The following is a 135,150-nucleotide window of genomic DNA, read 5'->3' as shown; positions in this document are numbered from 1 at the left end:
GTTTTCTCGATATTCGACCCATGATTATCTTATCATGATTATGACGATAAACCTCTCCTACTCATAGAGGAGTTTTTAAAATATTTATACTGTAAACCTAAAAATTGTATATGTCTTTTCATCGTCATTATATTATTTTGTTTTGTGTCACTTTATTTCATTCCATTGATTTGTATTATTTTGTTTTTTCAACACTCGATTCACATTATTTTTAATTCTTTATATGCATATCTATTTTCTGACGGGCATACTCCGTGAAAACAATGGGCCATTTCATTTTATATCTATACAGGAGGTGGACGAACATTTCCAGGGGGTATTTTTCATTTTTCCAGTAGATAAAAGCTTATTCTAAAATTTTTATGGGGTTATAGACTCATTTTTGTTCGTCCACCCTTACTTTTAAGATATGAAAATATTTTTTCCAAGACTTCTTTTGCCAATTTTTGCTATTTTTCAGGGGTGTCACAATATTTCTAAAAATCTTTTTTTGCCTTAAAAAGGTTCTTCCACCCCCCCTGTATGGAAATTTAATGGAACTGGACCTTTTTTGTGTCGTACCGTACTAACGGAATTCCGCTGTAAATGCAAATAACCGAATATTACGAGTAATGAACCAAGCTAACCGCGTGAAAAAACCTGATGAAGATGTAGATTTTGTACTAGTTCGGTTTTGTTTAATTGAAATACCGTAACACTTTCCTAATTTTTGTCACTTCAGCGCTTTTGAATGTTAACTCTTGGAAAAATGCCAAGCCATAAGTACGGTATATTGCCACAGAGACCAAATACCGAAATTTCAAGCGTTTCAGTTTAGAAAAATCTAATACCCTTAATTCTAGGCGCAACAGACTCATCCTGCCAAGGGCAGTTAAGATAAGCAATGTCCAAAAATGTCAATTTTAAGTTTTATGACATCATCGATTATGACAAGAAATTTATGTTATTAACAGACAGTTCTGAAATCTACATCCTAATACACTTCTTTTGACGTATAAATGTCCATGTCTAAGGCATCCTGTATTTTGTGCCAAATTTATGGTTTGAATGCTCATTGGTTTCAAACTGAATCGAGCTTGTTTTTTCATAGATTATGACCCTTTATATTTTCTGTTAATCTATATAAAGTCTGGCTCAATATAATTTGCAGCGGAGACAAAAAAGGCTAAAACTTTTGATAGAATTCGATTTAGATAGCAGTTTTGTGCTTGTTGAATAGACAAACAGGAGAGAAATATTATCATAAAGAAAAAACTCTTTTTTTATCTTCGTTTTTCCATTTTTCTATCTAATTCGAATTCTATCAAAAGTTACAGCCTTTTTTATCTCCACTTCAAATTATATCGAGACAGACTTTAGTCCTGTTTTTTAAGATGTGTTTTTTGTTAGTTTTACAATCAATATTTTTGGTCAATTTAGAAAATTTTTACCAATTTAGAAAATCAATAAAATTAAATTATGAAAAAACTTTACTTTGTCATTGGTTTTGAATCTACAATCTTCGTCGAAATTTATTGAGAGTTTTGATTATTTCCTCATTTTTTCGAGATTTGAAGTTCGACCTGTGTTTTTTTACGGTAGGGTTTATCAATTTCCAGACTGTAGCCTTATTGGACAACTTTAGATTTTTGGATTTCATATCATATCCTAAGGTTTTAACTCAGAGTTAAAACCTTCCAACATAAGTAAGGACGCTTCCAAGTCGTTTTAAATCATATCATAAGGTTTCGTTGGAATTATTCTTTTCTTTCTCAAATATTACGAGTACGACCATGATTGTACACAGTTTTATTAATCAAGAAGCCTTGTGCATACTTCCACTTATTAAAGGCATGTCGAGTACAGGATGATAATGTGCAAGTTTCGAGGTGATCCTCACGAACCATCCATTCTGTGCACACCACTTTTTGCTCTAAAGGCAGGCCTGGGGGGAGACTTCAGCCTCCCCATTTTTGACTTGAGCCCGGCTTTTGAGCAAAGTACCACTGGTCATTAAGAGGGTCTTTGGTATAGTGGCAATTGACCTTAGTGTTGTGCTCATAGAAAGGGTCCAAGCTTGAGAGAATGGGCCTGAGCTCTAGTCTAGACACTATCTGTGATCTGACTATAGGGAAAAAGAGGACCAACAATCAATAGTCTTGTGTTTGAAAACGATCGAAAGATGTCACTACATTGACAAGAGGGCGATGTAACGGCTAAGCCTTTTCAGTTCAGTGTTTTTCTCATCATTTTTGGCATTCCCTCACATTTTGTTCAGGTTTTCTCTGTGTTTCTCATTTTTCTCGGTTTTTCAGTTTTTCTCATGTTTTCTGCATTTTCAGTGTTTTTCTGTTCTCAGTGTTCACCATTTTGGATTCTAATTTGTTTATTTATGTTAATTTATTCAAAATATGCATTTTTCCAATTTTTGGTTTTGGTCAGTAATTTATACATTTTTTATCATTTATCAACTTTGACCTATGACCTAGAATTTATCATTCTGTAAATTACACATTTTCTAGAATTTGCTATTTAAGCAAGGACTTTCATTTTCACATCAGTTCAACAAGAGATTTCATGGAGTGAACATCAAATTTTTCTAAGTCAACTTCAAACAAGACTTAGTCATAACCTATAAACTTTTCTCTCATCAATATGAGTTTAGTTTACTAACTTTTATCACACCACTGCCTGGATTATTCCAGCCTCACACTTCAGGCAAGCTGGTAAGTTTTTTCAGCCATTTGTTTTGTCGGCCATTTTGTTTTGTCGGCCATTTTGTTTTTTTTCTTTCTTGATGCTTTGCATCATGAGGCATTAAGATTAGGCTAGGAGTAGGACTGGGAGAGCTCCAAGTCGGAAAAATTTTCCCCGATAATCCGATTTTTCAAAATCGGGAAATCGGGAAATCGGGGGAATTTTCTCGTAAAATCCGATTTTATTGGAAATTTTTTTCGGGAAATTGGGGAATTTTTCATTCCGATCTTTCAAAATCCAGAAATTTCGCCGTTTGGTTTTTCCAAAATCAGAAAATTTTTGGAAATGCGGGAGAAAATCCCAAAAATGCGGGAGATTTGGTAGCCTATACTAGACGTCACCCGCGTTTTTTCTACGCAAGAAACGGGATAAAAAATCTCGGTTTTTAGTGAGGCACTCGCTAGAGATTTGGCAGAATTTTCTTCACGCGGGAGAAATCGTTGACATGCGGGAGAGTTGACAGCTATGGCGTGGGTGGGCGTCTAAGGCAAACCGGCATACCTCCTTTTTACTGTTTATGATTTTTTCTAGAGTAGCTTAGCCGGCGACTTTTTTGGACATTTCATCATTGGTAAAAAGCCTTTCGCACTCCAAGCTTCTTTCATCTTCAATAAAAGTTGCATCGTTAGGTAATCTCAATAGAAACAAAACAAATGGCGGCGGAAATATAAATCATAGTATCTAAAAGTTTTCGAAGTCTTTTACATATAAACCTTTATTCCTACCTCAATTCAAGATGAAGATGATGTTATGTAAATAGGTATGCTTATTATTAAAAATAGAAAGGAATCAAATCAGTTGCAGTTGGTTTGTGTCATCAGGCGACTGTCAGAAGGCTGAAAAAACGGGTTGTGTCTTTCAGACACTTTCAGACCAGCCAGTCTGGAAATTGCAGCCTGTGCGCCTTGTGCGCCAGATATCTCCGGCATAGATTTGAGGTTTGAGATCTGCTGCCTTCAACTTTTTCCAGTTAAGTTGAAAAAAAAACCTTTTGTCTATTAGTGATCCCAACCTTCCTAATATTCCTAAAGAAGGGCTGAAGGGGCGACGTCCATCAACAAAGTCTCCACGCATAACGGGAACCATCTAAAGAAGATCATTAAACCAACTTACAGTAGGTTGTAGGGAAGGCAACAAAATTATTGGTCAGTTACTATATACGGTGAAGATCACAGAGATCTGACCTCAAAGGAGAGAACCTGCTGACGCACCGGACTTAACGAACGTACGGACATGCGAAAGTCTGGTGTAAAATGAGAATTTTTTACCACCGGACAATCTCTACACCGGACTTAAGGAAGTTGGATGCCCGGTGTCGGAGAAGGTAATTTTTTTCCACCGGACAATCAAAACAAAATTGCGAAAGGATACTTTTTGCCACCAGACAAATACACCGGACAGTCCGGTGCGTCGGCAGGGTCCTGGAGAGAAAGTGTTGAAAATACTAAATAAAATAATTTAAGATGAAACATAAAAAGGGACTGATATTTTTATAATTATACGTTTTTCTACATAAATCAAACCAATCAAACATTCTGTCAAACAGTTACATCAATATGCCTTCTTACCTGTCTTTAACAATATAAATAAAAGTAATCACGTAAAAGGACGCAAAAAGAAAAGACATAAGTGTGAGAACAGAGTAATCAAACTCGTTAGAAAAATACCATTAGAAGTCATAAAAAATCAACCTGAATAAATGCAATCGAAATTCCAGAGAACTTCATAATTCCCCAAACAACATTACTACAACGAATGTAAATACACAGAGAGTACAAGCATATGTCAAACTCCCATCACATAAATTTTACAATTATGTCAGAGAGAGTAGACTACGCTCGCTACCGAAGAGGTTTATTTGGAAAGGGTAATTATATTTTATTGTTCACTTCTTTTTTAAAGATTCGCCGGGTTGGAAAAGTATGAATTTCTTTGTATATACATATTTTACCTACCCCAAATATTTAGGAGGCTGAGTTTTAAACGAAACGCGAGTTGAAACGAACGATAAATGTATCAAGGTCTGTTTTATTTACCCCTGGTGACTTAACAAAAGAGACTTAACTCGATGTTACAATCCAATTATTGAAAGTTTGTGTCGGCCTTTTTATAATGAGCGAGACATACGTTCTCTGATTACGCAATTTTCATATTGACATTTTCGAGGCATTTTGATGTAACTGTCAGTGAGGCTGGAACTTCAATTTTTGCCTTGCTAGCCCTTCAATTTTTGCCTCGCTAGCCCAAATCTCGCAACCTCTTTACCTTAAGGAAGATCGAAGTTAGAATTTTTTTTAGCGTTCCGAAAAAAACGCATAGCAGAAATTTTTTCATCTTCACAGGATCGATTCTCAACAACAAAATACATCTTTTGGTCTTTGGGTTTGTTTCTGACGTTTTTTTCTCAAAGAATATCGATCACTTTCCTTTTCCCCTTGAGCGCGCAAGAAAAAAATGACTAGCTCGTTTTCGTGCGGGCGAATAAAGATGAGGAGAATTTTATGCGAAAAAGAACCAACAAACTATATATACTTGCAGTTTAGTCCTGCCAAATACTATATATACTTGCAGTTTAGAGTCCCGCCAAATACTTGACGAGACTCTAATTCAGTCCTGATAATTTAATGGCAGGACTGAATTTCAGCTCCGAAAAATACCTAAAAGCCTTATAGTTAGCCCCGTTCTTTCCTGTTTTCAAAGTTCAAGCCGCCAATCCCAGCCAATCCTTCTTTTAAAGTGACTAAACTAACAAAAGGAAAATTATTGTTTGGTTACTATATATGTACTTGCAGTTTAGTCACGCCAATTACTATTTATATACTTGCTGTTTAGTCCCGCCAATTACTATTTATATACTTGCAGTTTAGTCAAGATAATTTAATGGCGGGACTGAATTTCAGCCCCGAAAAATACCTAAAAGCCTTATAATTAGTGCGTATCATTTATAACTAGCCAGTACCTGGCATTGCATGCCGGTTAAGCTTTAGCTGAACGCACTAAAAGTGAGAAATATCTACAAGGTTTGACTCTAACCCTCCCTGGGTGTCTTATCTTTTAACCATACGAGTGTACTGTCCCCCGTGACATAATTTTTTGTTTAAGTCAAAAGTTATCAGAAAGAGCATCGTTTACTATACCAGTGTCGTTTGAATCAACTCTGCAGGTAGTTATTTTTCTCGCTTGCTCGCGTTAAATATGCCGTCCAGTTGAAATGACAATTCTTCAAGAAAAAGTGGGAAAGTCGCAAAGAATCGAAAGAATAATTCAGCCCTTTGTTTTTATCAGATCGAAAAAAATAAGACAATTCTAAATTGTTTACTTTAAACCCTTGTTATAACTTTTCAAATTTAAAACATGTAAAATGGCGTACACACTTTTTAACAGTAACGTTGACTTGAATGTTTTTATAGGAAGAAAGAGGTGAACTAATTTTTTCTTATACTTTATATTGCCCTTTGAATGCTGTTATTGTCCGAAAAACTTTTTGATTTTTATGTTTTGATTTACATTTGAAATGTTTTGTTTTGAAAAGAATTTGAATGTCATTAAAATACGATCGTTAAATACATTCGAAAACATTTAAAACAAAAGAAGAGAGAAAAAGGCAAGCCTGGGCATAAAATTACTAAATGTAGATGGGCCTTAAATTTCAAAAAAAGGCTGAATAAAGCCTAAACCAGGTTCTATCCGATCTGTCAATCAAAACAAACTTATCGAGAACAAAAAAAAACATTGCTTGCAAAAACGAAAGTGACACACAAAAAACAGACATACAGACTACGGCTATTAATATATATATAGATTAGCCCTGTTCTTCCCTGTTTTCAAAGTTCAAGCTGCCAATCCTTCTTTTAAAGTGACTAAACATAGTTTGCACCCCCCCCTTTTTAATAGGGGGGGATGCCAACTTTCTGGAGGGCCTTTGTAGGGGGGGTACCGAGATCTGCCGAAAAAACTAGGGGGGATGGGAATGTAGGGGGGGATCAAATAAAAAAGGGGGGGTTTGGAAATTTTGGTCAATTTTCTAATCAAATACAAGTAAGTTAGTTATATTCTGTCATTGTTGGCTCGTGACTATAATACTTCATACTCTTTCTTGTTGATAATTTTGCTGGTAGGTGGGAAAGCGAGTTTCCTTCGAAACGGATTTTCTGTAAAAAAAAAGGGGGGGATAAGATTCCATTACAAAAGGGGGGGATGGGTATATAGGGGGGGATGAAATAAACCTAGGGGGGTTCATACCCCTCTGCAAACTATGCTAAAATAGCAAAAGGAAAATTATTGTTCAGTTACATACTATATATATACTTGCAGTTCAGTCCCGCCAACTACTATATATGGTGAAGATCAGAGATCTGATCTCAGAGAGAAAGTGTTGAAAATACTAAATAAATTAAAGATGAAACATGAAAAGGGACTAATATTTTTATAATTATAGGTTTTTTTCCATTTTTTTTTTTATTTTTCTAAATATATAAATCAAACCAATCAAACGTTCTGTCAAGAAATGATAATTTTATGCGAAAAAGAACCAACAAACCAATAGACATAAAGTTTAAAAAGCCAAGCAGAAAAACAAAACAGCAATCGCATAAACACAAACACCAAAAACCACTCAAAAACCCAACAAATGCGATCTGCAGTCCCCGACTTGCGACAGGCACAGTGGCTTTAAACATGTTTTAGGGACGTCCAACACTCAGCCTCCCCCAGATTCCATAACCCTGAACCGACCCGCAGTCCAAATAAACTAACAAACATAGAAAAATAAACAAAAACTCGCACACAAATACAAAGAAACAAAAAAGGGGTTAAACAACAGACAACACAAACAAGTTCAAAGAGACAAGAACAAGACAAACAACAAAAGACAAATATCAAAAACCACAAATTTTCAAAAAGTTTAGGTTTGACACCTAAAGTCCAAAATGCAGTGCAGCCGTCCACACCGGAATGAATGAAAAAGAAAATGACTGAGAAAACTAACATACAATACATAATATAAAAATGTTTCAACTTTTCAAAAATATGCAGTTGCGCTCAAAAATCATTTAAAGGTTCTCCAAATTTCATAATAGTCTCTGGAAATCTATCAAAACACTTTACAATTTGTTTTCGCAAGAAAGATCTTTCAGCTCCCTGATTGAGCATGCGTTTGAAAAGTTCTGAAATTCTGGGTAGAATATCTTCAAAAAGAAGAGTGTATCTAGCAATGCGTAGGAATATATAGAACTGTAAAAGATGATTGATGGTAAATTACTATCTTTATGTGGCATTCTCACAATGAAAAAGGGAAAGGCGTCTCTCTTGTCAAACAATTTGTAGCGAAGGATGTTATTTTCAATGCTTATATCAAGATCCAAAAACGTTGCATGTGTTCCATGATGTTCAACTTTCAACTGTAGCTGTTCCAGATAGATATTATTATAACTTGAGAAAAAATCATCTCTATCATTAATAGCGCAAAGGTGATCAATAAATCTACCAACTGAATGAAAATTGTATGCTCTAGGAACTAGAAGATATCAAATTTTGTACATATATTTAGATTCGTAATAATAAAGAAAAAGGTTAGCTTAAAATGGAGCTGCGGATCTATTCCCATCGGGATACCAATGTTTTGTCGGAGTATATGATTACCAACTTTGAAATATTCTTGATTAAAAATTCAACACACTCTGATAAATAAAAGTAAATGAATGTTGGTAAAAATCCGTTATCTTTTCCTTTTGCTGTCCAATAGCAATAGACTGAATTCGCAGAAAATCCAAGTTTATTGCGACAGGCCCCATCAAAAACGAAATTAATGATTTCTGTCAAAGTTTTTACAAGTAATTCATGAGGAAGAGTGGTATAAAGTGTAGCAAAATCGAAGGTAGAAATTCTTTGTGCTTTTTTGCATTTATTCGATTTAAAACCGGTGAAGAATTTTTAACCACCCATTTGTTAAACCCAGAAAAGAATCTTGATTTTCTGTGAAAACTTTCAACATGTTTGTAAAGAACTTTAAAAACATTTGAAACAACTGCGGTCAATGGTTTGGTGCTACAAGTTTTAGAGGCTACAATAAATCTGAAACCAATAGGATTTTTATGCATTTTTGGCATCCAATACATGATGGGAAGAGTTTTCATATATACTTTCATATATACTTGCAGTTGAGTCCCGTCAAATACTACAACATACTTGCAGTTTAGTTTTTTTAATTTCGTCGGGATTGAACTACAATCCCGTGTCGGGACTCAACTACAATTATGCCGGAATTCTCGTCCTTCATCCAGCTTCGCTATTACATATATCCCTGATTAAACACAGCTGTGTTTCATTTCCAGATATTTCTAGACCCAGGGGGGGGGGTCAGTACTAAAATGTAAGACATACATGAGTACTAAAAGGATTTTCGCTAATTTTTGACATACCCCCACCTATTTTTCGAAAATGTTATTTTAGTACACATGTACTAAAATTATTTTGAGCAATTTAACATAGATACCACCCATTTTTTGCCCTTTTACGGCTTTAAATTTACCAAAATGGGGTCATTGTTACTTACCATCATTTTCTGGTGACTGGGCTGTTCCTGGGTTCAAAAGAAAAGAAGCACTTTTGTTACAAACCTAGTCAAATTTAGTGCATCAATCTGCAAAATAATATAATTTTATTACTAAACTGTGCTGAACTGTACATAAAAATATTTTTTAAAAATATTTAAAAAGTTAGAAAAATTCTGAAAGATTTCTGAAGATTTTTTCGAAAATTCCTGAAAAAAAAATCAAATTTTTTCCAAAATTGTTAAAAAAATGCTCCATTTTGGCTGATTTTAGAACAAAATACTAAGATTTTTCAAAAATTTCTTTAAGGTACCACCCTTTTTGGTATTTTAGTACACATGGTACTAAAATCATTTTTGAGCTTTTTTGCAGTACCACCACGTCACTAAATGTCATGATGTCTGAGATTTTAGTACCGACCCCCCCTGCTAGACCAGTCTAGACAGTCATCAAGGGAACTGGTCAAATCACGCAAAAAATTTCTGTGACAACCAAGAGTTTTTCAAAATTTTAGATTTAGTCCTTAAATTGGAAATGAGATGGGTGGTATTTGACACAGTAAGGGGTCACATCTCCATGAATAAGGAATAATTTTCAAAATTTAAGATTAACTGAACAGGACCATCCTTAGCTGTTTTTAAGATTGAATCTCTTGTCTGGATAATAGAGTGAGTCATTGATTCTAATTTCTAAGAGGATGTCTCAATTACATGTTTTGAAAATCTCGCATGTTTTTAAGAAGATTTGGATTTCCTTTTTGACGAAGATCGTAAATCTTGGCTCGCTAACAAATTTTTAAACAAAAGATTTCTATTTTTAGGGTTTAGAAAAAGAAATCAAAAATAAGAAAGAATACTGTATTATTTTGAATAAACGCTCCGGGCCCTTACTAATTTTTTTGGATTCTAGGAGGGGTGTTTATTTGAGAGGGCGTTTATTGAAACATTTTTCTTTTAGGGAGGGGTTTTATTCAAGGGATGCGTTTAAAAGAAGGGGGCGTTTCATAGTGGGCACCCCCTTGAAAAAAGGGGGGGGGGAGTTTGAGAATTTTTCTGAATTCAAAAGCAGGGGGGCTTGTGAAAATTTCAAATAAAAGAGGTGGCTTGGACAAACAGAGGGGGCTAATTTTTAAAGGGGGGCTTGGAAGATTTTTCAATTTGGAAAAAGTGTTTTTTTCCATTCATTTTTAAATTTCTCAACAATTATTATATTTCAATTCATTTTAATGAAGCACATGGCTCGCAACCCCCCCCCCCCCCCCCCGCCTGAGCGGGGGGAGCTGCACCTAAAATTTGCCATATAAGAGGTGGGAGCTGCTTGTTTTTCCTGACAGGCGGGGGGAGCTCTATCTTGGGGGGGGGACCTGCATTAGTTTATGTAATTCTGGGGGCTAAATAACACTTCCTAAATATTTTTCTTTACTGTTGGTTTTTAATTTCTCTAAACCTTTATGTTTTCATGCAAAGTGTGAACCCTTTAAGTGCCAATGTCGTATATATCAGACATGGGCTATGTAGGAGGGCGAAGCCAAATTTGGCCCTGAGAAACTTGATTCTGTCCTCCAGCGAATTAGTTTGAAGTTTTACCACTCGGCACCTTTCTATCATTCAGTCAGGTCCGCGCCTAAATCGGGCGGCGCCGAAGGCGCCTAAAAGAAAGAGGAGACTCTAAGCTATCCAACTTGTTCTCAGGGGGACCTAAATTTGGCGGGGGGGGACTAGAACCCCAGTCGGAGCCATGTAAGCAAAAACTCTGTTTCTACAACTCTTGATGGAGTATGTTGCTTTTTCAACCTTTGCAAGACAGCTGCTTTTGTTTTTCCACCGGTTATTTCACAAAAGGTTGAAAAAAGAAGGGGCTTGAACTTAAACCTGGGAAAAAGAGGGGGATTGAATAAAAAGAGGGGGGTCGAGGAATTTTCATTTTTAAGAGGGGGGGTTGAGCTAAATAAGGGGGGTGTCATTTTTTAGGGGGGGGGCTTGGTACCCCTTTGCCAACTATGCGTTTATTCGAAATAATACGGTAAAGGAAGTTGTGAATTTTCAACAGCAAGAAAAGTAAACAAACAGGACATATTTAAGAAGATGATGCCAAAGATGGCTTGTGATTACCATGTACTTGATCTCATTGGAGAAGGATCATTTGGCAAAGTTTACAAAGGAAGAAAAAAGCATACAGGCCAGGTAAAAACAATATTACGAGTTGTTCTTTTTATGAGTCTTTTCTATAAGAACATTCATTAACTTTTCGAGGCTTCCTGAGCCAGCCTGAACCTATGAATTGAGAAACTAAAAACTATTCTTAAAAAAGTCAGGGATATTGATCAAATACAGAGATTAGCAAATTTTCTGACCCAGGAGGGGAAAGAAGGATATTAAAGAAGCTGGAAACACTTTGTTGAGATATCATAATAAAAATTTTCAAAGTTGTTTTGAGAGGGTAATTCATGAATCTAAACAATCATCTTTTTTTCTATCCATAGCTTGTAGCGTTGAAATTTATCCCGAAGAATAATCGATCACAAAAAGAATTGAAAAATCTTCACCGTGAAATTGAAATCATGAGCAAGTTGAAACACAAGAATATCGTCTCTTTATTGGATTCCTTCGAAACTGAGAGAGAGGTTCGTAAAAATATAACTAAACTTATCGTCAACATGAAAAATATGAACAATTTAATGGGCTGAAAACGTACATAAATGCTGTATTTCATATTATACCATACAATACAAGACTTCACTCAAAAAGGAGGTCTGGTAAGCGAGAGATCGTATTTTAAACTTTGTATCCTTTAAACAGTTGTCAAATTAGAGTGTTTTGATCTTTTCATGAGCATTCGAACCATTTTCGAATGTGTTGATGTTGATTTCACCAAAATACAGGAAGTGAAAACAAAACAAAACATAGAGAAAGACAAATGGAGGGAGAAAGTTGTTTGTTTATATTTTTCAAGTTGACGATAAACCAGTTATCACACTTTCACTCGCCTAAAGGCTCGAAAAATATGACAAAAATACTGAACTCGAAGAGTATATCCCATATTGTACTTGGTACCGTGTGATAACTAACTAGAAAAAATCGAATTGGCTAAAAACGTGACCGCGTTCAAAAAAAGGGTCTGGTAAGCGAAACATGATAGATATTTTTCCTCTCAATACACACAAAAGTTGTCAAAAGATCTTTTTCAATTTTTAATGACCATTCGAATAATTTTCGAATGTTTTGATGTTGATTTCATTAAATTACAGAAAGTGAAAAAAACAAAAGATAGGAAAAAACACAAATCGAGGGAAAGTTTGTTCATATTTTTCAAGTTGACGATATACCAGTTGACAAACGTATTATTGTATCGGTACAGAACAATAAAGAGATGGAAAAACAGTTTCTTGAAAACAATTGAAAAACGGCATAAATAAATTGACATACATTTGGGTTATAAGTAATAGTTATCGGTACAGAATTTGCTCGTACAATATGGAAATATTTCACTCGTTCCGGATTTTCCGTATATTGTACGGAAAAATCTCGGAACTCGTAAAATATTTCTCATAAATTGTACTCGCAACTGTCCGATAACTATTACTTATAACCCAAATTTATGTCAATTTATTTATGCCGTTTTTCCATTGTTTTCAAGAAACTGTTTTTCCATCTCTTTATATTCCTCTGGTCAAAGTATAACAAAACCTTCTTGAAATTAAGTAATTTGCAAATATGTTTTTCTAGTTATCTCTCTCTAATTCGAAACTCTTCTATTCGAATTTTTCCGTAATTCGAATATACACATGGCTTGGCAGCAGGTTTTAGGTGCCCCCTAAGAACTTAGGTGACCCCCAAGCCAATGACACGTCAAATTTTTTCGAAAATCCTTTTCAAACAATCAAACAAATACAGCAGTTAGTTTAGCTTATTGCTAAATAGAATAAATGCCCTAAGAAATGAGAGATAAGCTAAGTACTGAAGGTTCATGCCAGATTATCAAGGTTTTGTAAGTCAGGATGCAGATCCCTTTCCAGACAGATTTTTTATCTAAGTAAATGCAACAGGATTAAAGAATTTTTACGGATCAGTGCCGTAGGAAGCATTTTCATATTAGGGGGGCTAAAGTTTAGTGACACCGCGAGGGGCAACCATGGTTTGGCCCAAGGGGAAAATTTTGAAAATTTGAGCCCTAGATTGCTTGAAAATGCACTCAAAACATGCACTTATAAGACAATTATGACAAATTAAAAAAGAAAAACTTTGCATTTTGCAAAATAACCATTTTTGAAAAAATTATTGGGGGCATAGCCCCCTTGCCCCTCCCCCCAGTTGCTACGGTACTGCAGATAATTTGTTAGATACCAAATCGTCAGTTTTTGAGCATTGCTTAGATTAAAATATAAGATGAGAAAGTGCCAACCTATGGTCTGGTAAGCTGCTTATAATTCAATCACCAAACATAGAATCTAGCCCCCAGGTCCATCTGAAAAAATTTAGGTGACCCCTAACATGGTTAGTCCCCCCTAGCCACAGGCTAAAATCAGGTACCAATTGCTGCTCGACCTTTTAGCCCCCCCCCTCATGCCAGGGGGGAGGTTCCAGACATGATACATTTTCATATCATTCTAAGCTCATGGAGCGAGTTAGTAAGGATTTTAGACTGGATAACATTCATATTTTAATATCTTATTAGAAATTTTGCGCTGGGAAATAATGAATATAGCAAAAATTATCATGCAGTCAAAGCTCTCACGCGTTTCGTCACAGATTCCATTGTCTTTTGGCGGAAATACTCTTTAGTATTTTTCCTCTTTTTACACAGTATGACGTGTAAACTCGGTGTGTAATAAATCAAAATGGTAGCAAAGACGTTTTTGAGTGTGAAAGCCCACTGAACGTAGATTTTATCGTCAATAGTTTTCTGGAAAAATTGTATAGGATACATGGTTAAGTTGAGCATGACTAAAGTGAAGCAGAGATATACTGTTGTCATGGCATCATTGTAAACACTTGGTAATTTTCTCGATCGAAAAGCAGGAACGAAACACGCTATTTGTAAACAGATTTGAAATCCAATCTGAATGTCTATGTGGATGCTCATGTCACATTGAAATCGTCGAATCAAAGTTGTTGGGTCATTAAATGCTGAAATTTCAAATCCTATGATATTCAAAGAGATGAAAAGAAGCATTGATGATATAGTTAAATTCACCAAGACAACAGTGAATTGTTGTAAAGTCAATTTTCGCATTTCTCGCTGCTTCAATTTCACTTTACTTTGGAATACTTGTAAGAGCTTTTGTGATTTGACTAATATGATTGATAATGAGGTCGTGTTTAGTAAACATATCGATGCTGGTTGTGTTATACAGCGAATACGAGTTGTTTTTCCTTGAAAACTGTAAATTGAGGATACCACCAAGAGAAGTTGCAATGTTAAATGGAGTATAGATAATTTGAAGTCTTTGGCGCAAACAACGGGAGTTTTTCTAAAGGTGATAAAGAGTGTTAAAATCCCTATTATCCATAGTGCAAGAATCGAACTTAAGGCCACAAATAATTGAACCATCCTTGTATTAGATATGTTAGTGTATGAGAGTTTGTACGGATCGTAACAATATGTTCTTTCTTTATTTGAAAACATCAATTTTGGGCATTTTATGCATGGCAAGTCACCAATTGAATCTTTGAAAGTGCTTGGCGGACAATTGTTGCAAGTCCAACCTACTGAGTGATTCCATATTGTTTCAATGGGCGGATAACGCCGCCCAAAAGTATGAAACCGCCCTGAAGGACACACCAACCGTTCACACTTTGTAAATTGCCCTTCGTAGTTTTGAACGGTTGTCTGCGGTTGGTTGGCCAGCCATTCCATATCTTTAGTACCTCTTCCTTTAATGAAAGTCAATGTAAAGCTACCTGCGTATTTAGTGACGAATGTTACTGAAATTCGATTCCAGCTTTTTATAATACCACCTGCGGCGTTCCTCAATATGTGAAGATTGTATTTATGCACATATTTAAAACAGTTCGTTCTCATGTAGTAGATAAAACTTAAATGATTTTCAACGTTTATCCCATGGCTGGTAAATCGTGATGCATTACCCAAGGAAGATAAGTTTTGGTATTTACCGGCCAAACTTTTTCGTACCCAATATTGCTTACCAGTATCTATTGAAATGTAATTATCAGCTTTTTTGTTACTGTTTTTAAAGGCGTTAAAAATGTTATGGAGAATCCAAAAGTGACGTAACGATTCGTCAAAGTCAAACTCGGCGTCCCTGACGAACTTCATTTGATCTTTGCGATCACCGAACAAGATTTTCGGTTTGCCGTAACTGAAATGTCCTTCCATCTTGATATTGTGGATAACCTGATTATAATCCGTTAAGCTAGCCATGTTGACTTCTTGTTCGATATAACATACTTTTAAACCTTTTATACTTTTCATAAAGTTTGTATAAGCTTCTTGGTCGACAGCATTTGTTGAAACGTTTCGCTTCAAAAAGAATACTGCAATCGTCTCCCAGTTGTAGAACTCCAATAAAGCTAACCAAGCTTCATGTGGTTTTCTCTGAAAAGGCTCTTCAATCCTCTGATTCTTTGCCCAGAAATAATCAAGTCCATAATTCTTATTTAAAGATACGATTCTTAATGACTTAAAGTCAGGTAGCATCATTGATATAAGTGTTTTCAGTGAACTTTCGTCTAGATGAGTCAAAACGAGTATAATGTTAGATTCGTTTTGTGTATTCCGGTATAGCGGGTCAAAAATGAGCTCTAAGCTAGCTTGGAGTATTAGTTCTGGATTCTGACATACTTTATATTCCGTGTAAGCCACATACTCGGTGAACCGTTCGCAATAGTCTTTTTTATCTTCTAAAGGTAAACAGTTTCTTGTCATAACATCTTTGATTAGAGTCTGGTAGACCAATGGTTCGATATCTTTGGTACGCTGACTGCTGTTGTTGAGGACGATTTCCTGATCGGTTTGGTCGTCACATGTCGAGAATATGCCAATAACATGATAATGTCTTGTTTGAATTGATTGGGTTGATAATGCAAGGCAAAGAGTGATTAAGAGTTTTTGAGCCATTTTTTTGGCGTAGAAGCTTCCTTTCTTTCTTTGGTCTGAAATTCAAATTGGGAACACAATTAGATCTGGGATTTATCTTAAGAGACTGGGACGCTTGTTTTTATTGATCCAGTCTTCCAGGCAGTGGCGTGATGGCAGGGGAGCCATGTGAGCCTCACCAGCGGAGCCCTTTTGAGAAGGGGCGCCGAAAAAAAGGGGTGCCAAGAAGGATTTTTCAGACGCCCTTATCGAAAGATCGGCAATTTAAAAACCAAAAAATGGCGCCCCTTATCACCTCAAAAATCTCGCTGGCTCGCTTTGCTCACACACTCTTTGTGTTTATGATTTAGTTTTTCTATTATCAAATGTTTGTATTCGTTAGTAAATTAAATGTATAGAGAGGGGGCGCCAAAAGCAAAAGATCTCTAAAAAGGGCGCTAAATTTTGCTTGGCCACCCCAGAAAAATTTACCCACCACGCCATTGCTTCCAGGCTAATCACAAGGCTACTGCGATTGAAAACGAAAGACAAACACCTCCCATTGTTGTGTATTTAGCATGGCGTAAATAAGACCTGTTCGGAGCATTATTATACTATATACTATAAAAGGCAAAACAGAAGCTTTTAGAATGACTCGATTTACAGGCATCGAAATAAGGGATAGAAAGTGCATCGCAATTTTTTGGTAAGCATGATTTTGCATCCTAAAATGGATCAATTTTCAATTTTCAGCTTGTAAGTAATCCAAAAACGCATCGCGTAAAATAGTTATAAATCTGCTGTAACGATTCAAGACTCTACAAAAGCATAGCCGTAATTGCTCAAAATCCAATTCATTCATGTAGATCCTGAAAATTTCCCGCGATTGTGCTTAGTTCCAATTACAACGTTTAGCTTTGAAAAAAAAAACATGATTTTCTAAGTCGAAAGAACATGAAAATTATCAATTATTAACTTGGTGTTACAACTGTGCTCTAGCGATCTGCCTCACTGCGTTGATTATTTGTGCAAGCTGTTTTTCACATGTATATCGCGAACTTGATATTTTTCGACAAAAATATAAATCTTATTTTTGATATATAAATAACATGTTTTGTTGTTGAAAATGAAAATGAAAAGGATGATAATTTTTCATGATTTTTTCATAATTTAATTTAGTTTTTCATGATTTTCAATTTTATTTTTACTTTTAACCTTTCTCTTTGACTTTTCTGAAATTAGAATCAAAATGATATCAGTTTAAAAAACAATGAAATTCTAATAAATATGTGATGTGATGAAAATATTTTTTTTGCAGCCACGCAATTAAGCAGACACCGAATCAACGCCCCGGGGGCCCGGGCGTTTATTAATTTCTTTTTGATTTTTTGGGAGGGGTGTTTATTCGAAGTAATATGGTACAAATATCAAATATGGGAAACTTTTTCTCCATTGAATTTTCAATCCTAACAAAATGAACGAAGACGAGCTCAAGTAACTAAAATATCTCATAAAAGTCATATTTGCCAAATATAGAATCTAAATTTTCAGTCAATATTTAATCAGCTACGGTGTGCGAGGTTGTGGCCTCAATTCCTGGCCGGAGTCATACCAAAGGCTACCGCTCAGCTTAATGCTAAGCAATTAAAAAGAGAAAAGAGTGTCACCCTCTCCTACAACCGGGTACATAACCAAAATCGGAACGGAACTAGTCCCTTTTCTTGCTCTAAAACATTCTAAAACCAATATGGAAACTCCTTATCCTTAACAAAAATGATGGCGATCCGTTTTTAATCCGTTACGTCTAAAGGTATGCTTTCAGTTGGGCTTATCTTTATCCGAGGAAATTTTGAGTTATAGGGTAATGTTTATAAGGCATTGTTAACTGAAGGGGTCTTCAAACTTGTTCGTGTTCGAGGTTAGAGAGACATTCGGAATCTAAAGGTTCCGAGTTGTGGAAATTTCGAATTATGGAGTAAGGTTTATAAGGCATTGTTAACTGAAGGGGTCTTCAAACTTGTTCGTGTTCGAGGTTAGGGAGACATTCGGAATCTAAAGGTTCCGAGTTGTGGAAATTTCGAATTATGGAGTAATGTTTATAAGGCATTGTTAACTGAAGGGGTCTTCAAACTTGTTCGTATTCGAGGTTAGGGAGTCATTCGGAATCTAAAGGTTCCGAGTTGTGGAAATTTCGAATTACGGAGTAAGGTTTATAAGGCATTGTTAACTGAAGGGGTCTTCAAACTTGTTCGTGTTCGAGGTTAGGGAGACATTCGGAATCTAAAGGTTCCGAGTTGTGGAAATTTCGAATTACGGAGTAAGGTTTATAAGGCATTGTTAACTGAAGGGGTCTTCAAACTTGTTCGTGTTCGAGGTTAGAGAGACATTCGGAATCTAAAGGTTCCGAGTTGTGGAAATTTCGAATTATGGAGTAATGTTTATAAGGCATTGTTAACTTAAGAGACCATGAAATTTGTTCGAGTTATAGAGGTTCGACTTATAGAGGTTCGACTTCGAGTTATATAAGTTCGACTTAAAGAGTTTCTACCTTTACTTCTTTTCATTATTAGGTTTGTGTTGTTATTGAGTACGCTGAAGGTGAATTATTTCAAATACTCGAAGATGATCTCAAGATACCTGAAGCACAGGTAAGTCACTTTAATTTTAAAATACACCTTTTCGACCGTAGCTGCCAATTGCCGCGCGGGCATCTTTTTTGACCATTTTACCACCCTAAAACCTTCAGTCTTTTTTTATAGACAGTAGAAAAAAGTGTAAAAAAAGGATTGGATCGAGTTTAGGGTGGTAAATTAAATAATAAAGTGGCACGCGCCTGACCGCGCGACTACGGTCGAAGAGGTGTATTCCTCCTCAAGTTTTACTTTCGATACTTATTACGATTTTCGAAAAATTTCCAACCGTTAAATATATTCATTTTTCTGATATAGAATGAGGGCGCACCTCTATGCTGACAAAGCAGAATTACTAAAAGAATCCAATAGAATCATTTTTGTTTAAAAATACCGTGTCAGCAAATGGTAGGAAATACGTTGAATGATCATTTAAATTTATGACCTTTACATATGAAACCTAAGGCAAAAAGGTTGTGTTGTGTTTTTACTTCTGAGTCTTGATGAACTACTGAAGGTTGTCTAAAGGCCGGTCTCTACTTTTGTGCGAAAACTTTTTGACGCTTTTTTAAGGTTATTGGTCGGTTGAAAAATGAAGCAATTCCATTGGTAGAAATTGACGTAACGGATGAAAAAAGTAGAACTTCCTTCAACTTTTTTTCTGTTTGCGCGAAACTTTATGACGTAATCTTTTCTTCAGGCAAAAAAGGTTAAGAAAAGAATTGTCGCCCATTTCGCGTGAAAGTGGAGTCCGGCCTTAACACTTTTTTCTGTCTTATTTATTCATTTTAGGTTCAAAAGATAGCAGCGCAGTTGTGCGAAGCGTTATATTATTTACATTCACATCGCATCCTTCATAGGGATATGAAACCACAAAATATTTTACTGACCAAAACTGGAGATGTCAAACTCTGCGATTTCGGGTATAACCAAATTGTTCCGTTGTGTCAAGTTGTAATTTTTCGATAGTCGTTGGAATAGAATTTATTTTGCAATGGACACCTCAAAAAAGTTTCAACTTTCGCCGGCCATTGTACAGCTTCGCCAAAAAATCAGTCACTCTTCATCTTTCCGATGAGGAAGAATCTTCCCAAACGGGCAGAAAAAATTTGAGTGAATTCTTCCCGTTTTTTTCCCCCATTCGGAAGAATTAGCGGGTTAGTGGCGTACAGTAGACTCATTGATGCAATCAATTTTTTCCAAAAAATTTACCAATCGAAGAATGGGCTATTCCAGAAAAAACTTTACTTCCTATGTTGAGGAGATCTGTTTTGAAAAAGTTGATCACCTGGATTTTCGTCCTCGGTTTTGGACCACCCTGAATTTTCAACCTCGTTTTACTGACCACCCTAGATTTCCCACCTCATTTTACTAACCACCCTACGGATTTTTTGAACGTCACACCTCCTCAACATAAAGGGTAAAGAGTATTTCTGGAAATGGGCCATTCTGTTTTATATCCATGCAGGGGGGGTTGGATGAATATTTCCAGAGGGTAATCTGAGAAATATTTCCAGGGGGTATTTTTTCTTTTTTCCAAGGGGGTAAAAAGTGATTCTAAAATTTCCAGGGGCTAATTAAGATTGATTTTAGTTCGTCCACTCTCTCGCTTTAAGGTATGAAAAGAATTTTTCCAAGGGTACTTTTGAAAATTTTGCCATTTTCCAGGGGTTATCCACACATTTTCAATGATTTCTTTTGACTTGAAAAGGTTCGTCCACCCCCTATATGTTTTTTTATGGAACAGCCCAATGTTGATTGCTTACAATAGTCTTAAGGTACCACTACTCGATGTGGGTCAATTTATAATACAATGCTATTATTGCGTGTTTAAAAAAATGATCACCCATATCGAATAGTCACATCAAGGTACTTACTCTTTTAAAAATCGATTTTATTGGACTGATTTAAAAAAACTATTTTTACTAGGGTTTTTAAAAAGGTCAGTATAGTTGAGCTGAAAGCCCCGTAGAGATGAGACTATTGGCTACAGTATTGGACGGATAATGAAGCCGCTTATTTCACATCTGAAACGCGTGACCATCGTTTTTTGTTTCACTTACGCCGGATTGAAAGTCAAATATATCTTAAGATTTTGAAAAACCGCGTGAAAACAAAGGAAGTGCTGAATTCAGTCTGTCAATTTAAATGCAGTGTAATCTCAAGGCCTTAATTTAAAGGTTGGAGATTCCTCTCTAGCCTTTCGGGCTTTAGATTCAATGTTATTGTTATCCATATGCTTTTGACGTATTATTTCATATTTTTATTGTTTAACTATAGGTTCGCTCGTGCAATGAGTTTTCAAACACTAGTACTGACTTCCATTAAGGTAAGCCCTTATTTTACTCTCTCCGGACTAGAGAAATGTGCTTTTTGAAAAAATATCTTTCAGTACATATTGAAGGAAAGTTCAACGCCATATGCTTGATCCTCTCATAAAAGGGTGACTCTTATTCTCCCCGATAGGATATGGCCCGAATCCCTTTATAACTTTTAGGACTAAAGAGGTGTGTTTTACAGATTGGAACGTTTGCTTCCATAATGATAGAAATTATGCATAACTTAACAAGACATGTGGATTATTGGTATAAGTTACCATCAATAGCACAATTTGACTTTCTTTAGGGCACACCCCTCTACATGTCACCAGAGCTTGTGGAAGAGAAACCATATGACCATACATCAGATCTTTGGTAAGAAACTTTGTAAATACATTATGCGATTATCACCAATTTCGTATATCGGAGTTGACCCGAAGGCCCCTCTTTCTCCCTGGATTGCTGGACATCTAACAGAGAGGCAACAAGTACCATTTTTGTAAAGTAAAGCTCGAATTCTTCGGTGTGACCCGGCTGGAGATTGAACCCACGACCTACGGGCGCTTTAAATTCAAGTTTGCTAGTTAAGCTTCCCGATCTATGGTCGCGTATTGTTATCTCCAAATAAGAAGGTCTGAAACGAGAAGAACGTAACCTAAAATGTCATTATGAGGAAAATTAATCTATATGTTCAGCATGAAGGAAGCCGTTAAATTTCACGGGAAAATAGTCTTTAGGAAAGACGCAAAAATACCATTCTATTGATAACCTTATTACACTTATTTAACGATTCAAGTTATTAACGCGAATCGGTTACCATCGCTTTAATTGCAACCGTTTATTGGAAACCCTGCCTCCCGCGTTAATTAGTTGTCGCTTAGTTGTCGCACTCATTTCCCCCTCGTTAAATAATTAATTAGTAATATAAGTGTTATAAGGTAACAGACATGCTCACTTTCCATCTGTTTTAGGTCTCTGGGATGCATTTTGTATGAACTTTACGTTGGCAATCCACCTTTCTATACCAATAGCATCTTTCAACTAGTCAGTTTGATCAAGAAAGATCCAATCAAATGGCCCTCAGACATGAATCCTGTATTTAGAGTAAGTATGCTGGAGCCTTCATAACTCGATGAGGACGCACGGGGAACACAGATTTGTTTGAGTTAAGGATTTCAAGTTATAAAGTGACGTTTCTGAGGCAGTGTAAACTGAAGAGACAATAAAACTTGCTCAGGTAAAGGAGTTGTAAAAGTACGAGTTCAAAAAGATTTCACTGTATCAATTTATCCTCGGTATCCTTGTCACCTTTCTTTGATTAAAAACCATAGTGGACGATTCTTTGATTAATAACCATAGTGGAACGATTCTTCTGCAAAATTATAAAAAAGAGAAAAAGCGTAAGATCAAATAAAAAATCGACCCTTGAGAAAAATATTTTTGACATTTTTGAACTTCTTTGAGAGGTTTTTATCAAAAATTACGGCGATTTTTGACACAATTTGGTCAAAACTTTTGAAGGAAATTCTCGATTTCAGTGATTTCAAGACCCTGTGAGAGACTTTAAATTCCAATTTTTACCCCTTAGGGACTTTTAAGGTATGAAAGGGTACTCCCCCGGGATTGGTATAGGCCATCACTAAACATTAACCAAGCTTAGACTTAAACATTAATTAATGTGTGAGCGAAGAAGAGTTTTTAAAGCCAGATGGACGTTATGTTTTCCGAGGTCTTAATCGCTGCTTCAAAAACGCTGAGCTAGCGTAAAGATTGCAGTTATTCAACCAATCACCAAAATTTAATAAAACATTTTAATGACCAGAGAGTTCACAATGTTTTGACTGCAAAGTGTCGAATAAGAATTGGAATGAATTGTCTGCGTTTTTTATGGAGCTGTGCGGAATGTTTTTGCAGAATAAGCAAACAGACTCATGAATAGATGTACTGGTTTAAGTGCACGATTTTTTAAGTCTATTTCACAGAAGAGCTCCATTAAAACATCCATAAACACTTTGTCTAACAACTTTGAACATTTTTTTCCCTCTCAAACAATACCTAGCTCTAATTTAGACGGTTCACTTTTTGCCATGTCTATTCTAATTGGGAATTAAAGTTGGCAGAAAGCTGTTTGTCTAAAGTCAATCCATGCAATGACTTCTTTCGATCTTTTTCAGGCAAAGATTTTAACTGCCAACTTTCTGCCCAATTTTTCCTACTCTAACAGCTAGAATAGGCAGGTCAGAAAGTCGGTTGTCTAAACTAGAGCTTACCAACGAAGATATTTTTACTTTTTAGAATTTTCTGGAGGGTTTACTAACGAAGGATCCCACTCAACGAGCAACATGGCCCAAACTGCTTTTCCATCCCTTCATCAGAGATTTCATAAACGGTATCAAATTTTGTCAATTTAAAAGGGGCTCAAAATTAAAAATAGCGAGTTTATGTATGGCGATTTCCTGCAACAGAGTCAGTCAGTTTTTGATTAGTATAGATCCTGACTGACTGACTGAGGACGACGCAAAATCGTTGATTTTGCGGGTCAGAACTACAGGATATTCTCAAGTTTCTCAGTCATTCCGCGCTGTCCTCAAAAGGGTAGATACATAAACTCGCTAATGTAATACCGAGCCAAAGCTGACTTCTAAAACGTGAATCATATAAAGAAGCATTTGGCTTTTCCAAAAAATGTTCGTACATGGGTGTTGAATAGTAAATAATTGACTCACCAGATATCAGTGTTCTTCTCCAAGAGATAGATCGAAGATCATACAAGCCACTGGAATGCGTGCTGCAATAACGCCAATCAGAAGATATGACAACAGGAAGCCAAATACCAACAGGAACGAATATTAACAGTAACAAATATCAACAGGAACAGTCTATATAAAACAATCGTGATTGGATCTGTCGGACACAGCATCCACATCAACACAACATAAATATCACAGGATCTGTCTTCCACAGCATCCACACGTATCTGTTAAACAGGATCCGTCTTTCACAGCATCTAAACACTTGACCAAAACAATCACCTAGATCATCCACTTGATCAGCAATAACGGCGATTCCATTTATCAACTTTATCTCTTTATTAGTATTTCATTAGTGTCTATAACGAGAGTAACAATGGGGAGGGAGAATAATATAGTGTCCGGGGGGGGGTTAGTGAAAATCTACGAAATTTGCCTTGTCCTATGGGTAGACTTGCTCTATTTGGGGGTAATTTTGCTCTGTTTGAGGGTAATTTTAAATGTCCAGGGGGTCAACTAATTCTTGTCCAGAGGTTTGGCCTGCTGTACGGGGGTCAAAAGTCACAATGTCCAGGGGGGTCGGGGGTGAATTTCCAAAAAAAAATGTTATATCCTCCACCCCCCTTTCATGTTTGAATACGAGGAAAAGAGAGGTTTTTTGAGGTATGGAAGCACGACTATTATTTTTTTCATTATTAATTTTTCTTTCAGTTGATTCTCTTGAAGCTGGACCAATACCACCATCAGCATTTCAACCAGATAAAACAGCTGTCAAAAAAGCTCGCGAAATGAAAGTGAGTCAATTTGTTTTAAATAAACTTTAAATATTAAGAGAGGTGAAGATTTTATGATAAACCTGATAACTGTGTTTTTTTTCCTCAGTACTTTAATAAATTTTTGTCGTCAGCCTCAATTTCTTTTTACAAAGAGCCAGGGGGTTCGGGTTCGGGTTCGGGTTCGAGTCTCATTTATAGCTGTCTAACAATCCAAATTGGATTAATCTAATAACCTGAGGAGAATAAAATGAGTGGATAACCCCCTGGAAAATGAAAAAAAAAAAACCTTGGAAGAATTCTTCTACATGCCTTAACGTGATTGTGGACGATGTTAAACCAGACTTTTTACCCCCTTTGAAGTTTTACCAATATCTTTTACCCCCTAGAAAAGTAAACACTTTCCTCAGACTCCCTGGAAATTCATCTTCGGAGTATCCCCTGAAAAAAGTTCATCCACCCCCTGTTTGGATATAAAATTGTATGGTCTATAATCGAAATAAAGTGTTTAATCTTTCCCTGACTGGCTTTCAGCAAATGCAAAAGAAAAAAGGACCATCATGGGTCGAGCGCTTGCAAAAGAACCAAAACAAGGAGAACAAGAAAGATGGAAAGAACAACGAAGAAGAAACAGAACGAAGAGGAGAAAGCACAAAGAAGGAGGAAGAGAAACAACAAAATAAGGAAGTGACGAGTTCACAAAAACCAGCTCTGGTACAAATGTCACAAAAAGAACGATTGCAAGAACGAATCTCAAGGAAAGCTTCAACTATAGAAGATGACGAAAAGAGTAAACAGACGGAGAAAGGTAAAGATAATTACAGATAAGGGAACTAATTTTCGCGGGAACTAATTTCCTTGAAATGCAATTTTTACTATGAACTCTCGAAAACTCCTAGGAAAATGAAAGAATTTCGACAAAAAGTGGGTGTCAACCGCAAAAATTAGTTCCACAAATATGTCAATTTCATACCCTTGCACCGTGAAAATTAGTTTCCTTAGGGAACTCGAACCTCTATAACTCGAACAAGTTTTCAATTCCCTTCAGTTAACAATGCCTTATAAAGCTTACTCCATACCTCGAACAAATGTGTGTTCCCTGTGTAGGTTCGAGTTATGGAGACTCCACTTTATTTTAAAAACCCGAATGGATAGGCTACGCAACTTTCACCTGGAAAAATGTAGCTGAAATTCTAAAATCTAAACTTTTAAACTTCGTGCTGATTAATGAAACAAAGATTAAAAGATTCAAAAGGGCAGAAAGTAACTCTAAAATCCTGAAACTGTCTATTGTGTAGACTTTCAATCATTTAAAATTCTGATTCCTAATATCTAGATTCATTTGTGACATTTGTGACATTCTTCTCCTCTAGATTCTCTGATGGACATGTCAACAGCTATCTCACCCATGGATGCGAACCACGGTCGAATAAGTACAGATTTCAGTCGAGAAGCGGAGATTGACCGTCTCCTAACAGCTGGTTCTTCGCGTACTACTGATGTTGCTATGGAGATGGTGAAGACAGAAGATGAACAAAAACAGCAGACTTCCATGATGAAAGATGAAAAAGAAAAACAATCCTCTACTACGGATGAGGTTAGAATTCACTCACAGTTTTTAAGGTTTTTCTTAAAGACCTTTCATGCTCATGGTCTTATATCAAGAGAGACTTAACGAGTTTTAAATTGGTTTAGTTTTCTTAAGATTGTGATGAGAAAAACTCTTATTAATGTGTGATATGGTATTTAATTGGGGAACAGATTTTGTAATATATGTTTATGTACAGTGGAGTTTACATAACTCGAACCCACACAGGGAACTCAAATTTGTTTGAGTTGAGGAAATTCCGGGTTAATGGAATAAGGTTTTTAAGGCACTTTTAACAAGAAGGGACGAGACTATGGAAACATTCGAGTTATAGAGGTTCGAGTCAAAGTGACTACTGTAGTTTTTCCTTAAATTCCGTTTTCTTTGCAGCCGGCACACTCGTTATAGAAAAAAGAAACAATGAAATACCTTTTAATTTCAGTTCACAGAAAGGACTTTCATTTTATATCCATACAAGGGGGCTGGAGGAACATTTCCAAGAGGTAACCCGTGAAAGATTTCCAAACAAAATTGTCTAAGCAAAGTTCTTCCACTTTTACAGGGGTGTAAAAAGTCAACTTCCAAGGGGGTAAAAGACTGATTTTAGTTCGTCCATTCTCACTTTCAGGTATGAAGACGAATTTTTCCAAGGAGAATTTTGCTAATTTTGCAGGGGATATCCGCACGTATTTTCAAGAACTTTCTTGACTAGAAAATATTCGTCCAGCCCCCCCCCCCCCTGTTCGGATATATAATGGAACATCCCATTACTATTCATGAAATATTGAACCCATTGAAGCGACCGTAGTGCAGTGGTAGAACATCCGGCTATGGTGCGCAAGGTTGTTGGTTCAACCCCCAGCTGGTTCATACTAAAAATTCCCAGTACTTGATGCTCTCTGCTGATGCTCAGCAATTTAAGCCCTGACGTATGAAGAGTGGCACTTCCCTTACCTTCTTTAATAAGCGAAAAAGAGGAGTCGGGTTCCGACTGCGGTTGCAGACTTACTTACTTATTGAACCCTTAGGATATGGATGAAGAATGGAATCTAACGTTAGAGTACACCGAAACGTTCCGCAAGTTGAACAATCTCAAAGAAATAGAAGAATTTATGCAGGGAAATGATGGGAGAATTAAAGAAGGTTTGAACGAAGCGTTGGATCAAGTCTACCAAGGAATCATGGAAGGAGGATCAAGGCTAAAACTCATACTTTGTAAGTTGATTTCACTGAATTCTCAGTTAATAGTGAGTTTATCACTTTAGAGGTCGACGGAGTGACTGATTCGACAACCCGCAGTTCTGACCTGAAAAATCGAGGACGTTAAAAGTGCTGCGTCATCGGTCAATCAGGTTCTAGACACAACCGTCTCCGTCGCAGAAAAACACACATGCATGAAATCGCTCTTCATGTAATTTTGGAAACAAGAAAGTAAAAACAAGAATTTTCATACACGAGGCAGATGATAATACCACATAATAGTGTTAAGGATTTATGTATTCTACTTTCATAACCAAATACTCTCGGGTACCTAATAGCCGGGGGGGTTGGAATAAGCGGGGGGGTTGGAAAAAATTTCAAAACTTAATAAGCGGGGGGGTTGGAATAAAAATGTCCTGGGTGGAAAATTTTTGAAAAGGAGGCTAATACAGCTGAATTAGGACAAAAAAGGGAACTTTTAAAAACATTTTCCCAAAAATTAATAAGCGGGGGGGTTGGAATAAGAATGTCCTGGGTGGAAAATTTTCGAAAAATTAATTAGCGGGGGGGACGGCTATTAAGTACCCGAGAGTAGTGTTAGTTAAGCTTCTAAGCGATAAATGTGTTAAATTCATAAAAAAACCTTCTTACTTTCTGTTTCTTATTTTGATTACTGCCTTGTTATTAGAATTGTCCTTTCAGGATTTTTCTTCTTGTTCCAGTACTACTTCGAATAAATTCCTCTTTCTCTTAAACGCCCTCTCGAATAAACGCCCCTCCTCTGCGGTAAAGATTTTTAATAAACGCACTTATTCGAGAAAGGTAATATAATATTAAGATGTATGATGATAATTGTATTGTAGTATTCGAACAAATTTGTACTAGTAATAACATGGTTTAGAGGGTGATTTGGGATTAATAAGGTTCATTGAAAACATTTCAAAATATTTTGAAGTGTTTTCAATGAAACGAGGGGTTATTAATCCAAAATCACCCGAGAATACCATGTTATTCTGCGTTAATTATATGGTCAAAAAAAGAATTGAAGAACACTCAATCGCTATTCTTTTCGAAACTTATAAAAACATTCGAAACTATAAAAAAGCATTCGACTGACACTCTTATTTTGATTGGCTTAAAAATTTCTTACGATATTTTGTTAACCAATCAAAATATCGTACGATACTTTTCTTTCAACCAATAGAAATTTTTGTTTACATCAGGGCGATTACAAAAAAGCGGGGCTATTACGGATTTATCGCCCCGCTCGTCCTTTACAAATCTAAGCTAAATGTAATCAACCATATAATTATGACCCGTATCATTTACATTTTTCAAAAAATCGTTTTACTTTAGGTATAATTCGTAATTGTATCGACTCGAAAGTATCTGATGATTCCAAAATCGACTTAATCTGCAACTGTGATATTCTCCAACAAAGTCCTGAAATGATACAAAAATTTACTGTTACCAAAGACATCACCGAAAACTGGTACTTATCATGTCTAGTAGATATTGTGGATTTGCTAAACTTGATTTTTCAAATTCTGAAGACTTCTTCAAGAAAGACTTTGTTCGATATTGGATCTTATTTCGAATCGTTTCTTGGTTGCTTAAAGTATCCACACGATAAACATCACAGACTCAAAATGTCCGTTCTCAAAACAATGGATTCGCTTTTCAAAGCCTCTCCAGAGAATAACAAAGCCATTTTAAACAGCAATGAAATTATTGAGTTTTTAACCATGAAACAACTTGCTAGACTACAACCGTTACGAAGTTCCATATACTTCATCGTATCGAAAATTATTCAAACAGACAAGTCTATGGACATTAATGTGAACCAATTATTCATCAAAGGTCAAGCAAAGTGGATATTGGATAGTGTAACCAGTGATTTAAACCATCAACTGAATATTGAGCAAGCATGCCGAATGCTACAAATCATAATCACCGATGAAGCTGTATTAACTTACTTATTGAAACATGTTCCAAATATATCCATTTTGCTGACTGCAAATCAAAGTCATGCGTCAAAAGAACAGCTACTTCGTTTGATATTGCTCATGCATTCTTCATTGAAAAAGACCACCACATTCAAGTAAGATTTTTTTCTTCTTGAAACTGAAAAGGAATGAATCTTTGTAAAGTGGATAAATTTTCGCATGAACTTTTTTCGCGAATCAAGAATCTAAAAATTTCGCGTGAATCAGCCTCTTTTTTCACCTAATTTCTTTCATTTTCCTAGGGTTTTTGGTCGAAATTGGGATTTTCAATTTTTCGCGAGAACTAAATTTCAATTCAATTCAGCATTGCGGACGAAGTAAAATTTTAAACCAGTATGTTTTTATTCTGAGAACTAAATTTCGCGAAAATGGCCAAAATTCTCGAAAATTGCGAACATTCACCAGCCCGAAATTGAATCCACTTATTTGGATGTTTTATTGAATGCCTTCCAATGTTAAAAAGCTATTGTTTAAATGCTTTAAGGCTCCAGTGTCTTTAACCTTGGAATCCCGGATCTGTTCTTTAGTCCATTCTGTTGCATTCAGTATAGATAATCGAATAAGCTACAATCTCGGTCAAAATATATTGAGAATTTTGGTTAATTTCTCGTTTTTAGCAGTTTAAAGTTCGGGCGAGAAAGTTGCTTTTGGGCTATTTGATAAATTTATTCAAATGGTCCAACCTATTCTAGAGCGCTTCCAAATCGTTTGTGGTGGTAAGAATTCGTGGGAATTTCCTTTTTTCTCAAATGTTATGACTTCAATTGTAGCTTTGATAACAAACACAAAATGTACTTTTCGAATTCTAGCCATAAATGGGCCTGGTAAATTATGTAGGAAATATGTGTGGCTTCAAATACTATATAGGAGATGAAGCTAGCCCCCTCAGCTATATTTCGTTCCTTCTTTGTTCACAGGCTTCCGTCAGTCCAGACATTGCAAACTGAATACTTGAAACTACCCCTCGATGAAACCGAAGATAGATACGAGCAATCAATACTCTTAACAAACGAATCTCTTTTCTTTCTACTAATATCTTTCCAACAATCACAAAACACCAAAGACAACAATTTATTACACCAGCAATTTGCTAAAAAAATGATAACCACAAAAACCACATCACCAGACATAGAATTGCCAATGAAATATGGATTCTATGATGGTTTAATATCATTATTTACTCAAATAGAGGGTTTATGCGAAGACTCGATTCTCCAAATCTTAAATCAAATCATATATTGTTTGGCTGAGGACTCAATGGAAGAAGACCAACCTTACCAATACTTCAAATGGAATCTGATATCCTATCAAAGCCTATCACAGCTTGTTTCCTTACTGGTGAACATATTCAGTAAATTTCCAAGCTCTTTTTACAGCCGTATTGCAGAAAATGATTTACCGAGTTTAATGTTCGTTGTAAGTGCATTACTACAGATAAAAGATGACGAAAAAGTGAAATATTGTAGTGGGAATGGTCTCACGGACAATATAGATAGAGTGGACACACTTACTGAAAATGTGATTAAAATTCTATGTCTTCCGTTTGCGTTGGATCTTGATCAAAGTCTCTTGTATGAGATTCTATGTTCGTTATATCAAAGCTCAACTATAGGATCGCTGTTTTTTTTGCTGTCTAAACCAAGTATGATTGACAACCAAGAGGAAACTTCGATTGTTGTAGGTTTGATTGCCCGTTTGGTGTTAACAGACGAGATGTTCATATCGCAACTGAAAAGTCTTTTAAACGGACCGGAAAATTTTGATATGCTGTTCAAAGATTTGTTGTTCTCAAGCAGCGATAACGCTATACGGTGTGATGTTTTGGCTGTTATGAGTCATCTAGCGCGCCAGTCGGCTGATACTTCAAGAGTTGTTTCAAGAATCTTTGAGCAAGAAAACGGTAAGCTATTTACCAACACCTGTTCTAATTGACAACTAGTCTCTTTGGGAAAATATTGGCAGTTGTGGAAATCACTCTAAAGAGATTTAGTCTAAATTTGCTAACATGGTTTCCACATATTAGCAAGTATATTTTATTTCTACTGACCCTACTTTTAAAAATAGTTATCAAATAAAGGATAGTATTGGTAGGTTCCCAAATCATGGTCATTAAAAAATACCCTGGTCTGTAAAGGCTTTTGAAAACAAACGAAACATTTTTAAATTCTCCCAAATTCTCTTTAGCCCGGTCTGGAAGGCTTTTGTTTCTTTCTTATTATATTGACAGTTAGAGCTTTTGTACGTAAATAGATTTGCTTTGCATATTTTTTGATCATGTGACTAGAAAATAAACCCAAGAATCAAAAAATGGTAACGTGATCAAAAAGTGTGCATATCGCAACTTTCCTTTTATTTACCTTATTGGTATATATTTTCGCGTGTTACAAATTTTCGCGGGTACTTAATTTCGTCAGTTTTTTGGTCAATTTTCGCGAAATTTAATACTGCTTAAATTTTTCAAAATTACAAAATCGCGAAATTAAATACACGCGAAAAATTTTTTCTTAGTATTTTGTTAGTTTTTTACATCAAAAACGTTGTGTTTCAAGCAAAATCAGTCTTTTTCTTGCTTTATATTCCCACTTTCTGAAAATACCTAGTTTAGTGAATCGCGAAATTTATTACACGCGAAAATTTTCCAGAAGTCGGCAATCGCGAAATTTAATACACGCGAAACACGTTTTTTCGAAAAAATTTCGCGATTCGCAAAAATCTGTAACACGCGAAAATATATACCAATAAGGTATAAAAAATGAAAATTTGACAATAAAGCTAACACAATAGATTATTACCAGACCAGGTTTTTTATAATGGCTACTAGATATTGCCAACTGTTACTTATAGGTTTTTCAAGGCTATTTTTGTTACTACACGATGAGGATTCAAGGCTAGTCGTTCGGGCTGCTATGGTTATTGCAAACACATTGAAACACTCGAGTGATCTTTATGGAGATATTGTCAGGTGAGTAAATATTTCGAATTTTTTATCCTCTTTAAATCATTTCACGGTGATATGCAAACATGCTGTTATCTTTTTTGGTAACATTTCCACAGGAAAAAGATTGGAGCAAGACTGGTCAGAAAGAGGAAAAGAAAAACATTTTTTGCTTATATCAGCACAATATAACAATATGTAGACACCGCGTTTTGATATGAAACTACTCCTGGGTTATTTGTAAAAAGACTTCAAAAATTAGAGTGAAGTTTTTATGGTTCCCTTTTTACGCCGGTCCGATTGGAATGAATTTTTAGCTTTTATTCTTTTTTCTAACTCGTCCTTGGCAGCTTACATCTTAGCAAAGAAAGGGTTATTTGTGCGCCACCTTCCCCGGGAATAAAAGAAATATTAAAATCTTTGTTTATATCTTTAATATTATTTTGTTCCCTTTTTCAGGATGAAGGTCCATCCAACACTATTTGAATTACTTCAAAGTCAAGATGCTGCTATTAGAAAGGTAGTGGCACATTCTACAGTTAAAAAAAAAAATTAAAATCACTGGATATTACCTTAAGGGGGAGTAAATTTTCGCAGATCTAATTTTTTGGATGTCTACCGAAAATTAGTTCTGCGAAATGCAATTTTTACTAAAGATCCTAAAAAAAACCTAGGAATATGAAAGAATTTCGGCAAAAAGTGGGTGTTAACCGCAAAAATTAGTTCCACAAAATGCGCCAATTTAGTATCCTCGCACTCTAGAAATAGGTTCCGCCAATATTAGTTCCCGCGAAAATTAGTTCTCTTCAGGTATTATGTTTTCATTTGCCACCCAATTATTTGATTTAGTGACCGTAGTGCAAAGGTAGGCAACGTTGCGCAAAGCTATTGCTTCAATTTCCGGCCGTGTCATACCAAATACTTCGTACTTCATGCAAAAATAGTACTTGACGCGGCTGTCATAGAACGTCAAAATCGCACCCATCTAAAACAACGTCAACAGACAGTCACATGACTTGCTTTTCAACTAACAAGATTTCATCATTTCAAAAGGAAGTCTGGATTTAGGACTGATCCTTACCTGACACGATACCGTGCTTATCCTACGGCTAACTATCTAAAAGTCCATTCAACAATCAATCTGATTGGTTAAATCTCAAAATTATCATGTAATCGAGCCAAATAAACCTGATAAACACTGATGTGCTCATCAGAAAAGCTTCAGCCTTAAGTTAGCCTTGAGTATAGCCCTTTAAGGTGATCATTTTTCACGGAGATTAAATTTCGCGGATTTCGCGGATTTCGGTTTCACCCGCGAAATTAAGTCCCAATGTAAATCTGGAAAGGTCTTATCCGCGAATTTCTTTAAAAAAAAAAACTCAAAAAATGTCAGATTAAAGAAGCGCTAATAATGCTGATTTTGACAACGAACATATATGATTTGGCAGTATAAAGACACGAAATCTTGAAAATATTATCTCCCGATGATGTAATCCGCAAAATTAAGTCCCCGCGAAATCTTAAAATAGTTTCACCGGTGAGCTTGACCGCGAAATTTTATCCCCGTGAAAATTTCTCCCATTAAAGTAGTTAGGTGTTGTTAATAGCAAAAATGACATCTTAATTTCTCATGATATTTTCATCCCACAGGCGATAAGTTTAATCATTGGCAACTTGGCATACCACAATGACGAGTTGTATCACATTTTATCGAGTTGCATTTCCATATTGGTCCACTTATTGAACGATAACATTCCAAAGATACGCTCCAACGCTGCTGGTAGGTATTCATCATTTCCAGATATGTTATAATTCTAAGATGAAGTCTTGTTTACATCATCAATTGAAATTGTCGCAATTAAAAGTTATAGCCAAAACAGAGTCACAATAGGCTCAAACGCTGCCAATTGACGCTGCTTCTTCTGAAATCTGTCATCTCTGCTATAAGCGTATGCTTTAATTTAATTAAATTTCGCGTGGATTTAATTTCGCGAACAAGCCTGAAAACAGCTGAAAAAAATAATAGCTGAAAAAAATGGCCATTTTTTGTCACAAATGGATACCTTAGACTGGTTTCTCCGCCGAAAATACGATTTTAAAGATTTTGTGGTGGATTAAATTTCGTGAGTCAGGAATCTCACTCGTTCGTTTTCGCGAGTTTAAATTTCGCAAAAATGGCAAAAATTCGCGAAATTGCGAAAGTTAATCCGATTAATAGTAAGATCCCGGAGGCAGTCGGTTTATAGATTGACGGTATGTGGGGCCCGAAATTCAACATTTAAAAAAATAATATATAACTAATTTAACTGAAAAACACACTCTTCTATGTTTCCTCGAGGATTTCGGTAACTTCGACTTTTGTCTACTTTCGTTACTTTCATTGCTATCTTTTATCCTGATTCATATTTTTTTATCCTTTTGCTTTCAACTGAAACGTTCGTCCATTGAACGTTCAGCAGAAGTTCCTTTCGAACGTTGAAACAACGTTTTGTTCCAGCTTGACTCGTCCAACCGTCTATTCTGTATATTTCATTTTGTTTTTAGTTGCACTCGGAAATCTTGTCCGACACTCTCCCATATTATTTCCGACCCTGATTGAAAACAAAGTTCCAGTACGGTAAGACTGTTCTTCCAATTCTACAGCTAAGCTTACACTGTTGTTTTATCCAGTTGGCTGCAATTACTCTGGCAGAAATATAACATAACAGGTGAACTCAGAGCCTCCCGATGAGGCCCTTGGGAGAGTTTTTTGGTTAAATCAAACTCTAATTCTGCAAAATTACATAGTGGATGTGGATAAAATAAGGGATTTATTTATATGAACTGCGTTCCCATTTTTATGCTCTTGTTATTGTTATACCGGATGTTTCAGAAAAAAGTGTTTGAAGTGAAAAAACTAAAAATGTTATAGATTCAAACTTTTCACCATTTTAAAAAGGATAGACTAACGTGAATTTTGAGCTATTCTACTTTAAATTAGCTTCACGTGTTCAAAAGTTATAAAAGAAAATTCGAAAAAGATATTTTCCGAAAAATCATCATAAGATTTAAGTTGGCCTTTCCTACTTTCTGATGGTGGAAAGTTTAGATATATAATATTTTGAGTTTTTTTCACAATCTTAATTCAAACTTGTAAATTTCTTTTGAAACACCTGGTATTTTGTTTGTTTTTTTTCTTCAGTTTACTCGATTGCGCATGCTCTGATGAGGATACACAAGTTCAAGAACATGCATTATGGGCTTTAAGGTTGTACTTCAGAAACACACAGTGTAAAAAGGTAACAATTATACTAATTTTAATGTGAGAAAAATCAAAATATAATATCCGCATTCTTTTTCACCGTTCAACACACAGATTTTAATGCGTGAATTCTTTTCATTTATCTAAGTGTAAGACAATCGGCTAACACTTTATCGAAATGGCAAGTATTGCCTTAACGGGAAATATTTCCCGAACGGAAAGATGGTGCTGCCTGCAATCATGATGTATGTTTTCTACGGAATGACCCGGTTTTTTCTTTGCCAGTAGTGGCAAATTTAAGAAATTTTAGCTGGAGACAAACCAAGCTGTTTCCGTGGAAAATATTACATCATGAATATCACGAATTGAAGATTTTATGATACTTTGTCGTGCAAAGTCCAGTTTTCCTTCTAAAACAAGAAACTTTGACCACTGTTTTACGTCACAGATTCTTATCAACGCTGGTTTACAAGACAAATTGGATTTCTTTATGGCTTCATCTACACCGAGCAGTAGTAACGTCTCCAGAGCCTCGTCTGCTCACAGTACGTTCAGTGTCAGTGCAAGTCGGCATTGCCAAAAGTTGCTGAGTAAGATACCATCACTTAAAGAAGAATGAGTTCGAGTCTGTCAATTTTTATTCATTGAGCTATTTCCAGAAGATTGTCGAGGTCATTCTTGGTCAGCTTTTTGGAGTTCTGCGAAATTTGAGAGACCCTGCTAAAATTTGGCAACGTTTTGAGTAACCCCCTCCTTGGAGTTTATGTATTTTTCTGCGACGAATACGGTAAGCTTCTGACTTTTACCGTCCTCAATTTTGCGGATCAGAACTGCGACTCAGTCACTCTGAAAAGTGCAAATACATAAACTCGCTAATGTCTTTGTTTCACCGATCTCCCTGGATTTTCCAAAATTTTGAGGGTACGCTGTGAACGAGAAATGAAGCCTCCTCGATATTTGGGGTAAAACTGTTTCCTGGAATAACCTTGGAACTTGGAATAACCCATTTGTATTTATTGATTACCCTTGACAGTAAGTTTGGAACTTGTTAATGATTCTTGTGACCAATATCTTTGGATATTCTTTGGAATCAGCAGCTTTGGTGTGGTAATGGGATCAGATGAGATGGAGTTTTTATAAGATAATTTAATAATTGGTTATTTTGAAGTAATAAAAATGACTTCTTTAATAAAAAAATATCAAAATTACTGGTTAACGACCAACCAAATCAAATAAGAGCTTGTAAAAATTCCATCTCGTCCCAATGAGATGGTGATGAATACTTTATAACATTTCTTTGCACCGTATCATGTACACAGTCACCAACTGCAGTGTTTTCAGATTGCCCTTGCATGTTCATAATTAAATGATTCTGCTTGAATTTCTTTTCTGCTCTTCTTGGGAAGTAAGAAGAATTAGTAATTTTAGATACTATTGGCCTATTGTCCGATTTGTTTCATTTCTGGTATATCAGAAATCCATACATGGCTAATGAAAAATGAGTTGAACCTTTGACGCTGAGACTTTGTCCAATTTACTTGTTTTGGTATTACAATGTCTTCCACGGACCCAACAGCTGATTGGTTGAAAGTGACGTATTGACAATCAGCTGTTGGAATACAATAGGGCATACTTATGGTCCTTTAGATGCTTTGGATCCCATAGAAGTGCGATGAATAAAAAACTACATTGTTGCGATTTTTTTCTGGAAATATGTAGAATTTAATTTTTAAAAATACTTTCCAAATTATTTCGACATTAATAATTATGAAATTATGAAGCGATCCAAATTTTTATCATTTAGGTTAAAAATATTAAAATGTACACATTATTTATTGGAGATTTTTTAGGCGCAATATTTATTAGAAAGATTTAAAACTTATGTGAAATTTTAATGGAAAAATAAGAAACTTAAGGATACATAAACTTGCTTTCAAATCCTCTCCGATCAAAATGGAGCATACAAAATCAACCATATTTTGATAACACTGTCGTGGTCATCGAAGTCATGTGACAAATTCGGATAATTCGGAGATTGTAACGATCGTATCGGTAAGTGAATTCGATTCTTTGATAATTGAAAAGTATTGAAGATTATAGAAGGATTGTCATAAGAATCTCTTTTAATTTTATTCTTATCTAAGTTTATCAGCAACTGAAAATTATCTTTCCAAACAAGGTTTGCTTTCAGTGATATTTGTTTTCCCCTCTATAAGTAATCTTTCAAAATGCACAGGATGACAATCATGGGCTTTTCCAGAAAAAAATTGAATATGGGACAGTAGGTCTAACCCCCCTGACAAGCATTAGTTGACCCCATGGCCAATCAAAATTACCCTCAAACAGAGCAACTTTTACCCCCCCCCCCGGACAAGGCAAATTTGTAGATTTTTCACTACCCCCCCCCCCCTCGGACACTATCTAGTTGTTTCATAATATTTTCAGATGACCCCTAAAAAGTCAAGAGAAGGTGCAAGGTGGTATAGTTTGTTATACATTTTGTTTCTCTGTTATGTAGTTTGGCTTGGTTGAAACCATAGTTTAAAGTGAACCTACATAACATATTTTTCATTTTCAGATTAATGGCACAGTTGGTTTGTTTGTAAAAATCTAAGTGTGATTTTTTAGTTTGACATGAGCATTGTCACAGTGGTGCATGCCAGGGTGCAATATGCCTTGGTGAGCTACTATACTGCAATAACACATCTTTCAGCATTCAAAGAGAACAAAGGTATTTGTTCATTTTTAAATCATTTTCAATTCAAATGTAGACCATTCAATAAGTGTTACGAATAATATAGAGCCAAACCTTAAAAGAAATTATCAATTTTGCAATTTAAGAATAATAGCATTGGTTTCATTATAAAGACTTATCTAATAAATGCATTTAGTTAGTAAAAATGGGATATGTATATAGTCTGCTATATTTTTTTGCAAGCTTCAATTTTGCTTCAAAAATACACTTTTTTTATGAGAGCAATTTAAGAACAATGTTGAGCCTGAAATTACTAAATTTCAAGCAATTTAGGAGTTAAAGTTGTAAAAATTGGGTATAACGCCTAAAATATCTTAATCACACCCTATAAATAAGAACAATTTGAAGCTCAAAGTTCCAAAAAAATAAGAACAGCCGAGCCTAAGCAAAATTTTACTGGTTTTTATATTTAAAAAAAGTTTAAGAGTGGACAAAAACACAAGTTAAGGGTTCAAAGTGCCAGATAAAAATAAGAACAGCGAGCTGGCCTCAATAAAAATTTACTGGTTTTTAATTGAAGACATTAAAACAAAGAAAAATGTCTTTCCAGTTTGAAATTTTGACAAGTAAATTTTAAGCGTTTTTGACTCGGACCTCTCTAGATTTTGATTTCAATTGTTTTGAAGAATTGAGCGACCGCCATACGACGCTACCATATTGATCATGTAAGGTTACAAATATTCAAAATTTATTATATGTTTTGAAATTATGCGTAATTCTTGCAACCAAAATTTTTTCAAACCAACCAAAAGTTTATCAAAAGGGCATAGATGGTAGTGCAGAAAAATTTTAACAGCTTTATGTGATTTTTGTGTAAAATTGAAAATATTTAACATTTTCAGATTAATGGTACAATGGAAATGTTTGTGGAAACAATAGATGAAAACAAAGGACGCCCTTGTGGTACATGCACCATTCCACACGCAGTATGCACAGCTCTTGAGTACCAGTTTCTGATTATTTTACTTGCATAGATGAACGATATCTTCTTCTTATCAGTTTTCTTGAAAACAATTTCCTTACAATATATTTTTCATGATAATGAAATAAGTTCCAGCTCAACCCATAAATTGAAGCTAGACTACTGATTCAGACATAGTAGAAATAAAGCAAAAAGTAATGGAGGGAAAAAATATATACAAGTTTATACGAACTAAATCCCCTAACAATAATCCTATTATCATATAACGCCTATACTACTGTATTACACGTATTATAAACGACTCTAGTCTAACCAAATTTCACCGTCTTCTCTTCTTTAAAGGTGAAACGATGATTATTGAAATAAAAGTTTAACTCGGCAACTCGCATTTATGGAATTTCCCTCATACATACGCCGGGTAAGTAATAAAGCTGCATATTTTCCAAGAAAATATTAAAAATCTTTTTGATAATTCAGGGTTTGTTATGGTACACGTTGTTTATAAGAATATAAGGCTTTAATGGCCAAAATGTTTAGAACAAATTTTAAGGCTTTGTGGACTCTTAAACACGCGATCTTTTAAGAAAATGGACAAAAATACATAAAAATGGGGAAAATAAGAACATGTTAAGAACATTTTTAGGCTTGAAACTCAAAAAATTAAAAACATCTGAAGGCTTCAAAAATTTTGGCCTTATAAAAAACGTGCAACCCTTTTAGAAACTCAGAAGTTCAACCTTTAAGATTTTGGGTGGATTTCCAGAAGATAAAACCGAATTTACACACAATATTTATAAGAACTAAAAAACGTAAGGTTTCAACAATTTTGGAAATATAGAGGGATTCCAAAGTGCCATTTTCATAGAATGCACCCCCCCCTAAGCTTAGGGGAGCTAAACCATTTTTGCTTGATTGGGAGCTGTATTTTTCAAGAAGTACTGGGAGCTAGCTTGCTAGGGGGGTGGGCTGAGTGTTATGTAATAGAACTGGGGGCAGAGCTGATAGGTTGGAGATCTTTTAAACTATGTTAAAAATCTAAGCTATGGGGAAGGTTTTATCCAATTTCTTTGATATTTTGCTTTGTGAAGGTGCGGGTTATGTTTCTAGAATTTAGCCGGGGGCTATTTTCCTTTGCCCCTTCCGCTGAAAAATACTTTGGCTGGACCCCCTCTGCACACTATGATTTTGATAACGTAATTTTGAAAGTCTTGAATGTCCTTAACTTTGTTAAAGTTTTAAGCCTAAAAATGTTTTTAACATGTTCTCATTTTGTCAAATCGGGTGTTTTAAAATGTTCATCGAAGCATTTTGTTCTTATGTAGTTTGTTCTTATAAAAAACACCTCTATTATTTACGTCTTTTAGATTCGTCAAAAATAATTTGCGTTACGTAAAACAATTTAAAAATAATCACTTTAAAAATCTTTCAAAGAAATATACCGACAAAGTTACAACAATTATATACTCTCAACTTTCTCAGCCAGACATAAATTCTATTCCAAAACAATGAGTCGGGTTAATAAGATTATACGGTTAAATGGCTTTTTGGGAAGTTAAATTTTAAGCAAAAATGTTTGAAAATATTTTCAATAATTTTTTTTTTGACACATTTTAAAAAGAAGTTAATTTGGGTAATTCAATTTAACAGTTTATAGTTTTAATATTCTAATTATAAAAATTATAAAACATTGTCAAAAAGAATCTAAACAAAAGCCATTTTTGGCGGTTAAATTGAATTATAACTTAAGACAAAGGGACCTAGCTTTAGGTGATCACTCTCGGTTATACCGCTTGTGTTTTCGGTTAATTTCACAGTTGGGATTCTAGGCTAAAGTGATGTACAAAGATTATATATCACAACATTCTTTTGTTGTTTTTCTTTTTGTTCTTCGTTCGAACATCATTTGCACAGTTTGATTGAGTCAGAAATGGTTTTGAAAAATTGAAAAAATTGCCACAGTTTGATTGAAAGGGTGCAGGGGGGGAGGGGGGGGGGGGAGGGGGGGGGGGGGGGAGGGGGAGGGGGAGGGGGAGGGGGAGGGGGAGGGGGAGGAAGGGGGGGGGAGGGGAGGGGGGGGGGGAGGGGGAGGTAGGGAGGGGGAACAAACTTTTTTTTTTTTTTTTTTTTTAAACAATACTAAATTGAAAACTTTTTTTTTTTCAAAACAGTTTTTTAGAGTCGGTCATATCTCCAAAGATCAAATTATCGTTACAGTCACCAAAGTAAGTTTTATTTTTTCATTTTTTGTTTTTTGTCGTTTTTGATTTCTTTTTACTACAGTACACTAAGGTATTGGTATTATCTCATACGACCAGTCTTTACACAGTCTTTACACTCATTTAATAAAGTAGTAGATTAGCCTTGGTTGAGAATGTCCCATCAGGCTACAGGGTGTCCAAAGCGGATTAGGATGAAACACCCCTGTCTCAGTTTTTTTTTTTTCAAGTTTGATTCAAGTATGATTCTCAGAAAATTGTAATAAACTTCACAGTGGAGGATTCATGCCGGTGTATATTGAAGTAAATCAGGGCTTAGTATACTGAGACAGTCCTGTGCGCAGAAAATTGAGTCGAGTAAAATGAAACAGGGGGTGTTGTTATTAAACAGGGATTCATGATATTCATGATGTAATCTTTTATACGGAAGCACCCGAGATAACCCGGAACTAGTGGCAAAATAACAAAAGACTAGTTGCAAATTTTGCCACTAGTTCCGGATTATTTTGTGTGCTTCCGTATAAAAGATTACATCATGAATATCATGAAAAGGTGTAATGACACCACAGGAGTGTGTATATGTGATGGGTTTAGGGGTGAGTGGAGTAAGTTAAGTTGGTACAGTGGTATTTGTTAGGTTGTTTTTATAGTGAGACATGGGGCAGATATTATCAAACAAGGGTGTGTGTACAGTAGGAAATGTTAGGGATGATTTAAATGAAGCATATAACTGGAACAGATGTTGTGAACAGTATGTACATTATTATACATTTATAACGTGTGAATAGAGAGGGGTCAATTTTTCTATGAATTTTAAAGAATGTTTTGTTCTTCACTTATCGAAATTTTGATATTATCATTGTAATTTATACACGTGTTTTTATATAAGAACAAACTATATAAGAACATAAGGCTTCGATGGCCAAAATGTTAAGAACAACTGAAGAACATTTTAAGGATTCGAAGACCTGATTTCTCAGGAAAATGGACAAAAATGTTTGGAAAGTGGTGAAAATAAGAACATGTTAAGAATATTTTTAGGCTTTAAACTCAAAAAGTTAAGAACAACCTAAGGCTTGAAAAGTCTTGAATGTTCTTATTAAAAAACGTGTATTATCCTTCAATAGCAAGGCAAGCTGTGCCTTTTACCATGGTGTTGAAGTTATCAATATCATTTTTTACGAAAAACATGACTTCCTTAAATCGAGACTCTGAAAATCCTTAGAAAATCAAAAAAAAGGTACATTAAAGCAAACATGGCTTGATCAACCACTGGGAAACTGTTTCCAAACAGACTCTCAATGTTCATGGGAAAATTTGTTAATTTTTTACAAAGAAATACTAAAAAGAGCATAGCTGTTTCATTTTGGTTCAAATGAGAGAGGGGATAATTTTAATGAAGTTATCCTTAATTAAAATTTTATAAGAAAAATAATGTTTTAAAAGTTTTTGATAAGTAAAGAAAACAAAAAAAATCTTGAATGCAATTTTTTTGTAACTGAAGGTACCTTGTTGCTCCGTTGAGGGAAAAATTATCATGTAAACAATAGAAAATCTAATAAAACATAGAAAAAAAGACAAATAAATAACAACAATTTTTACTAGAGAAATATTTGTTTGAAAATTTTTAAGAATTTAGTGCAAATATATAAAACTTTTCTACCCTTCCCAAAAGATTTTTTTCCATTTTTAAGCGCTCACAATAAAATGAACACGTGTAAAATTTCTTTTTGGTTAAGGGAGACTTGCACCCGGTCAGGTACCCCTAAAAGACGTAATATGGGGCCTTATATGGGAGGGGCACCAGAAGTGATCCATCTTTGTTCCAAAGGCACGTGGGTCTTATTGGTTCTAAAGGGGCCCCTCAATTTCTCCCCTCTCAATGTTCCATTACCTTATTTTTATTATTATATCAAATATCTTGTTTACCAACAGTATTTTGGACGTTTTTTTGGGAAAAAAATTCTCAAACACCCTTCTGCAAAAAATAGTCCGAAATTTGATTTTATTTTAAAATTTTCAGTTATTTTCTGCCGCTTTTTAGGTCATTAAGATTGTATTTTTATTTGGGACAAGTCCCAAGAATCTTGTAAAATATTATCCTCAAAACTCTCTATGCAATAAACTATTCATGATATTCATGACGTAATATTTTCTACGGAAAGACCCCGGCTTTTACGATTAGGGGCAAATTTTATACAACTTTTGTCTAGCTTAAATTTGCCACTACTGGCTAAAACCGGGGTATTTGCGTAGAAAACATTACGTCATGAATATCATGGACGAATTTTTAAACTTTACTCATGCGCGTCGTCCGATTTCATTTACTTAGACGTTTTTTTATAAGAACATCCAAAATTTTTGAAGCCTTCGGATGTTTTTAGCTTTTCGAGTTTTAAGCCTGAAAATGTTCTTAACATGTTCTTATTTTTGGCACTTTTTGAGTATTCTTGTCTCTTTTCCTAGGAAAGGTATTTCAGAGTCCGCGAAGCCTTTTAATGTTCTTAACTAGTTCTTACTTATCAATTGGCTGTTTCAACGTTCATTTTACGTTACACTAATATCGTCAGATATACGTAGTTTTGACGCTTTGTGCCCTCTGCAAAAAACGTTTTAAACGTTTTGATAGTTCCGAAAATGCATCATACTGTAGTTATTTTAAGAATATTTATTACATCTAAGATACACCGCTTGAAGTGTCAAATTTTTATCCATAAAAAGACAACGTGCTTCCTTTCGAAATAAAATAATCATTTTCAGGAAGCCGCTTAATTTCGGCCCATACTTTGCGGCTGTAAAAATAAAGTGAACCCATGATTCGTCGGCTAGTCGAAAAATAGACCAGGGTTGTCGTTAAAAACGCTAATTTTCAGATATTTTCGAGAGTATTTTATTGTGAAAACTTCCCGGTTTCTTAAGATTTTGAAGTCTGCAAGGCCTTGAAAAGTTTTTATAATGTTTGTATTTTGTTCTTTTATAAAAAAGTGTACTTTTGATATACAGTTTTGGGTTTGCATATGGACGTTATAGACATTAGATGCACGTTGAAACAGCTTTTTGAACTTGAGTACCTCTACTCTAATCAAGTTTCAAATGGGTGTGGTCATTTTGTTCTCTCAAACAAAACCAGAAAAATATCTAATATTGAGAAGGATTAAATTGTAAAACGTGAGATGTGTGGATTAAAAAATAGTTTTCGACTTCCCTTTTCTCAGATTTAGTTGAACATATATTTGTTTTTAAATGTAAGATCTAGTCTACACAATAGACAGCTCCAGGCTTTTAGGCTTTGAACACCCCTGTGTGGCTGGAAAATTTGGCGAAAATTTCGTCCCCGGTGGAAAAAATACTCTGGAATATCAGCCCCACTGGGAAATTAACTTTAAGTTGATCCCCATTCGATATTCAATGTTTAAAAATTGTACTTCAAAACCATCCCAACTGGAATTTTTAACCTTGGAACAATAGAATTTCTATCTCCATTGGGACTTCAATAGGGGGAATTCTTATCCCCACTGAGGAAAAAAGTTCCACCGGGTGTGAGACAGGGGTGTCTTAGAGTAAGAGTTTTACGGTTGAAACGAAGGAAGATATGACGTAGCCTAGTATGATACTAATATTCTTTTTAAACAGTTTTTCATCTCAACTTTGCCAAAATTAGATACTTTTTGAAGTTTGCTGAGGTGAAATTTTCAAGATATTTTCAGTGTTTTGTGGTTGTAGCTGAAGAATGATTTTTGACGTTCCACTTTTTATTACCCTTCCAACCTGACATATAAATTAATAATTGATAAGGTATTGTTTTTTGACTGGACAATTATTTTTTTAAATAACAAAAAATCGAAATTGTGCTATTCGTTATGGCGGTTTTTCTCTAATTATTGAAGTAATATTGCCTATCTATGCCCACTAACTCCACCGGACCAATTTTAGTTTGACGTCATAAGCTATTATTTTATTGGTGTCTTATTTGTTTAAATTTTGAAAAATAGAGGTCCAACGGTTTTAGTTTTACGTAACAAAAGAAAATGAAGAAATCTTCTGTTTATACACAATTGCTTTTACAACACAAAGAACGGAACAAATTTCTTTTATGTGTACTTTTTGTGTAAAATTTTTCAGTAAATAAAAAATATTAGAAAATTTTAGCAAAAAAGATTTCTTTTGAATTCCGACTTTGAAATGAACTATTGAACCATTGTATAGTTTTGATAAACTCCCCTATCGTCTAAAGACTGGGTTCTAGCCAACCGCTGAAATTCTTTTTGCATACGACGCACGCCAATGTAACAATGTAAGGGTTTTTTTCACCTTGTTATATTTGAGAAAAACTGTATTATTTTAAGTTCATTATTTTATTATATCTGTTATAATTCATTTTGTTTTTTCTTTTATGTTACATCTGTTACCTGCCTTTTTTTCTTTCAAAAAAACTGTATATAAATTCAATTTTATTTAACCGGATTTATTTGGATTTCTGGCTGTGTGAGATAGCGATTTGTCCAGTTTTGAGATATATTTTGCTATTTTTTTGTGAATTTTACTTTTAGTTTTACTGTGCTTTTGGAAACATTCGATATTGCAGATTAAATTTTTAGTCAACATGAGTAAACCTTCATAATTCGACTGCAGATAATATTTCTTGTCATCAGTTAATCTTAATATTCATATTCAATTATGTTTGTTTCTCAATGATAAAGAGAAAATGAAAATTCTTCATAAGTTATTATTAATGCCCAAAGTATCAAAATATCATTGTCTTAAACTTGTTTGTATGTTATGCCTGTTATGTATGCCTTTGTTATGATATTTTTAATTAAAATTTCTAAGCTTTCAAGCTCCTACCACTAAATTTTCACTATTTTTCACTTTCAAGAAAAACGACCATTTTCTCTTTGACATTTGAGTGATACCATGAAAGAAAGTTATTATTCATATTTTGTGATGAAAGTGATAATTATGTGATTTCTTTTTATGAAAAACAACTATTTAAAAGCAAAGGAAATTCGACTTTCACTTTTCTAGTTTTCGTGTTGATATAATATTTACAAAGGCCAGAATATAAATATAAATAAAAATTAGTGAAAAATATTTATTCTGAGAGTATGCTTATGTTAGTTTTGCAGTATTTTTAGTTATTTTGACCTTCGTCTCGAGTTAAAATGCAAACACGCACGTTTCTATTTCAGTACTAGAGATAATTAAAAGTGCCGACTGGAATTGTCTATTAATCTTTGTGTTTTTTATTGTTTTATTTGTATTTTTGTTTGTTTTAAGTGCCTGGTTGAGGGCTTTTAAATGATTTTAACTGATTCATTGGCAGTGTTTCTTAAATTAGTCAGTCTTAAGCTTTTCGAGGGAATGAATCCAAGCAATTCGCCGATCCAAGTGGTTAATGGTTTTTGTTTGATCATTAATTGTTGATAAGACAAATACAGCATCAGGCTAATACCGGGCAATACTGTTTTTTTGAAACGTTTAATCTCTTTCGGCCACGTAACTTAACAGTATCAATAATTCATTTTTGATTCAATTTCTTTCATTACCAAATTATTTTTACCGAGTTACGAAAAAACCGAGTTACGAAAAAACCGAGTCATGACGTCAAATTTGAAAAATTATGACGTCATTCTGAATTCAATAATAATTTTCGAGTTATTTTTTAATTTTAACTATAATTTTCTCGTACTTTTTAAATTTTTGAGTTACAAAATTGAGAGTGACATTCTTATCAAAAATGACGTCATAACTTGGTTTTTTCAACTCGGTGAAATTAACTCGAGATTTCCGAGTCTCTTAATAAAATACTTAAAAATAATGAGTTAGCCCGTCAGTCGAGGTCGAGACTAGAATTAGACATTTCACATGCGTTGCAGTGAAAAATAATTTTCCAGATGTTCTAAATCTCAGCGTTTAATTATCAGTTTTAGAGATTTTAGGTGCGATTTCAGTGCTGGTATTGCATTCATCTGTCTTTATTTTTCTTCTAGTATTTCTCTGCACAATTAAGAGTGCTCAATACTTGAGTAGAGCTTGTTGCATAAAGATTAAGAAACGGTATATGTCTTCTCACAATACTTTAAGTTTCTTGCTTACGCACTCATCAGTTGATTTATAAATCTTTATTTTTCAATATTCCAGAGAAAGAATTTCATCAATCGAAACAAATCGTATATTATCGTATCTACGTATCTATATCGTATATACATCTTCATCCCGTTCATTTTCAATCACTACAATGGATCCAGTAACGTGGCTCACTTTGATCATCAGTATATTCATAATTTTCATTAATGGCTCCGTTTGCTATCTCTTTGTTAGCCAGGCAGCCCTCAAAATAAAGGCCTCAAATAATTTGCTTCATTCGTTGTCAGTCGCTGACTTTTTGTCAGGGCTGACTATCATAATCCACATCCTAATGATACAAGGTGTAATAAATACGGAGCCACTGGCGGTCCGCTTGGCGGCCGATTTCTTTACCACATTCACCACCACGACTGTCATTGTCCATTTGGTGGTGATCACAGTCGACCGAGCGATATCTTTGTTCCAGGCGCTCCAGTAAGTTTTTTTTGTTTTGTACAGTTGACTCCCGCTAATTCGAACTTGAACGGAAAATCTTATTTGTTTGAATTAAAGTGAGATTCGAATTATAGAAGATATTTTAAGAGGGTTTTTCCTCGATGGAGACTGTAAAATAGTTCGAGAATAGAAAGAAACAAGAGTGTGCTGTACTTCTCGATTCCTTTATTTGCTCCTTTTACGAACCCCCCCCCCCCCAGCGAACCCTCAATTCACGCAATCACGCAATTTTTTTTCGAAATTCACGCATTCACGCAATTTTCCTCGAGTTTTACGCAATAACCCGATTTTTCAGGAAAACGGAAAAATTTCGGGAAAAATCGGGGAAACATTGGAAAATCGGGAAAACTGCACATGATCGTTGGAAAAAAGGGAAAATTCACGTATTCACGCACAAAATAGCCAAGATTCACGCATTCACGCAATCAAAAAGTTAATTTTCACGTTCACGCAAATTTTTCAATTCACGTATTCACGCATTTTTTTTCCAATTTTCACGCATTCACGCATTCACGCAACCGAAAATGACCATTCTTTTACGGGGGGCTTTTACGTTTTAGTTCGGAAGGGTATGCGCGAGTGGCATCACGGCCTTTCATGTCACTTAACGGATTTTTGGAATTTCCCTAAAATTTCTAATATAATCTTCACACAAGCATTTTTCGGTCAATTTTTCGATCTAAGCATATCCGAGCCAATTTCAAATTTTTCTATACTCTTAATAAAAAACGAAAATCTAGTTTGGTGTCTTTTGAAAATGCAGGTACGTTCTTGTGCACACATGGTGTTAGTTTGACGAGCCCTTTCCTTTATACATCCCTGCCTTGTTTTCTTTCTATTTTAAAGTAAATGATTACATATTTTTGATTTTCAGGTATGTTATGTTATGTTTCTGAGAAGAATTCATGCTCGGTCCTTAATTTGAAAATAACGCGATTAAAAGTTATAGCCAAAATAGTGTCAGAAACTTGCTTAAAAACGAGACAAAATCACATGTATTGACGCCAAAATGAAGACATTCCAATATCGACAGCTTTTTGAATGTTAACGAAGTGAAAGCATAGCGTCAACCTGGGTTTAGGCCCCAGGCAAATATTAGGTCTATTAGGAGTTTTAATCCCCCCCCCCCCCCCCCCGAAGATTTATGAATTTTTTGTTACCCCCAGGACTTTTTACCCTAGACACTTTCAAAAAATTGATTGGGTTTTCTAATGTAAATTGCGTTCAGTTCTAAGTTTAAGATTAAAATATTTTGCACACTTTCTATAAAAATATTGGGCCGCAGGCGAAAATTTTTCAGATTCATGAGCTTCGATTTAAGTAATTGAAGCCAACTATTAAGCTGAATTATTTTTTAGCCCCCCACGTTAAGTGATGAGATTTTAGCTCCCCCCAAGTACATAGGTCCCCCAAAAAAAGTGATGTACTTCCAGCCCCCTCCTTTTTTGGGAAAAATTTTGGGTGTAACCCCCCCCCCCCAACCAGCAGGGGGGCTGACGCTATGGAAAGCCTAACGCCACAGAAAAGGGGCCTTGCGTTATTTTGTCCGAAGAAAAAAATATATATTTTGCAGATAACTTTTAACTGTGAAAATTTCAAATTATGATGTACGTGTTTCTTCTCAGAATTTACTCAGTAGCATATTTTAAAACAAAAATCATAACTGGCTTTTCTCATGAATATAGCTTTGGTCGAAAAGTATTAATGGATATAAATTGACAATCGGTTGATTCATTTTTCAGCTACGTGAATCTGGTAACAAAATCGTTCATAAAACGTGTTATCGTGTGTATTTGGCTGTTCCCATTGTTAACCACGCTCGTCCAGTTGGCCTATCTTTACCCCTTGTTTCAAGGTAAGAATATTTGTGTTGATAAAAACACCCCTGTCTCACAGCCCCGGTGGAACCTTTTTCCTCACTGGGGATAAAAATTATATTGTTCAAAGGTTGAGAAATCCAGTGGGGATGGTTTTGAAGTGCAATTTCTAAACTTTAAATTTCTAATGGGGATGAAATCAAAATCAATATCCCAGTGGGGCTGAAATTTCAGGATATTTTCCCACCGGGGACGAAATTTCTGCCAAATTTCCTAGTGGGGCTGGGGTCCCAGTGCGTCTCTGACACCGGGGTGTATAAAATGAAACCACTCTGAGAGCGTTTTATAAAAGGTCCGGTCATGTTAAAAAAAATTGGAAATAAAAATTAAGATTTTTCCATTTTCCCAAAAATGGAAGGATGTCATGTTGAATGATTAAAAAGTCCAGCATCAAAACAATAATGAGAAATTAAAAGAAAATTAATGTACACTTTGTAATAATTATGCATTAAAATGTCATTGTTAGTGCTACCTAATTATTCAACATGACATTTTGACTAGCAAAAGGTCTATATCAATCAATATATATAGGTCAGTTCCTTTTTCTACTATGTTTTCCGAAGGCGACTGAGTGTGGGCCCTTAAACACGTGGAAAGTCACTATGCCAGTCACAAGTCTGGGACTTCGGGTTTTGTTTTGTTTATGTATCTTTTTTTTTTTTTTTTAATTTATTTGATGTGTTTGCTTTTGTATTTGTCCCCATTTTGTATGTATTTTGATGAACTTACGGAAGTGTGTTTATCAAAAAAGTTTTTTGCAATTCATTGTTTCTCCACTATTACTTTTCTTCAACCTTCATTTGGATTAGGTTTTTCTTTCACATACCACTATTTAAATTCCCTTTAACTTTTTGCTAAATTACCCTCTGTTTGGGGGGGTTTCATGTTTGGCGGAGGAGCGGAATCGGCCCTTTTTTCGGACGGAGTGGCGGAATTTGGCAAAAATTTAGACGGAATTACGGAAATTGGGTTCTCTGACGGAGACGGAAAATTAGACAATTTTAGTGCGGAAAAACGGAATTTAGCAAAAAAAATTGCGGAATTTTGGAATACACGGGTTTCGAATTAAATTTTTGCTTAGCTTTAGCTTTGATCCCATATAAATTTGCACGAAAAATATCAAGTAAACAGAACGAAAATTGGCCGTGTATCAAGCAATTTTAGCTCATTTTTCCATTTTGACAGACTTTATGGGTCATTATGAAAACAAAAAACATTAAAATAAAAAGTCAATCGTTTAATCATATTTCTTTTATTGAATTTAAAATAGAAAAACATCTTTTGAATGAACACCTGGCTTTCAAAAGAGAAGAAAGGAAATCTATCAACCTTTTATAAGGCATTTCCCCTTATCGCTCCTTTTATTTACTTGATTTTTTCTCTCGCGCCAGATTTAATTCGAAACCCGTGTATTGGTAAAAGATATTCCAAATTTGCGGAATTTTCGACAAAAATATTGAATTTCAAAGGAATTTTCGGTGACGGAATTTTGGTTCAATTTAAGACGGTTTGACGGAAATTGGAGAAAAAATTGGCGGAATTGCGGAATCGGGTAACCCCCTGAAACCCCCCCCCCCCCCCTCTGTTTCGGAATGATTAAAAAATAAAACCAAAAAAATCGTAAATACACACAATTAACAAAAATATTCTTAACTTTTTTCGTTTTTATCAGTTTGAGTTATTTATATATCAATACTTTTCTTTTTCTAAAATGACAGATATAGACGATATCGGCTTAACGAATTCTCCCCGAATGATTACCCATGATGCATTGCGCAAAAAAATTCACGGACTATATTGACTTACTGATTTTTTTTGCGCAATGCATCATGGGTAATCATTCGGGGAGAATTTCGTTAAGCCGATATCGTCTATTACATATCTTCACTATATATATATTGCATCACTCCAAGCCCCAGTTTTAAAACTTAGATTTTAACCTACCCTCGTTTTAACGCTTAAACCTGCTAAAACCCCCCCCCGGGCTCCAAAAATGAAAAATCTTAATTTTTATTTCCAATTTTTTTCCTGAAATTGAGTCAATAGACTTTCGGGGGTATTACAAGAGGAATTCCTAAGAGATTTCTATTGTAATACCCCCGAAACAATCCCACAATGCACCGCTTTTTTAGAAAAATCAAAAACTCTAAGATCAATTTTATATCTCTATGTACAGGTGAAGGAAATATTTCGATGAAGGACGAAGACCACATTATCAAATGTGAAATGTGGTACTCTATCCTCATCTTTATAATTTACATGGCCACGCCCTTTCTTTCCATGGGTATCTTGTTTATGGCAATGTTCCGAGAGGTAAGTTCAAACCAAAGTTTTATTTGGGGTGCATTTTTTTTTAATAAGAACATTAGGCTTCGATGGCCAAGATATTATGAGCAGACTCTAAAACACCTAATTTCTTAGGACAATGATATGATATAAGAAAATAAGAACATGTTAAGAACATTTTTAGCTTGAGAATATCTGAAGGCTTAAAAAGTTTTGGATGCTCTTATAAAAAAACGTGTGGGTGCCTACACTTTTTTTTATAAGAACATGTGCCATCAAAAGTGTCAAAGATAAGAACAATTGCCAACAAAGCCTAGCTTCGACTTTTACTGGTTCTTCTTATATAAAAAAGCAGTGCAGTGTAGACAGGAAAGGCAAATTCTATAAACTGACATTTGCAACCCCCTCCTCGCAATAAGAATTTAGTTTTTTAACCGGAGAAATAACCCGAAATAGCAATATTGTACACCCATTTGCCCTCACTCCCCTATGCGATATGATACTTCGGTGGGCTTCGTTAGCATGTAAATGATGGGCGGAACGGTTTCAAGATTGGGCTTTTCCAAAAATAGTTTGTGCCCCATGTTGAGGATATTGGATATCCAGGGGGTTAAATATCTACAAGGGAACGGATATTCAGGGTGTCTTTTCAAGTAAAAATCCAATATCCTCAACAGTGGGGGTAAAACTTTTTTCTGGAAAAGCCTATTTGCTTACTTTAGTTATTTTTTTGCTCTCATATGAATTAGTTTTAAAAAAGGCGTTTGAATTGAATTTTTCTATCATTTTTTTTGGTTGTTGTTTTCTTTTTAGATAACAAAACTTCTTCGTCGTACGCCAAGTGCAAACGCAAGCAATCGGCAACAGAAACGTGTGCTATGCATCTTTGGTTGTATGTACATTTGTTTCGTTATCCTGGCATTGCCATACTTTGCATTGAGGCTTTACATTGACATCCAGGTAGGTTACTGTTGTTTGGTTTATCTTTAAAAATTCAGTGAACATTCTCTATTCATGATATGATGCACAACTGGAGAGTCATTTGAGAACTTTCAAAATCATCCACCCATTACGTCACTTAAACAACAGAAAAGTGACGTATTGGGTGGAACAAAAACAGAAAAGTTACATAAGTCATTGCAGTGGTGAATATCATGAATACTGTATTACTTCGAATAAACGCCCCCCCCCCTCATATAAACGCCCCTCTTTTGGGGAAAAATATTTAAAGAACGTCCCCCTCCCTCAAATAAACGCCTCCCCTCTAGTACCTCGTGTACTGCGTTGCTGTTGGATGATGCGGTTTCTATTTTTTTCGCTGATATTCTCTCTCTTTTGTACACTTTCTTGCTCTCTTAGGCATTGAGACAAGTGTAATTTAACGGGGTTTTTGAGACATTGTTTCGGGAGTATTATAATAGAATTCCCTGGAGGAATTCCCAAGAAATTTTTATTGTAAATGCAATGAATGGGATGCAATCCCACAATGCATCGCATCGCTTTTTTAGAAAAATCAAAAACTCTGATAAGATCTATTTAAAGGGGTTTTTGAGACATACTAGGGGAGCAAAAAGGTGAATCATCTCAAAAATTCTTAAAAATTTAATTCTTATTCTATCTCAGGCCGCGTTGGACAATGAAATAAACATAAATGAGACAGTTTACGAAACGTTATATGTCTTCAAGACACTGACATCTTTGTGTAATCCGCTTCTGTACACTCTCTTGAACCGTGAGATTCGTTCTATTGGTCGGTTGTGGTTTTCCAGGAGAAGACAATGTTTTCGTAAAACACTGGAGAACATCTCAACTGCACCAATGCTCTTACGGTCAAGAGGGAGTGCAGATAGCGGCATCCACACAACGGAGATAATGATGGATCAAAGTGTTGGTGATATTAGTTAGGTAAGTATATACCTTATTTGGGAAAAATCAAAACATAACAGCCGCGTTCTTTTTCACCGTTCAACATATACCTTATAATTTTGGCGTGGATTTAATTTGGCGAATGGGAAGGTCTCTGGTAAACTAAAAAAATACGTGGTATTTTACTAAGAAATGAATATTCTCCATAGAATTTCTATTCTTAAAAATTTTTGTTAAATTTGGCGGGGATTTGATTTGGCAAATGGCCGATTTTTGAAATCTTGGTAGGGATTTAATTTGTTACATGAAATTTATTTCTTATTGTTTCGAATTTATTGACACTAATAAAATTATCAGCTGTAATTTGTAAAGCTAGTAACTTGGGAATAAAATCACGTGAACTTTTTTGAGTAATCGCATGTTTTGACTGTATTGATATAGTTTTGCAACCCGTGCCCGGGGGGGGGCAGTGGGTTTACTAGAATGCATGCATCCCCAAATTAGTTTTGATATATCTATCAAAACTTATCAGAGGGGATGTGTGCAGCCTATGGGTTTACCAACTGACGGTATGTGCGGCGAAAAAATTGGCTTTTAGAATCGCACCCTTACAGTGCAGAAAAAAATCGGTGAAATTCATACCCTTACAGTGCATTTTTTCAAATTTTCAACTCTTTTAGAGCAAAAAAAATCAACGTTTTCGAGCAAAAATTTGCAATTTTTCCTAGATTTGCTGAAATTTCCACCCTTACAGTGCATTTATCAAAAGTCCACCCTTACAGTGCATTTCTGATATTTTGAAAAACATACCCTTAACCGCCGCACATACCCGTCGGTCAATTTGCCTGACTGCCCCCCCCCCCCCCCCCCCCCCCGGGAACCCGTGTATTAGTATTTTCGCTTGAACGTTTCACGTACATCAGCAGTAAAAATTCTTTTCTTTTCTAGACTTTCGATCAACTTTCGCACTCATTTCTCCCGCGTTGGATGCTTGATTGGTTATATACGTGTAATACGTGTAATACGGTAATTTTGTATTTTTATCTAGTATAAATGATAATTTGCTAATTTCTTGGTTTGCGTATCAACTGCCTTTTATAACCTGTTATATCCCAAAACCTACGTCGAGTAAAAATGACACCTGTCATATATTTTGGCACCAAGCATGGAGAGGTTAAACTAAATGTAATTATAATGTATATTTCTGAGGTATATTTCTGAGTAAGCATAGAAACGTTTTTGACTCACGATAGAAGCAACATTTTTTTCAAAAATGTAAATTTTCGTTTTCATATCTTTCAAAATTATCAATTTTTAGAGTTTTTATTTTCATTCATTATCTTCTGATTTCGTTAAAGGTTTTCTTTTTACATAAGTGTTTCCGTTTCTTATCAGACACATATTTCATATCAGGACAGTGTCTTGCTATTGTTATATTATGCTGATTTAAGCAAAAAAATGTTTTTCTTTTCCTCTTTTTGACCAACCTTGCTCCACATCCGTGTCAATCCATTGTTAAAGGGCTTGTAAAATAAAATTGATGAATAAGCTAACGTTATCACTCTTATTTAAAAACAAAACCTTTAAGTGTTTTTTTGTAAATATGATATTCTTAAGTTCCATGTAAATAATTCGTATGTATATTTCTTATGTTTTGTTCTATAAAACCTATACCTCATTTGCATAATTCAATATATTCACCGTACCGTATTACGTAAAAAGTTCGCTCGCTCAACAATCAAAATCGCCAAAATCGCAAAAGTTCAGATGGTGCTGTGGTAGGGTCACTTTGAAATATTACGAAACCAATCTGCCGGCCCGTGGGAAGCGGGGAGACTTCAGCCTCCCCACTTTTTAGCAAATTAGATTTTTTTCTCAAATTCATAGCGAATTTCAACTCATTTTGAGCATTCAAACTCCCCACTTTTACGGTTGTTCCGCCGGGCCTGATCTAGTGCATAATCAGCGAAAGACTTTAAAGTTTTTTTGGCGGGCAGTTGGTTTCGTCTCTGAGTTATTCGGAAAATTGCATTTTCAAGTGGAAATGTTTTCATTCGATCGTTGAGCGGGCGTTTTTAGTTCGTTAGTTATAAGTACGGCATATGGAAACATTCGAAAAAATACTGGACATTTGCCTAGTTTTAAAGATTTATAACTACCGCACTTACAGCTATCTTTCCAACGATTTTGAACATTCTTGAGGCTCAATCTGTCCAGTAAAAGTTCGCACTGTATTTATATTTCAAGTTGTTCACTTTTTGAATGTAACCTTAAGTTAAAGAGGGTATGTTTAATTTTTCACGATGCTTTTATTCAACTTGATTATTTTAACTGTACTGCACTTTTTTGTTTTTCCTTTGCGCCATTACATTTTATATGTACACTTCATTAAACACATAATGACACTAACTAAAATACTATTCTATTTTTCATCCCCAAAGTTATTTTATTTTGTAAATAATTATAGTTTTCATTTTATATTTTTTTTCTTTAATTTATTTCATACGACAGATGCTATCATCTTTTATTAAAATTATAAGCAATGTATACCAACCAAGTTCATATGTTCATCTGAAAGATCGAAAAACTATTGCGTGTGCAGCGTAATTATACACCTGATTCAACGCGTCTTCATTTTTTACTGGGTTACGAATAGCGTGAAGTTAATTTCCATACCCTACTGTACTTGGCCTAATTTTGCTTAGCATTCTATCTAGCTCAATTTCTGATAAATACCTCTAATATTCTGGCCGTGGTCAAGCTCAAAATCTTTTATCATTAGATAGTAGTTAAAGTATATTAATATGGCTGACTTGATAGTATACCCCAGGTATATTGAGTGAATTGCATATTTGTTTTGAAATAAAAAGCTACCATCAAAAATCTTTTCACTTCTAACCCCCCCCTTTTATTTGCCTTGTCTAAAGTCTATTCACGATAAGTAGTGTGCACTCTTTTTTCTTTTATCTATAACTTTTTGAAGGAATTCTTCAATCTTTATAAATTTGGCATCATTGGAAAGATATTAGTGAGTGGAACAATTTGAAACAAAAAATCTTTAAAAAAATTCTAAAAATGAAGATGAAAATGAAGAAGAAAAGAAGGAAGATCTTGTAGAAAAGTGCTATAACTATCATTTTCACTAAAGTGAATCCTTGATCATCGAACGTTATCACTGTGAAAAAAATTCTCAAAAATAATCATTCGGTCAAAAGATATTAAACAAAGTTATAAGCTGATTGACGTCTAAAAGCGCTGTTTTCTGCAGTTTTTTTACTGTTTTTTGGGGTCAATCACTTATTAACTTTGTATCATAACTTTATACATGGTTTCCTTTGGATAACATACTTAAAAATTTGCCTGTACTTCTTCTTAACCACACAGTAAAACCCCTGTTATCCACAGACCCGCTGAGAGCCAATCGGAAAATTTAGCAAAAATTCTACTAGAAATTCAATTTTTGAAAATTGCACTCAAAAACCATCCCCATTGGATTTCTTAAGGTTGGAACAATATCATTGCTATCTCGTTGTGATTTCAATATAAATTTTTATCCCAACTGAGGAAAAAAGAGAGTTAGAATCAGTAAGCTTTGTCCATTGGCCTGTATTTATGTTCCACGGGCGGGAAGATCTTTAGGCTGCTCGCATCCACTAACGAATCCGTGCTTCTTTTAGAAGATGCTTAATAGAGGGTAAATCCTCTTTCCACAGAAATGCCGCTCTAGACTACCTGCGGTTTTGTAGAGGTCTGCGATTCAGACTAGAAGATCTTCAGAAAATTGAAAGGGTCGGAAAGTGAAGGGCTAAAAATTTTCTAACGTCTTAAATTCATCTAAGCTCTGGGGGTGAATTTTTTTAACTTGTTCAGTTAAAAATATCTGGAAAAAAAAAGTAATAAAGATTTTTCGTTTCGGATATGTTGTTTTTTATGAAATTTGTCGTTCTTTTTGTCTATTTTTAGTAATCGAGTAATGCAGGATTCTTTAGATAAACCCCCTCTACGATTCAAAGATTTTTCAAAAAGCAAAATTCGCCGCCCGTGGTGGGCGTTCAAGGTGGTACAGTCTAAACCGCACCTAGACTAGAAACTAAACACAGACAGAGAGATATGTAAGGTCGAAAAAAGGTAATCTAGTCGGGTTTAACTCTAATATATTATAACTCCTTCATCAGTCTCCCACACAGATATCTGTAAAGCCCGAAGGGCTAGATAGGCAACTTTAAGCTTTCTCCAGCAAAAAAAAGTGAAGCAAAAATTTGACTTTTTAAATTTCGTGCCGATGGATAGGATCTAGCATTTTAATTGTTTTCGGAGCGCGAGATCAAAAAAATTTTTTTTTTTTTTTTTTTTTTTTTAATTTAATTTCTTTAAACTAAACAAAGTTTAGATAACTCAAAATGAAATAAATCTAAAAAGAAAACAACACACTTCCTATAAATAACCTAAAAGAAATAACCTGAAAAAAAATAGACTCAGAAATTGAAGAAAACTTTTGTTCTGCATGCTGCGGTTACTGAAGGCGAAGAGCGTCGAAGGACCCGAGACCGCAGACACACCACACTTTATTTACTAAACTGAAAGAAATTTTTCTTTTATAAAAAAAAAGCTCTGAGAAAAAGATTTATTTTTCTCGGCGAGGAGTTCGCTAATCTCCCATAAAAACGCTTCGTCTCTTTCTATTCCACCACTGGAAGAGAAGACAAGAGGAGTAAAAGTTCCATTTTCCTGGTCAAGGACTCGTTTCACATATTTTCGTTTCTTCTCTTTCTCCATCTGCTTCATAGTGCTAGCAAGATTTTGGCTTTGGTAACTTCTGGCAAAAGGGGAAAAGACCCTTACGCCGAGAAATGCCTTCTGTTCCTCTTAGCATTATGTCAGCTCAAAGTTCAGGATCACGATCGAATTTCTTCTGGAGAACCGGCTTTTTCTCCACATCTTTGCATACGATGGATGATAAGTTGGCCGTTATATTGACCAACTCATTATGGCGCATATGGATAAATCCTCCCACCTTACATTGAAGGGCATGGTTCACGTTGAACTTGCATCCACAAACACAATCGGTTGGTAGGTTTTTCATATCCCAGCCATAGCGTAAGAAAATTGCGTCGAAAAATTCTCTTTTCGTCAAGGAGAATTCTTCAGATTTTATTGGCAGCGATGATAACCACGTGGATGTACCATGTGAACATGCGATGTCGATGGCCTTCAATTCGATTGGAGAAGATCTCGTTTTCAATTCGTTCAGCTTTCGTTCATTGAATGAAGTCTTGGAATCAGGTGGTGAATCAGGTATATCATTCGAGTTACCTGCAACCATATCAACGTTCTGGTTAATGATCTTTCGAACAAGATCTTGCGTGTGTTTGATGGATTGCTGGAATCCGATTCTACAACCTCCGTGACGTCAATGTACCTAATCCACCCAAACATGGTAGAGACAGCAATTGACTTCATGGTCGTACGGTTCTGCCCGTTGCACAATGCAGGGATGAAGTGGTCGAATTACATCTCTACCGGTTGAAGAAGTGTTTTTCACGTCGGGAATGGTTCGAATGAGGTAAGTTGAATTTGTGCACGAAACCAGCGGTGAATGCACAATACGCAGATTGAGGATACGCTTCGCATCGGAAAGTAGTTTTGAGCTGTGAACCCAGTCGTTCACGAAATCTGTGACGTATTCGATCTTAAATTCGTTTGTTCCAACTGCTGCACCCAAATGGCGTTTTCCTTCTTTCGTGATATTGATACCCGTACCTTCAAATATGACTTTTGCGAGCTCATACTTGTCTGGCTTTACTACTAGCCATGATTTCGAGCTTTTTGGAAAGTAGCCAAGATGTGGACCAACGTTTTGAAGTTTTACCCACCATCTTAGAAGAACTTCAGTTGACCAGCAGCACTTAGGTTATCAGCATATGCGACTTGGTTGATGTGTTGTCGATGTTTTTCCAACAAGGGCGAGTGCTAAAGCGTAGAGAGGATGGCCACAGGATCCCTTGGGTTGTACCTTCTGGAGAACGATTTCAATATCCACCACGACAAAGAGCCTTGCTTGACGATATGTGTTGCTGAGAAGGTAGCATCTCAGGACAAACAATTTGAATGTTTGAATCATGACTCGTCGATTTATTCGATTGAAAGGCGTGTCACTCACCACAATTCCATCGCAATTTTCTTCTTCGAAGAAGTTCGCATAGCATGGACTGCGCCTCACAACCGGACTTCTGGCCACCACATAGCTGAAGATCTCCAACAATTTCAGATGTTTGGTTTTAAAGCTGCCACAACCGACTTTCCAACCAACCGTCTCAACACTTCTCCAATCGCAATGGGTCTCACACCTGGGTTTTTATCCAAAGGAATCAGTCGACTTGATAGCAATGGTTCCAGGGAGCCATCCTGCCAAAGTTGGGGCTTGTAACATAACTTGCGTGACAGTTTGGCGATGGCGTCACACAGATTCATACTGTGAGCTCCGAAAGAGGCTGATGTTAAAATCCTTCTCCAACCATCCGCATCAAGAGTTGATGGACTCGCAGCACCTTTTAACTGGCAAGCAAGTTTTTTGATTAAGGAGCCGTCGATTTTTTCGAAAACATATTCTTCAATTTTATTGAAGGGTCCTCTCAGCAGGTACTCCTCATGGCGGTCTTCTCCTTCAGGGTGTTTCGTTTGTAGAGAAGACAACGTTTCGTTTGTTAGAGTTAGAACGCCGCTGGATTCAATTTCTGTCAGGAGAAGAAGTGCAGGAGCAACCTTTCCCTTCGACATCAGGTCATGGAAACGTTTCGCCATTTCTTCGAAAGAACGGGAACCGGGGTTGACTTTTAATTGCGATTGTATGTATCGTGCTTCTCGAACCAGGGCCATCTCCGCTTTTCCATAAATGAAACCTTCGTTTAAGGGCATCGGAGTTTTCCTTTGATTTTGAGTTGCGATGAGTTTTTTGTAGAAGCAGACATGGCATTACCATTAATGCCTTGAGCGAAGATTTTTTGAGTGGAGAATCGTTGACCACCCACTCGTGTATCAATCTGGTCATTTCATCAATGAATTCTTTTCCGATTTTTCCACTAGGGAGCATGAAGAGGTTTCGTTTCCATTTGACACACTCCTCATACGAAGCATTCAAAACCTGGATGAGATCTTCGGTTGTATGGTCTCCCCAGACTGATTTTTCTTTGGTTTTACTTTGATGAACATCTTTCGACGTCACAACTTTCGACGTTGACGTTGCAGCAACTTCCTCTTTTTATTCGAGTGGTTCTGACGTCAATTCTTTATTTTTGTTGAGTGACGTCATTTTTTGGTTGATAGTTTCTTGTTGCACTGCAGGATCTTCAGCTTGAAATTTCAGCGGACATTTTCTTTCATGATTTGACCTTCCCGAAGATTTTGAAAAGGATCTTGTACAACCCCATTTACATACATATTGAAGTCCTTTAGATGTTTCTTTAGGTGGCTCTTTAGGTGGTTCTTTAGGGGTGGGATGAGGTTTCTCGATCTCTTTGTTATATTGATCATGACATTTATCAGCGGTCATGGCGGCGGGATCAGCAACAGGAGCATTTACCACCAATTGTTCTGATTGTATAGCACCGGTTGAGCTGTAATTTTCATATGTATGTTGAAGTGCAAATTCAAACAGTTTCTGTATTCAGCTTACTGAACGTACATCGCAAAAATGACTGGTAGAGGAAAAGGAGGAAAAGGATTGGGCAAAGGAGGTGCCAAACGTCACAGAAAGATCTTACGTGACAACATCCAAGGTAGCTGGTTGTTGTCTCTCTCTTCATTTATCATTAAGATAATAACATACTCAGTATCTATAACCTCTTTCCCTCATAGTCCTTTTAATAATCTCTTTTCACATGTCGTTCAGTAGGCTGGAAACAGAACTTCGTCATTTAACCTAAATCCACAATGGGCAAAGACTTTCCTAACTTAAAGTGACGCCCCCAAAATAACATAACATATGTAGCTGTAATTTTCAGGAAAAAGCTTTCGCATCAATTCTTCCATTTTTTGTGGCGTTTTCAGGCTGTAAGTCTAGACTCTTCACTCTTTGAGACGCGTCGACGCAAATTTTTTTTCCGTAGACGGGCGGAAATATCTTTAATGGTCGGAAATATCATAGCGCAATGGTCGGAAATATCATTTGATGGTCGGAAATATCATTTGATGGTCGAAATATCAATGCGGAAATCCAAAAAAAATTTGAAAATTTAATGGTCGGAAATACCCGCGCTTTTAAAAATGCTTCATCAGCAAAAAAAATGTAGACAAAAATGGTAGCAAAGGTGGTGTTGTGTGGCCAACTTGTTGTGTGGCCAACATGTTGTGTGTGCCAGACAAGCTTTTTAGAGAGAGAAAGTGGTATTGACCTTTTTATTCTAACACGACTCTTCGTTCTTTCTTGTCTTTTTTATATCCTTTCCTCCTCTGGCCCCCACTGTAAGGGTCATTTTTTGGCCAAATTTTCTCTGCATGCACTGCCAGCTGGATGCACTGTAAAGGTTCGATTTTGGAAGCCAAATTTTCCACCGAATAGTCGTTTTCAGATCGAGTGCCCCCCCCGGGTAAGGTCTAGAATGGGAGGGTGTCCGGGTAGGGTTAGGACTAGCTTTAGGGTGATTTGAGAGCAGTGGGGGCTAGAGGAGGAAAGGATATAAAAAATACAAGAAATAAAGAAGAGTCGTGTTTGAATAAAAAGGTCAATACCACTTTCTCTCCCTAAAAAGCTGTCTACGTCTTGTGTAAAATACTGTGTAAAGAACTAAGAAACAGAACAGTTCTCAGATAGTGTCCCAAAGACTTAAAATAAAAAACTACTCTTGTCTGGCACACACAACAAGTTGGCCACACCACACCAAATTTTCAAATTTTTAGATATTTTAGATATTTTTAGATATTTCCGACCATCAAATGATATTTCCGACCATCAAAAGATATTTCCGACCATCAAAAGATATTTCCGACCATCAAATGATATTTCCGACCATTACGCTATGATATTTCCGACCATTAAATTTTCAAATTTTCAGAGTTTGGGATATTTCCGACCATCAAAAGATATTTCCGACCGTCAAATGATATTTCCGACCATTGCGCTATGATATTTCCGACCATTAAAGATATTTCCGCCCGTCTACGGAAAAAAAATTTGCCGCGTCGACCTCTTGGCTACAGAGGATTTTTCTTCGGGCTGTATTTTCGAGCCAATCAGTCTATTTCAACTGATCTTCTGCACGGCTGCGGGCGTCTTTTCTTCGAGGCTCAGTTCGTCCTCCAACTTCTGCTAACTGGCTGCGGCAGTCTTTTCTTCAGGATTTTCCGACCTTGTCTAGAACCTTGAATTTGACAGCTATGGTTTTCTCCGGTGAAATTGCATATTTTAGTCACGTGACTTTGGTAGGAAATCCTTCCAAACCGAGGCTTCACTTTTCGATAAAAGCCGCAAATCTACAGATCTGTGGTCTCCCAGCTACATTCTCCCTGAAAGAAGGTGTATGTAATAGATGAACTGTACAACAGCTAGACCCGATCATAAAAGGCTAAAGGGAAAAGGAAAGTGATATTGACTATCCGTAGATCTAACACGATTTTTTTTCCTATCCGTAATTCCGTTTTCAGGGGGTAGTGGGTCATTAACAGTTAGGTAGGGTCAGGGTTGCTAGTAACGGCTTGTCACTGTGCCGGGTGCATACTCGGCGCCTTGGGCCCCGCAGGGTTGCTAGTAACGGCTCGAATTTCAGTCAGGTTAAAAAGGGGTACTTTTACCCATATTATAATAACATTACCCCCGTCTTTTTTGTCATTCTATAAGTATTTTCAAATTTCGTTTTCTGCTGTGCGAGTGTGGCTCAACGGATAGCGTGTTGGCTTCCCAATCCGAAGGTCTTTCTTTAGTGGTGGTTCGAATCCGACCCGGTGCGATGATTTGATTGGTCGAAAAATGATTGACAGGTATCAAAACTTAGTCAGAAATGAGAGACTAAGTCTCAAACAGTCAGTAGAAGCAAAGATACAGAAGAAAGATAGGAAAGGAAAAAGAGTAGAAGGAGTGTTAGATATACGGATAGTAGTTATCACCTACCAAAGGGAAAACCAATCAACAAATAAAATGAACTGGCACTGTGATCCATATGCCCAGCAAAACTAAATCAAGAAGTAGTAAGTATGCATAATATTTAAGGAAGCAAGTTGGCATGCATTAATGTTCAATGGGTTTGGTCTTTGCTCCTCTCTTCTATAGACCTTTTTTCAAAGACCAGACGGTGTCAATCAAACAACTTTGAACAAAAATTGCAATCGAACCAATCGAACCTAATCGAACGCAATCGAATAATTGCGATTCGATTGTCGAACGTAATCGAATCACAATCGAACGCTGATTCCTGGGTAATATTCGATTGTGTTCGATTGCGTTCGAGTAAGGTTAGATTGTTTCGAATAATAGTTGACTATGTTTCATTGGTTCGATTACGATTATGTTCGATGAGTTTGATTGCGATTAAATTAAATTGGATCACTCTGTTAGAACTTTTTAGCGTGGGCGGCCGAGCGCTTATTAAGTATCATACGATATTACGAAAGCGAATAATATCTAAATCAATCGAACATACTTGAACATAATCGAATACAATCAAACGTAATCGAAGCAATCGAACGGCAAATCCTGGGTAATATTTGATTGCAATTCGATTGCGTTCGACAATCGAATCGCAATTATTCGATTGTGTTCAATTGCGTTCAATTGATTCGGCGTTCGATTCGTTCGATTGACACCGTCTGGCAAAGAGGACGTCGTCCTGTTGAATAATTATGTAGTCCAGCCATAAAAACAATGATAGAGCCATGCATAATTACTGTATCATGCATATTGTAATAATTATGCATGGTTTTATCATTGTTTTTCTGCTGGACTACATAATTATTCAACAGGGTGGCCGGGTCGTTGTAAAACATGGAGTAGCTCCATGGACAGTCTGGGAAATCCTCTCAATCCACACTTATCAAAGCGCGCCGTAAGCGCGCAATTGCACGGTTATCAAAATGGCAGAATTTTTATACACGCTTATCGAAATTGTTCTGAAACGGGCGGTAAGCGTTAAGCAAGATTGACAGGTGACGGCTTTTGCGGTAAGCGTGCAATTGCACGCTTTAAAATTTCCTATATTTTTGACACTCAATTCCTTCCGAAAGCTCTGTTGAATTTCAAAAGCCTAGGGCAGTTTTACTCAAAATTTATCGTAGAAGAAGATTCCGTAAAAATGAATTGCCCGTTAAACCATGCCTTTGCCCGAATTAGAGAATTCTGAACCCCTTGAAATCCCTAAGTAATTTCAACCGGGGCGGGAGCGGGCGAAATTATAACCATACAATTGCGCGCTTACGCCCTCAGAACATAAGCGTGCAATTGAGAGGATTTCCCAGACTGATGGAGTACTCCAATGGAGTATGTACCTATTGGAATGGAGTACTCTAAAAATATTGCAGACCAGATTATTTTAGATCTCCGCGAGAGGAAAATAAAGACCTGTATAATTTTGTATTTGCTCTAAAACCACTCTGTAGCAAGAATGTGGCTTCAGTTTAAAACCAGGACCAGTTTACTAGCAAATATTTCCACCCTAAGCTAAGTATATTTACCATAACTATGTTTTCATATCAAATAAGACATTTAATATTTATATGAATTTACAACATTCATATTTTTAATATAATTAAGAGAAACCAAGTTTTTCTCAAAGAAAATGTTAAAAAAATTCAGTCCTGAAATTACACGCCTGTTTAAATCATGTTTTCAAAAATTGGCCCGAGTGTGGCCCGTGCGTGGCCCGCGTGTGGCCCGAACACGGCCCAAATTCTCGGGCCAGCTCGGGCCATATATACTCGGGCTTTACGCGAATTACATTAAAAGTTTTGGCCCAAGAATTCTCGGGCCATGTCAAGGGTCGTCATCTGCATCACATTGAGTATGAAATTCTCATATCAATGAAATAAGTTAGCGGACTACATTTATTGTGATTGTCATATTATTTTGTTAATTGAAGTGTATTTTGTCATTAAAATGACAATGAATAATATAATGCTCTAAAACCCCTCTGTAACCTCTCTCACAGACTGTCCCCAACTGCCATTTCATATCCAGTCATACTATCTGCATCATATTGAGTATGATAAAAATTCCTTTTGGAAATGGGTTGATAAGCTATGTATTCTATGATTGTCGCAATATTTTCTTGAAAAAAATCAATCTGTTGACAAAAGGACAAAAGAAAAATATTGCTTAAGAAAGCTCTAGTGTCCTACTTGTGTTACATAAATAATATAGCACATAATACTATATACAATTACACTGATATTATATGTATTATTATAAAGTGTTTGATATAATCAGAGCTATTCTGCAGGCTAAATCTGGTCTGTTAATTGTAGAATCAACAAAGATTTTTAAGCAGAGAGCTTGCGCTGTATGAGCTTTACTACCAGAAATGATGGTAGCCATTTTTTCACAAACAAATACTTGGGAAATTCTTTTAATTGCTATAAATTGGAAGTTTACAGCTGGTGGAAAAGGTTGATTGTCAAATTTGTGATATTCATTGCTCTGACAGGTATTTTAGGGGGTACTCCATTAGGTACTCCATTGGAGTACTCCATGGAGCTAATCCATGTTTTACAACGACCCAGGGTGGCCTCTTTGAAAAAAGGTCTATTCTCTTCTATGCATGTAACGTACGATCTTTCAATCAAACAAGTTGAAGTTGGATTGATATTTTACATTTGACTCTCACCATAGTTGCCAAGGCTGCCAGGCCCAATTGACAGTGTCCTTCGACCGACTCTAAATATTTGAGAAAAAGTGTTTCATTTTGAGTCGGAAAAATCAAATTTTGTTTACCTCTATTTCACATGATAACTCATCTCTGCGGTTCTTTTTTAAGTAAGTAAGTAAGTAAGTAAGTATTTATTTACCATTTTAAACACTACAGAAAAGATACAAGTGATGATTTGACCATTGAGCAGGAGAGTCCCGCATTTAAGCTCTTTGTCCCGAGTTCCGCCCGCATACCTTAGATGTCCCGCATTTTCGAGAAAACTCAGAAATTCGTAGAACTTTTGGAAAAAATATAGAAATGCTACTAAAAATATGTTTCCACAAGCACAAACTCACTTCCTCGTTTTTTCGCGGGGATTATATTTTACAAATTTTTGCGAATTTTGTCTTTTTCTTTTAGCTAAGAAACTCTCTTAAACGAGTTTCCAATACTCAAATGTCTCTGTAATTCGAATGCTCAATTTTTTTCGGGCGGTCCGCTCGCTCGTTGTTAATTAATTAATTAAGGCTAGAAAAAATTGAAAAATGCACCTCATCCGACGGGGGGTACCGTCAACTGTTCTAACTTGGGACTATCTGACAAAACATGAGACTGCAATTCGGCCACCATTTTACCGAACCTCCAAAGTCATTTGATTTGAGTTACCTTAAGGGAAGAAATTTTCGCGAGAAGAAATTTTCGCAGAATTTAATTTCGCGAATGAACCGTATACAAAAGTTTCACGGAATTTAATTTCGCGATTGAGAAGAAGTTATCAACTTAGATTAACTTTTAAGCATCACGGAGCTGTTTATATTTGTTTTTATTTGATTAAAAATACACGTTATATTCTTAAAAATCAATTGCGTCCATCTCTTCATCAGGTAACACCTGGTCAATAACAACAAAATAAAAAAATAAAAAAAATCGAATTTCGCGAAATTTAATTTCGCGATTTAGCCATTTTGGTGTGTTTCGCGGAATTTAATTTCTAAATTCCGCAAAAATTTCTTCCTCAAAAATTTCTTCCCTTAAGGTAATGAACAGCGTATTTAAGATACACGATTTCTCTTTTGCACCGAGTAGGCTTTTAAATCGAAATATGAAAAAATATGTAGTTGGAACACAGGCGAGTGTCTGCAACGAAGAAAAACAAATTAATGGCAAAACAACGGAGCATTTGATGTCACTCGCACAGCAAGTTACGCACTCGTTTGTCATTATTTGTTAATCCCAGAAACTTGGTGAAGTTATCAAAACAAATTTGTTGTCAAAGAGATTTAACAGTAAGTGAAAATACAGGCCAGATATCAACAGTCTCATGTTTCGACCAATCATCCAAAGTTAGAGCAGTTGACGGTAACAAAATTTTTCTGGAATTACCCATTTTACAGGTACTGATAGGTAACCTGTTTAATATTCTCAAATTTGCTGCTTTTTGGAGTTTCTGTGATTACCACCATTAGAATTGGAAACTATTAGAAGCTAGTAGAGTTTATCAGTCCATCACAAAGTGTCATATAAACAAAACTCAACATCCTTCCCATAAGTTGTCTTTTTGAATTCCCAAACATTTGTTTCAAGCGTCGTTCACTTCCACAATAATTTATGTAGTAATTGCAATTTCAGTCATTCAGGTTCATCATATTTCAAGATAGGAAATTAGATAAGACTAATTTTTTCTTATCAGGACACGATCAATAATATGAGACACCATTGTGGACATCATAAAATTGTCCAAAAATTTGTTTTGTTAATAAGTTTCTGAATTTTAATTGTCATGGGTCGAAAATTTAACAGAAGTTAGATATTACTACGTTCTTTAAATATTTTTTTTCGAAAAACTAAAAACTTCATTTTTGACAAAGATATGATAAAAAGTTAACATTGTTAACTTTTTATCAATTCAATGAAAGTCTAAAAAGTCTGAAATCCCCCAAAATGAAAAATAATTTATTACTATGTTTAATTTAGCCATATATTAAATATTTACAAAATTTATCAGAGCGTTAACAAAATATTGATAAATTTGTAACACTGGTACACTCAGAAAATTACGAAAATGGTTTGCTGCCCTTGGAACCTAGCAAGTTAGATTTTAGACAATTTCATGAGAAAGTGAATTTATCAGATAGAAATAACAATTGTTGCATGTATTTTGGACACAAAAATGATAAATTTTTAACAATTTTGGCAAAAATTGAACTTAATCTTAGCAAGGAAAAAATATAAGATATCAAGTTTTAAGTCAATTTTGGGCAATTTTTAGGTTTCAAATCAGGGTTCCAAAACTTAAATTAGTGAAACTAAATTGCAGAAATGTACTTTCAGATAACCAATCTTTAAATCTGACAAGTTAAAGATGTGCAGATGCAACGTTTCAGGATAATAGAATATGAAAATTTGTAATTCGTAAGTACTCTAGATTTGGAGAAAACCCTGTTATAGTGTTTCACGTTAGTTCTGTTTAGTATTTTGTTTAAATATTTTATCGATATTTTTGTTAATATTAGTGTTTGATTTATTCTAGGGTGTTTTTAATTAGTTGTAGATCAGCTTCTTGAGCATTTTGAAAGTCTTAATTGAGTATCTTTAAGTGGCAAAGACTAATAAAACTATAACAGAAAGTATATATATTGTTTAAAATATTATCTTCTATGGTCTGTTAACATTTTATCATTTGAATTCTATCTTTTTCTGATTTCGCTCCATTGATACTCAAGATTTTGTTAATATGCAAACAATTGGTCATTTTTTAACCATTTATGTCAATTTTGATAATATTTTAACACACTACTTAATTAGTGTAATATTTACAAGTACATACTAGTTTTGGTTAAGTTTTTATCTATTTTTGTTCAAAATTGTAGTTCTGCGTATAGTTTAAAGAGATATGTATCAAAACAAAGAGTTAAAAATAAATGACCCAAATTTTGGCAGTTTCCCACAAATTTATGATAAAAATTACCAAGTTTTGAACTTCAATCTGTTAAAAAATTATCATTTCATTGTTTTTGAGCCTGAAACCTGTCAAATTTGATAAAAAATTATCATATTTTTGGTCTGTCCAAAGGATTTTCATTTTCAAGGTCAAATTAAAGTTTTAGACTATTTTTTATCATTTCCAAAAAAAAGACCTTGTTAATTTTTTATCATTTTTTTGTCATCACTTTAGGTGTTAATAAGTTGTCTTGATTTGATCGTTGTGACACAGGACCTCAACAGTGTTAAAGATTTATCAATTTTTGCAGATAACATATCCACTGATATTTGTCAATATTCACTATGTTCAAATAATTGATAAAAGTTTAACACATGGTATCAATGTCCACAAGTAGGCCAAAATTGGTCTCATATTATTGATCGTGTCCATCACTAGTTCTTGAACAAAAGCTTATCCTTCATTTGATTGGATGTTACTTTTTGATCGAACAAAATAAAACAATTGATATCACGGTGATGGGATAACAAAATATTTGGCGCTTTCAAGAGTGTCTGCAATTGAACTTAATGAAACAATTTTATCATATTTTCCAGGTGTGATATTTTTAGTTTTTCTTCTATTTTTTCATGTTTGCTAATCAAGGCACTAGGGAGTCTTAATTTATGCTATGAAAATTTAGATGAAAACTCATGGAGTCACCCACTAATTCAATTTGAGGTTAATTCCCCAAGATTGGCTAACAATCATTTTTCCCACTAACTGCTTTTCTCTTTGATCTTTTGTTTGTTTCTTTTGGTGATTTCTACTTTTTCTATTTGGTTAGTCGCAGGAGGCTTCGAAGCCCATTTTCATAACTATAGACGCTTTTGATTAGCGCACCATCAGCACCTTGAACTGACTACCCAATTCCCCTCACATGGCATGGGTTGACCCGGGCCAGTCATTTTTCTGAGAGTTAGCAAAAAAGATTATGTACAGGGTGATTTAGTTACACTTTGCCTATCTCACCTGAGCTAATTGAATTAGAAAATCATATATCAATCAAATGATAGATGTGTCTGTTTTAAATTTAAATATTATTTATATTAGATTATAATCTTTTATTCTCCATCGCACATTCTTAATGACCAGCTTTTATGTAGGTTCTCTGCTAAACCAATGGCAGTTTGGCCGTTTCTCAAGCTAGATCTCAGGTTTTCAGCCTCCTCCCAGATTTGTTAAGAGAACCTAGGCCCAGTCTTTAGAAGGGACCTAAAATTTAGCAATTTGATGGGGTTACCAATTTGATGGGGTTACCAATTTGTTGTGGGTACCTAGCTGATCTGGATAGAGATTGTGGGGTCTGTAATGAGCTATCTTCTAGAGCCTGTAGGCTTCAATGCAAGAAGTTTATGGCTACAATCTGTGAGACAAAGGGGATTTCCCTGCATAATTTTAAATGACACAAATGATTTTTAAGCGCGTTAAAGTACGGTTTTAAAGTAGAGTTTTAACTCTGAGTTTTATCATGAGATTTAAAAATTTGGACTTTAGGATATCAGGATTCAAAAACTCAATATTGCTCCAATGAGGCTGGCAATATAGCCTAGAAGGCATCAAACCCCTCAAAAATCGAAATATTCCAATGAAATAAAGTGAACGTACTAAAATAGCAATTCTTGGCCAAACTCAAAATTCTGAAAAATGTTGAAATACACTAAAATCTCAATATATTTTGACCAATATTGTAGAAATTTATTAGAAAAATAGCTAAATAATTGAAATCAGAAGGCTTCAAAGTACCTCTGTACCGTTTAAAATGAAGCTTAAGGATAAATTGATTTTTCTTAGAAATGAATAGTACACTGAATTATTTTCCAACGGTATATAATATGATTATCTTACAATTGAACTGTAGCTTGCACACTTAAAGTAGTCCTGGCCATTGGCCCTGGTAAATCAGGAAAAATCCAGAAAGATAGAGGGTAATGTGTTTTAAAGAATATGGCCAAAACAATTTTTCCTAGAAAAAACCTATTCACCGTAAAAAGCCTTATGTGACTCTTTTCAAGCTTGGTTCAAGTCAAAATGATGAGCTTTTGAAATTGTGAGCTACTGAAAAATTTACCACAAGTAGGTTTTCTTTGCTAAGATACTAGATCAAACAAAGTACCTTTCAAATTCGAGAAGTTTGCTTGTGGACAACGATATTGTTTTCTTCCTATCATTATCAATCACCTTTTCCCGTTCAGTGATGAGTGACGTGCTTTTTAATTGCTTTTTCCTTCCTATTATGATATTTTGCTTCTGTGCTGTTCTTTTCTAGGTCTATTTTTATCTGACTCTCATCCACAGGTAGATCCATTCAGCATGTGGCTTGATTTCGTTTATTTTTGTTTTGTTAATTCTTTTTTTTGGATGGGCTGGTGGCTCAGATTCACCTTGGTTTTTATTAGAATTTAATTTTCTAATATTAGAATATGTTTTTTTTGCTGATAGAGTTTCTAAACTTTGGAAACCCAGGCAGACAAGGACAGATATGAGTAATTGACTTAGCTATAAAAACTCAAGCTCTAAAGCTGTAGAATCTACTGAATACTGTAGAATAGCAGCAACAAACAATATATATATGCAAGTTTTAAAATGAGTTTTTGTACTGTTTTCATTTTCATCTGAGAAATTAAAACCTGAGTCAGAATTTTCTCATTAATGTTATGAGTTTGCTTATAACGTCAATCCCACAGAATTGTTCTTGCGTTTTTTGTCATATGCCTTAAAAATCCATTATTTTTTGGCACTTTGTAATTTCTCTTTTTTAAAGTCTTCAAATGTCTTTTACTTTGGTATTTTTGAAAGTGTGAAACCTCTTTTTTTCAAAATGATATCAAATTTGCTTTATTTTAGAGTTTCAACCTAAAGCTCTAGGGCATTTTACATGACAACTTTTCTTCTTTCCATATATTTAGTCTGAATTAGCTCCTAACTATTTTACTGGGTACACGTTTTTGTATAGAGCAAACTATAAAAGAACATAAGGTTTTAATAGCTAACATTAAGAACAGGTGAAGAACATTTTAAGGCTTTGCGGACTCTAAAACACCCAATTTCTCAGATAAATTGACAAAATTACTCCCAAAATGGTTAAAATAAAAATATTCTATAAACTCAAACATTTATAAGAACATCCTCCAAAGGCTTCGAATGTTTTGAATATACTTATAAAAAACCTGTGTCGGGAAAAACCATGAAAATAAGGGGTATGCCTTTAATTCTCTTTCATTTCCATATCATTTTTTATCGGAGAAAGATTATTTTTCTTGATAAACGATAATGCCTTTAGTGTTTCACAACAAGTTCTCAAAATTCACTAAGATCTGAAATGACCTTTTGTATTTGCTTTTTATTTCTTCTTTATAAATAAAAGATCGGAGGTTTAAGGTTGCTAATTAAAGTTTTAAAAGTTTGCATAAAAAACTTTTGTCAATAAATACTTCTTTGTGCTAAGTCTGCGATTTTTTTTTTGATTTTTCTATTTATTCAAATGTACATTGAGCTTAGCAGAGATTGATGTGTGATATATTTTTTTTATAATTGTAAAGTGTTAGAAAAATTATGGTTTAATAAAAATGTACCAAGATTACAGTGATTTAGCATGTTCTTGAAGTACTTTGTTTTGGAAAAAACTGGTGATCTCAAAGTCTTTAAAAATCACCTAGGTGCCAAAAAAATTGAAGAAAAGGAGCAATTTTTTTTCACCAAGCCTCTTTTAAAGTGGTGGTAAAAGATTTTTAATAAGGTCTTTGCAAGATTACTTTTTGAAAGAAAGTTTGTTTAAATTAATAGTATACTTTGTTTTGTGTTGCCTTGTAATACAATTAATACATAAGCATCGTTAATGAGGGTTTAATTAATCTAATAACATGATTGCTTACGTCTTTATTATTGAAATAGGAAAGACTATGCTTTGTCCCTTATTATAATGAGGTTGCAGCAAAAAAGAGATGAAAGCTATTAGAGATTATGAAAAAAATTCTATTGATCCTGTTCTGATTACTTTTTCTTGTGTGTTGTGTGTGTAGTTTGTATATATTGGTAGTTGAGTGCCTTTAATCCTTAGTATCCTACCTTATCCAATATTTGAAAATCTGAAAATAACACTTTTCCTCTTCTAGTGAAAAGCATCAAAGAGTTTTGAGAGGAACTTCATAATTAATTTGGAAAATATATATAAGTAGAGAAGAAAAAGTAAGGAGAATAGTTATGTTTTCTCTTGGATTTATGCTTGTAAATAAAGCAAGCGAAAACACTGGTTGTCCTTGGGTTATATAAATGGTTTTATTATTGTAACTGCCCTGTTCCTGCAGGGCATCCTATTTTATGTTTTATACATAAATAAAAAGAATGTTCTTTCTCTATCTTTTACATTACAGAAAGTCGTCTAAAAAATATTTAGATTAATGATTTGATTTTGTTTGAGAAGAAACCCATCTTGAGATCGTTAATAAACCATTAGATTAGAAATGTTTTTGGAAAGTGTGTGGGGAATTTTCATTATAGATTATACTTGAAACTTTGTTGTTTTTATGGTCTTAATCTTAATCTTAATGCATGCTTGTATGGGCACTTTTATGGGTAGTTTGAATTGTATTTTTGATGCTTCGTGTTTTTTTTACATACATTTACTTTTGTCCTTGGATTCTGCGTCTTGTAATGAAAAAAAATATTACTTTTTCTTAAAGTAAAATAGCAAGTTGTTTCGTGATAGCTTGTATTAGGAATCAAGGCTCGAACTTCCAATAATCACGTCTTCGAATACTAGTACATTAGAGTCTCTTTAACTCGAACCTCTATAACTCGAATGTCTCTTTTACTCGAACAAGTTTTTTCGTCCATTCAGTTAACAATGGCTTATAAACCTTACTCCGTAACTCGAACAGTTTTGTTTTTCTCGTGCGTGTTCGAGTTTTAGAGAGTCCACAGTATTTGTTTATCATCTTTAAAGTAATTTCCATGATTAAATTTTCATATGTTACAAACTGTCTGAGTATATCTTACATCTTTGTTAATTTGAAATTGAAAGGGTTATGGCATCTCTGCAAACGAAAAAAAGTTTGTATTAATTTTCTGTGAGAAAATAAAATATATTTTTAGCAGTATGGATTTTATTTTATTTGTAAAGTTGTATTTGATGTGTGGTGAAATTGTATCATTATTATGTTATAAAATGAATAATTAGATATATTATCAGCCATTCAGTCTGGAATAGATATCTTTTCCCACAACATAATGCGTTAAAAGATGTTACAGTAAGATAGTTTTTTCTTGAAAAATTCTTGAAATAAATTTTATATTGATATCGTTTTTTTTTCGGGTTGCATTAAAAGGGATGAGTTAAAAATGGAAATAATGCGTTTGAAAAGACACACATCTACTAAGTAGGTTTGTTCTCGAAATTTACGTATCTTATTACAGTAGAGCTATAACCTCTAAAACTCGAACGTCTCGTTAACTCAAATAAGTTTTCCCGTCCCTTCAGTTAACGCCTTATAAACCTTATACTCTATAGCTTGAAGTTTCCTTAACTTGAACAGATTTGTGTTCCCCGTGCGGTTGAAACTCTAATGTATTTTTATGCTTAATCATGTCCTCCTAAGATATTCTTCAATATGAAAAGTTTCTCTTCTTACAAGAGGCTTAGGATCTGTACAGCGGCGACTCCATTAGTCGAACCCGCACGGGGAACACAAATTAGAGTTAAAGAGATGTTCGATTTATGGAGTAAGGTTTATCAGGCATTGTTAACTGAAGGGACAAAGATCTTGTTCGAGTTAAAGAGTTTTGAGGCTCGAATTAAAGAGACCTATCTTCTTAGTAATTTCTAAATTTGTTAATTGAGGTTCCTGTTATTAAATTGTTCTCATAAACATATGAAAAAGGTGAAGAAAAGACTGAATGATTGATGACTTTTTTTGGCAGTTAAAAACATATGATAAACAATGAGATGAGATAAAAGATAAAAAAACAAGATGGTGGACGTAGCATATGATAACAATGACAGGTGGAATATCCCTGATGATCGACAACTTGCTCTACGTGGAAGGTATGTCACCCAAAATTGTTTTATTTTGCAATATAAATAGCCAAAACACTTTAATTAACTACCGTTCGTATTTTTTAAGGGTTCGACCTATTTGCCACGGAAGAAAAATGAAAGTTTGATCTTTTGCCAGATGTCGGCATATGCCGACATGCGAGACCACAGAGTTTTACCATCACATATAGCTTTATTTTCTGAAAAACATCAGAAATATAAGTGATATGTGTTTACTTTGAGTTGAAGAATGTATAATTATGAAAAACATCTTTGATCGTAGTTTTTTTTTGGAAAATGTTGGGACGAGATGAAGTTTTTACAAGCTCTTTGATTTGGTTGGTCGTTAAAACCAGTAATAAAAAAATTTTGTTACTTTTTCTAAAGAACGCTTCATTTTTATTACTTCAAATGACAAGTACATCTTATAAAAACTCCATCTCATCTGAAAATGGTACCCGCAAATTGTCCATTGAACTGTTATGAATTTAAGTTAAACGGTGCTACATCATCACAAGTATTCAAGGAAAAGTAGATCTAGCGCTCTCGATGCATTTACATCGCTATTGAGTAGTACTACCATTAGTTAGCCACAAAGATTTAGGTTAGCCGGGATGGAGAAATTCTTTCCAGGGTCTATATAAAGTTCAGTAGCCTGATGGCATAATTCGACTCAAACTCAAACTCTCAAATTTTGACTTTTTAAAAGATGAACACTAAAATTTAAACTAATTAATTTTTCTGCTTTAGTAATTTAGTAAAAATGTGTTATCTCTTACTCAATCACTTCTTTAGGTTGCAGACAGGATGGTCAAGTTACCAACAAGACGTCTTTTCAGCGTCCAAGAAACATTCATTGACGACGGACGAACACAACATCTTGAAGAAGGTTTTAGAGAAGAAAGAACAAATACAAAAACAAGAACAAGCTAGGATAGGGTAAGTGACGGGCCCTCATTTCGTTGTTCCTATAAGGGAAGGGCGATAGACATTTTCATAAATTACATCGCAAACCTCTAGCAAATATGTCGAGATCTCTCTTGTCATGACGACACTGGTCAAGAAATCGAAAGTGCTCTTGACGGCATTTGCCGACTGCTGCAAGGAAAGTGCTAAATGTCTCAAGAGATATGATCACTATGGAAATTGTTTGAATACGAGGCAAGTGATGTTCGTGACGTAATTTATGAAAAGGTCTATCAGATATATAGCGAAAAACTATAGAAGTGGATCTCGTGCGTAGGGTTTGAAGCCATTCGTATCCCTTGCAAGTTGCGCGTCTAAATGTTTTACACAAACGCTGGATTGAAAGTATGATTTACCGCCAGATTTTGAAAAAACGTGCCACACGAAAAAAAACAAAGAAAACGTTAGATATAATCCTTCGCTTCGTCTGAAATACGGTGCAAATCTTTTTCGCTGCTTGGGAATGTTTGTAAACTCCTCAATCTATTTGCGGGTTGATCTGTTTTCCTTAGCTACTCCGTATTCTGTCTGAAGTCTCTGTGCATTTACCATTTGGTTGGTACCAAATATCTTATCGGTCTAGGGGCGAACTTTTTAATAAAGGTACTAACAGGCCTTTTAATAATTTGTAGTGCAACGCATGCCTCGTTATGAAACCATTATCAAGGCAATTGAATCCCTTGAGTATTCAAATGTTAATTTTTGAATAGAGAAAGTTTCTGATGATGGACCGTATCGAATAGTATAACGTCGAATTAGAGAGCGTCAACTGTAGTTTGAAAACGAGGTTCTTGTGACGTAATCTGTGAAAAGGTCTATACTCTTTATTTTATAAGCATAGCGTTTATAAGCATACCTCCATGCTGGAATGTAAAAAAAATCGTTTAGCTTTTCTTAAACGCTGACCTTTTGAGGGTTAAACCAAAGATTTTCGCTAAGCGTATTGAGTCTCGACCGGATGAAAAAAAAATTTTCCAGTATGCTTATAGAAAAAAGAGTGTATTCATCTGAAATTCCGTAATCAACCTGACAGCCTTTCACACTATTTTATCGGATCAGGTTGACATTATAGGACCCATGGGTGCCAAGCGTATCAGTGAAGAGTTTAGGTTCTCACGCATTTTGGGTGCGACGTGTATCAGTGAAAATGGGTGGAGAAGTGGGCGGATTTACTTTCGCTTATTCAATTTACCTTTAGGAACCAAGCGTATCAGTCACTTTCACTGATACGCTTGGCGCCCAATGGGCCCTGTAATGTCAACCTGATCCATTTTATCGATTCTCCTACAGGAACTTGGTGAAGAAACTGGATGATATGAGATCACAAGTTCTCGGTGACGGCACAACCACATGTCTAATATGTGGCACCAAAGCTGGACTACTCAAAGATCAACTCAGATACTGTTTCAAATGTAGTAAGGTATGTCGGTTCACTTATCGGGGAATATAAGTTCAGTGGACGAAAATTTATTTTGCTCAATCTGGGTAGGTTGATAACAAATGTCATGTATTTGCTGATCTAAATTTACCATTATTGCTCTAACCAACTACCATCCACGTTGTGGTCTTTTCGTATCGAAAGCTATTAAAGGCAATTAAAAGTAGACCACACTGGATCTATCAATTCTTGTCTTGCAAAGTTGTCTCTGTAGCCCTTTTTAAAGAAAGAAAAACAATTTTAAAGCGAGGAAGAAACTCATTAACACAAATAATTATAATTAGAAACCACTTAAAATAATAGTAACATTGTATTGGTTCCGTGTAAGAACCAGACGAAAATTTTATGCAACTAGACCAGTGTTTTAAATTATCTCCATGTATACCACAAGGAATTCTGTTTTTCTTATTGGCGTTATTTTTTCGTCTCTGATGCAATAAGGACCGGAGTAAGGGATCAGAATTAAATTAGGGCCGGGCTAAAAGCGAAAAAAATAGCTTTGCCGTAATAAGGACCAAAATTAGGGTTTGCGTAAAAAGAGGCGATAAGGTATATAAATTTCGAATTATTTTGCTTTATTTTAGATGGTGTGCCCAAAATGTAGCATCGAAACGAAACTATCACTTGAGTATTCTGGCAAAGTGTATTCTTGTGTTTTATGTTTTGAGGAGCGGCAGGTATGTGTATGCTATCATAATTTCTCTCTAATTCGAGTTTCAATTACCATATCACTTAGAATAAACGCCCCTTCGAATAAACGCCCCTCTTAGGTATTAGAATTCTTTCGGTAACTCGAACAACAATGGTAGACTCCTAAGTTCGGAAGCTTAAAAAGAATGTTATTCGAATGTTTATTTTACTCAAAGCCGCTCGAAGAGAAGTTTCTGAAATGAGTCCAAGATTACCGAATTTCCAAATTTATATTATGTATTCACGCTGCATTGGGCTTTTCCAGAAAAAAAAATTGAATATGGAGGGAGGATATAAATTCTTTTTGGAAATTTACCCCTCGGACATTGTGATTTGTCACAACCCCTCCCCCCCAAAAAAAAAACAAGTAGGTCGAACCCCCCGAACAAGCATCAGTTGACCCCCTGGGCATTTAAAATTACCCTTAAACAAAGCAAGTTTACCCTTAAACAGAGCAAGTTTACCCCCGGACAAGGCAAATTTTGTAGATTTTCACTACCCCCTAGGCACTATATCCTCTATCCCCCACCCATGTACGAACATTTGCTGGAAGAGCCCATTCCAAGTCGTTTGAACTTAAAAAGAGATACTAAAAGCTCCGAAAATAATTTGATATGTTTAATGAAAACAAGGGAGCGTCGATCATGTATCAATTCTTCATATAACTTTCGTTTTTAGCTTTGGAAGAGATCGGGAGCTTGGTTTTTCAATTCGATGCCCAAATACACTTTACCGGAAAAAGAAGAATATAGATATGTAAGTGCTGTTCTTTAGCAATTTTTTCTTGATTGGACGAATGTAAAACCAATAACAGTTACTTTGAACTTCTATTTGACCCTCGTAAAGATATCTTCTACAAATCGTACCTTTCTGTCATTTGAACCAATTAGGTTTTCCAAATTGAATTTAAATTCGAATCAACTACATCGATTAATATCCCTTGATGGCTTTCATAGATCATTGGAAACATAAAGGACCGAAAAGATCTTAGTCCAGTAACACCTGTTCATGGAATCTATAGCTAAGTAATGAGAGAGTATTCATATAAAAGTTCAATTTCTCTCTCTTCATAGGGTATGATGAATCGAGGTACAGGATCACTTTATGACGGAACAGATAGTCCGATGTCCAAAGGTTCCGTCTACAACTTGCGTAAGTACGATTCAAAATGTAGGTATTCGACAGAGTGTAGACCGTCCTTAAGGTTAACGTTACAACCTTTTGATAACAAAACGATGCAATCATATCCTTGAGCATAACTTATGTGGTATAATTTCCCCTACTGGGCTTTTTAGGCCAAAGTAACGAAAACTTTACCAACTCCATTTTGACAGCAGAAGTTTTGCAACGGGATGAATTTCGTTAATTCACTTTTATATCTCTTTCGATTTACAGACCGAAACGATGATAGCGAAAGCGCGGACGAAGCGAGCGATTCCGACGCGGACGAAACGCAATCCATCAAAGCGTTCGCGTTACCTGAAGATCGGCGTTCGTTGTATTCGGGATTCATGATGGACGACGAAGATGCAATGGGGATCACGCCCAGAAGAAACGCAGTATCGGGCGGTGGTGAACCAATGCCGCCCCAAAAGAAGGCGGCGTCTAAAAGTAAAGATTCTCCTCTTTTTCGTGTAAACTTTGGTTTCGTATTAGGTAGACTATTTAAGTTGGTGCTTATATGCGTTGTCTTTGGATTGGTATTTTTTCAACTTTGAAAAAAGACAAGATTTACTTCAGATTTTCGAAGGTGAAAATTGCATTGACAAAAAAGTCATCTTAAACTTATTTTCTACGCTGTTCTACGAGGTTCATGTTATTTGGGTCCATATCTTGGATTGATTTTTGTCAAAAACTCTCAAAAACCAAGAGTGGTTCTCTTTACTCTTTAACGTGACCGCTGTACGCCAGACAAAGAATAAAATAAATTTTTGATTTGGTTAGTTCAACCGTTATGTGTATTAATGTAGCAACTTTTTGAAAGTATCCGAAGAAAAAGTTAATAAAAAGATGCATGAAGCTCGATCTAGGCTGTGCGCATCCCCTCAGATATGTTTTGATACATGATTCTACGTAAGGTTCTTGTCCGAGAGTTACCCCAAATTTGGGATAACCTGCTCCAATTTTCTTAAAAATATTAAGAAATCCAATTATTGTTTTAACCTCTAGCCATTCAAATTTTTACTTCAAATTTAATGAAACTTAAAGATTCCTATAAAACTATAAAACTTACTAATCAAGTTTCTAAAACGCGGGGGTAACTCTCGGACAGGAATCTTATACCCCTATATCAAAAAATATCAGGGGGATGTGCCTATGCTCAGTTCTGATATATTACCAATTGTTTCTAGCATCTTCAAGCGAATCCGATCACAACACGCGTACTGAACGCAAATTCACCAGTCAAGCAAGTCTCTTATCTTCTGACAACTCGAGTAACGACGAACGAAGAGGCTCGGCAACTTCACTTTCGTCCACCGAAACCCCTCGCAAGAAACTCGGCATCAGGGATCGTGTTCTTCGCAAACACAGTAAAGGTAAGGATTAGCAAAGGATGAGATTTAAGCTCCTTGTAGACTGGAATCATGGAGGTATAAAGAAACAGGAGAAGTATGCCATTGTAACCATGCTCGCCCTACGATTAAAAATATTACGAGGTATGCATGCTCATAATCTCATATATCGTGCATTTTTAATGAGCTCTTTTGTCGATAGGCAAAATCTTATTGGCTAACTTAAATGTTGGAAATAAGATGGGACGAGATTCATTGTTTCTGACATTAGTGTAAGAAAATATTTGGATTAAAAAAGGGCCTAGAAACTTTGCAATCCTTCATCAAATGACAAGATTTTTCGATCAACATTTTCTTCAAGGTGAACTCTATTGCTTAATACTTACCTCCAAAATTCTCCAGCGACTTTTTGTCTACAAATTGGGTCTGAAATTGTGTGTGCTTATAAAGAACTTTTCATTTTCTGGCTTGAGAAAATATCTTTTCAAAACAAAATTTAATGGATGACAAAATTGAACGCAAACTTATTTCGTGGAGCTAAATTTTATTTTATTCTCGTATATTAGAAGGCTGGAAATCTTCGATGCTGATAGTAAGAATGTTCAGAGCAAACTTGAGTTCTACTAGAAAGTCGTATTTCATCGGGCGAGCCTAGAATTTCTTTTGATTTATTACATAAAAGAAATCAAAAGACTTTAACGACCAATTACCGACCAATTACCGACAAATTCATCTCCTGTCTTTCTTTATACCTCTATGCTGGAATGAAGTAACCCTCTAACTGTCGTTCGTATTTTTTAAGCGTTCGACCTTTTTCCCACGGGAAAAAAATGAAGGTTCGACCAATTTTCCAGATGTCGGCATGTGTTTACTTTAAGTTGAAAAATTATAAAAAACATATTCGAAATATATTTTAATTATTCAACGGTGCTTTTAAACGAAATCCAGTTCAAAATCAAGATCTCTCTTGGACTTGAGATTTGCTCCAGATGTATTCAAATACCTAATAATTGGTATAACAACTAATGCCGAATTTAAGGAAGATTAAAATGCGATAAAAAGTAAGCAAATTAGTTTTGTATCAAAAGTTACGGCCATTTTATGAATCCCCTGTATTTTGTAACCTCTACTACGAATATACTCGTAATCGGCAGCAAATGTGTTTTTAAAAAGATAGCAAAAAATGAGCTGTTTTACGTTTTAAGTTACGTGTTGTACGGTGAACCCGGACTGATAAAAAAGACGGTTCAACAACGGCAATGCGCGTGGACAAATCTTTGAGCAAAGGCTTAATCTCAGAGGATCGTAACACAAGGCTACTCTGCTTTTTACAATACCCCGGTTTTCGTTCAAGTCGTCAATTACAGTACCATAATCCTATTGGAAGTTTCAAGTAAAAATGAAAAAATTCTCTTTCCCTTATTAAGGAACTGAAGACGAAGACCGCCATTCATCGAAATTTGAACGTAGCCCTGGACAACTTCGCAAAACAGGCTCCATCATCAGTGATGTGTCTATTCCGTCCCATAATGGTGCCAGTACTGAAGGCTCAGAACAAGATATCGATGCTCTGTTCCAAGACTACGAAAAAGAACAAGCTAACAAAGGCGTAGAACAAAAAGAATACACTGGTATGTATCCTTCATTTTACTCTCAATTCGCTGATCCTTTATCACTAATTAGGTTATCTCCTATAAAGAAAGCTGTCTTGTTTTATAAACAACGGACCGGGAGCACGCTCGCTGTAGGTACTGTGTTTGGGGGGATTCGGCGATGCCGGTGCCATAGTACATGTTCGGGAGACTCTGCAAAAACTTCGGGGTCTGGCACTAGCGCCGATCGCATGCTACTGACATTTTTTGTTGCTACCCGGCTGGTACACAACGTTGTTTCAACGTTCATCTAACGTTATATGGAGGACGCTGTGAACATCGGATAAACGTTGAAGCAACGTTGTAAGCCAGCTGGGTAGCCTCGCCATTTGAGACTTTGACTTTCTTAAACGCATGGAAAATCTATTGTCAACAAACATACGACAATCATTTATTTTTTCTTTCATTATTTTGCTCTTTTAGGCAGCAATCTACTTTTAAATATTACAATTCACAATTCTTTCATTCATCCTTTTAGGCAGTTGTGGTATGATCGAGTTTACTTTACAATACGACCAAAACACACAAGAACTTCTCGTCATCGTACATAATTGCAAGGTTTGTTTTTCAGACATTATAGTCCCTCTTTTTTATCACTGCGAGTCTATGAAAATAGCCTATGAATCTATATTTCATTTAATAAAGATTACTACGAATATCAAAACAAGTGCGAAAAAGATTTTAGGAAGGTATAACGGAACTTGCAAATCGCAAGATTATAACCGCTCTAGGCTTCTTCACATCCTTTACTGTATCGAAAAAATTTCTTATATAGGATGAATAGAGGTCTGTGAAACAAACTATATACATTTCGTTTTTTTTTCTTGCACTGAGTTTATCTTTTCACCGATCCATACACGTTCTTTTCTTTAAGCTAAAATTTTAAAGCCTTCGGATGTGCTTAAATTTTTTTAGTTTAAAGCCTAAAAATGTTCTTGGCATGTTCTTATTTTCCCCGTTTTCTGAGTATTTTTGTCCATTTTCCTAAAAAATCGGATGTTTTAGAGCCCCAATAAAGCCTTAAAATCCTCTTAACTTGTTCTCAACATTTTGCCCATCGAAGCCTTATGTTCTTATATAGTTTATTCTTATAAAAACGTGTATTTCTCGTTCTTCTGATTTCGCCCTATTTTCTCCTCGCGCAAAATTGATCTGTTCACCGATAGGTGCATTCCGCATTTTCCTGACACGACTCAGGATATACATTTTGTTTTGTGTTTTCAGGGCTTGAAAGGTGATAAAGGGAAAACGCCATCCCTTCCATACGTCAAAACATACATCCTTCCTGAGGCTCAAAAGGTATATAACCTGTTTATTTAGTTTAATTACTGATTCCTGTATGGTGAATTTATTCCGACACAGCTTTTTAAGCCAACATAAGCTTTAAAATTTGTTATTTCTCAACATTTTCCGCTTGTTTGCTTTTCCGTTGCCAGAGAAATTATTTATTATTTTTGGTTATCGAGGATTCGAGGTGCCTATATCTCTATTTTGTGTTATTATAACGGGAGGGGGGGGGGTACTTAGACAAAATGGGTGCCGGGTATGCGCGAACCATAATGGGTTTTGCTTTTCACACCCCCGAATGTTCCCCCAAAGGGGTAGAAAAACCATCAAAAGCGTTTGAGTCTCTGTAAGGGTTTCAAAGTTACGAAAATCAAAAGTAGATCCCCTCAAAGGGAGTGTGAAATTTGAACGAAAATTTGAATAAAACTTTTGGGAAATAGTCTCTCTAAGGGTGGCAAAAACGTCAAAGAAAATTTTCTAAATTAAGTATCTCTAAGGCTCGATTTTCGGACATACCTGTCATCCTCCAAACCCGGATACCCCCGATTATCCTCTATTTGCGGTTATACTACTTTGTTTATCCCATTTCTAATGCTTTATTTTATCATACCACATCTGCAGTACATCTGATTAGCGAAAAATAATCAGTGTGTGAAATTTCTGGGAAAATACTGACTACGATTTTCTCTGACTAATTTTTCCTGGGTCGATTAGAGTGAGGTGGTAAATTCAATTTTACATGCGGTATTATACTCTGGATATCTCAGATTATCGTTTTTCGCCACGGAAAGTCGTTAAAATAAAGGCTATAGTTTAATTTGTTTTTGTTTTTCTAACGAAAACGGCAAAGAATGAATCTTTAATTTAATGAAACCTTCATAGTGAACTTTATATAGACCCGGAAATCTTGGCCAACCAAAATCCTTGATCGGTTTAATAGTACTAGCACTACTCAATAGTGATGTATTCAATTGACGGCGCCAGATCTAGTTTTCCTGAACACTTGTGATGTAGCACCGTTGAACATTAGTCAAAGTTCAGCGGCTTCTCTACGGGTACCACTTTCAAAAGCCTCTGATCAAAGATGGCTATGTTCAGGGTTTAGAAAGGACCATGGGCCTTAAATTTCAAAACAAAGGACGAATAAAGTCTAAACCAGGCTCTATCCGATCTGTCAATCAAAACAAACTTATGGAGAACAAAAAAATATATTGCTTGCGAAAACGAAAGTGACACACAAAAAACAAACAGACATACAGACTACGGCTATTAATATACAGATTAGAAAAAAGTCAAAAATTATAGTATCCTAAAAAGAACAATAAAAAAAACATAAAGAGAAAAATACAAAACTTTAAATAATAATATAATAAATAATAAAGCTTTACAGGTTTGCAGGCCACCGTGAAGACACATGGGCCTCTATAAACCGCTCGTACTTTTTACAATGATCTTTTTGAAATAGAGTTTTTTTCGCGGGCTCCCCCGGACTTTCCATTTTGTGTTGTCTTCCTTGATTTTAGCATTCATTCATTCCTTACACCATTCTTTAATTATCTGTCTTTCATTTTTGGTCAAATCCTCTGTCACTCGGTAAGGAAAGCCTTTTTCTTTTGTTATTGCTTGCAACGCTGTGTTCTTGTCCTCTTCGTTCGTAAATGTGACTTTAATTGGTCGGTATCTCGCTTTCTCTTCTCTTTCTTTCGTAAATTTCCCGATCCGCTGCGTCTCGGTAATCTTTATATTCCTCAGATGGAGCCGCTGACGAATAATTTTGACATGGATAAATTCTTTGTCCTCGGTTTTTGTTTCTTCTTCAGTTTCATCTGTCGATTCATCAATCCCATGAAAAATTAGGTTGCGTGCTGTAGTTCGAATCAGCTGCTCCTCCTGCTTTTCTTTTCGAATCGCATCTCCAATGTTTTTCTCGATGTGTTTGGATGTGATTTTAGCGTAGCTCATTGGTGGTCTTTTCTCTTCTTTCTTTTCGATGATGCTTTCAATCTTCTTTTCAAGCGTTGTTATTCTGGTGTCGATAGTTTCTTTCATTTCGTTGACCATAACATTGACGTCTTGTGCTTTCAAATGTTTTATTTCTTCGTCCTGCCTTTTCATTATATTCTCACAGGCTTTGATTTCGTTTTTGAATCCTTCAATTTTTGATGTTTTATTTGAATTATACCTTTCCATTACCTGTGGTACGATTTTGGTACAGTTTTGACACTGGAAACTTCTTGATTTGTATGACAAGCATATCTGGATCTGGTAAAGTGGCAGTTCTGTACAAAGATAATGGACTAAACTGTGGCACTTCCTGCATTGTAGGGTATCTTTTAGTGCGTTTTCTTCATTTATGATGCACTTTGACGGGCTGCAAAAGTCGTTTATTGATGGTGATTTTTGATTATTTTCTTGAATTTTTTCCGCCATCTTGTGCATTTTTCAGACGACAACCGTTCAGTTTTGTATTTGACGTCGTTAAAGTTTAATTGCTCCGGCCTAGGAGCCTTAAATTCTCTCTCGTCCGACGGTCAAGACATTTTTTGTTTGTTTATCTAATCCGATTATCTATTCCGATTTAATAAAAACGGATTATCTGATTCCGATAATACTGTGATTTGATTGGCCGAAAGTATTTAGAAAAAGACGGCTGCCGAAAGTTGACTAGCTGACTGTGTAGCAAATACTGGCAAATCTCATAGTTCATGATGTTTTGGACATGATTTATGAGAAGTTTGATGCATACTGGCTCTCTAACAATGTGGAAAGACTTTGGAGAAATTTAATTTTGGCCATGAATCGTCAGCTGATCGAGTGTTTATAATGCATATAACTATGGCTAACGCACAAAACCAAAAAAATCTGTTTCTTCAAGATTGATGGAAACTTTTTGAGAGCTTTACTACTTGTGTGTAAATTTGAGTAAGATTGGTGCATTTCTCATGATTTTATGCTGTAAAAATGATCACATTTTGGACTTCGTCATTTCTCACGATGATAAATTTTGTTGGTGGTCGTCCCTTTTGGATTTTCAAACTTGACAATGAAACTTTCAAACACACAGCCATTGAAATTCAAAAGAGAATACTAAATTACAATTACAGTGTAAAACGATCTGAGTAGTTTTTGTGGTGTTATATGTATGGCTGAAAATGATGCTGTTTTGGACTTTGTTATTATTGTCGTATTCATCATCGGCTGGCGACCGTTCCTTTTGATTTTTCAAACCCGACATAGATTTTTTACAAACATTTCACTATGAGAATTCAATAAAGGATACTAAAACACAGTTCCTGTGTAAATTTGAACAAGATTGGAGAAATTTTCACAGTCAGTCAGTGTTTGGGGCTGAAAATGATCATTTTTGGACTTTGTTGTAATTTCATCGCGGCTGGCGACCGTTCCTTTTGATTTTTCAAGCCCGACACAGATTCTTTCCAAACATACCACTGTAGGAATTCAATAAAAGATACTAAAACTCAATTCCTGTGTAAATTTGAACAAGATCAGAGAAGTTTTCACAGTGTTATGGCTGGAAATGATCATTTTTTTGACTTTGTCGTAATTTCAAAGGCTGGGGCGATCGTTCCTTTTGAAGATTTTTCAAACTGGACACAGGTTTTTTCCAAACATACCACTATTACATACACGCTATCGTACCATTTTATTTGATTTATCCTAATCTCGTCTAAGTATTATCCCAACAGAATAATGCTTAGCTAAAGGCCGTGGCCTCTAATTTAGGCTATTTTTCTCCCGGTCCGGACAATCAAATCATTGGGCGCATCATGACTTGGCTATTGGCTAGTTTAGAAAAATATAAATTTATAAGAACTTGGAAATATTGACTTCTAAACGTTTATCTCCTTTAGATCCAATTTTGTACTTTTTAGTCGGGGGATGAGTGGGGAGAGGGGGTTTGGTTGGCACTTTAGGCAAGAAATTGCATGTGTAATCACTTAGAAGAGCTAAACTTCCAGCTGATTTATTTATTCATTGAGATTATTTCCCATACTCGCTCTACAATAAAATTATTACTTTGCTTTCTGATTATTATTTTGTTCTAACGTTCTAACACAACTCAACAAAATCATCCTTCACATCTTTTAATCTCTTAAGCCAGAGCTTCCAGCGCAGCTGTTTTATTAGCGAGTTTATGTATGTATGTTTTTCAGCGACGGAGACGGTAAGGTTCTAATTTGAGTAAATCCTGACCAGCTGAGGACGACGGTAAATCAGCACTTTTACCGTCCTCGATTTTGCGGGGCGGAATTGCGGGTTTTTCCAAATCGCTTCAGTCACTTTACCGTCCTCAAAAGTGCAAATACATAAACTCGCTATTTACTTTCCTAACGGGGAGAAAGTAGTGAAACCCATTGTGCGATTAGCTCGTAATCACATTAATAAATCTTTCAATTCGAAAATTATTCTCGAATTGTACTCGTTATCATGTGATTAGTACTAGTAATCGTATGGTTTGGAGTGCAATTAACGATTAATCACGAGTAACAAAGGAGAAAATTTTGTTGCAGAAGAATCTGCAATTTTTTTTGACGATGTATCTGACATTCCAATCTTATTACGTCATTCGAACGTCGGACCTTCGAAAATCGAATGTTTTTGATAAAATCGAATGTTTTGTAATTCGAATGTTTTGTAGTTCGAATGTTTTGTAATTCGAATGTTTTGTAATTCGAATGTTTTTTTGACGTTTTTCCTGGTTCCTTTTTTTAGATGGCTAGACAGTAACAATTTTCAGGCGGCTGCAATGCAACAATTGCATTGCAGCCACCTGAAAAAACTATCAGTGTAGCCTTAGCTTGTTTAAAAAGAAAACATTGCAGTGTAATTTTTCTTTCTTTTCAATTAAAAGAAGCTATTGTAACGTAAAATTTCTTTGTTCTTTTTTATATTGAAGAAAAAAAATGTCTTTGTTTTTATTATATAGTAAAAAAAAGTCTCTGGAGAGAAAAGAATAAGGGGACAAAAGTGTCCCCCCGCCGAAGAGTGCAAAAAGTGGTAATAGTGCAATTAACGATTAATTTGTTTAGAGGAGTCTAAACCAATCAGATTCGAGTAATTTTGCACGGCTGACGATTACATTTATAACGGACTTCCGAGAATTTCAACTGTCCTGACCAGCAGAATGCTTACCTTCTCTGGACACTGTTTTCGCTTGAAACAGGAAGTCATCTCTGATCTAGTACTCTGGTGCCCTGCTGGTCCAAAGCGTCTGCGAGAACATACCTATTTAGATATTTTAAAAAGAACAACAGGGCTTGAGTTAGGAGAACTGGAGACAGCGATGGTCGACCGTGAGCTGTGGAGGGAGGGTTATTGTATATTTCCGACCTAGGTTTTTAAAGACCTAGATCGAAGGATGATGATGATGATGCGATTACATATGCAAAGCAAAACAAACGAATACAAAGAATAAAATGACTATTTGATTTCAACTTAAAATAAAAGTTAATACATCGTTAGTTAATTCGTTTAAGAAGTTTAATTGTAGTTTTCTCTGTTCAAGTTGTATAATGTAAACGAAATTTGTGATATTGTTATTACAAAACTTTTCTATTTTTCCACAGACATTTCTAGCTTTTTTTTTCAGTGTGAATATTTTAAAATAATCTGGAAACATGACAGCAACATTGAGACACAATGCGCTTTTTTCATGGAAAGTTTTTTATTTCACTCTTCAATTTGTAACATAACAAAATGACCGGAATGCCGTTTATCTCCATTTAGAGATACAATTGTTCGATTGAGTGGAATTTTCAACTTTTTGTCTTCTTCGTCCCAATGAAGAATGTAAACGTTTTTATAGCAAGATGGTAACATTACAGCAACGTTGAGACAGCGTGAACCTTGATGAAAACTCAAATAACTTGCTACTCCACCTGAATGTTTTGTCCATTTCATATCTCGAGTTGTCTTGTTAAAATCCTGGTAGGTGTTGTGATTTATAACGGAGATGTATTTCACTATGTACTGTGGACAAAGTTTTATATGTTTGTTTATTATCACTCCATGATCAATCGCCAATGCGAACTGAAATAACCTTATACCCCAAGACTTTGAGTAAACAGTAACTTGATAACCATTCACAACGTTTTTCATTTGTTGAAGGTAATCACAATCTCCATTGAAATCTTCATTTGTATTGATTTGTTGGACAAAATCATTCCATTGTTTTACATCTTCGTTTTCTATATAATCTTTATCGTAAAGGTACAAAAATGTTAGAGCTTTCTCTTTTACATTAGCGTCACTCAATGTTCCATGTAATTCACCGACGGTCTTTGAAAATGTTTTCAAATTCTCAATATCTTTTCTCTGTTCCTTTAAAGTCTTTAAAGTCTTTTCAATGTCTTTAGGATTTTCCTTCTCTAATAATTGAAGTTTTTGATGAATATTCAAAACATTGTCATTTTGTTGTTGAAGCATTTGGTTTAAGTTTGCATTTTCACTTTTCAACGATTCAATTTCCTCGGTATTTTTTATGAGAAGATTGGATTGGGTTTCATATTTGTTCATCAGGTCCTTATTTTCTACCTCAAGTTTGTCCATTCTTTCTTCCAAACGTTCGATTGTTTTGTTTTGGTTTTCGAAGAGTGTTCGATTTTCTAGTCTCTCTTTCGCCAACACATTTAAGACGTTCAAAAGCAAAGTTTCGTGGATTTGTCGATTCATTGCGTTGTGTTTTGGTAAATTTTGCTCCTCGAACTAGAAAACAAACAGAATCTATAAGAGCTGACGAACATACAAAAAAACTGGAGAAATTGAAGTGAAAACAACTTATTCAAAAACTGTGTTCTTTATACAATTGACTTTCACTAATTTAAACCCAACAAATAATCTAATTTGTCAGAGATACGAATTATGGAATACGAAGGTTTTTCCTTGACAAATAATTGACAAATATTTGATTAACAGAAGTTCAAATAAGCAAGGAGGCCACTTTACCAAAAATGATTTCTAATTCTTTATTAAGATTATTGAAAACATGAAGTATAAATAAAATCAATTTATTCATTAAAATTATCTTTTTATTGATGAAAGAAAACTTACCGTATTGAGGCAACCCAACTCGAAATATGGGCATTTTATTTTGCCATAGTCACATTTCTTAACGTGGACCTAAAAAGTAAAAAAATGAGATAACTCTTAATTCGTTTGTGTCATAGCATGAGTCTTTTAACATAGGACTGTAGGATCTCCCGTTCCCTGATTTTCACTGTTATAGCAATCATACCTCAAAAGATTTTTGGATGACGATACGACCTTTTCACTCAGTGTCAAGGGGCGGGCTTTATACTTTTCACTCACATAGCTAGTGGAAGCTTTTTCGATTTTAATAAAGTAAGCCCTAAAATAGACAATTTTATAAGAACACTGAGGCTCAAAAACGTCAAAAAATTAGAAAAAGAAGTTGCGCCTGGTATGACCTGGAATGAAGTTTTCGCAAAAAAAAAAGAAAGTAAAGATAAACAGTTTTTTGAGGCTCAAAGTGCGAAAAATAAGACAGCCGAGCCCCCACAAAATGGTTCTTACAAAAAAAGAGTGTGCTTGTGACTTTACCTCATAATCCTTGATGGAACCAATCCACGGACAATCCTTTTGCATGCAATGAACCCTAATTTTGTTTTGTATAAAACGATCAGTGGACTTTACAAACTTTTTCTGAAAAAATGAAAATAAAGAAGTTGTTTAGTGTGTAGCAACCCTTACTCTTATCAACTTTAGATGTAAAGAATTGCAGAAATTATTATTTTGTCAACACATGAATGTTTGACACCTAAACACCGTCACTTTTCTTAAAATACCGACAAAGAAAAAAATTATCATCACACAGTCCATCTAGCTCGCCGACCCTTTTGTAGGAGCGTTTTGAATTTGAAAGATCTCCAAATTAGCATTTTTTCAAATCAAAACACCCGAGAGTGTATCGAAATCTATATGACTTATACCAGTTCTTCTGCATGCAATAAAAACACCACTCGAATTGTAATAAGAGGTTGAATGAAAAATAGATAACTCACGTCTTGAACTTTGTAAGGTGTCATGCATACACTGCAAAGAAATTCTGGATTTCTCTTCGGCTCTTCCCTGAAAAGAAAGATTCATGGTTTAAGTATGACCTTTCTTGTAAGTTTGTCCCATATTATCAACATGAAAAATATAAGCAATCTGAATGGCTTTTCTTTCGCTTCCAATACACAACAACTTATCAAAAGAGTTTATGAAAAAATGTTTTTAATGACCATTCGACATTTTTCTCTCGAATGTTTTGATGTTGATTTCATCTAAATAAAAGTAACCGAAAAAAATAATGGAAGAGAAAAACAAAACAAAGAAGAAGCGACACAAATGGAGAGAGAAAAGTTTGTTGATATTTTTCAAGTTGATGATAAACCAGTTATCACACTCTACTGGCAGTACTGGTACATTGTAGAATATATTTTTCTCATTTAGAAAAGGCTCGGAAAATATGACAAAAAATTTGAACTCGAAAAATATCCCATATTGTACTCTGTACTCTGTATTGTACGACTAACTTCGACTGTAAATTTTCGCGAGGATTTAATTTCGCGAATTGACGAATTTTGTCAGATTGTCACACTTTTCGTTAGTTTGATTACGAGATTTTGTGTGTACAGTCGAGTCTCCATAACTCGAACGGCTACGAGGAATGAAAATTTTATTCGAATTATAGAGACATTCGAGTAATGGATAAAAAAAATATTTGAACTTACTTTTCCGCTTTCTCAGTTTGTCCTTTCTCATAGTGAAGCAAACATTCTCCACACATCAAATGTTCACAAGGGAGCTCAGTTGCTCCTTTGATTAAACACAAACAAATGGGACATTCGAATTCCTTATCTTCCTGGCCTTCCACCACCTTGAAAGCGAATCCTGTTGGAACTTTGTGTATTTTATCCAAACATTGATCACACTTGTTGGATGGAGAATTCGGAGCTTTTGGTTGTAAACAAATTGAACATCTTTCAGGATCCTCCATGGCCTTAGCACCTTTGGCAATCTCCTCTTCTTCGCGGCGAAATTGTATCTGTTTTTCTGCACTCATAGTTGCCTAATTTTTCAATAAAGCCGTCAAAAAACTACAATAAACTTATAAAAATATTCAGTCAACAAGAAAATGCTCCTAGCAGTGAGTCAACAACTTGTTAATACCACTAGCACTCCATCTATAAAAAAAACTTTTTTTCCTTAAACTTCCCTCTATCAAATCATGTGATTCAGTATAATCCTTGGCAATGAACAAAACCTGTTGTTATGGCACCCTCAATGATTTTTTTTATAATTCAATGACCAAAATGTTAAGAACAAGTTTAGAACATTTGAAGGCTTTGCGGTCTCTAAAACTCCCCATTTCTTAGGAAAAAAAATGCAAAAATGCTTACAAAATGTTGCAAATAATAACATGTTTTGAACATTTTTAAACTTAAGACTTGAAAAGTTAAGAACATCCAACGGCTTAAAAGATTTTGGATTTTCTTATAAAAAAGTATATAATTTGCTCATTAACTAAAGAAATATCTTCATATAGGTATTAAATTTGCTTTTTTTAAGTCTACACAAAAGAGCCTTTTTATTTACGTTCTATAATGTAAAAATTAAATACCTCATTATAATCAGCTTTAGAATAAACTTTCTTTCATGTGGAAACCAGTTTGTATATAGGTGTTTTTTTTGTTGCTGAACTTTTAAAGCATGGTTTCTTTGAGGTAAACAAAAACATGAAGATTATAAAAATACATTACGATGTATATAAAAGTTATCGCCCGGAGATATTTTCTCGTCCAGAGTTTTTTAATGTCTCCCGAATTATCTGAAATTGTACTCGGCGATAACTATTATAAATATTTGAGACTTGAAAAAATTTTTTTTCCGATTTTTCGAATAAAAGTAGGGTCAAAGATGACTCAACCAGATTATTGCAAAACAAATTTTCAGCTAAAAAACGCATCTCGAATTGGACGGATCACGGTTTTCGTAAAAGGTTTTGGGGGCAAATTCTAGCCAAATAAAACGGCTAAAACATTGTTTTTTGGACTTTGTTGAAAACTGGATCATTAATTTTTCCTGATTTTTTGCATGAAAGTAGGGTATCATCATTGATAAAAGATAGCTAAAGCAGATTTTCACAAAAACAATTTTTTCACCTCAAAAATTGATTCTTTATCCATAAGAATCACTATTTACGCTTCGACCAATGTTCCTAACCAAATTACTCAAATTTTAGATGAGATGAATAGTCTCTTCGTTCCAACCCCCTTCCTCAATACCACCCAATGGGCACGGGGAACAAGCAATGATGAAAACGAACGAAGAATTTTAATAAATCATTTTCTATTTGTGTTCTGAATGATTGCCCGAATAAAGATTTGTTCACTTAAGGTGGACTCCAACGGTTACTAATACAATAATGACCGGTTTGTGAGGGCTGTACTGAGAAATATTGCCGGAGGTCAAGTAACGACCGAGCTTGCGAGGTTGTTGCGTTGACCGAGTCATTATTGTATTTGTTAACCGTTTCCTTCAGGTTCGATTGCCTTTTGCGCTTTATCCAGAAAAAATAGCGAAAAAAAAGCAAAAAGAGATAAAAAAAAGTGTTATAATTTCTGACGTCAGAAATAAAAAAATAAAAAAATTATTTTAACGCATTGCTAATTTTCCTTTGAAAAAGTGACGTCACAATGAATTTTCCTAACGACGGGCAACTCTAATACAATAATGACCGGTTAGTGAGGGCTGTACTGAGAAATATTGCCCGAGGTCAAGTAACGACCGAGCTTGCGAGGTTGTTGCGTTGACCGAGGGCAATATTTTCAGTACAGCCCGAAAAAACCGTCGTCATCCGAAAAGAACCAATTGCATTGCGCAAAAAGCCGTGTAGCCCGCTTCGAAAAAGTAACCGGTTAACAATTTCTAATATAATCATAATATACATAAACAAATATTTTCCCTTCTTAATTTTCAGGCTACCAAGAAGCGAACGGTTGCTTTGAAGAAAGTTGCTGATCCAGTGTACAACGAAACATTGGTTTATTACGGTGTTTCACCGATCGACATCGAAAACAAAGGACTAAAGTACGTAGTATCATTTACGCAGATCTTGTTCCCAAGCAAATCTCTGATTACTACTACCCCTAGTCGGTACACAGACCCGATATCTACGGCTAATTTCAAAATTTATTGCTATTGAGGGTCTGTTGTCATAGTTTTATCTGGTTTGAGATTTTTCAAACCGACCGCTTCGATAGAGTGCGGTTGAGAGACGACGAGAGAAGTGTTGCTATTTATAAATCATGCTTCATCGCAGAGGTCTCCGTACGGGAAATTTTTTTATCAAACAGACAAAGCGCACAGAGTGTACTACGAAACGATTAACCTATAAAGTAACGTTAGTGAAACTGCTGGAAGAAAAAAGAAAAGAAAGAATTTTGTTATTATTTTTTACTTCGACCCTGATTCTCCGCTACTGACAGATAGGGGGTGTAAATTTGCGGTCATTGGAAAATTTTTTGAAGCTTAACAAGCATGGGGGCTTGGAAAAGGGGTTTAAAACCTTACCATTCTTTTTCCTTTCCTATGGCGGCGGACGCTGTTTTTTTTTCTCGATAACGTCCCGTAAATATTCCGCCCAGAAATCTTCGGAGGAAATCGGCGTCAGTGGAGGATCTTTGCAGAACCAGGCAGAACTGTTTCGAGGAACTGACGTCACTTTCAATGTAACGTAAAAAAGGAAACGTGAAATGTTGTAGACTAACAAAGTGCTATAATATCGTGTGGCGAGATAGAGATGATAGATAGCTAATTCTCACAGCATAACAAGTATGAGAGGTTCAGGATAGGGACATAGACCATGTTCAGATGTTACGGTTCCGTTTCGCTCCGGTGTGACTTTCGTTACGGGTCGAGAGTGTTCATATCAGTTTTGGAACTTTTCGATCTGTTTTGCTTTGTAACGTCTTCTTTTTTGACGTTTCGAATTTTGACCTTTACACTTGTTTCGGAACCGTTTTGTTTCGGAGCGAAACGGAACCGTAACGTCTGAACATGGTCTTAAAATCCTTAATGTTTTCGTATTTTTAGGCTTTGTGTTATGGATGAGAATAAGAATTCGGTGATCGGAGAGACTTCCATCCCAATGAAAACGTTATCCACAAGACCTGTCCAACAATTCAGAAGAATATTAGACCTCAAAAGCAATGTAAGACACACGCAAATGATTTTATCACGAATTTTCATTTCTAAAAACTTTCATCAAGATTGGACTTTCGCAGAGAAAAAAATTATAGCCCCCTTGTTAAACAAGGTCAATTCGTTTCACCCGAAATTTCTATTGCCATTATTTGGCCATTCCATTTTATAACCACACAGGGTATGGTCAAACACATTTTCAGGGGGTAATCCCCTAGAATTTCTAGGGGATTTAGAGTGTTTTTTGGACCTACCCCGGTGAAGGTCCTATAAATTAACCTTTGTCCGTTCGTTCGTTCGTTCGTTCGTTATTAGCTTTCCTCATGATTGGCTCGTTAGTTTTTTCTGATTTTTTGCACAAAGATGCATAACTATAAACCCTCGAATATGACGAGCCCATTTCAAAAAAAATTTTTTTGCAAATTTGGGCCAAAAAAACGGCTAAAAAACGGGTTTTTGGCTGGGGAAATTAGTCGTTAATTTTTCAGATTTTTTTGCATAAAAGTAGGGTACCATCGTAGTAAAGATGGCTTAAGCGATTTTGCAAAAAAATTTTGTTGGCTCAAAAAAACGCATGTTATCTATAAGAATAACTATTTAATAAGCACATCAATTTCTTAGTCAAATTACTCAATTTTTTTATGAGATTTTTGCTCAGGAGGGCGTGCTTTTAAAGAATATGTGTGTTTCGACATGAAATTTTGGTTGCTTGGCGTGTTTTTATAGAAAAACTGGCCAAATTCGATATTTTTTTATAAGCACTTTATCAATTATTTAGGTATTAGCTTTTCTTGAGATTGGCTCTTTCATTCTTTACGATTTTTTGAACAAAGATGCATAACTATAAACCCTCAAATGTGACGGAGCCCGATTTTCCAAAAAAATTTTGGCCGAATTTGGGCAAAAAACGGCTAAAAAATGGGTTTTTTGGACTTTGTGAAAAATTGGATCATTTATTTTTTCTGATTTTTTGCAGGAAAGTAAGGTACCATCATAGGTAAAATACGGTTCAAGCAGATTTTTGCAAAAAAAATTAGTTGGCTCAAAAAACGCATGTTTATCTATAAGAATCACTATTAATAAGCATACATCAATGTTCTTAGTCAAATTACTCGATTTTTTTTATGAGATAGATGTTTTTTTTGCTCATGAGGGCTCACTTTTAAAGAATATATGTGTTTAGACATGAAATTTTGGTTGTTTGGCTTGTTTTTATAGAAAAACTGGCCAAATTCGATATTTTTTTATAAGCACACTATCAATTACTTAGGTATTATCTTTATGATTTTTTGCACAAAGATGCATAACTATAAACCCTCGAATGTGACGGACCTCGATTTTTGGAAAAAAAATTTTGGGGTAAATTTCAGCTAAAAACGGCTTAAAAAAAGGGTTTTTTGGACTTGTTATTTTCTGACTTTTTGCATGAAAGTAGGTAAAAGATGGCTTAAGCAGATTTTTGTAAAAAAAGAATTTTTCAGCTCAAAAAACGCATATTTATCTATAAGAATCACTATTAATAAGCATACATCAATGTTCTTAAAATTACTTAATTTTTTGATGAGATGTTTTTTTGCTCTCGAAGTCTTGAATATGAAAGAATATTTCAAGAACATGAAATTTTGGTTTCTAAACGTGTTTTTTATAAGAAACAAACGACTAATTTTAATAGATTGTCACTATTTGTGTTCTGAATGATTGTTTAATGGTCACGCTTATGTAGATATCAATTATATGTGTTAAATGAATAACCAGGTAGGTCCATAAAAGTATCACTTGTTCATTTTTTTTAGGGTGTAAAAAGTTATTCTTAGATTTCCAGGGGTCCACCCTCACTCTTACACGTAAAAAGATTTTTTTTTAAGGTTTTTTTTTTTAATTTTGCTATCTTCCAGGGGGTTTCTACATAATTCCAAGAAATTTGTTTTGACATGAAAAGGTTCGTTCACCTCCTGTATTGAAATTTTATGGAACAGTCTATTTTCCAGAATCTTCTTTCGAACTACTGTTTTTGGTTGATTTTAAAGGCTCTGGAGTTTAACACAGTTTTGATAACATGCTTCAAATTCAAATTCTGGTAGCACTATTACAATTAACAGCGATCCCGTTTTTGAAATGAGTTTGGGACCATATACACGTTGTTTTTTATAAGCACATCCAAAATTTTCGAAGATTTTGGATGTTCTTAACTTTTTTGATTTAATGCCAGAAAATGTTCTTGTAATGTTCTAATTCTCACCAATTTGTGCCCATTTGTTAGTATTTTTGTGAAATTTCCTGATAAATTAGGTGTTTTAGAGTTTTAGTAAAACCTTAAAATATTAGCTTGTTCTAAATATTTTGACCATCGAAGCCAAATTGTTTAATAAAAAAAACGTGTATTCCATCATTTTTGTTTGTTACTACTTACAGGATAGTGCATTATTTCTGGACACCAAGAAAACTTTATCAAATCCCGGACGCATCGAGTTGGCGTTACATTATCTTTCGAAACAAGGCAAATTAGTGGTCGGTGTCATTCGATGTTCTGGTCTGTTGGCCATGGATCCGAATGGGTATTCCGACCCTTACGTCAAATGGTATGTTCAATTCTTTCGGATCTCAACCACGTTCCTTGCGTATCTATCAGTTTTTTTATGCTTACTGATAGCGCTAGAAAATTCTCTGGCCTCTGACGTCCATCGGTAATGTAAACAAAGGTTTTTATGTTTCCCTTCCTGTCCTTTAATGCTAGACAACTAATTCAGACATTGTATTGTAGAAAACGACCAAAACATAAAGGACCCAGACGGCACACAACGTCAAAACAACGTCCATGTGACATTCATAACGTCCAAATAACGTTATTTGAACGTTAAAACAACGTTGTGTGCTAGCTGGGGAAGGGACAGAGTAATCGATATTGAAAGGGGCGTTGTGTAACGTAACTCAAGTAAACCTGGTAAACTTTTCGAGGACGAGGTCGGTCATATTATAGTCCCTCACAAATTTAACTATACAATGCTGCCGTTAGTAAATATTAAATGTGTTGAATTATTTTCCTCAAGAGTAAACTTTTCTTACGCATAATTAGGCCTCAAATTATATTTTTACCCAAACTCAAGCTTTTTTATAAATTGAATCATTGCAGGAAGCAAAAGACCATTATACCACTTTTAAAATTTAGATGGTTCAAGGTTTAATGACGGGTGGGGGGTATTCAGATGTAAAATTTTGTTTTTTAGTAGATTTGTGGCTATAAAAATAGCCGTTCTTTTTGCCACCCATCATTTCCTCTTCATTGTCGTTCGTTTTGTGTTGACGTTCTTCTTTGTGACTTTGACGACGTCCTTCTTTGTGACTTTGACAACGTTCTTCTTCTTCTTTGAGGAGGATGAGGAGGTGTCGGTGATCTTGTGCTGTAGTTTTGCAAAGAGGTTTGTCAACTTTTGAGGGTTATTGCAGACGGCTTTAAAGGCGCGATGTCCTTGAATGCATTTGACTAGATCTTCGAAATTTTCCTCTTCGCTATCAACTTCCACAATGGAAGTTTCTCCGCTCAGCAGCTGTTTGATGATTTGAGCCCTGTCGTATGCAGTTGGTCTTAAGTTGCGGAAACTGAGCTCTTGATACATATCTGGCTTCCTCCTTTCAACACTGGTTCGTTTTGGAGATGTTGTTGATTCTTTCTTGGCGGCCAGTTGTTGGCTTTCGTACGTGCGGCACCACGTTAAGTCTTTAGCCATGTAAAGATCATTTAATGACATATTGCGGACATCAATTTTTTCACATACGCTCAAATTGATCCCAATGTCGGAGATGTGGTCTTGGATGGCCGCAGCTTTATCAATGATCTGTGCAAGATCTCCCGTCCTCTCACCGGTGACGCCAAGATGCTCCAGGGCGCGTTTTGTTTGCTTGAAGCCAGTATCTTTTTTCTTCCAAAGGAATATTCTTGCGATGACAATCGAGTTCATTACAAACTCAAACGATTTTGTTTCCTTCGTTCTGGTGCCTTGTATATTGCATTTCCTGAACTCAGCCAACAACGTTTGGCAATCTAGTGTTGGTAGAGTCATGTAACGCACACGTCTTTTGATGTGACAATCAATACACCAGCAGTATTTCTTTTTCATGCACTTTATTGAAGCCATTTTTATGTTTCGATTCTGTGGTCTGTGCTAATCTTTGGTTAAAATTCTGTTGATTTTTCGATATTTATGTCTAATGGACTTTTCAGATTACTATTTTTTATCACGTTTGTTATTCTCCTTGTGCAATTATCGTCACTTTTAGTGATTAGTTTTGTTTTAATTGATGGGAGGCACTTTCGCAAATTAAGACAGTTTAATAGGCTTGATAACTAGATAATTCTCAAACAACACCATCAAAGAGTTCTATAATTTTTTAATTGTTTTAATTGTAAAGAGTGGCGCTTCACATTAAATCAAGATTTTATTTCCTTCCAAAAAACCCGCGTAAATTGTTCGCAAAATTTTATTTCTGTTTAGGTTCGTTTTTCAGAGGTCCGGTCCGCACATTCCTGAAATTCTCCAACCTTGTACTCCCCCCCCCCAGGCCAAAAAGTAAACACCGGAATGTTATTTTATGTAGATGTCTCCCAGAAATGTTATTATGTTCGTCACCCTTATGTAACACCGCCCATCAGTACAAGGAATGGTTTAAGAAGACAAATTTCACATTCTTTTTTCATGTACTTTAATCGTAAAAATTTTAGCGAGACTAATTTTAGCGTTTTAGCGAGTTTTCCCTATTTTCGCTAATATAAATCTCGCTAAAACACGCCGAATCGACAGATCGCTAAAATTTATCCGCGCGAAGTTTCTGGTTATATTGCCTTGATACATTTTTATCAATAAGAAGGGTTTCAGTGCAAAGAAATGCTAGAAAACGAATTCAGTCAATAACGTAATACGAGTATTCGCTAAAATTTATCCACGCAAATTTTTTTGAAATCGTGATTCGCTAAAATAAATCCAAAAAAAATCCAGATTTTCCTGACTCGCTAATATACGCTAAAATTAGTCTCGCTAAAATCTCTACGATTAAAGTATATGGAGATGACTATCTATCACATGTCATAGATTTGATAACTCGGAAAAGAAAACTCGCTTTCGCTATACTGTATTTTGAAAATATTGCAATATTTAAAGTAATCATTTCCAAGAGACTTTTCTTCAAAAGAAAACAATAATCGGTTTTTTTTATTCCTGTGCAGTGATCTCTGACTCATATTCCCACTTGGAAAGGACTTGTTTTGTCCTGATTCATAACTACCGAACTTGGTTCTTTACGTTTATCGTTTCGTAGTCCAAAGAATCTACGGCAATGAATTTTGAAATTAGTCGTAGATACCGGTTCGTGTACAGACTAGATTCTTTATAGTTTACCATGTATAATGGTCAATGTTATGTTTATTTGTATTTCAGCTACTTGTTGCCCGATCCACATAAACGCACCAAACAAAAAACACAAGTCAAAAAGAAAACTCTAAATCCTGAATTTAACGAGGTTTGTATGCTCATAATTCTATAGTTTTTTTGTTTCGACAGAGGTCTCTCTTGTCTTTCAGAAAATAAAACCCTTGCCTACCTTTTTCATATTGTCCGCCTTTCGAAGTGACCGCTAAATACTCTATTATATTCCTACAATTCTCATGAAAAATACACAATTTGCTTTACAGAACTTTCAGTTTCATGTTATTAAAATCATCAGCTGTATAACATTGAATGGCCAGATTTCCTTTTGTTGAAAGATTACAGAAAGTTTAAGATGATTGGCTTGGGAATATAAATGTCGTAAAATATGTATAACATAATATAACCTATATTATATCCCTACTTCTGCTAATTTTTTCGTGTAAGATTTTGACACCTAGAGATAATGAAATCCGTCGTTTAAGAAGTTTATTAGTTATAAAACAATGCTCACTTCTGATTTTCACATGTGATATATTTAAATTTTGCGACGTTTTCTTTCACCTGTAGGAATTCACATACAAAATTCCACATTCGGAATTAGCGAAACGTACATTACATATCTCTGTATGGGATCACGATGTCGGACGGTCAAACGATTTTATTGGTAAGTGCTTCTTCTTATTCGTCACACTTTACGGTGAGATGGCCGAGTGGTCAAGGCGTCTGTGCCTCAAAACCAGGGGTTCCTGGATCGAATCACGGCTCCTTCCAATATTCCATTCATAGATAACCGAGCCAGATCTCATAAATATAATAAATAGGCTGGGGACGTCTCAAACGAAAATCCTTGCTTTGATCACTATAACGATATCTTAAAAACTTCCATCTGTCTTCACACAGGTGGAGTTACACTGGGCATCGAAGCGAGCGGAGACTTACTGAGACATTGGTTCGAGACTTTACAAACACAAGACAGGAGAGTGATCAAGTGGCATACCCTAACTGAAACTTGCCCCATTATCAAAGAATGAAAATAACGAAATCCATTGAGAAGCAGTAGCCTATATGACATGGTAATGTAACTGAAGGAGGTGGCCCATCTTAACTTCGGTGTTACCATAGCACTGGACAGACTTAAAAAGGCCAAATAAGAAAGTGATTGGTGAATGAGTGAAATAAAATAGATTTCCCGTTTTAACACAAATAGTGCCATCATAACAACAAGTCCAGCGCTGGTAGATCTTTCATGACTGGCTAATAAGATGGTTTCATCTCAGATTGAAACAACGTTGTTTCAACATTCATCTAACGTTGTGAACATTAGATTGACGTTAAAATAACGCTGTGTACCAGCCGAGATGATTTGTGACTTTCCCTTCAATTCTTGGTTTGTATAGATATTTTTGAGATGACATTTTGGTACATTTGTTCAGAGAAAAAGTCTGTTAAACACGAAACAAGATGGAAACCTAAAATCCTTCGCAAGACTTTATAAACACTCGTCACCACTCTACTTGAATCGGTACAGTCAAAAGTTTCCCCTGGTTCCACTTTTGGTGCGAATTAGTTTTTTTGTACGAATGTTTTCACATATTTCCGTAGGCTGGAAATCTAAGCTAGTTTTTGATCCAGTTACTAGGATAAATCTGATGGTAAGTTGTGACTGAATAACTAAATGTATTCCAAGGCAAACTTAAAATCTGTAAATATATAAAAATCTTTAAAGCGCCATATTGCCATGAGCTCTGTGTCTTAGCCTAGTGAATACAGGCTTAGTTAATTAGGCTAGTATTTCCGCGGGTGGAAAGTAATATACGTAGCCATATTGGTTTACGTTTTCTTATACATACACGCTTTCAATGATGTTCAAATAAAAAAATCTCTATATTTTTACAAAGTTGTTTATATGAATTAGAATTAAATGATTTCAAACCTTAGAAAATGGTGCCTCACCTCTTTTTTTTTTTTCGCCCTATTTAAAAGGGCTCAAATTTGTTGAGAGGAGTGAAGAAGTCCATATTTAAGAAAATGTTATAATCTTTTTGTATTATACTTTATCCTAGAGTACATACATCTTTTACACTCCACAAATTTTTCGAGACGATAATGTTTTAAGATTCGCAACATCTTCGTAAATTTTCAAGATTTGTAACATCTTCGTAAATTTCCAAAGCTCGTAATATCTTCGTAAACCTCCAAGATTTGTAACATCTTCGTAAATTTCCAAGATTCGCAACATCTTCGTAAATTTCCAAGATTCGCAACATCTTCGTAAATTTCCAAGATTCGCAACATCTTCGTAAATTTCCAAGATTCGTGACATCTTCGTAAATTTCCAAGATACGTAACATCTTCGTAAATTTCTAAGATTCGTAACATCTTCGTAAATTTTCAAGATTCGTAACATCTTCGTAAATTTTCAAGATTCGTAACATGTAAATTTCTAGATAGGTTTCTGTTCTCTTTTTGCACCAACGGGGAGTTTGATAAGAATTTTATTGTATTATTTTTGTACTATTTCAACGGAAAGTTTTGAACCTACATTAGAAATTTTCTGTTATTTCTAGTAATAGTAGGCAAACGGTCAGTAATTTAGTTTATTTTCCAGACTTCATTTTTCCTTTGTTTATATATATTTTTTTCTTCTTCGTCACATAATTATATTTTATATTTTTTGGGAATCGATCACTTATCTGTTCGTGTCCGGAAAAAAAATCAAATTATTGCAATTTTAAATTTACACAATCCATGTCACAACACATTCATAACGACATTTTGAGTTTTTTTCCGGACAAATAATAATGTAAAATACTTTATTTAATATATTTTTTGTAATACCGAAAAATTTATCTGTTTTGTAAGAAAAATGTATGGAATTAAAATTTAGTAACCGTTTTGATATTTTATCCTGACCTTCCGGTCTGTAAAATACACAGAAAAGCACTATATTCATCAAAGCTCTGAGGAGGCCAAAGAGAAATCTTCAAACTCTCTCAAGCAAGAAAAAATAAAGCCTTGAGATTTGCGCTGAATTGTCATTAATGCTTCGAAAACAGTTTCTTGAAAAATTTAATTTAACCAATTGGTAATAAGCCGGAAATCGCCGTTTTTTTGTGATTCTGTGACATTTTTTTATTCAGCTTGATTATCACCAAAAATATAACTTTTTAAACCCGGAACTCCGTTCATAAAAGTATACCGTACTTTACCCATAACAATCCCTTAACGATCAAAGCGCAAAAATGGCTATACCGCAGCAAATATCCGGAGTTTTCAGGTTTTGATTGTTAATGGAGCGTTTAGATTGTTATAGGCATGTTGTTATTAAAAAACTTGAGAAAAAAGATCTGACGAAAGATTTAGAAAAAAAGTTTCAGTTTCGTTTTTATGATTGAATTACATTATCTTCTAGCTATTCTTGTTAAAAATTTAATTCTATAATATAAATAAAAACTTGATTTCAATAAGTTTGATAATTTGGCAATAAATAAATAAAAACAACAACATCAACAATCAATAAAAATTCCGAATTTTTACATAATAATAAGGCAAGGCATACCTTACATATAAACACTCGTAAGGGAGTTGTACCATACACATGCAAATTCTGTCAGTCGACAAAAAATCAATTCCAAAAATTGATTTAAGTTAGATCATGAAGGTAATAAATATACAGATGGAGAGAAAACGTCTCGCTAATGACCTAAATGGTCGTTGAAATCTTTTATAATTCTATTCAAAGCGGCTTTTCTTTGATGTACCATCATTGGAAGCAAAAAACATCAATTTATAACTTTATAAGAATAGAAAGAGGCTGGTCCGTTGATTTTGAAAAACTTAATTTTGCGAGAAATCTTAGTTAAAATGCGATTCGAAATAGTTTCAACTGATTTAAGGATAAAAGAATATATTAATTTCATGAGGATATATTTTTGGGCTGGCATTTTGTGAACATTGAGAGTCGCATCACATTATCATTGAAATTTTCTTATCTTAAAATCACCACGTCTAAGTGGGCAGCGGTTTTCATACTCTGACAAAATGATTGAATAAAAGTAATTCTTTTTTAAATCTATCGATGGCTTTATGGGCAGCTTCCCTTAGAAGTTTAGCGTATTGAGCTTATTATGTGAAGTTTTTTTTCAATTTTCATGACAAGGCTATTATATTTCAATATACTTGTTAAAAATGTAATGTCTTTTCATTCATCTTAAATATTCCCACGAGTATACCCAAAATTTATGTGAAGTTTTTTTTCAATTTTCATGACAAGGCTATTATATTTCAATATACTTGTTAAAAATGTAATGTCTTTTCATTCATCTTAAATATTCCCACGAGTATACCCAAAATTAATCATCTTATTCCCAAAGCAACCAAACAGCTGTTTGCTTCCGATGATAAATCAGAATAGAACAAAAGGCATTGACTCTCCATCTATCTTTATTACCTTCATGGTTAGATGAAAACCTGTTGGAAGGTTTCATAATTTGTCCAACATAATTGGGGTGTGTAAACCACTTTAAAAATTTAAAAACAATGATATACAAACAGACTTAATGTCATGATCTGACACTACAGTAAACCAGAACAAAAAGCAAGATGATTTTTGTTGAGAATTGAAAAAGAATAAAGACATTAGCACTTTATAGTTATATTTAAACCTTTTCATGAACAGTAGCTTAGATTTGACCTCACACTTTTTTTACCTCGTTTTAAAATCCAGTTGAAGACATATACCAAAAAACTAATGTATTAAAAACATAAACTTCAAAATGGACAAACTGTTGTTCAACCTTTTAATCTATTCATATACTTCTCAAATCTAAAGCTTTTTCCATTCTGATTACAGTATTAGTAGTGAAATTTAATTATACGAGCCCTCCCCATCGGGGGAAAGAGTCTTACTCGTGATAAGAAGTAGGAATTCCTTCTTTTCCCAGTAGGAACGCTTAGTGCTGTCCAGAAAAAACACTGCTATTTCTACATGGCGACCACACTGAAATACACGGGTGCTTTTCCTGAACGTAGAACGGGACTACTACCATCAAACACCGCAATGTCACCCAGACTCATGTTTTAGAGTTATGGAAACAAATTTCAATGGGTGGAAAAATGACCATGACATAAGCATTGATAAGTAGAATATTTTCTGAAGTTAGTTTCTCAGGCTTGTCACAATTATACTAAATCTGTGGAGAAGCTTGATGGACTGCCAGTATCGAATGTCCACCAACAGTACCTCATCAATGTTCGGTCAAAACAATTTCAGGAGGATTAGAAGGTGAGGGCTGTGTTCGATTCAGGATTTCTTGCAAGTTGCCAAGAATGTCCAATACAATGGATTCATCCTAGAAAATAAAAAATTGAATTATTATCAACTTAAATAGCCAAAAGTTTATTTATTGATTTTCCTACGATTGATCACTTTCATCAAGAAACTTTCAAATGTTTTATTAAAGTTCCTTGCTGTCATTGAGCAACAATATATTGGCGATTGATTACTGCTGTAGAATAATAAAACTTAAGATAGCGAAGCAATAGAAATTTGAGGTTTGGGTACTAATTAGGTCTTACCCTTTCATCTTCATCTCCGCTGCTCCAATCCCAATCTGAAGATAATTCATCCATATCAACTTCATTCCCAGCCTTCTCTTTTTCGTCCTCACTCTCAGAGGACTCGGAATCTTCCGTCATGCAACGCGCAGAATCGAAACTAGCCGTTGAAAATGATAATCGGTCATCACTTAACGATCCTGACAAAAAGAAGGAAAAAATGTTTTTTATTTGAACCCTTAAGTTGTTTAAATGTCATTCAAATGAGCAGATATCCACAAAAAAAATCGGAAAGTATGGCTATTTCAAAACTCTTACACAAAGGCAACTTAGTAGATTTGTAATTTTCGGTAGTAAATTTATTCTGATTAAATTATTTTTCTCCAACTAATTCGAGACCCGATTGTCATCTTGGTGAAAAAATAATTTTCAGGTCCAAAAAAAATTGTCGTTTTTAACAACTACAGACTGCTCTAAATTTTCAGTAACCGAGCTTATTTGTTTTTCCATCACTCCCTTTTTTCTCCGAATAAATCAGTGAGTGCATTCTTCACCATTTCATGAAGTGGTCAGGAGCGGATAAAAACAGAAATAGTAATTTTTACCAATAGTATGTTTTTACACAAAAACCTTCATTGAGTTTTGTTTGTATGCCCCTCGAAATGATGAAACCTCATTGGTTGAAAAGTACATCATACCGGGTGCGCCAAAAAAAAGTTTTTCAACTTTTTCGAGCACTTTCTGAAAGTAACTTTTTTATTCAATCGAGCAGAACTTTTGATCTAACGAAACGAATTTAATAAATGACCCATCATTAAGTTTATTTTCTTCCCAATAAAATAGGAATGGTTCTTTTAAAAATAAAATTTCTAGATTTCGAGAAAATTGGTTTCAAAGAGAGAAACTTTTTTTTGTGGCGCACCCAGTATGACTCTCTGTGACGAATGATGATTGACAACAAACAAACAAACAAAAATACCTTTATCCTTTCTATTGCTCATTGGTCGAGGTGTGTTCGCATCTGCAAATGCTGTTTTAGACTTCACATCATTCTCCGCTCTTTGTAAGCGCTTCCGCAAGCTGTTTTTGATGGTATCCAAGGGAAAGGATGATTTCATGACGTCACGTAGCAACAGCACGATGTTGACAACTTGCTGTAAAGAAGCTGCTTCTGTATCCTGAAGTTGAGTTGAAAGAAGAGATAAGTAGTTTTCAAAGCTTTCGCGGAATTTAGTATTTTACGGTTGTCGTTATTTTCACACACAATACTGAATTCCCTCAAACACGAAAAACCTTAGAATTTAAGAATTCGCTGAAAATATGCATTGTCGTCAAAATTAGTGAAACGTCGTTGATGAACAAATTCTATTGACCAATATTTAATAAACCCCTCTATCTTTGATCAGAGTTTTTAGAAAGTGGTCCCCGCTCGACGGAGGTCCAGTATTTAAATACCATGTAGCTATAAGTAATAATTATCGCATGACTCCGAGTGCAATACTAGAAATATTTTACGAGTTCCGAGATTTTTCCGTATTATCGGTAAAATCTCGGAACGAGTAAAATATTGACCAATCAAAACACTGATATTTTCTTGGGTCGGCAATAAAAAGGTAGTCCCGACATTGAGCATTGCTTTCATCAGGATACCAAATTTTACAAAAACTCCGATCAAATATTTTAGTCGAACTTGAGACACTCCAGGATTTAACAAAGATCAATGGTACATGAGAGCAGCTCACGCCTCATGGCGTAAACATTGAAAAATATTTCTTACATCTTTTTCAAAGACACTACATAATTCTGTACTTGCGATCCTCAACACATTCTGGTTACTACTGAAAGTAAAAGAGTAAATATGTAGAAGAAAATAAAGATACAAAATACAATTTTCGTTAGCCTCAAGGGAAAACGTCATCTATTCAATTGGAGAAGTCCATGTCCGATTGAACCGTCTCTATGGGTGCTATCAAATGGTGCATCCATTGGTTGCGATACTCTTAGGTTTCTACTACTGATGGTATCCAAGGCAAAAAGGAGTGATTTTTGTTACGTAAGCCTTCGAAGTTAGTAAGAAATTTGAAAAAAGGTGATGAATTTCAAAACGATGGAAATTTCACTTTTGCGGGAAATAACAAATCAACGTAAGCAAAAACGTCAATCGAATTTCAATCAACCATGAGGAGTGCTTTTAATTAGTACAGAGTATAAAGTCATAGAGTGTCCATCAAGGTTAAAAAGCATAGCCAGATAGACTCTGTATGATTTTTATTAGTCGACCTGTTTGGTAAGAAATAGTCAAATATGGGATGGAAGCTAAGCAGAAATGATACAGTTGGCGCTCTCTATTTCGACGTTCTACTATTCTATACGCTCTATAATTCAATAATATTGGGAGTCCCTGTCAACAAGAAACTCTTATAAACGACGCTCCTTTATTCGATGAAAATTAGATTCCCCTTGAAAATCGAATTAGAGAACGCCAACTACATATACACGCAAGAATATAAGAATGTATGAATGTACATCATACTTACGCTGTTTCACTGGTTTTCAATTTCTGAAGAATGGTATCGACGCTGAAATAAAAAAAGAAAAGAAAAGTTACACGAAGTATTTTCATCCTATATACGGTTCAGACAGGAATTTAGTCTGAATCGCATACCGCAAATCGCAAGTTGCATTCAGTTGCATTGAGTATTTTCATATTATATACGGTTCAGACAGGAATTTAGTCTGAATCGCAGACCTCTACAAAACCGCGGGTAGTATAAGGAGCACGAATCCGTTAGTGGATACCAGCAGTCTAGGAGGAATTAAGACATACAGTTATCGGTCTAAAACGGGCGTATGATCACAAATTTGAACGCCAGCTCCTTTTTCACAACGAAAATTGTAGTTTTTAACAAAAAAAGGTAGGAAATTTCCCAACTTTTTTCTGAAGGAACACATCAGGTTTGAAAGAAGATTTGTTTTAAAGAGCAGATTTAGTTGCCAAGCGACAGCAGCCGTTTTGTTTACTTGATATTTATTCTTCCGAGCTAGGATTTTGAAACAAAAGCTAATTTGATTAAAAAGTCACAGGAGCGTTAAGAAAGGACTATCTTATTGGGGAAAAAATGTCGCGGTTTTAATTAGTCGGGGAAAACTTGTCACCTAGAGGCATTTTCGTCACTTTTCCCCGACCAAATTTGAAAATTAGCTATTTCCAACCGACTAAATTGTCCAAATGAAATGGTCTCTTTAACTAGCTCGAAAATAGATTTCGTAATTCGACGTTTAAAGTAATTAAACTAATTTCAGTTAATAAAGGCGTAAAAAAATGGATTTCAATTTTAGTGGGGGATAAAAAAATTGGTTAAAAGTTTTGGTCGAGTGATAAAATGTCGGGGAAAATTTCGTTACTTTCCCCCGACAAGGTAAAAGAAAGGATAGTCACTTACCAATTTAACATGAGGTGAGTGTTGATGGAATCGGCCATTGACAGGTGAATTGCCTGGAACAGTGTTGGTAGTAAAAGAACCTGCCAAAGAAAAAATAGTACAGCATTTGTACACAAGGTTTTTTTTCCAACGAAAAGTTTTCCCGATTAAGTTTTCCCCTTCAAGGGAGCTTGCAATAGTAGGGTCTCTTGAGCGGCAGATCTTGGTAATGGTTTCAAATATTTACATGGGAATACGATTGTGATTTTCCCTGTTGGTGCTTAACAGGGATAATACCCTCTAATTCGACGTTCTAATATTCAATACGCTCCATTATTCGATATTATTGAAAGCCAACGTCAACAAGAAACTCTCATAAACGACGCTCTACTATCCGATACGTTCCCTTTCGATGAAAATCCAATTACCCTTTGAAATACGAATTTAAGAGCGTAAATAGAACTTTACGACTCACGGTATACATAGGATTTGTGTTTTGACAATATTCCAAAAAATGTGTTTGGATCTCACAAAGTAAATCCAACATTTGCTGAAAATTAAAATAAAATAAGGACGATATTTAATTTAGATGATGGGCGTTCGCTTTTGAGAGTTGGTATAAGGTCGTTAGAAATTGTTGATTCAGAAAAGGTTTAAAATCGATATATTGTATTACTGTACCGCTCAAAATTGGAGACTTTCATAATAGAGGAATGAAAAAGCAGAAAATCGAATCTGTCTTAAGAAATCAAGGACGATTCCAAGTTTTTTAAGCGCCAATGAAACCAGGAGTTTTCGAGAGTTCTTAGTTTGTAGGACTAAGGGTTAGTCTGTAGGACTAAGGCACACCGGGGGCGGTGATGTTTTATTACACCTCTGTGCCACAGACCAGCTGAGATCCCAGTCCTCTGGAAATTTGGACAAAATTTCGTCCCGATGGGAAAAATACCTTACAATTTCAGTCCCACTGGGAAATTGACTTTCCTTTTCATGAGTTTGAGTAAAGAAACGATTCAAGTTAATTTCATACTCAAAGTTTCATGCCATTCAGGATGGCAATCTTCAGTGAAAGAGTTTCATTTTCATTAGAAATTCAATGTAAAAAATTGCACTGCAAAACCACCCCCACTGGATTAGAACAATAGAATTTCTATCCCCATTGGAATTTCGATAGAAGTTTTAATCACCACTGTGTAAAAAGAGTTCCACCTGCGGGTCCGTGAGCCAGGCCGGGGTTATGAGACAGGGGTGTGTTATTACCTTGTTAGATGACTTCACAGGAGATTTCAAAACAGATGGACTGAAAGATGAAAATAAAAAGGGCTGCAACGGCTTTCTCTCTAACACAGCAAACAGTGTGTCCGGAAAATAAGCGGTTGTTATATGATAATGCAAAAACTGTTAGCTTGCAAAATAATATCCATTAGTCTTTGCTCTACTTTTTTTCAAATGGCATTCTAGATTACAAGAAGACTAGAAAAAGTTTAAGGGGTGATTAAAGGCACGCACATCGTGATAAAGATTGTCAAAAAAAATCACTGAGTCACTTCAGAAGTATAGAAGAAAATACTTTAGTTAAATAGATTTTCAATATGAGTCAAAAAGTACATTAAGAATAAAAAGTACACTGCGAGTGGGAGAGTGAGTGATCATGTGATCATGTATTCGCATGATAGTAGAGATGATATGAAGATTAAGAACAGCTAAGAACTCTTAATAAAGAGTGCTGCGTTGAAATTACCTTTCTTGGGTTGCCAGGTAGAGTTTTTGAAAGTATGTACATATCGTCCCATCAATTTGATCATCACAATTCTGTGGAAGTAAGGGAGGAATATCATTTTAGCATTTCAGTGGGGATGGAAAAAAAGAGCAAAGAACACTATTTTGCAGTAGGGATTTGCTTATCTGATTATTTTCAGCGGGGACAAAAATCTGAGTACAATTTTCCACTAGGGGCGGTATTTTGGCCAATTTTTCTGGCGGGAAGGGTTTTCAGTGGGTCTGTGAGAATTTATGCAATGCAATTGGTTCTTTTCGCATGACGACGGGCCTACACTGCACAGAATTGCCTGTTGCAAAGGAAAACAAAAAATCGCAAGCTCAGTCGTTACTTGACCTCGGAAAAGCCCTCACTAACCAGTCATTATTGTATTAATACAGTAGAAACGTTGAATGATATCCTTGAATACCTCTTCGTCACAGTAGTACCGCCCATATAGCTGGTACAACAAAAGAATTTGAATGACAATGTTGCAAGTATCTCTGTGTTGACAATTGGGTAAGAAAGTCGCGATTGTCTTGATAGCCCAGATTGCTTTCCGCTCGTATGCTTTGTTGGTTTCTTTCATCAAACTCAGTCTCTCCTCTGAATACTGAAATAGTAAACCAAAAGATTTTAGGCTCTCAGATAATTGAATTTTCAAATTAACATATAGAAACTTCACTTATAGTCAAAGGCTTGGTTTAAGGTCCTATAATTTGATGCTGTTTGAAATAACATGATCACACCGGTTCAAGATTTCAATATGCCCCCCCCCCCCCATTACCTGAGTACGTACTGAAAATCCATGATTGACGTAGATTGACAGTAAGGGTGAGGTACTGAGGTGGAATTACAGGTAGGTCTTAAAATAGGTGTTAGACAAAAAGTCAAAAGAAATGGATAATAAAGAACCTTTGCTGGTGAATCTGTCAACACTTTTTGATTTTTAATGAAATTCTTGGTGTTGTTTAGTAAACAGTGACATGCGCCATAACACAGAGCACTATCTGCATGCTCTAACGCTACTGTATAAAGGTCTTCCATGATACTGTAGTCATAGCAACGAATGACGTCACACAAACAAGATAGCAACTGAAAAATAAAAAACAAGGTAACCATTGTTGAGTCATTTATTCAAATTTCTGGATATATTTCGAAAGCCTAAGATTTAACAAGTTCTTTTTCAATAACGGAATAACGAATAATTCACAATAATGTTTGCTTTTTTGATAATTAACTTTTCTCTCAACTGTAATGGTTACAGCAAGAAGTTGACTTGATGGAGCAAGGAAAAGAAAAACATAACAGACTATGTTTACTTTAGGGTGATTTTGATAGAGCCCCGGTAAACCGAAATAAACGGAAGACAGAGACTTTTTTTAAGTGGAACCAAATGGACAATTAATACCTGTAAAGACATTCTTCTAAGCTCCCAGCGCTGATCTTCAAGCGATTCTATTGTTTGTAATAACATCTAGGAACGTAAAACATATAACCAATTAAAAATTTTCAATATCCCCAAAAAGTCCATGTAAACACATAACTGTTTTCTTTCAAGAAACGTTTAATAGTTTTATCAACCCTGCAATCAAAGCTTCCGGAAAGCTTTTTTCCTTTTCCAATGCTTGTCTCCGCGTTTTACTTATGAAAATTTTGGGTAATCCCACGGTACCAAAACCCGACGTATTATTCCGAACCCTGCAATACAATAAAATCAATACAAAGGACTTGGTTTTCGAGATACAGTTGACACTCTCTAATTCGAATTATTGATACATTTTACAATAGCTCATTACAGCTTATGCTCTCTAATTCGACGTTCTACTATCGATGATACGCTCCATTATTCGATGCTATTGAAAGTCACCATCAACAAAAACTCTCATAAACGATGCTCTACTATTCGACACGCCTTATCCGATAAAAATCCAATTCCCGTTGAAAATTTAGAGAGCGTCAACCGTATATTAAGATTATTAGCAAATAGACCATGGATACCTGTTTAATAAGATGGCGGAAAGGAACGTAATCTTGCTCGTTCAACCAATCAGCGATCACCTTTTCATCACGTGGGGTGTTCATGACGTGCTCTTCGTTATTGTCAATTTGACTCTTTGAGATACCTTCATGTTAGAAGAAAGGGAAAGTTGTTATAGAGTGAAACGAAAACAGAAAATGTTGCTTGCTTCTGGTTGTTGCTAGAAAAAAATACTACAGTAGGAATCTCAATAACTCTAACAAGCCCGAGGAATTGAAATTTGTTCGAGTTATGGAAATTTCGAGTTATGGAGACCGATTTAAAGTAATGAGGGACGAGAAAACTTGTTCGAATTAAGGAGATATTCGAGTAATTGTGATTTAAGTTCTGGTGATTGTCTGAACTTCTTATTAAAACTTTTAAGAGAGGTCAATCTATTCGACATAAAAACTTCTTACCTTTTATTTCAGTTAATTTCAATTGCGGAAGAACTTCAGTTAGAAACTCAGCCTATAATAGAGCAAGTAAAGATGAATTCCTTATTATACTATTCAATGCGCTCCACTATTCGATAATATTGAAAGTCAACCTCAACAAGAAACTATGTTTCTACTCCCTCATTAGATGAAAATAAAATTTCCTTTGAAAAATGATTTAGAGAGTGTCAACTGTAGTTGTTTGTACTAATGTGAGTGTTTCATAGAATGATGGGTTGGAAGTTGCCCGATATTGATTCTTGTTGAGGAAATCATAGGGAGAATCATAATTTCGAGAGGGAAGTGGTATTTGGCTATTCCAGAAAAAAAAGTACCCCCTATGACCCCCTTTAGCCCGGGGTCCACTTAAAGCTTAAAGCTGGATTGCGCGATTAAGTGGCCCAGTAATATATGGTAATATGTTTTTGCCTAGGCGGACTGTAAAACAGTCCGCCAAATTTTAGTTGTTTTTGGAAGGTAAAAACAGTATGAAGCAATGTTTTTATTTGAGAATATGGGATTGCAAATCTGTTATTGATCTTTGTTTCTCATTTTTGATTATATCTTTGAACTCCAAGTAGTTTTATTGTTATTTGGATTTTTAACATTTTCTCTCAAAATGGCGACCTCGCCAAACGCTCCTAGTCTACTTCACTGGACTCAGCGTCATAAAAAATTATCAAAAAGCAAAGTTCAGCCAAAAGTAGACTCTAGTCTAGACCTCCTTGCACTTTTTCTCATTTTTGGACCCCCCCCCCTGGATTTTCAACCTCATTTTACTGACCAACCATGGATTTTTACACCCAAAAAAACAAACTTCTTGGATCTTTTAGTTCCCAGACCACCCTCGACGTCGCAATTCCCCAACATAGGGGATATAGACTAATTCATAAACAGCCCGTTTTCGCCGTACCAGTCTGTGAAAAAATCTTAAGAAAGCTACTAAACTTTTCCAGGGCTAATTTTTCTCATCAATCCTTTTCCCACTGGATAAGATATTACCTGCGGGTCTGTTTTTTCTTTCTTAGCATGTTGAATGAGTGATTGATTCTAAACAAATTAAAGAAAAATATTCACCTGATATTCTGGTGGCCCGGAGGAGTGATAGTCAGCCTTTGATGTCGGGTTTAACTACCTGTAAGCCTGAAAATATCTCGGTTGGACACACAAACTCCCGGAAAACAAGGGCTGGAGTTCAAGCTTCCCGCTGCAAAATCGATGACACGTTCTTCCAAATGTTGGAAATTTTCCCGACCTTCAGAGCTTTAGTGTGTCAGAATTAAATTTCCACATCGGTTACCAGATAAGAAAGTCGTCAAAATGATTAAAGAAGGCAGAGTTGATCAAACAGCATGTGATTCAGCCTAAAAACATACCTTAAGGGAACTGATTTTTGCGTAGTTTATTTTCGTGGTGCGAGGGTACTAAATTGGCGCATTTTGCGGAACCAATTCTTTCATATTCCTAGGGGCTTTTGAGGACTTTTAGTAAAAATTGCATTTCGTTCCCGCCATAATTAGTTCCGCGAAAATTAGTTCCCTTTTAAGTTAATGGAATCGAGGATAACATAAATATAAAATACACTAAAGAGAAAGTGTATCCGCAAAATGAATATTAATTATTTTGCAACAAGGCTTTGTGGATCTGCACTGTGACTATTAATCTTTTGTTCATGACCAAAAACCCTTATATAAGTAATGGAAAGACAAAAGTCCTGTATTTGTATACAGATTTGACGAATTTTAACGCACGTTTCGTAGGAAGAGACTTACGTGTTCAGCATCTGTGACTTTTTGAAGACTTTGATCAGGTATTCGCATGTTCTATGGTGCAATGAAAGTAACATAAACAATGAATTGTCAACCAAATTCCTATCAATAGGATGGATGTAACTTTTCCATTTTTTTCGAAGAGTGCAATAAAGGAATGCCAAAGGCTGTCGCTATTTTTCATCTATTGAACCGGCAAAAATCTCATGGTATCAAGTCTTTCTTGGTAGACAATCTTACTCAAGATCGGCTTAACCTTTCACGTCAAAGGTACTGATCTAGTTTTTGGCAAAGTAGAATTCGAAAAAGAGAGCCAAACCTTTTTAATTTACAAAAACATATTTTTAGTAATATCCTAACAATGCCTCTTCTCTGCTGTCGACCCTTGAGTATACCTTAGGATGTCTATAGTAAAGGGTGAGTCTCTAGGTATCGAGCATATAATCTAAATTACCGAAAGAGTTAACGATTTGGCAAGTTTTCTTCTTTCGAAGGGATGTCTGTCCAACTGTAGGAAGGAATTTTGTTTATGGAGGCCATTTCTAAAATAAATAGGGGCAGAGTTAATTAAAGTACACAGAAAAGTTTTCGTTTTCTTCCAAATTTGAATCCTCATCGAGATATCATTTATAGCTTGAAATCACCATAAATATGCCTCTTGCTTTAAAGAAAAAAAAACTCTAAGCTTTAAATATCATGACAAAAAAAGAAGAACCAAAAGTATGGCTTCCACGGGACTTACGTTATTAATTGGCCTTCATTGATCGATTTGTTCAAATAATCACGTGATGACACGCTGTTCCTCCCCATACCTCCCCCAGAGAAATTTGATCTTGACAGCATAAAATAGGTGTTGTTTGTGATCAGGTATCGGAGCACCACTTCGTACGCCAGTAACCGCCCTTCACGCCATTCCCAACACGCTGTGAGATCTGACAGAATAGAGAAATGGTTATTAAAGGTGCATTGTACGTTTTCTCACAAGAAAATTTGGGTGCATAGCTGGTATAAAAGAATTATATGTACGTAATATTCTATCTGCTATTTCAAATTTTATATAACTTTTGTCTAGTTTAAATTTGCCACTAATGGCTAAAACAGGGGTATTTCCGTAGAAAACATTACGTCATGAATATCATGAATTCCAGAGAAACAAAGGATTCGAAAAAAAGGGGGAAATCATAAGAGAATTTCAAAATTGACTCGGAGAAATATAATTCAACTTTTACTGTGTCTTTCTTTCTTGTTAGTGACGCTTGGTCTTTCCTTCCCTGCATTGTTTTGTTTGAGCGTTTTGATTGGTTCCAATAAACTTTTGATGTCTGTTTTCCAGGATGCACACAAACATTGCAAAACCAGTTTCAAAAATGAAAGACTTGCTTGGTGTTTCGCCACTAGAATGAATGAACAACAAACAATATCAAGCCTAAAAAAGTTCTTAAAGTTTCCTTATTTTCAGCATATTGTATTGTGAGTCTTTTTGTCTAACTTCCTAAGAAATTGCATATTTTAGAGTCTGCAAAGCCTTAAAATTTTGTTCTTAAAAATATGGTCTCGAAGCTGTATGTTCCTAATATATTTTGACCTTGTAATAAATGAACGTGTATATTGGAGAACTTGGTTTAATAAAAAAACATAATGAGCATCTCCTAGTTTTCTACTTTTGCACAATATATATTTTTGTATTTTGAATCTTCTCTTCAGAAAACGATGGGTGTACTCTTTCCACTAAAATTTCTACTAAAAATATTGTCTAAGATAAGATCTAAGATATTGTCAACAATGAAATATCTCGTCAGCCTGACACAACTTTAAAAACTTTCTACGTCCCAGTAAACATGGAAAGGGGTGAAATTGACACTCCTGTAGATTAGAAAATAGCAAAGCAAAGTTTTCTGCGGACACTTTTGTAAACTCACGAATATATTTGAAGAGAAGGCTTGTTGTTTGACGAACTGTTGACGCATTGTGCATGAGGTAATGTGAAAAGACTGTCCAATATTCAGGCCAAGAAGCAGCTATATGTGGCAAAGGAATGTTCTAGAAGAAAATACATTATACAGACATTAATAAATAAGCCTGTGAATTTAAAACCATTTGTCATGGTGATCTATCTAATTTCACTTCAAAACGCTGATCAATACAATGTACATGATTTCATAACTTTGTAGGCTACTGTTAGGTTTCAAATAAACGCCCCCTCCCGCTTGCTGATTTTTCGAAAATTTCCCAACCCCCCACACCTTATAAGAACACCCCCCTTTTATAAATTTTCAGCTTTCAATAAAAAGGTCCCTTATTTTAGCCTATAATTACCAGATTTTTGGATTTTCAAAAATACAATTTCTAACCCTCGGTAATTTAAGCCCCCTCTGTTTATTTGGAACCTAACCGTTGGGTACCCAACAAATAAGTGAACCTTAGAGCATCCAGCTACAGTGGGCAAGGTCATGGGTTCAATTCTAGCCGGGTTTTACCAAAGATTCCCAAAATGTTACTTGATGCCTCCCTGCTTAATGCTCAGCAATTCAAGAGAAGGATTACGGGAAAGTGGAGAAATCCAGGGAGAGAGAATGGAGCCTTTCCCTATCTTCAGGTCAATAGAGGAGCCTCTACGTTTGCAAGACTTAGCTACTACACTATGAATTTTGGGATGAGATTATAAAATGAAGAAATGCTTCTCGAAATTAAAACACCTAAACTAAATCGAGAAAAGTCAAATCAAAAAGGATGATAAAAAACCCAAACACTGGCAAATTTCAAAAGCCTACAGAATATTTTATAATGATGAGTCAGAGAGTTCTTGAACCAGAGACCAGAATTGCAAAATATTGTTACCTTGATCAAGAACAGCAGTGCATTTAAGAATCCTTCAGCTTCGTAAGCGTTCATGAAGTGACAGTGATTGTCACTGTTCTAAAATAAATTAGAATTCTACTTTACATTGGTATAGATTTTAATGGGGCAGAAATACAAAGCAATAGCTCTAAAAGACGATGTTTTCTAACAGGCGAGTCCCTATTTTTCAAATCGAATGTAAATTGAGCACGTATATATTGGAAAAAGAATACAAATTAGCTGTCCAATTTTTTATGTTAAAAGAACTGAGCTTCGTCCCTCTGATTAAAGAAAGTACTTAGGACAGCCTAGGAATATTATGACTCTATCGTCATTAAACCATAATTAACAGACAGTAATGTATAAAGGGCCTAAAAGAGCCTGAAAGAGGTTTGTAGTGTGCATAGATAACAAACCTTCCTTGTGAATTTTGTCCTCAAGTAACATATAATCTTTTCAAAGGATTCAATGAAATACTAAAAATGAATAGAAAGTTAAGCAATTGTTACTTTGCAAATGGAGGAAAAGAGAAGGTAACAGTCAGTATAAAGGTTCCAGTATTAAAAATACTCAATTATTAATGGATTCCAAAAGTACAACTAGGGTTGTACTGATGTTTAAATTCAACAGAAACAAGCAACATGCTGAATGGACCCACCTGATGATGAGAATCAAAAAAACTAATGAGCCAATCTGGAGAAAAGCTGGTAACAGACAAACGGATGGACGGGCGAACGAACATCGGTTAATTTAAAGGACCTCCACCCACCGGAGTAGGTCCAAAAAAGATTCATATGATACCTTGTACTCTGATTTATAAAGAAATGACGAGAAAGCCTTGCCGGCAACTTCTCGAACACTGAGCTGTTGGTGTGCAAACAGTTTGAAGAAAACGTTTTCTAAATTATCTTGCATAAATCTGGGCAATGAATCATAGTGAACTCGACCAAGCTGAAAAGATAAAAAGAATACAACATTAGTATGAGAGTAGAAAATTATGTTATTTTTATTTGTGTTACACTTTTACAGCCCCATATCAAAAAATACATTAAAGGAAGAAATTTTGGTGGGAAGAAAATTGAGCGGATTTGGCAGATTTATCTTAAATCTGCCAAATTAAGTTCCCATCAAATTAAAGTTTTTCAGCTATCTGCCAAATTAAATTCCCGCCAAATTAATTTTTTTTTCTTCTTATGTCTGATTTTTCACAATTTACCTCTGATATCAATGTTTTCACCAGCTGATTTCGGATTTAAAAATACGTCATCCACCAAATTAAATTCTCACCAAAATTAGTATTTTCCCTGATCTGCCAAATTTCTTCCTTTAATACATCTTTAAAAAATTTGGTTTTGTCCAAAGTTAGAAACTTGCATACGTCAAAAAACATATAAAAATTCAGAAAAAATATTTTGTGAGCTTTTTCGTTTGCAAAATAAATACTGTTGCTCTGATGTTGTCTTCTGTCCAGGCACTGGAATTGTTTTAAAACCAACAGATCTGGCGAAATCATACCACTTACAGGAATTTGCTGTATAAACCTGTTAAACCTTAGCTCGAATTAAGAAGATATTTGCAAAGAAAAAGTAAAAAAAAGAATACTTTGATCTTTTTCATTGGGTGGTCGTTCTTTCCTTTTGTTGCAGCTGAATGAATAACTTTGCAGCTTGAAAGAATTTTATCAATGCCTAAAAATCAGTTTAAAAATTAAGTTTATATATATGAATGAAAAGGAAATGGGAAAGATCTCCCTCAGAAAACACAAAAGAAAAACAATGATATTTTGTGATATCAAAGTATCAAAGTTTCTCTTTGCAGGCCCATTTCCCTGAGAAATGGCAGTGTTCTAGATTGTTTGATATGATTATTTTTTCACCTAGAGTAAAATATTATGCCCCAGTCTAGGACAAGGAAATCATATTATGTTTGGGTATTATCAAACTGTACAATGTATTTCTGAAATAGTAGAACATCTTAATAAGCATCACCATAAAAGGCAGGTTTCAGTAATGGTATGCCAACTTATCAATAATGGTATGCCAACTTATTCATAAGAATTCCCAAACAAAAACGGTCTTGAATTTCTCAAACTATGTTTCAAGATGTTTACCTCTTGTGGCACCTTCAATGGCTTGCCAAGAATTATCTTCATCACAAATCTACAATAATATGATATAATATAAAAAAATAGAAACAATCAGAAAGTTTTGACTTTATACTGTTTTTATATTATTTCATTTTTAGACTACCCTCTTCTCTAACAAGTTAAAAAGTATTGACAGATTCAAAAATTCACTCAATTTAAAAATTAGTGAATAAGAAATATATGTGATCCTTCTTTGGTATTGAGCAATTTCTTTGATTCTTATTTTGCTGATTTGTTCACTAATCACATAATGGTTATCAGAAAGTACAATAAAAAGGAATTTATTTGCACCTAAAATATCATATTCATACCTTAGTGAGTGAAAGAAAAAGATTTTCAATCATTCCTTCGTCAAGGAGGTCAATCATTGTATTCAGTTTTGAAGCTGTGTCTTTTCTGATAGCAGACCAAACATCAGTAAGTCCAAGCAAGATAATTTCCTATGGATATAATGATATCAATCAAAAATTTTATTTTCTTTCTTTCAAAGAGAGTTGTTTGGAAGTGGACACAACAAATAAGAGTTTCAACATCAGAGATAATTTATTTTCGTGTATTTAATAAAACATTTTTTAACATTGGGTTAACAAGTCTTAAAGGGACATTGCGCGAACCACATGTCATTAAAGAGAACAATTAAAATCAAGTGTCCAGACCAAACTTGCAAAACAATTGAAACAACCAAAATCAGCCATATTTGTTTTTATTTTTGATTTTGACATGTGACATTTGTTTTGATTTTGTATCTCACTGCATACGGTTTGTTTACAAATTTCGTCCCTTTTATGTCCCTAAGCAGACTTCGCAAAAATAACAAATAAAAAAAATGAAGATTACCTTAAGTAGTAAGAAGCATTTCCAGACAACAATAACATATTTATTTGACAAATTCTTTATCCATCTTGAAAAACTCAATATAGCTTGCTTTCTTACAATGGGTAAGGATTGACCTGAAAAGTATTGTGTATAGGGGAAACATTACACAAAAGATACCCTTAGATTAATTTCTTCCATTTACTATTTTAATTAGTTTAGCCTTCTGAGTAAAACAAGATTCCAACACTAATAACTTTTAAAATCAAATAGAGGTTTTGGTTTTAAGCCAAAAGAAAAAGAATACAGATTTAAATAATACAAGATTTAAACTGTGAAAGGGAAACAGTGACTTACTTGTTATTATTGTATACTTAAATGCCTGTAGTAGATTATATGAAAGATGATCATGATTCTCTATCCTAAAAGTGAAAAACAAATCAAAAATATATACATAAAGATTGATTTTTATCTGTTAGAAAGTATATTTTGGTATTTTAGCTTACTCTCTATTCTGCACAGCACCCCTTGGATTCAACGGGGGGGGGGGGGCTGGGAGGTTAAGGATCTTCTAATTTAAAAAAAAAGTGGAGGTTGGTTTGATGAGAAATTTCAGGTAGGGTAACACTATATAGATGGGGTTGACATTTTCAGGTCGTGGGGTTGTTGTTCAACTCAAGTTCATTTGTTTCCTTTTTGTCCTTATTGGTTCTTATGTTACGTGTTCATTTGCTAAAGTTTCTTTTTTGTTGCTGAAATTGATATCAGTAAAAGTTCTGTTCTCAGTTCTGTTCAGTTCTGTCTTCAAATTACCCCCTCTTATTCCACCCCCCCCCCCGCTTATTAGAATTTAGAAAATTTTCCTACCCCATGCTAATTCGGACCCCCCCCGTCTATTCGGGAGACAAGAGTAGGGTGACATTATTCAAGTTGGGGTTGAAGGTGTGCTGCCCAATATGTTCTGTATAGCTGATAGCATCCATAGCATCAACATCATCCCTGACCGCAATTTAAAGATAATTATGATAATTATGATTCCATCTAGCTCAAGCTTAGGCATTAATTAAAAAGTGTTAGCTGTTTTATTGTATGTCGTACCATGCAAGTATGTTTTCAAGGACAAGAATCACACTCTGTTCATAAGATGGATTCAGTGTATATGATTCTTGCGATTGATCACTATTTGAGAGCTTCTCACTCCAACCATAATGACGATCATAAACCCACTTCAAAAATCTGTTAATGATTTCAACCTCATAGTTTAAAAGATTACTGATGTTGACTTTGTTGATCAAATGGATTGAGCTATTATTGAAATCCTCCAATTTATTGCTAGAGATTATTTCTTCCAGTCTGTTATGGAATTCTTGTTGATTTACTCTACTGCTATCATCAGTAGTAGGCTGCTTTTGCTGGGATATGATAAGATTATACAACAATGTTAGAAGTTCTTTATCATCTGTTTTTTCTTCATTTAATATTCGATGAACAATACCTAAAGCTGGTATTGTATTGCCTTCCAACATTATATTCTAAAGTTTGTTTAATTTTTCTCTGAAAAAAAATGAAGCAAATCTGGCATTATCAAAAGATATTGACAAAAGAATCTCAAATTTTATAGTGATCCAGAGAAATCCATCTTTTTAAGAAGCGCTTTCCCCTATTTCTCAGTATATCCCTTGCTTTCTGGGTATGCACCTTAAAGTTAAACAAATAATCAGCAACCATTGCTGGAAATGAATTGGGATGGAAAGAAATTGATAGATATTGAAGCTTACATCAAATGACTAAAGGATAAAAGAGACAATTTATTCTTTGGTGTGAATCTGGGAATCACATAATCACTAATCACTTTTAAAATCAGAATCAACATTTTCTCAAACTTTTATTCCTCAATGATATGAGAAGTTCTAAAAAATAATATGTAAATAATATGTAAAAAGATCCTGCATCGATACCTAAACACAGCTAGAAGGAGCAAACAAAACCTTTGTTTATAAGTTTGTTTTACATATATGATATGACTCAATTTTGCTACATGCTACAGCAATTTTCCTGCTGCGTTGCAGCGAAAATATATTCAATACAATTCATTTATTTACTTTCTTCACTTTTCTTTTGATTCAGCATTTCTTCATTGAAAAAATAATACTGTATGTAATTGCCATTTTTATCTTAACCATCTTAAATACCCCACTGATTAAGTTTTTGCTAAAATTTTAAACCCCCTTTTTATGTGATTTTTAATTTCGCTTAGCGAAAGTATTACGATAGCAGCGGCGGTGTCATCAGAAAAAAATTAGAAAACGAAAGTACTCGATACGGTGGATGAGCTCACTAAATTCAATTTGTTTTTCTACCTTTCCTCGGTCACACTCACCATGTATAAATATTGTGGTTGTTTTTATTTTTCAAAAAGAAAAATAATAAATATAAAACGTACAATTTTGAAACAATTCAAATATCATTAATATTATTTGCTCATCTTCATTGTACTTTAAACAAACACTTTATTCTTTTATTATTTTTCTTATGAATGTTCTACTTGACATGCGTAAATGAAAAACAGAGAGTGGTTATTATATTATGCGTTTAAAATAAAGAGGATTTGGTTGAGAAGCGTAGTCAAATGATTGGGACAATATACCTTTCGGATATTAGTTCATACAGAGTAAATAAAGGATGGCATAAAATGCGGGAACAGTTTATTTTATCATATAGGCATCTACCTTATAAGAATCTAATCAATAACTCTTGAAACACGGTGATATACCTTTCGGTAATTAGTTCTTACAAATTAAACAGGGGACAGTGCACAATATGAGAATGTTTATTTTCTTATAAGCATTTACTTTATAAGAATCTAATAAATAACTCTTGATAGACAGCCATATACCTTTCGGTAATTAGTTTTTACAAAGTAAACAAGGGATGACGCACAATTTGAGCATATTTATTTTTCTTATAAGCATATACTTTATAAGAATCAAGTCAATAACTCTTGATAGACAGCCATATACCCTTCGGTAATTAGTTCTTACAAAGTAAGCAAGGGAATGGCACAATATGGGCATATTTATTTTTCTTATAAGCATATACTTTATAAAAATCAAATCAATAACTTTTGATAGCTGGGGATATACTTTTAGGTAATTAGTTCTTACAAGGTAGACAGAGGACTACTGGTTGCAGCAGTTTTAATATAGCTCAGCCTGGCTTATTCATCATAAAAAATGACCGTGTCCGAATCATTTCTCATGACTCGACTTAAACCTTTTTTTCTAATCCACCTCGTAATTTTCTTAACAGCTTTTTCAGAGCCAGCATTTTAGCATACTTTTTGCAAATATTTGGCGAAATTTTTCGACTTCAAGTCGTCTTGTTGATATTATTTTGGGTTTATATGTGATGCTAGGGGAGGATTTTTCATATGCGAGTTACGAGTTACAAGTTACAAGTTATGAGTTACATTTAGAACCATGAGTTACGAGTTACTTTTTACGAGTTGCATTTTAACAAAATTAAATCGAGAGTTGCGAGTTACGAGTTGCATCTTAACACACAAAATTCACGAGTTGCAAATTAAAAGTGCGAGTTGCATATTAAGTGTGAGCTGCAAATTAAAAGTTTGAGTTGCAAATTAAAATCAAGTCTGAGATTGTTATCTTAAATAATAACAGCACAAATAAAAGCTAAGCCCAAAGCAAAGCATGGAAAACTCAGCCAAACTGTTTACATTTTGTGATTAAAGTTGTGATTAAAGTTGTGAAACCACTCAAATCACACATTTTTTCGCTCGTTTTTGTATAAAAACAAAGCAGAGCATTACATAACTTTAAGTTTTGAAAGGAAATGCGCGTGTTTCTTCCTATCGAGAAACATCTTTAATGTTGCTTTTAATAACGTGGACGTTACCTGTCATTTTCAAGACAAAGTGACACTTTTTGACAAAATTATTGACAGGCTACTTAAGTGTGATACCTACAAGCTTTATTACACCAAATATTTTAATTGTACAGAATGAGATGCCTTTGATATAAATAGATAATATTGTCAAGAGGCAAACTTTGGGAAGGGCAGTTTTAGAGATACAATTCTAATCAATTATTCTATTGTCCTTATGTTGATAAAATCACTTATTTTTATGAAATAATGATCTGATGGTCAAATATAAAGCTTCTTTAAACAATCCCAGCAAAGGTTTTGCCCCCGGGGGTGGGGGGGTACTACCCTTGCCGACCGACGGGGATGCTCCGCTGAGGTTCCAAAATATGACTCTAAATGGGACTCGCTTTTTCAAAAATTTTGCTGAAATTTGCGAAAAGAGTGATCCTGATTGGAACTCAGAGTTTAAAACTCTATCCTTCCAACCTAACTTAGAGCACTTCCAAATCGTTTTTAGTTTTGAAAATTTGTGGGAATTTCCCTTTTTTCTAAAATATTACGACCATATGATTGTACACGTTTTGCATGTGATCTTATAATTACTGTAGGTGAAACAACCCCTTAGAGCCATCATTCTCAGCATGTTACCTTGTTACCCCTATTACCCCGTGTTACCCTTTTTAGTAACAACGCATCCAAACCAATTATCCCACCCAGGAGCACTTTTCTCTACATACAGTTCTTTACACTCATACAATGTAAATACTTTTTGTACATTTTTTTCTTTCTCCAACAAATATTTGCTCTTCTTATGTATAATAGTGAGCAGCAATAATCATTTAAAAAATATCTTTCCTTTTATCAATAGAAATTTTCACTCTTACTGACTTTTCAATTTGTAACACGCACTTTTGATTTGCAACTCACACTTTTAATATGCAACTCGCACTTTTAATTTGCAACTCGCACTTTTAATTTGCAACTCGCACTTTTAATTTGCAACTCGCACTTTTAATTTGCAACTCGCACTTTTAATTTGCAACTCGCACTTTTAATTTGCAACTCGCACTTTCAATTTGCAACTCGCGAATTTTGTGTGTTAAAATGCAACTCGCAACTCGTAACTCGTGAAAAGTAACTCGTAAATGCAACTCGTAACCCGTGGTTCTATATGCAACTCGTAACTCGCAACTCGCATCTTATCATATCACCGCTTGGGGTATTCAGAAAGGTACTTTTATATCATAACTTGGTGTTATGCCAACATTTAAAGGTTGGCCACTGCCCAAAAGACCTTTGTTAAATTGATGAAACATAAAACAGGGTGAAACGTAGAAATCGACTCCATTAGAGATATAACTGTATTTTCCAATAGGTGAAAATCTATGATTTCACCCCCGTATGCTTCTCTGAGCATTTCTCACACAATTCTACTAACAAATATCTGCTTTTTTTACAAATTCTACAATAATTACAAAACAAAATCCTCAAAGGAATAGAATAACAAAACAAAAATTAGTTACAGAACATTGCAGAACATTGAAGCAATTAAAGACAATTAACTACCTTATTGGAACTAATTTTCGCGGGTTTTAATTTTAGCGTTTTTCGCGGTTTTTCGTCAAAATCGCGAAAATTTGATCCCGCGAAAAATTTTGAGAGTTGAAAACCGCGAAAATTAATTCCCGCAAAATACAATTTTTTCCAATTTTATCGAAAAATTTGAAAAATCCCTAGGAAAATGAAAGAAATTTGTCCAAAAAAGGGCAAAACCGTGAAAATTAAAACCCGCCAAAATTCCAGAATGGAAAAAACCGCAAAAATTAAAACCCGCGAAATACAATTTTACGGATATTTTTTTTCGACAGCGAAAATTAGTTCCCGCGAAAATTAGTTCCAATAAGGTATGTACAATAAATGAATTAATTAGAGAAAAGTATTTTTTTGATATTTACAAATAAACTGACGCACAGCGGCAGTAACACAACATACCTTGTCAATTCTGCTATACCAACTATATATCTGGTCTGCAAAGTAGTTAGTAAAAAAGGGCAAAACCGCGAAAATTAAAACCCGCCAAAATTCCAGAATGGAAAAAACCGCAAAAATTAAAACCCGCAAAATACAATTTTACGGATATTTTTTTTCGACAGCGAAAATTAGTTCCCGCGAAAATTAGTTCCAATAAGGTATGTACAATAAATGAATTAATTAGAGAAAAGTATTTTTTTGATATTCAAATAAATAACGCCGCACAGCGGCAGTAACACAACATACCTTGTCAATTCTGCTATACCAACTATATATCTGGTCTGCAAAGTAGTTAGTGTTCTTTTTTTTAAACAGTTTACTCTGAAGGAAAGGTTTTATTTATTATAAACATTCAAAAAACCAAATAGTTGCTATGGTAGAATTAGAGAAGGTACGATGGCAATACTCAAAGTTACGGTAAAAGCAAAAACTTCAATATTCTGGAATTAACTGTTGACTTTTATTAGGGATAAAGGTACCTCAATAATTCAGAAATAAGATGGTGAATGTTGGTGAATACTGACAGGCTAGCTCTAAAGCTCTAATCTAAAACAGCATCTAATAACATGAAAACCAGAATATAATTCTTCAATGGGAATCAAAACTATAAAGTGCACTTACAAACATCAATTTGTCAGATCTAACAAAATCAATAACCGCACTGTCATCATTGACAATAAAACAAACGATTTTCTGTCAAGAGCCTTGTAAACATTCCAACAACTTCCAACAGCTCAGTCTACCATTTTTAGCATGGTCCGAGGATTGAGCCGAGAACGCTCGCAGAACGCCTGTGAGTCCCGCGCAGGTGAAAAACTTTAACCTGTCAATCATTTTCTTAAGTGAAGAGTACGCAAAGCGATTCTAGCTTTACGATAGTGCCGAGGATCGTCAATGGATAGTATTCAATCATCATTATCCCTTTATTTTCATTCCTAGAACTTTTGCAAAAAAAGGAAATATAGAAAAGTTGTATTTTTGACTGCTCTATTCACATACTGAATTTGAAAGATCTTCTATGTGGCGTTTTTTTGCAAACTTTAAAAAACTGATTTTTGTCCTGCCTTTGGCTTAAGTCCTTGCGTGCAGCATAGGGTATAAAGTCCAAACATGCATTTCCCGTAATTTTTGTATGAAGAGTTAGGTCTATAACAGACTGAGGGGAGTTATTACTTTTTGGTGGATTCGAAAACACAAACAGGGAAACTTTTTCATCGACAATTCGGGCCCAATGACCACAAAATATGCAAAATAATATTTTGAGTCTCTTTACTTTAGTCAGCTTTAGTCAATGTCTTTGCTAGGAGGAATGCAAGAGTTCCAGAGTGCACACAACCCTGATACTTTGTGAGATTAATATTATTATAAGAGAGGTGGCTTTATCTGCTCTGACCCTGCCCTGGGCACAACCCTGTCGACGTACCAGAATACGAACACCACGCAAAATCCGGTGTTGGATGAGGATACTTCTTAACACCGGACAATCTCAACGGTGTCCAGAAGTTTGAAAATTAAAAACGGGACTAATACCGTACAAAAGGTTTCCGGTGTGGACACCGGTGTGGCTGAGGAATCTGACTGTTCTGACCTGTCTGGTGCTTCGGGAGGGTCGTCCCCTCCTGTGACAGATTCTGATGCCTTAGCTACAAAATAATATCCCAGTATTTCTATTGCAAATAATCTGAAACAAACCTGAACTGCTGAATACTTGGACTGGTACTTCTGTTCTGTCTGTCATCTGTCTGTAGGTAGTTTGAACTTCTGAGAAATCGCGTCATTCTTTTCGCGCTTGAAAAATATGTAGCACTTCCCCGGGGTGGTTACTTTACTCGTTTCGAGGGAGGAAATGGTGAGATAATAAAAAAAGCCTTTGCAGTGAAGAGCCAATTTCATATCACTTAGAATACTAAGGAGGTAAAATGTTTTGCTTATTTCAACAGCCTTTCATCTCCATAAGCTCAAATCAACAATAAGCGGAGTTTACGTTAAAGAATACCTACAAGATGGCGACCGAAGTAGCATGTGTGAGTTTTTACTCTTTTTTTTAACAATTGAAGAACTGCTGAACTAACCTGTGAATTTGTGTACAATTTTCAACATTTTTGTAACGAGTAGGACATGGCTCACCTTAAGTTAGTAATTTTGTCCAGGAGGGTAAAGGTCACAGTGGTATAGGGTGGGGATTTTTGGCGAGGAACAAGCAGTTACATCAAAATGCCTCGAAAATGTCAATATGAAAATTGCGTAATCAGAGAACATTATAAAAAGGCCGAGACAAACTTTCAACTAGCCGTATTGTATAAGGGTTGCGAAGCGATCTAGACTCTACCTCAATTCGCAAGTTGCTAGCAAAAATAAGAGCCACTCTGATAAAACCCTAAAAGAGAGACAGGGTCTTAAGAGCCATTTTCTGTAAAAATCAGACAAAATCAGGCAGGTCGAGGAAGTGATATCCTCAGATTTTGCCAATTTTTGGATATTTTGCTCAAATACATGAAAATAACATCCTGTGAAAATTTTTTTGAAAAGTCTTTTTTCGTTCCCAAGATATGGGCCTTTAAAATTTGGGCCAATACACCTTTCCCGTAATTCGTAAAACTAATGCGCGCGCATTATTTTGATGCTCTCCACCGTTTGGTCTCTGGAGGTAAACAAACCCGTTTTTGCCTGCGTTCCCTTAGGGAAAGTTGGTTTTTTGAGCTTTTCTTAAGTTTTGTCGAACAAAATCCCCTCAAATTTTAGTATGTTCAACCTATTCATGATATTATACCACCCTGAAAATATTTTGCCAAAAGAAGGTCGCTGTCAAAAGTTAGAGGCTCAAATCCCACTTTCCCTAACCCCTCGCAGGCAAAAACGCGTTTTTTACCTCCCAAACAATTTTATACACAACGGTGGAGCGCACATTTTCCCGGGCCATTTCTGAGAAATTTGAATTACGGGAAAGGTGTATTTGCCCAAAAAAGTGCACTTTTGATAAATCTTTGACTTCAAGAGCAATTTTAGACATGATCAAGCTTAAGATTCATTTCAAAACATATTTTCCTGGAAGAAATCCATGGGTACTTTGAAAAAATGGCATTTTGAGAAAATTTTTTTGACCCTATATGGCTAGAAATCATTGCCTGAAATCACAACATTTCTAATTTTGAATAGATTTTGAGAGCAATTAGCTGGCTTGGCCACAAGTATCACATTGATATTTTTGTATATTTCTGAAGTCTCTATGGTCATCTTTAACTTTCAATTAAAATTGTCATGTGACACTTAAGGCCACGCCCCAAAATGGCGGTTAAACATAGCTTTTCGCTCAATTTTTAGTATTTTCAATGAGCTTTTAAAGCCATGGCCCTAAGTTCCACCACTGAAACAAACCATTTTTAGTTAGTGTTTTGGCCATATTACCCAATCCTAAAATCAAACCCATGTGTTCTAATACCATTTTTGCACAATTTATCTTCGAAAATCTTTTTAAGTCATCAAGACTTAGCCAATTTTCCCTTAGTAACGCATTGTTTTTCCCCAGCAACCAGGCATCCAGCTTTATCAAAATTTTCCAAACTGTTTCCTAGTGGTTCCAGACCATGGTAAATGTCTTAGATTGCAATATCAAAGTCTTGGACACAATTTTCACTGAATTTTAGGGCAAATTAGGGTCGCAGAGACAGAAATAGCAGACCCCAACAGGTAACGAGGAAGCAACTTTGGCTGATGCCTGTTGCAAAACCCTAAATCAAATCAAATTGATTCTAATGTTTTTAACATTATTGCAGAGGAAATACTAAGATAAAATTAAGTGGGGGTACTTAGCATAGAAGTTGAAGGTTCTTTTAACAGGTGAAATGATGCTTTTGACAAGAAATTTCACCACTAAGGAAAAACGCTAAGTCTCTTGTTTTTCTTTGTTTTCAAATGCTAAAAAATTATTTGCAATTGATCTTTGAAGGGAAGTCTCTTCTTGCATTTCATACCTTTGTACTGTTTTATCATTATAGACACTACACAGCTAGAACTTTGAAGAAAGTTATGCTGCCTTACAGATGAACTCTAACTACAGTACTTTACATAGGATCGTACAGAATTTCAGTGCAACATTGATTTTTTAGAACCATTTATGCTAGATTCCACCCAATTTCATTAGTTGAATTTTGACTCTTTGATATTAGTTTTGATCAAAATATTGAAATAATTTGACTTGAAATGATCATGCTTGATGAAACTCGATTAAAGTGGTTCTAAAAACTCAGTGTTGCACTGAAATTCTGTATCCTCTCCTCCTCTTAGAGTTCATCTGTAAGGCAGTATAACTTTCTTCAAAGTTCTTTTTTAGGTCTGTGTAGTATCTATAATGATAAAACAGTACAAAGGTATGAAATGCAACAAGAGACTTCCCTTCAAAGATCAATGGCAAATAATTTTTAGCATTTGAAAACAAAGAAAAACAAGAGACTTAGCGTTTTTCCTTAGTGGTGAAATTTCTTGTCAAAAGCCTCATTTCACCTGTTAAAAGAACCTTCAACTTCTATGCTAAGTACCCCCACTTAATTTTATCTTAGTATTTCCTCTGCAATAATGTTAAAAACATTAGAATCAATTTGATTTGATTTAGGGTTTTGCAACAAGCATCAGCCAAAGTTGCTTCCTCGTTACCTGTTGGGGTCTGCTATTTCTGTCTCTGCGACCCTAATTTGCCCTAAAATTCAGTGAAAATTGTGTCCAAGACTTTGATATTGCAATCTAAGACATTTACCATGGTCTGGAACCACTAGGAAACAGTTTGGAAAATTTTGATAAAGCTGGATGCCTGGTTGCTGGGGAAAAACAATGCGTTGCTAAGGGAAAAATTGGCTAAGTCTTGATGACTTAAAAAGATTTTCGAAGATAAATTGTGCAAAAATGGTATTAGAACACATGGGTTTGATTTTAGGATTGGGTAATATGGCCAAAACACTAACTAAAAATGGTTTGTTTCAGTGGTGGAACTTAGGGCCATGGCTTTAAAAGCTCATTGAAAATACTAAAAATTGAGCGAAAAGCTATGTTTAACCGCCATTTTAGGGCGTGGCCTTAAGTGTCACATGTTAATTTTAATTGAAAGTTAAAGATGACCATAGAGACTTCAGAAATATACAAAAATATCAATGTGACACTTGTGGCCAAGCCAGCTAATTGCTCTCAAAATCTATTCAAAATTAGAATTGTTGTGATTTCAGGCAATGATTTCTAGCCATAGGGTCAAAAAATTTTTCTCAAAATGCCATCTTTTCAAAGTACCCATGGATTCCTTCCAGGAAAATATGTTTTGAAATGAATCTTAAGCTTGATCATGTCTAAAATTGCTCTTGAAGTCAAAGATTTATCAAAAGTGCACTTTTTTGGGCAAATTGGCCCAAATTTTAAAGGCCCATATCTTGGGAACGAAAAAAGATTTTTCAAAAAAATTTTCACAGGATGTTATTTTCATGTATTTGAGCAAAATATCCAAAAATTGGCAAAATCTGAGGATATCACTTCCTCGACCTGTCTGATTCTTACAGAAAATGGCTCTTAAGCCTTATAATGGGCCATTCCAGAAAATTTTTGTTACCCCCGTCGGACGACGTGCATTATTTAATTTTTTCCAGCCTCAGAAATTGTTATATCTATTTGTTATGTACGCGAACGGTATTATATTTAGTAGCGTACGCGTATAGGATTGTATATAGTATATCGAAGGAGCTAGAATATTCCAAGATGGCGTCATGAAAACACATGCTTTTACTCTTGTTTCTGAACATAACATTTGGCGCTGCTAGAGCAGGGTTTTTGCTGCTATTCTTCTTCTACTGCCATACGATCCAGATTGGATGTTTTTATTTCTTCGAGATGGCAAAAGCAATTGATATTTCTGCACCAAAAGGCTTCAATATCCATGGTGACCCTACGAATCTGGGTGCCAGCTGGAAAAAATGGAAACAAAGTTTTGAGGTTTACCTTATTGCTGCTGGTATTAATGATGACAAGCAAAAGAAAGCTTTGTTATTACATTGCGTTGGTGAAGCCATGATAGAACTGCATAACACTTTACCAGAAATTGAGATACCAAATAACCCTACAGAATACACAAAAACTGTTAAAAAGTTGGACAACCATTTTATACCAAAACAAAACCCTAACCAGCAAGATAACC

At 35.1% G+C, this 135,150-nt stretch overlaps 5 protein-coding genes across 6 annotated transcripts; 3 read left to right on the top strand and 2 right to left on the bottom strand.

Moving 5' to 3' along the window:
* Window positions 1-11,321: 11,321 nt before the first annotated feature.
* Window positions 11,322-36,823, top strand: LOC136819868 (serine/threonine-protein kinase 36-like). Its single transcript, XM_067076118.1, has 20 exons — window positions 11,322-11,470; window positions 11,770-11,910; window positions 18,893-18,970; window positions 19,745-19,875; window positions 21,233-21,281; window positions 21,578-21,645; window positions 22,242-22,374; window positions 23,566-23,659; window positions 24,732-24,814; window positions 25,328-25,601; window positions 26,167-26,390; window positions 27,410-27,596; window positions 28,938-29,682; window positions 30,505-31,487; window positions 32,432-32,549; window positions 32,982-33,042; window positions 34,173-34,302; window positions 35,067-35,139; window positions 35,704-35,800; window positions 36,212-36,823. The coding sequence occupies exons 1-20, from the start codon at window positions 11,372-11,374 to the stop codon at window positions 36,380-36,382; spliced, it is 3,939 nt and encodes a 1,312-aa protein (XP_066932219.1). The 5' UTR covers window positions 11,322-11,371; the 3' UTR covers window positions 36,383-36,823.
* Window positions 36,824-39,082: 2,259 nt separating this feature from the next.
* LOC136819864 (histamine H2 receptor-like) lies at window positions 39,083-56,863 on the top strand. The gene is made up of 9 exons (XM_067076113.1): window positions 39,083-39,188; window positions 39,361-39,858; window positions 41,609-41,662; window positions 47,798-48,217; window positions 49,981-50,093; window positions 52,292-52,428; window positions 53,215-53,361; window positions 54,025-54,306; window positions 55,216-56,863. Exons 4-8 carry the CDS (start codon window positions 47,895-47,897, stop codon window positions 54,304-54,306), a joined length of 1,002 nt encoding a protein of 333 aa, XP_066932214.1. The 5' UTR covers window positions 39,083-39,188; window positions 39,361-39,858; window positions 41,609-41,662; window positions 47,798-47,894; the 3' UTR covers window positions 55,216-56,863.
* A 19,104-nt stretch (window positions 56,864-75,967) lies between these two features.
* On the top strand, window positions 75,968-103,570 carry LOC136819871 (rabphilin-3A-like). Its single transcript, XM_067076120.1, has 17 exons — window positions 75,968-76,120; window positions 76,907-77,050; window positions 78,368-78,497; window positions 79,100-79,192; window positions 79,884-79,961; window positions 80,279-80,357; window positions 80,601-80,816; window positions 81,557-81,742; window positions 83,146-83,349; window positions 83,849-83,928; window positions 84,595-84,669; window positions 95,663-95,772; window positions 96,778-96,895; window positions 99,298-99,464; window positions 102,315-102,396; window positions 102,873-102,969; window positions 103,206-103,570. The coding sequence occupies exons 1-17, from the start codon at window positions 76,047-76,049 to the stop codon at window positions 103,334-103,336; spliced, it is 2,064 nt and encodes a 687-aa protein (XP_066932221.1). The 5' UTR covers window positions 75,968-76,046; the 3' UTR covers window positions 103,337-103,570.
* On the bottom strand, window positions 90,050-93,855 carry LOC136819764 (uncharacterized). Its single transcript, XM_067076007.1, has 5 exons — window positions 93,414-93,855; window positions 92,700-92,766; window positions 92,239-92,340; window positions 91,729-91,797; window positions 90,050-91,383 (listed from the first exon to the last, which is right to left on the bottom strand). The coding sequence occupies exons 1-5, from the start codon at window positions 93,743-93,745 to the stop codon at window positions 90,349-90,351; spliced, it is 1,605 nt and encodes a 534-aa protein (XP_066932108.1). The 5' UTR covers window positions 93,746-93,855; the 3' UTR covers window positions 90,050-90,348.
* Window positions 103,571-107,090: 3,520 nt separating the features above from the next.
* Window positions 107,091-124,615, bottom strand: LOC136819672 (uncharacterized). 2 transcript variants are annotated; one of them, XM_067075916.1, is made up of 29 exons: window positions 124,164-124,615; window positions 123,423-123,487; window positions 123,090-123,202; window positions 122,564-122,692; window positions 122,217-122,265; window positions 121,709-121,794; window positions 120,908-121,057; window positions 120,523-120,582; window positions 120,107-120,184; window positions 119,188-119,308; window positions 118,498-118,662; window positions 118,011-118,200; window positions 117,723-117,810; window positions 117,272-117,322; window positions 116,502-116,549; window positions 115,482-115,533; window positions 115,044-115,168; window positions 114,454-114,519; window positions 113,958-114,137; window positions 113,473-113,655; window positions 113,025-113,095; window positions 112,544-112,583; window positions 111,759-111,833; window positions 111,305-111,384; window positions 110,399-110,440; window positions 109,639-109,699; window positions 108,841-109,039; window positions 107,883-108,061; window positions 107,091-107,656 (listed from the first exon to the last, which is right to left on the bottom strand). In XM_067075916.1, exons 1-29 carry the CDS (start codon window positions 124,589-124,591, stop codon window positions 107,552-107,554), a joined length of 3,279 nt encoding a protein of 1,092 aa, XP_066932017.1. In that variant the 5' UTR covers window positions 124,592-124,615; the 3' UTR covers window positions 107,091-107,551. The 2 variants fall into 2 exon arrangements, with proteins under 2 accessions (XP_066932017.1, XP_066932018.1); XM_067075917.1 differs by having other exon boundaries at window positions 109,639-109,696.
* Between the last annotated feature and the right edge of the window lie 10,535 nt (window positions 124,616-135,150).

This window comes from Clytia hemisphaerica, unplaced genomic scaffold, assembly GCF_902728285.1.
Source record: "Clytia hemisphaerica strain Z4C2 unplaced genomic scaffold, Clytia hemisphaerica genome assembly, whole genome shotgun sequence".
NCBI classification, from domain to species: Eukaryota; Metazoa; Cnidaria; class Hydrozoa; order Leptothecata; family Clytiidae; genus Clytia; species Clytia hemisphaerica.
This window is presented reverse-complemented; position numbering and strand designations above follow the sequence as displayed.

Bases quoted from the DNA above. Each gene is read 5' to 3' on its own strand.
- LOC136819868 (XM_067076118.1), top strand. From the start codon at position 11,372: ATGATGCCAAAGATGGCTTGTGATTACCATGTACTTGATCTCATTGGA. The intron at 11,471-11,769 runs GTAAAAACAATA...TTCTATCCATAG, and splicing joins GAAAAAAGCATACAGGCCAG to CTTGTAGCGTTGAAATTTAT. The intron at 23,660-24,731 runs GTATCAAATTTT...TTTTTCTTTCAG, and splicing joins CATCAGAGATTTCATAAACG to TTGATTCTCTTGAAGCTGGA.
- LOC136819864 (XM_067076113.1), top strand. From the start codon at position 47,895: ATGGATCCAGTAACGTGGCTCACTTTGATCATCAGTATATTCATAATT. The intron at 52,429-53,214 runs GTAAGTTCAAAC...TTTTCTTTTTAG, and splicing joins TTATGGCAATGTTCCGAGAG to ATAACAAAACTTCTTCGTCG. The intron at 53,362-54,024 runs GTAGGTTACTGT...ATTCTATCTCAG, and splicing joins GGCTTTACATTGACATCCAG to GCCGCGTTGGACAATGAAAT.
- LOC136819871 (XM_067076120.1), top strand. From the start codon at position 76,047: ATGGTGGACGTAGCATATGATAACAATGACAGGTGGAATATCCCTGAT. The intron at 83,929-84,594 runs GTTTGTTTTTCA...TTGTGTTTTCAG, and splicing joins TCATCGTACATAATTGCAAG to GGCTTGAAAGGTGATAAAGG. The intron at 102,970-103,205 runs GTAAGTGCTTCT...GTCTTCACACAG, and splicing joins ACGGTCAAACGATTTTATTG to GTGGAGTTACACTGGGCATC.
- LOC136819764 (XM_067076007.1), bottom strand. From the start codon at position 93,745: ATGAGTGCAGAAAAACAGATACAATTTCGCCGCGAAGAAGAGGAGATT. The intron at 92,767-93,413 runs GTAAGTTCAAAT...CTTTCTTTTCAG, and splicing joins CAAACTGAGAAAGCGGAAAA to GGAAGAGCCGAAGAGAAATC. The intron at 91,384-91,728 runs GTAAGTTTTCTT...TTTGTTTTCTAG, and splicing joins AGTTGGGTTGCCTCAATACG to TTCGAGGAGCAAAATTTACC.
- LOC136819672 (XM_067075916.1), bottom strand. From the start codon at position 124,591: ATGTTGGAAGGCAATACAATACCAGCTTTAGGTATTGTTCATCGAATA. The intron at 121,795-122,216 runs GTAAACATCTTG...ACTGATTTTTAG, and splicing joins CATTGAAGGTGCCACAAGAG to GCATTGATAAAATTCTTTCA. The intron at 113,096-113,472 runs GTATTCAAGGAT...TTACTTCCACAG, and splicing joins GGTACTACTGTGACGAAGAG to AATTGTGATGATCAAATTGA.